We start from the raw sequence: 101,551 nt of genomic DNA, 5'->3' as shown, positions 1-101,551 counted from the left end.
GGGGCAGGTGGAGAAATAGACTCCACTTTTAGATGCAGAGAGAATCCTGCTGCAAATGTGCACATATATGGGGTGAGGGGGAAGGAGTAGCTGCAGCTACTCTTACAAACTACCACAAATCACATGTCAACCTTTTAACAGAAGGAACCAACAAAAGCAAAAAGAAGTTGACACAGTGCTTTTCAAGAAGGAGATGCTGATACAAAAAAAGGGGGAGGATTATATTGCAAGATTAGGTTCTAGAAAGAAATACCTGGTTAAAGATTGTTGAGTCTAGTCACAAACTGGTTAAAGATTGTTAGGTAATAAAACTCATGACTAAGTTGTTTGGGGTAAATGTTAATTCCATAGACTGGGGCATTAATCAGATATAACCACCAATAAACAAAGACATCAAACAACAAAATTCCTCTTCTATCGACAAGTTGCTCAAGTTTGTTACAGTTATCTGCACAGTGGAACTTGGCCTTGTCTCAATTTTTGGACAACTTTTATCTTCTCAACACATAATCCTCTTTACATCCCCATCCACTTCCCACACCCTAGCTTCTTGGATAAAGATACCATTCTGAAAATTAAAGCCTGTTGAACATGTAACACATAAAATTTTTCTTACCAACAAACTCAATTTGCAGTATTTCTTGACCCTTAATATCACACAGATATAAATATTACAACACACATCAAAATTTGAATCATAATATCCTTACCTTTCTGGCTTCTTTCTTGGTCTGGTTTTTTTTTTTTTTTTTGCGGTACGCGGGCCTCTCACTGCTGTGGCCTCTCCCGTTGCGGAGCACAGGCTCTGGATGCACAGGCTCAGCGTCCATGGCTCACAGGCCCAGCCGCTCCGTGCGCATGTGGGATCCTCCCGGACCGGGGCACAAACCCGTGTCCCCTGCATCAGCAGGAAGACTCTCAACCACTGTGCCACCAGGGAGGCCCTCTTGGTCTGTTTTGAATGGTTTTCTTGTCATCACATCAGTCTTAATGGCAATATCTGTTACAATCCTCTGAGTAGCAAGCAATGGAGATCCATGTTCACTGTCTTGAACAGTAATTAGAATGTATCACCCCACAAAATTAATAAGCCCAGCAACAGAGCAGACTTCAGCAGCTCAGCCATGTCACCAATGACCTAGTTTCTCTTGGTTTTTCTTCAATTTCTCCAACTTGGCTCCAAACTAAGGCTGTGAAGAGGCGCAGAACATGCCAACCCCAAATACGCCGCTTTGACGTATCGATTATCTTGAGTTGCTGGCACTTGAGAAACAGCAGATGCAGGAAGGGCTCTCTGACCTCCCCTTTCTACCTAAAAGCAGGTCATAAAATTTCCCATGAGAATGGTGCCCTCCCTGCACCAGGGAGAGAAGAACATTCTTATCACCAGAGACAGGGAGTCAACACCAAAATGGACCTGTGCAAACCAACCTGCTGTCATAACCCTTATGTTCCATTAGTTTCCCCATATATTTCCTAGTCACTGCCCCACAATTTACTGACCCTAGATCAGGCTCCTTTGTCTCTTTTCTCAACCCCACAATTTATCGTCATTTGTAAGCTTTTGGGTCTATCAGATTTTTCGGGTCTTCATTTTCCTTCTAAAGATTCCCATGTACACATAAAAATATTACATAAAATCTGTATGCTTTTCTCCTGTTAACCTGTCTTACATGCGTTTAGTTCTTAGGCTTAGCTACAGGACCTAAGAGGGTAGAAGGAAGTTTTTCTACCCTACATCTGCCTCCCAATGTGGTTCAAGGATGCCTGCCAGGAGCCCCAGGGCTACATACTTCTTTTCCTATTAGATGAAACAACATCTTTCCCAGAATTTTTCTCAGAAAAGGAAGGAAACTTCTTTCCCAGAATTTACCAGCATCTCATTGTCACTTCTCTGCCCAAATATGGTCACGTGGACAAACATTCTTAAGACAGTTGTGGGTCCTGAGAAATGAAACTGTGTTTGCTGATTGCCTTAAGTTGATCAGGTGCCACCCCCAAGTCTATAGGTGGGGTCAATCCTACCTAAATTGTTTGGCTAATTTTGTTCAAGGAAATCCAGTGGACTGATGCCAATGGAAAGGAATGGGTGCTAGGCGGCAAGCAATAAGGTTCAATTATGATGGCTTAAATTTTACTTGTGAAAATTCTATAGACTATCTCTACCATCTAAAACATATTGGGATAAAAGATTTAAGCACTGGTGGAAAGGTTTGTAAAAGTGCTTCTGTTCAAAAACAGTCTGGAGGTTCTTCAAAAAACTAAAAATAGAACTACCCTATGATCCAGCAATTCCAATCCTGGGTATATAGCCAAAGAAAATGAAAACACTAACTCAAAAAGATACATGCACCCCGATGTTCATAGCAGCATTATTGACAACAGCCAAGATATGGAAGCAACCTAAGCATCCATCAAGAGATGAATGGATACAGAAAATGTGGTAATAGATACAATGGAACCCTAAAAAAGAATGAAATTCTACCATTTACAACAACGTGGATGGACCTAGAGAGTATTACACTTAGTGAAATAAGTCAAGAGAAAGACAAATACTCTATGTTATCACTTACACGTGGAATCTAAAAAGTAAAACAAACTAATATATATAACAAAACAGAAACACACTCATGGATACAGAGAACAAACCAGTGGTTACCAATGGAGAGCGGGAAGGGGGGAGGGGCAATACAGGGGTATGGGATTAAGAGATACAAACTATTATGTTTAAAATAGATGAGCAACAGCACAGGGAAATATAACCATTATTTTGTAATAATTTTAAATGGAGTTTAATCTATAAAAATATTGAATCACTATGTTGTACACCTGAAACTAATATAATATTGTAAATCAACTATACTTCAATAAAGCATATGGGATGACAGTACACACACCAAGCCTGGAACAGTGTTTATTGGAGGAAATAATAGAGATAGAACAGTAGCAGGTGTGTGACTCCACTCCCCTCCAATGTCCTTTTTCATAAGGGGCAGAAAACAGACTTTGCAGAGTCAGATAAGAGTCCAGGAGATGAACCTAACCTCTGGGCTCACCAGGTCCACAGCTCCCTTCCATGTGACCTTGGTCTGTGGTCCAAGTCATTCAGATACAGTCATTTGATATGACATACCACCTCAGCCCTTTTCCACCACATCAGCATGCTTCCAGAAAGGTTATTCTTTTTTTTTTTTTTTTTTTTTTTTTTGTGGTACGCGGGCCTCTCACTGTTGTGGCCTCTCCCATTGCGGAGCACAGGCTCCGGACGCGCAGGCTCAGCGGCCATGGCTCACGGGCCCAGCCACTCCGCGGCATGTGGGATCTTCCCGGACCGGGGCACGAACCCGTGTCCCCTGCATCGGCAGGCGGACTCTCAACCACTGCGCCACCAGGGGAGCCCCAGAAAGGTTATTCTTTTCACTCTGAGCTTTAACTAGTTTCTGTAATTGAAACAGACTCTTTCCAGAGGAAGCCAACTTCCTCCTTAGGAGGCCAGTCTGCAGGGAAGCAACATCTGGACAAGTTAATCCTTGCCTCTTTGTCCACCCGTTGATTTCGAAGGATAACTTCTATGTGTCATAGTCTGTTCCACTAGCAGACTTGTACCTGTACCCGTTGAACCCATACGATTGTAAAGCTAGTCTCTGGCTTTGCTGTAGTAGACACTGAAGGATGGTTAGAACAGTGAGCAGGAAAAGGAAGGTCAAGAATAACACCTGAAGTCCTCCCCAAAACCAGGGACCAAGGGATGCCAGAGCAGACAAGAGAAGAGGTTCTAAGCTGCTGGTCAGGGCACATTACTCAGCCATGCTACCTGTCTCTATATACAGGAGTCTGATTGTTCTACCTTGCCACCAGTGTGAATCTAAACAACACAGTTTGGTCAGGGTACAATCCATCCCTTATCTGGTTTGTTAGGACACTGGGACTTGAGCCACTTCACTTGCTATTTGGTCTAGCAGTTGAGAGATCCCATATGGATCTCACCAGTTCATTAATCCCCCAACCCAGAAATGAAGCCCCATGTGAAGCCGTAGTTCCATGTACTATTTACAACAACCACTTCCAGGCCCAAGGCTGGTGTGGATCCTGGGAGTCCTGGAAAACGTGGAGGGCTACCCCAGAATGAAGATCATATTCACTAAAGGCAAACAAAAGATGGCTATCTGTTTAGACAGTTAGAATAGCCCAAGGACACATAGTCTATTCCGGGGAGTTATAGTCATTCATGGTCATTGTCATGGTCATTGTCATGGTCATTGTTTCTACTGGTAGGCATAAGCCTTGAGTAATTAAATAGGACTGAATCTGTAGCTGTGACTGGGGAGTGTGCGTGGCCTGGAGAGAAGACAAGGTGCTTTATAGGCCCTGGGACCTGGGTCTTTTCTTGGTGGTTTCACTGGCAGGCATTGGATAGGGTAACACAATAGAGTATGCCAAGGGGCCAGGAGTGCTGGGAGCAGACGTGGCATTGTGACCACTCTCCCCTCCACATCTGATTCTAGACTAATGTCCCACCTTGGAGACTATCAGGGATGAAGAAATTTTCCTCTACCCTTCTAGGTTCTTCTGGCTGGTCTAAGAATTAAAATGACATGAGACAGATTAACAGGAGAAAATCAAAGAAAAGTTTAATAACATGTATACCTGGGAGAGACCCAGGAAAACTGAGCAACTCACCAAAAGGGTTAAAAACCTCACCTTAAATGCAAAAGAAGAGATTAGAGACGGAAGAGAATTTTAAGGGTAGTGGTTTAGGACTTCCAAAGTGAGGAAGGCAATTGACATTGAGATGGAAAAGCAAATGTTTGCTTAAACAAATGTTTGCTGGGCCAGGCAGTCAATGGGACACAGAGTGGATTCTGGTCTCAAAGAGTTCCCCCACCCCCCACCCCGTAACACCTACTCCATATTCTTTTCAGGTATCTCTGGTGAGAGCTCTACTCTGGGACTATGTCTTCTATCTAAATTCTTTTAGGCAGTTAGGGAAAAGGTCAAAGTTTCTTCCTGAGTCTTTTGGGCCTTGGATGTTTTCAGTTCTAAATAATCCACATGCCAAAGAGACATTTTGGGTTGGCAAGTTTTGCTCCCTTACAAGTGTTGCTCTCTTCTCAAAACGATCAATGTGAGCTTCCCTGGTGGCACAGTGGTTGAGAGTCCGCCTGCCGATGCAGGGGACACGGGTTCGTGCCCCGGTCCGGGAAGATCTCACATGCCACGGAGCGGCTGGGCCCGTGAGCCATGGCTGCTGAGCCTGCGCATCCGGAGCCTGTGCTCCGCAACGGGAGAGGCCACAACAGTGAGAAGCCCGTGTACCGCAAAAAAAAAAAAAAAAAAAAAGATCAATGTAGTGAGCCTTTTCTCCAACTTTAGATTAGGTTTTACTTTCACGAACACCAGACGAAGCACTCGGCTTGTGTTTGGAAGCATGCCAAACAGAAACGGCTGCTTTTCACATACTAGAATCACATTCATGTTGATGGGATAGATATTCATTCTATGACAAGCACCACTCCCAAAGTGAGGCCTGGGAATTTCAGTAGATTCCTGTCTCCCACTCAAGCTCAGAATGGACAGGGACACAGGCCATTGAGTGCAAAGTGGGGCAGAATCATGGGCAACAGTTATAGCATTTTTGCTGGTATCAGTTGCTCTCTCTCCTGAGCTTTATTCATTTAAATTGAGTATCTATCATATGATTTTACCTGACAGTTTTGTGTGTGCGTGTGTGTGTAATTAGCTTATTTTGCAGTTTGTCTATAAATTCAGGGAGAAATAAAACAATCTTGCCAACCAAAGAAACTTCCATACCAGTTTAATGTGAAGTAAGCGTTACAGTATTTACGCGCATGCAAGGTAGCACAAAAGTGTCTACAAAGTCTGAACAGAATTTCACACCACTGTATATAGAAAACTAGAGGCAAAAATAATTAAAACTACTCTCATCTCTGGGATTATCTCCATAAACCTTCAAAGTTAGCCCCGGAGGCATGTGTGTTTACAGCTCAAAGGATCAGAAAGCACAGATTTGCACTGCAAAATCAAAAGGTTGGCCCTCCTGTGGGGCCTATTCTGTTTCCAGGAGACATCCCAAGGAGAAGGGGGGGGGTGTCAAGGAGGCAAAGGTCTCCTGGACCTTCTTAGTGACTCTAGGTCTAAAAATGTAACCAACACAGACAGATTAACAGGAGAAGAGCATACAAATTGATTTAGTACAAGTTTTCCGTGACACAGGAGCCTTCATAAGGAAATGAAGACCCAAAGAGACAGTTAGACTAGTGTACTTCTATGCTGGGTTTAAGGAAGAGAGGACAGTCCTGGGGGATAACTTAAGGAGTGTGAGGTCTAAGAAGTAAATTGGGGGAAAGTTAGCAAGGCTGGTTGGTTAGGATTCTTCTTGGTGTCTCTTTATCTTCAGAGATAAGAGTGCTCCTTTCCCAGGTATAGGGAGGGTACCTCTCACCTGAGGGTTTTATGGCCTGTTTCTGGAAAGGAAGGCCAGAGGGGGAAGGAGGTCAGAGCGATTTCCCTTCTGCTGTTTTCTCAAACTTCTTCAGCTTAAAATATTCATCATGTCAAGGTGCCATGTTTTAAGGTAGCATGTCCTGAACCCATCAGAGGCAATCACCTCCCTCCTTTTTTTTAAACAAAGGAAGCTTGACCACGTCACCCTGACTTGGCCTGCTCCTGCCTTTCCTGCAACTGCTATTAATCATCTTTTAGAACAAATCACATGAAAACTGCCGGGACCTATCTTACATGGTATACGTCTTTATACACTTACAGAAGTAATACGCAAACACATTCCTGTAAAGTTTTTCGAAAAAGACAGAAGTATATAGAATTAAAAGGTAAAATTTTCTTCCTCCTCCACCCTCCACCCACAGCCCACCCTGCCCCCACTCCTCCCTTCAGAAGTGACTCTGACCTTTTTTTATGCATATCAAGAAACAAGGACAGAAGTGATCTGACTGGTTGGGTGGGTCCTCTGGCTTCTTGGGTCTTTCGCACCTCAAAGATGTCATGGCCCTCAGAGCAAAGTCTGGGGCACTGAAGGCCATTTATTGTATGAGGTTTTTCATTTATTTATAAGGAATGTTATCTGAAAGTTAAACCTTGCCAGACATTACCCTTGACAGCTTGATCAATGAATCTAGAAGATCTGTGATGGAGGCCGGGTCTGATTAAGACTTCTGGGCTTGTATCGATGACTTTTGACGAATTAAAAGATACTGGGAATTCCTGGTGGTCCAGTGGTTAGGATTCGGCGCTTTCACTGCCGTGGCCTGGGTTCAATCCCTGGTTGAGTAACTAGGATTCCGCAAGCCACGCAGCGTGGCCAATAAAAAGAAAATAAAAAGGAAAGATATTAAGAGTGCCTCTTCTCCCTCTTCTTTCCTCTCTCCCTCCCCTTCCCTTCCTTCTCACTGGAAACATTCTTCCTGGCCTATCACACACCTGCCAAAGTCTTCAATTACCACCTTCATTAGAATAACTCTGAAGCTCTCCGCAGGGATCCAACCTACAGCCAAGAGCATCCAGATGTGTCTTAGCAAGACTGGCAGCCAAGAGTGGCTCCACCATCCACCCCAATGTCCAAACAGAAACCTGAGTATCACCCCCCGATTTCACCCTCTTTCCTGTCCCCCACATCAAATTGAACGCCAAGCGCAGTGGCTTCTACCTTCTTGTTTAGTTCTTAAATCCAGAGCTTCTCAACCAGCGGGCCCTGCACACTGCCGTGCCCCAGACCTGGTTAGGGTGGGTTGAATTACCTGTGGGGCAGCTGGAGGAGGTGAGGGGCGGACCCCCAGGGCCAGTGCCTCAATCTGTGAGCAGTGTCCTCCCAGTACCCCAGTGCACAGGATGAATAGTATCACTTTTCTGTGTGTTCTGCCACTTGGGTCCTCTCCTCTCCATCTCCACGGCCACCATGACTGTGGTCCCCACCATGTGTCATCTCTCTGCTTCAAGCCTGCCCATCCACTCCATGCACCACACCAGAACCAACCATCTTCCCCTGACGATACACTTCCCTGCTTCCCTGCCATCTGCAGGATAAACTTCAGGCTCATAGCCCGGTAAATCAGGCTATAAGACTCTTCTATACCCAGTTGTTGGGGGAAACACTGACTGAAACTGCCCACCCTGGCCAGGCACCACAGTAACCATTTGCAGGAGTTATTTTACAACAGGAGGTCCTGGTAAGGAACACAGAACTAACAAGCCACCACCAACCAGAGGAATTTGGGAAAGGTCAAAAGGAGACGCCAGTCCATATGTCCTACAAACCTCTCAGAATCCTTCTCACTGGAATCTGTCTTGTCTGAGCAATGTGCGCACCACCAGGAAGGACCCTGAGTCAGAATGATTGGCCAGAGACAACCCGGAAACGAATCCCATCACCATAAAACCCGAGACTACGAGCCACGTGGCAGAGCAGTTCTTCCGGGTTCCCTTACCTGCTGCTCGCTGCCCAGATGTCCCTTCCCAATAAAGTCTCTTGCTTTATCAGCACATGTGTCTCCTCGGACAATTCATTTCCGAGTGTTAGACAAGAGCCCACTCTGGGGCTCTGGAAGGGGTCTCCCTTCCTGCAACACACTAATCTTTCCTGCCTTCTCTCCGCCCCACCCCCACCCCGTTCCCTTCTTCCTCTACTTTCTAGGCACACCAAACTACAGGTCCATCCATCATCCTTTCAGTGCAATTCCAAAAATTAAAATCCAAAATAGTTTTGACAACTAAACATTTTATTTTCTTTCACAGCAAATTCATTTGGTAGCAAATGACTGGTGGCTTTTTATGGTCTTAACTGGTCATGCTTAGTGCACGTATTTATACATTTTCCCTACAGATGAATTAATATTTTGCATTACCCACTGAGAAGTTATGAAAATATGTATAGGTACTGTATTATCATTCTAAAATTAAAAACTCTGAATTCTAGGGCTTCCCTGGTGGCGCAGTGGTTGAGAGTTCACCTGCCGATGCAGGGGACACGGGTTCGTGCCCTGGTCCGGGAGGATCCCACATGCCACGGAGCGGCTGGGCCCGTGAGCCATGGCCACTGAGCCTGCGCGTCCGGAGCCTGTGCTCCGCAACGGGAGAGGCCACAACAGTGAGAGGCCCGCGTACCACAAAAAAAAAACCCACACACAAAAAACCTCTGAATTCTAAAATATAGCTCACCTTCAGGATGTTGAATAAGTGAGTGTGGACCTGTGGCAGATACTGGAATTGTCTTGGGCCTGGAATACTCACCCTGTCACCACCCCTTTTATCCAGCTAATTGATCGGTTGTTATTGCTGCTTCACAAACCATGCCAAAACTTGGTGGATGAAACAACAATCGTTGATTTAGCTCACACACCTGCAGTTTGGTCAGGGTTCAGCAGGGAGAGCTGGCCTCTGCTCCACCAGGTCAGCTGGGGTGGCTTGACTGGGGACTGGAGGGCCCATTTCCAGGATGGCCCACTTACATGGCCAGCAAGGTGGGCTGGCTGTCGGCTGGGAACTCAGTCGAGGCTGAGGACGGGGCGAGGGAGGGGATGACTCAGTTCCTTTCCACATGAGCTTCTCCACCAGACCCTCTCCACGGGCTGAACAGGCTTCCTCACAACATGGCGGCTGGGCTCCAAGAAGGGGACTGAGGGACAGGAAGTGGAAGCTGTCCATTTCTAAAGCACAGCATCACTTCCACCTATTCCATGATCACGTTGTTACAGGGTACTAGTCACAGACCTTGATGGGAGGAGTGTCACAGAATTTTGAAACGTTTTAAATAGCCACAATACTCCTCCTCATTCTTCAAGTAGCAGTTCCAATACCATCCCCTTTGAGAAGTTTCCTGCACTTCTTGGAAGAGTGCAAAATGCTCCTCCTTTGTATTTACCTACAGTGTGTAGAGAATTTCCTTTTTAAAATCAACTTTACTGAGGCATAATTTAAATACATTAATATTCCTCTTTTGTAAGGCTATGGTTTGATCGGGTTTTGACAAATGTATACACCTGTGTAATCACCACCACAATCAAGACGTAGAATATTTCCATTACGCTAAAAAGTTCCCTCCGCCCGAAAGATTTCTTAAAAAGCTCTGTTGAGACTTTCGTTGTTCTTGTTCTTGCTGCTGCTGTTTTTTTGTTTGTTTATTTGGTTGGTTGGTTGGTTGGTGTGAGCTGTGCAAAGGGGAAGTAAGAGTTAAGAAAATCTATGATTAGAGTCTACTCTTCTGAATTAAGGGAAGCAGATGGAACGACTCATTTGTCAGCTACTGCTAACCACAAAAGTTTGGTAGTTCCAAGCATTGCTATGCTTCGCCTCACTAAGGAAGTTGGGTAAAATGAGTAATGACAACTAAGTCCCCACCTCTACAGGCACAAGGCACATCAGATCTCATTTCTGCCTAAGGTGCTCCAATGGCTTCATGCTGCCTTTAGAATGAAATTTAATTCCCTTGCCCCAGATGACACCACTGTGATCTGGCCTCTGGGACTCTCTATGCTATGGTCACATGGCCTTCCTTCAGTTCCTCTAACTCAGTGTGTTCCTACCTCAGGGCCTTTGCACTAGCTGTTCCCCCTTTTGTGGCAATCAGATAGATCTTTTCAATGTCACCTCCTCAGAGAAGCTGTCCCTAAATTCCTGACCCAAATACTTTCCCTTGCATATCACAACATCAATATGAAACCACTCCATATCTGAACAGGGAATGTAGAAAGATCTGGATCTTATGCCCCTTGTCTACAGTGTTCCTCTCCTGTGTGTTTTGGCAGTAAGCTCTATCTTAGGGCTAATGATCCTTGGTGGCACTCTGTAGTGAAATCAAATTTGTGACAAAACATGTGACTGTAGCATTGATCATACAGTTTTTAAATTACTGATTTACTTGTCCACCTTAATTTCAGATGACAAATCCCTTGGAGGACATGAACTGTTTCTTGTTTACCATGACCCTGGCACACCACAGATGTGCTCATTAAATATATATTGAATGACTGAAGAAATAAATGAATAAAACTGTTGATACAAATAATCAATAATCGATCTAAAATAAGGAACAGAAGAGAGTTTTATTTGAGCCAAACTGAGGACTATAGCTCTGGAGGCGGTCTCTCAGTATTTCTGAGAAACTGTTCTGCTGAAGCATGGTTTTCAGCACAGTTTTATATCAGAACAAAGAACATACATCAAATGTGACAAGGGTACATTCCTTCAAGATTTCAAAAGAGATAGATTTGTACGTACACAGAGAGTCAGTATGACCCTGGGGTCCGAGAAGGGAAACTTATTTTCAAGGGAGCGCTAATATTGGATGCATAGGAAGGGAGTCATTTATTCTTATCTTCAAAGAGGAAATTCTTTACCTTAATGGTTAAGGCAGATGTGCAATGTATGTTTGACAGGACATAAGTCAGGCTGTTGAAGTTCACACAAAGTTCAAGCCAAATCATGTATAAGCCAGAATGACTTCCCCATACCTCAATATCTGAAAATTTCTTCCATCAAAACCTATAATTCTAAAACTGAGCAGTATAATGTAAGAAGCCACTGTCACTGATTGAGATTTTGAGTTACCTCCTAACAAGAATCTTTACAGCTTCCCTGCTGGTCTCTTACTCTAGTTGCTACACGTGATGGTTAATTGTATGTGTCAGTTTGACTGGGCTAAGGGATACTCAGATAGCTGGTAAGGTATTTTTTCATCTCTTAATAATCAACTTTTGGCCCCTTGGCCAGATATCTAAATATCTGGAAGTGGAATTATTGAGTGGTATGATAAACACGTTTAATTTTATGTATATATATAATACTGCCATGCTGTTTTCCAAAGTGGTTGTACCATTTTATACTCCCACCAGCAATATATAAGAATCCAATTGCTGCACATCCTCACCAACCCTTGGTATTGTGCATCTTTTTTTTAATTTGAAGTATAGTTGATTTACAATATTTCACATGTACAGCAAAGTGCTTCAGTTATACATATATGTGTATATTCTTTTTCAGATTCTTTCCCACTATACGGTATTACAAGATATGGAATATAGTTCCCTGTGCTATACAGTAGGTACTTGTTGCTTTCTGTATCTTTTAAGTTTTCGACATTCTAGAGGGTACATGATGACATCTTATCATGGTTCTATGTGGCATTTCCCTGATGACCAACTATGTTGAGAACCTTTTCATGTGTTTAAAGATCATTCTGAAACAGGCTGTACCTGGGACCTGAGACCCTTTGCTGCAGTGCTTGCAGCTGGACAAATGTTTCCTTGAGCAACAAAATACAAAGAAACCATAGGGACTGAAAATAACTGCATACATGCTCAGTTGGGGCAAATTATGTTCAAAAAGATACAGAAAGACCAAAAAAGCCCAACAGCCAATTCTGAAGAGCCAGGAGGAAAACAGGGTACTGGGAGCAAAAGCAGGGTACTGCATATGCACCCTGCACACACCACCACCAAGGGGGTGGGCAAGCCACCTAAGCCGCCCCTCTGGCCTGACCTCTGGCCCCACCCCTACCCTCATCCCGTATAAGGAACCAGCTCATCCCTCCTTGGGGAGTGAGCAAGGGAACATTTTACTTGTTTTCACTCCCTTCTGCTGCCGCAGGAGTCCCAATAAAGCCTTGCCTGAATTTCTTGTCTGGCCTCTTATCAATTTCTATTAATTAAGGAGGCCAAGAACCCAGATGGGTAACAATTCCTAGGTGAAATGGGATATGTGAACTTCAACCTGAAGGCAAAAAAGGAACAAACAAGAAAACACAAGCTTCCAACTCGCGTCCCCCAAACCTCTAACCAATGGGTTTAAAGGTCACTTGCCTCTAATAGCTTCGCCCACTTCCTGAAGTTCAGAGGTGTGGCGAACCCCTTCCTGCTTCCGCCATTCGTAGACATGACTGTGCATCTCCCACCTTTCAGATACCACTATGGCACTGCTACGGTCCTGCACCCAAGTTGCTTAGCAAAATGAAACCAGACGTAGAGCAAACAGCTCCCTTGTTCTTGTCCTGCTGCCTCACTGCCATGGAGACCAAGACTTGAAAGCAACCTCTGGGGTTTGTCCCATTGATGTGGACGTTATGAAAATACTTCACTAATTGCATTTCAGAAACTGGTATCTTTTTTTAAATTTGTTTGCGGTCCGCGGGCCTCTCACTGTTGTGGCCTCTCCCGTTGCGGAGCACAGGCTCCGGACGCACAGGCTCAGCGGCCATGGCTCACGGGCCCAGCCGCTCCGCAGCATGTGGGATCTTCGCGGCCCGGGGCACGAACCCATGTCCCCTGCATCGGCAGGCGGACTCTCAACCACTGCGCCACCAGGGAAGCCCTGATATCTTTTCTTGAGAGAAACTTAAGTGCTGAGATTTTTTTTCATGTGCTTCTTGCATTTAATTGGCTGAAGATACATCCGAATTATTATTTTTTTTAAGAGAAAAGAGAAAAGGTTTTCTTAAATCTGGAAAAACAAAGCACAGAAGAACCAACAATGTTTCAAACAGAAAGTCACAAAAATTATAATCATCCTCATCAGTTCACTCAGTCTCATGTAATTAATTTTTTTATCTTGATCTGTTGTTAGCACTTTTATGAATTCATCAGTTTTCCATTAGAGTTCTGAAAATGCTTATTTATTCAGTTCAGCAGTATAGTCAGTTACCAGAAACCTGTACTTGTCAGAGTCTTTTCCATGAATTCCTTGAAGATGAAACCCTTTTTTTTTTTTTTGTGATACGCGGGCCTCTCACTGTTGTTGCCTCTCCCGTTGCGGAGCACAGGCTCCAGACGCACAGGCTCAGTGGCTATGGCTCACGGGCCCAGCTGCTCTGCGGCATGTGGGATCTTCCCAGACCAGGGCACGAACCCGTGTCCCCTGCATCGGCAGGCGGACTCTCAACCACTGCGCGCGCCACCAGGGAAGCCCTGAAACGCTTTTATAGGAACATTTTTGCAAAAGCATCAGAGTACACCCAGAACTGTCTGTAAATGACAAAAGACTTAAGAATGACCACGGTTAAAGATTTGAAGATACATCTGAATTCTTAAGAAAAATTTCAAATGTCTTCAAAGAAGTGGGCTTTGATTGGATTGATAGAAGAGAGGATACTTTTGTTACAGAAAGAGGAATGGTTATAAATCAACTAAAACCAAAAGAAAACAGGAATTGCAACAGATTGATTCTTAACAGGAACTTCATGACTGCCAAATGTTGCAGGTTTTGGACAAACACAAGCCTGAGGCAGGAAGCTGTGATGCAGAGCAAGTTATGGCATGATCAAACTTGCCATGTAATTGAACTTGATACATGCCTCACCTGAATGGATGCTTTGAGAGCTACCGTTTATCCCTGCCACAGGAATGACACATGCTAAGTAGGAGCCGCTCCTTCAGTCTGGGTCCAAGAATGGAAAGACACATCTGGCGGCAGTAGAGCCACCACTGACCTGCGACTGTTGTGGGTTGAATTGTGTCCCCTGAAAAGATAAGTCCTAGCCCCCTGTAACTGCAAATGGGACCTTATTTGTAGATAGGGTCTTTGCAGATGTAATTAGTTAAAATGAGGTCATACTAGATTAGGGTGTGCTGTCACCCAATATTACTGCTGTCCTTATAAGAAGAAGAGAGAACACGCAGAGACACACAGGGAAGAAGGCCATGTGACAACAGAGGCAGAGGTTAGTGATGTAGCTACAAGATAAGAACTCCAAGGACTGCTGGCATCCATCGGAAGCCAGGAGAGGGGAACAGAATGGATTCTTCCTCAGTACCTCCAGAAGAAACCAACCCTATCAACATCTTGGTTTTAGACTTCTGGCCTCCACAACCGTGAGAGAATACATTTATTGTTTAGCCACCCAGTTCGTGGTACTTTGTTTTGGTAGCTCTGTATAGCAGCCAATGTAAACATGAGCAAGTGAGTAACAAACTTTTGTTACTGGAAATCACTGAAATGTTGGCGTCATTTCTTAAATGGTTAAAAGTTAATATGTGCATTATGGAAAACTGAAAAACACAGGAAGCAAAGTATACAAACATCATCCACAATTATACACACTTTATAGCTTGATGTGTCCTTCTAGGTCCTATGTTTGTATACATAGAACTAACCAAATATTTTTATGTAGTTGAGATTATACAGTATGTATCATGCATTTCCACACATCATGATCATGCATATTTACCAATTGAAAGTCCAAAAACCATGAGTATTTTGATAACCAAGAATACCCTACACCAACTCAATCAGGAAAAAATAAAATAAAATCCTTATTCTCTTGGTGTGATGGTTAATTTTTTGTGTTAACTCGACTGGTCATGGGGTACCCAGACTAAATATTATTTCTGGAGCCAGTTCTAATCAATCAATCCTACTGGTTCTGTTCCTCTGGAGAATCTTGACTAATACACTTGGGGACAAAAATGTCATAAAAGACAAAAATGGCAACAGGCCTCCTACATAAAGATATTGAAAGAATTGTAATTAAAATACTACATTCCCTTATGCTCAATATTAAATGAGACAAAAAGTGATGAGTACAATGCTTTTAAGAGAATTCATTATCAGATATATTCTCTTAAAACATTATCAGGTAGGTATGTTTCCACTGAATTATTTAACAATACATTCCTACAGTACAGCCAAAAGAATTGTATACATACATAAATTGCTATCATCAAAATGTAAATATGAACACATTTGTCTACATCCCACCCCACCAACAACCTAATGTACAAGTCCTGACATCCACTGCTCAGAGGTGGTTTAACAATGCCATGCCCAAGATGCTTCTTTTGTATTAATTACTTCTTTTAAGATATTTACAATTTGGTTAATTCACTAACTCTACTCTTTATCATACAGTGTTAGCTCAAGATATCCATAAAGCTTAGATTAAACACAGGTGCTTTATAAAAAATGCACATCTAGAACTATGGATATAAGCCAAGACTATTTTCCAGATATGGAGATACTAGCAGAGAGACCCCTCCCTTCATGTTCTCCCTCTTCCACCGTTTCAACGACCAAGTACAGAATGGTGGTAGCCAGATTGCTAGAGTGGGAGCTACAGACAAGCAAGGGGAGAAGGCTAGAATGTTCCATGTGATAATGATTACAGCAGGGGACATCAGTGTGAAATAATACTTAGCTTAATGCAAACACAGATGGTTACATACTGAAATATTTATAGATATTTGTATATATGTGTTAGTATACATATATATTTTCTTGTTCAGTCAGCTGAGAGGGTCTCTAAGGAATTAGAAACCAGTGGCAATCCAGCCCCCCAATCTTGGTTTCTAATATCATGCTCCAGTAAAAGGAACCAGAGCTCTGCAGGGAAAAATGGCTAATTCTAGGGCAGGAAATATAAGATGAGCCTGGAATATCTTCTACTACCAGAAAGTATAGAAGAAGTACTCAAACAAAAACACAATAATGGGGTACATCAGAAGGACACAGGAACCAGTTGCAAGTGCTCTATTTAATAACCAAGCTGAAACAATTTGAGCAACAAAATAAACAAGGTAGGGGCTTCCCTGGTGGCGCAGTGGTTGAGAGCCCGCCTGCTGATGCAGGGGACACGGGTTCGTGCCCCGGTCCGGGAAGGTCCCACATGCTGCGGAGTGGCTGGGCCCGTGAGCCTGCGCGTCTGGAGCCTGTGCTCTGCAATGGGAGAGGGCACAACGGTGAGAGGCCCGCGTACTGCAAAAAAAACCCCACAAAAAAAACAGAAAAATAAACAAGGTAGTATTGGACTATAAACAAAGTAAAAAATAACTAGCCATTAGTTCATATTGATATTAAACATTGACTGAGTTAATAAATAGACAAATCTCCTGTGCAGAATTCCTAATAATATATGTGGATACTCCACCATGAAGGAGGTGTAACATAACTCCCCACTTTCTTCCAAAGGGTACAGTATGAAAACAGAGGAAAAAAGAATAATTTTGCAGTGGAGAAAGTTGACCACATGACCTCAGGCACATGATCAACAGTGATTCATCATCTGTTGAGAAATGAAAAGTCACGTGGAGAGCATTTACCCTGATAAGGTGTTACCAAATGGCACTTTACCTCTGTGGTCTTTCTCCAAGAAAACAATTACCCCAATATAATCACGAGAAGAACAGCAGACAATTCCCAAGTGAGGGACATTCTACAAAACACCTGTCTTGTACTCCTCAAAACCGACAAGGTCATCAAAAACAAGGAAAGTCTGAGAAACTTTCACAGCCAAGGGGAGCCTAAGGAAGCATGATGACTAAATGAAATGTGGTATCCTGAAGCAGAATACCTGCATGGGGGAAAAAAAACCATAAACAATCATCAGAAGACAAATGATATACCAGAAAATAATATTTCATAACTCATATAAAAGACAAGCATTAGTGTCCCTAATATACAAAGAGCTAACCAGACATTGAAAAAAAGAAAAAAGTCAGAAACCTAAGAGCAAAATGGGCAAAAGATATGAACAGATAGTTCACAGAAATATAAAAACAAGACACCTTTTAGATGCATGAAAAAAATCTTCAACCTCTCTCATAGTTAAGATAATTACAGATGTAAACTACATAAAATACTAATTTTTACCTATCAGTTGCCAAAATCCAAAAGTGAACCACATATTTCTATGGGAGAAGCAGTGGAGAAAAAGCACTCTCATGCAGTACCAATGGAAATACAAAATGATACTATCTATAATCCCACCAAAAGGATCAAGTTTATGAATTGTATTCAACCCTTTGACCTGGCAATCTCACTTCTGGGAATTTATCTGATAGAATAAACCTACATGTACAAGGCTATTCATTAAAACATGGTTTGTAGTAGCAAAAGGTTGGAAATAGTTAATAACTAGTTTAATAAACTATGGAACATTCGCAATTGAAAAAAAAGAAAGTAAATGAACAAAAAACTTATTTACTAACTACTCTTTTTGTTTTTCCTGTCTTCTTCCCACTTCCAGTAAACCGTCTAGGGATTTTTTTATTCAACCTTCCAAAAATCAAACAAACAAAAAACCAAAATATGATCAGCCTGCAACATCTCTTGACAGGAGCATAATCTGGTTCTGAATGACACCTCTCTTGTAGGATTTTAATACTAATTCCAAAAACTGTCAAGGAATGTCATTGGCTTGCGTTTACATAACTGATAATGTATTGATTCGTGTTAGTAAACCAGAAGGCTTGAACCTAAGATGTGAGTTAATTGGGGTTATACTAACTCTACTCTTGTCATACACTAGCAACTTCTTTAACATCTAGAAAAACTAGATGTTATACAATTTTAACTTGTTTGTCCTTTATACACACCATAGACGCCACGAAATAAAGCCAGATGCACAGAACGTAAGAGGATGATGGTTAATCTTGCTTAACTATAAACAGACTGGCTTCGAGCCCTTTGCCCTTTGTTCTCCTCCCTCCTCCCTGAATCAGCACAAACACCATGTGTTCTGCTCAGAGAGGTAGTTTGACCACTCCATTTCCAAAATACATGATTTCAAATGAATTTTAACAAAATGATATGTGCAAAATGTGTTATTTCACTACCTCCACTTTTAATAGATTTTATGTACTTCTAAACATCTAGAAAAGCCAGATGTTTCCAATAAGAACTTAAGTTTGTCCCTCATATACACAGTAGTGTTGAATAAATTATACTCGTGTAACAACAGTTGTATCTGAATGTGACTTCTGGTTAGGAATATTATAGTCTAGGATCCTTCATTTCTCTTGATTTCTTCTCTCCAAAAATGACCAGCTGAATGAGATGTGGTTTTATGATTTCATTCCCAAAGCCGTTTTCAGAAGACAATCTTTCTCCGAATTTTAACACAAAGTGAACAATATGTGTTCGTTTGCTAACTCTACTTTTGTCACTGATGGGGAAATATACTTAAGAACAAAATCTTCTCCCAACCCAGAAATCCTCTCCACAAATATAATAGAGAAAAAAAACAGTTTTATTATTGGATAAGGATTCAACCAGAATGTGATGCTCATCACAGGGAAGCCATCAAGAGACTGGAAAGTCAGGAAGAAACCTTAGCTTTTCTTCAGGGCATCCTTCCTCATGCCAAGCAGATACAACCTATTACCCATGTTCTCAAGATAAGTTTTAACTAGTGTTCAAGTGCAAGGACTTGACAGCACCATTCATCACACATCATCCATCTTAAGTTCACCTGGTAATTGATGTAGCCATCAGGGTTTGCTAATTGGCTTTATCCAAAGGAAAAATAAACTTATTTTGAGTATTCATGATGAAAGGTAGTTTTGCAACTTACTAGGATCACACTGAACCTAGGCTCCTAGCCTAGGCTCCTAGGCTCCTAGCTTCTCTCACAGAAGCTGGGGGACAGGGGCTATATCCCTTGATAATTATACTTCAAAGAGATGGCTCCCAGACCCTTGAAAAAGATATTCCTGGATTTATATACAGTATAGCTAAAGTTAAATGAAATGCACATAATATACTGGGCAATGTGTAATATGAAATCTTCCAGTACATGCCAGCAAAACACCTTTTGTAATTTTTTCCTCCTATCTCCTTCAACCCAATGAAGGAGTACAAAAAGTATACTGTAGAGATAATTTAACAATTCCATTTGCAAAGCTGATATTTCCCATAAATTTCTAAAAACCATTTATTGTGGTAAAATATACGTCATAAAATTTACCACTTAAACTTTTCTTTTTTTGGGTTTTTTTTTTTTTTTTTTTTTTTTGTGGTACGCAGGCCTCTCACTGTTGTGGCCTCTCCCGTTGCGGAGCACAGGTTCCGGACGCGCAGGCTCAGCGGCCATGGCTCACGGGCCCAGCCGCTCCGCGGCATGTGGGATCTTCCCGGACCGGGGCACGAACCCGTGTCCCCTGCATCGGCAGGCGGACTCTCAACCACTGTGCCACCAGGGAAGCCCCACTTAACCATTTTTAAGTCTACAGTTCAGTGGCATTAATTACATTCACATTCTTGTGCAACCATCACCAGCATCCATCTCCAGAACTTTTTATCACCCCAAAGTGAAACTCTGTACCCATTAAACATTAACTCCCCATTAGAACACCCCCCCGCCAAGCTCCTGATAACCAGTATTCTACCTTCTGTCTCTAAGAATTTGACTATTCTAAGTACCTCATATAAGTGGAGTCATACAATATTCCCATCAATTTTTAAAAGCTCTTTACAAAATGTCATTCTATCTCTAATTTTAGATATACCAAGCACTTCTAAACATCCTGAAAGATTAGAAATTTCAAATAAGAACTTAATTGTCTACTATATATACAATACTGTTAAATAAAACTGCACACACACACACACACAGCACTGGTTATAATTGAGGTATCTTCTAAATATGACCATTTTGGCCTTGAACCATTCCCTCCTTACTTCCTTCTCTCTACCACAATACAGTGGGCAAGTACGGGCACGTATAATGCTTAGAGGTGGTTGAACAAGTCAATATTCAAAAGTCTTATGTAGAAGGCAAGCTTTCCTATGAATTTCAACACGAACTGTGTAAAATATGATAATTTTTACTAACTCTATTTGTCATACATTGACAACCTCTTAATCATCTAGAGACTTGATGTTATCAAATTACGATTCATTTGTCTATTATATACACTATATACACAGCAAAACAAAATGCATAAAGCTCACCAAAAGTGGTTTTGTCTGGAATTATGCAAATATGAACATATTACCATATTACCTTTTGCATTTCCTTCCCTCCCAGCTCCTCCAAACTATTGAACAATATAGACAGTAGTATACTCCTGACAAAGGAAAAATCAAAATGGAGTTGGTATTGCTAAGAGACCTCCCTAAAATGGAGCTGGGAGGCCATTGAAGAAGTGTGACTTATATACATCCAGCCTGATGGAATCTGACCTTTGAACCACTTATTGTCTTAACGAAGGCATCCAGAACATCTACCCAATGTTCCAGAAACTCAAGATACTTATCAGACCCTCACCCCGAATAACTCATGACAGCCTGTCTCTTAAGGACAATTATTTCCTTTCTTGTGTCAGAGTACAGCCTTTTGCCTTTATAAGCCCCTGATCCTTTCTCTTCCCGGGAACACTCTTTCAGTTTTACCCAAATCTGTGTCTTTCAAATTGCAAATTTTAAGACTCCAAATAAACTCTTTTCTTACATGCAGATTTCTGTGTTTTTTGGTTGACACTGCTCACAGAGGTGGTTTAGCAATTCCATTTCCAAAAGACAGTACTTCCTATGAACTTTAGCACAAAGATATTTACAAAGTGATATTTCACTCCCTCTACTTTAAACATATGTCAGGGCACTTCAAAACATCTAGATAGACTAGATGTTTCAAATAAGGACTTTGCCCACTATATACACAGCAGTCCTGAATAAACTGCACACATATGACAACAGTTATGATTTAAAAGTATCTTCTAAATATGAACATTCTGGCCTAGAACCCTTCTTTCTTCTCTCCATTCTCCACTGACCCAGTGAACTATAACACTCAAATTTTCAGGAGACAATCTTTCCTAGGAATTTTAACACAAAACATACAAAATGTATTAATTTAACATCTATGTTTTTGTCATAAATTTGAGACAGGCTGGAACCTGGGACCTAGGACCCTTTGCTGCAGTGCTTGCACCTGGACAAACGTCTCCTTGACAACAAAATACAAAGAAACTATAAGGGATTAAAAATAACTGTGTCACAATGGAATATTACTCAGAAATAAAAAGAAACAAAATCGAGTTATTTGTAGTGAGGTGGATGGACCTGGAGTCTGTCATACAGAGAGAAGTAAGTCAGAAAGAGAAAAACAAATGTGCATATACGTGGAATCTAACACATATATATGGAATCTAAAAAAAAAAATGGTACTGATCAACCTAGTTACAGGGCAGGAATAAAGATGTAGACATAGAGAATGGACTTGAGGACATGGGGTAGGAGGGGAAAGCTGTGGCGAAGTGAAAGTAGCATCGACATATATACACTACCGAATGTAAAATAGATAGCTAGTGGGAAGCAGCAGCATAGCACAGGGAGATCAGCTCAGTGCTTTGCCATGACCTAGAGGGGTGGGATAGGGAGGATGGGAGGGAGGCTCAAGAGGGAGGGGATATGGGGACATGTGTATGCATATGGCTGATTCACTTTGGCATACAACAGAAACTAACACAGTACTGTGAAGCAATTATACTCCAATAAAGATCTATTAAAAAATAAATAACTGTGTCGGATATGCATTTGGGGCAAATTATGAACAAGATACAAAAAGACCAAAAACCCAACTGTCACTTCCGAGGAGCCAGGAGCAGAAGCAGGGTACTGTGCATGCACCCTGCACACAGCACCACCAAGGGGGTGGGCAGACCATCCAAGCCAGCCTGACCCTGGACCAACCCCACCCTCACCCCATATAAAGAACCAGTTCGCTCCCCTTCAGGGGGCAAGCAGAGGAAACTGTTACTTGTTTTTGCTCCCCTCTGCTGCAGCAGGAGCCCCAATAAAGCCTTGCCTGAATTCCTTGTCTGGCCTCTTACCAATTTCTATTGACTAAGGAGGCCAAGAACTCTGGTCGGTAACAGACTGGCAACCACTTTAACATCTAGAAAGACTAGATGCTGTAAACCAGGAATCATTTGTTCATTACATGCACTGTTACATACACAGCAACGTAAAACTAAATATATGACCCTAAAGGACAATGGTTAATCTTGCCCAAGAATAAACATACTTGCTTAGACCCCTTTGCATTTGCATCTCTTCTCTCCTCCCCCAAACCAATGCACAAACACACACAATGTGTGCTCAAAGAAGTGGTTTAGCCATTCCAAACAAACAAGCAATATTTCTTGTTAATTTGAACACAAAGATATTTATGAAATGTGTTATTTCACTATCTCTACTTTTAATATATATCAGGCACTTCAGAACATCTAGAAAGACTATATATTTCAAAAAAGCACTTAGCATTGTCAACTATATATAGTGAGGAATAAAATGCACATATGGAACAGTGGTTTTACTATGAAAATATCTTCTCAACATGGCCGGTCTGGCATAGAAGCTTCTTCTCTTCCTCCTCACACCTGCTCCATGTCCTCCAAACTACAGAACAAACATGGATGCGTGTGGCTCATGATGTGGCTTCTAGAGGTCATCTAACAATTCCATTGCAACAGGTCATTCCGGAAGACATTCTTATGATTGTTTTAAACAAATGGCTGTACAAGTCATGTGATTTTGGGCAACTGCTTTACAGCCAGAAGGCCTAGATGTAGCAGAAGTTTTCCTTTGAAAGGTTGGGAGGGAAGTGTAGAGCAGCTTTTCCATGATCTATGTACAGGCCTTCCATAAATGGCCAGCAAATTTTCCTCAAGCATGGTGGGCACTTCCTCTTGGCCCAATGTAGTACGTTATTCTACCATTTCTGGCTTCCAGTGTAAAGTCCTGAGGGCCACCGCCCCAACCTTAGTTGTCATGCGCTCTGTTCGCTTCCTGGCCTTGACAGCCTTCATCCACGTTGCTTGGGACCAATCGGTCGCGCCAGGTGCTGGATCTGTGCGACAACTTGGCCTGACGCTGAGGTGGCCAAGCTCATGCCAGCCTAGACCAGCCTTCCCTGCCCTGCTTACCCTTTCATTGTTCACCGTTGCCCTTGCCCCGCCATGCAAGCCACCCCAAGGCCACGTGTCCTCTGCAGCCTGGTGGGGATTCACCGCGGCCCAACCCAGACAGGGTGGCCTGTATGGCTAGGGCCAGGCTCAGATAGGCCTACGGCCATCAGGTCATGGTGATGGAGGGAGGAGGTATCACGGGGCGGGGGGGGGGAGCTGTGGCTCTAGGTGTTGCCAGGCTTCTTACCTGCCAGAAACTGGGGCAATAGTTTTCCCCCTTTTAAACAGCAACAGAGCTAACACAATCAGCTGAAGTTGTTAGTACTAAATAACCTTGTGTTTCCACCTCAAAATTTCAGGTTACTCTGAATCCACAGGATCTTAGTCACGGCACTGGGGAGGTGAAAGGAAACACTAGTTTGCAACTACTGCGTTTTCCTAAATGTTTGGGCTACTTTGGGTTTTCTGTTATTTGCAAAACATCCGAACGGATAAAAGTCTGTCCTTTCTTCCTGGAACAACTTCCCTTTTAGACCAACTTCCCTGTGAAGCCACCATTTGGCAATTCATGTCAAAATTTGATATATAGATACCATTTAACAAAGTACTTTTTTCACTTCTGGTTCCTTAATTTATAGAATGAGGGAACAAGTCAGAAAGACATTCACTGCACAATGTTTATAAAAGAAAATAGGAAGGAGCGTCATGCTATGTCTTCCAGTTGGGAATTGGCTAAATAAGTTACTGTACATGTACACAACAGAATGTGGTGCAGTTTTTAAGAAGAATGGGCTGGGTCTATGCTCACATGGAAAGAGCTTCAAGATATTATGTCTTGATTGATAAAGAGAATGGTAGGGGCCTCCCTGGTGGCGCAGTGGTTGGGAGTCCGCCTGCCGATGCAGGGGATGCGGGTTCGTGCCCCGGTCCGGGAGGATCCCATATGCCACGGAGCGGCTGGGCCTGTGAGCCAGGGCCGCTGAGCCTGCGCGTCCGGAGCCTGTGCTCCACAACGGGAGAGGCCACAACAGTGAGAGGCCCGCATACTGCAAAAAAAAAAAAAAAAAAAAAAAAAAGAGAATGGTAGGATGGGCCCATTTGTGTAATAATAAAAACTCTAAAATTGTACGTGCATATGTATAGATGTGTGTATATGTGTGAGTATATAGGAAAAAGGCTGTAAAGTCATGGTAGGAAGGTTAGAGTGGGAGTATGGGTACGTTTAGTTGTGAAGAGGGGATTTCAATTTTTACTGAGTAGAATATGCTTGTATATGGTTTGTGTTTCATAAGGCTGCATACAGATAATTAATGGGTACATTTAAAAAAATCAAAATCATTTAATGGATTGGTGGTGGTGGTTTTAAAATCAGTCCATAAATTCTAGAATATTCCTCCATTTAAGAGGTAAAATTTACGGACTTCCCAGCTGTACAGTGGTTAAGACTTCACCTTCCGATGCGGGGGGTGAGGGTTCGATCCCTGGTAGGGGAGCTAAGATCCCACATGCCTCCCAGCCAAAAAAACAAAACGTAAAACAGAAGTAATATTGCAACAAATTCAATAAAGACTTTAAAAATGGTCCAAATCAAAAAAAAAAAAAAAAAAACCTTAAAAATAAAAAGGTAAAATTTAATTCCCCACCTCTTGAATATGGGATGATGCAGGTTAAGGTGTACTTTCCTGCTCAGAACTGGAATCAACTATTTTTCTAAGAAGCTCTAGTTTCTTAGAGTGGGAAATAACATGTAGACTGAACCCTGGGGGAGTCCATTACCATTAGATTGGTCATTATTTCTCGGCTTTTTCAGTGGGTAAAGTTAGAAATACACAGTTCTTTTGTTTTCAAAAGAGAAAATAGACTATGAATTCACAGTGTAAGGAAAAAGAGTTATTTGGATGAAGGTGCTTTCATGGTGTAGATGAATATGCAGTTTCCCATTCTCCTTTTTTTCAATTGCCTTTTTAAAATTTAGTTGCTAAGGACACACTATCAAATAATTTTTTCTTTTGGTAATGCATCTTCTATTTTAGTTGGAAAGACAGAAACAATTACCCTCTCTTTTTCTAATATAGTTACTTGTCTCTGAATCATTCAAATTAAATTGAGCTGTTGCATAACCAAAATTAGTATCTTTTTTGGTCTAGCTAAATTTTTTTTTTTTTTTTTTTTTTTGCGGTACGCAGGCCTCTCACTGTTGTGGCCTCTCCCGTTGTGGCGCACAGGCTCCGGACGCACAGGCTCAGCGGCCATGGCTCACGGGCCCAGCCGCTCCACGGCATGTGGGATCCTCCCAGACCGGGGCACGAACCCGTGTCCCCTGCATCGGCAGGCGGACTCTCAACCACTGCGCCACCAGGGAAGCCCTAGCTAAATATTTTTTAAATAATATTTTTGAGACAGGAAAGTAAAAAGAACAAAAATATTTTATAATCTCAGCCTTCAGAGGATTACTATTAATGTTTTTAATAAAAATTATACATATACATGTCAGAGTGTTAACTGCTCATGGATTGGAAGACTCAATATTGTTATGGTGCCAATTGTCTAGGTATGCAATACAGTCAAAATCAACATCACTGCAGTTTTTTTACGTAAAGTGACAAGTGGATTCTATAATTTATATGGAAATGAGAAGGACCTAGAATAGGCAAAACAATTAGAAAAAGAAGAACAAAGTTGGAGGATTTATATGCTCTGAATTAGAGGCCTACTATAAAGCCACAGTAATCAAAGCCATGGAATATCGGCATGAGGATAAATATATAAATCAATAGAAACAAATAGTAAGTCCAGAAATAGAGATGCATATGGTTAAATTGCTTTTTGATAAATATGCCAAGTAATTCAAAGAGGAAAAGAACTGTCTTTTCAACAAATGTTACTGAAACAACAAAAAAAACCAGTATGAACAAAAAAATGAAACTTGATCCTAACTTCACACCACCTACCAAAATTAACTCAACATTGACCTAGACCTAAATATAAAAGCTATAGCTATAAAATGCCTAAAAGAAAACATAGGTGTGAATCATTGCAAAGTTGGTTGCCAGGGTTCAGCAAACTATGGGCTGCTGACCAAATCTGAGCCACTACCTGTTTTTGTGAATAAAGTTTACAGGAATGCTTGTTGAATTATGTATCACCTATGGTTGCTTTCATACTACAGTAGCTGACCTGAGTAACTGTAACAGAGTCCCTATGGCCCACAAAGCCTAAATTATTTACTTTCTGGTGAGAGAAAACCTATGCCAAGCCTTGAAGTTAAGCATGTGCTTATTACGTGCCTTCCCAGGTGGAAGAAAAACATACGATCTCTGAAAGACTTTTCCACAAATGTGCAGAGCAACTTTATAGACATAATAGACAAAACTGGAAATAACTAAAATGCCCATCATCAGGTGAATGGATAAACAAAGTGTGGTCCATCTATACAATAAAACCCTGTTCCCCATTCAAAAGGAAAAAACTACTGAACACAAAGCAACATGAATAGATCTCAAAAACACTGTGCTGAATGAAAGATATAAAAGAGCATATGCTGTATAATTCCATTTATATGAAATTCTAGAATAGGCACAACTAATATATCTTGATTAAAATCAGATCAGGAGTTTCTTGGGGCTGAGAATCAGAGGTTGGGGGTGATTACAAAGGGAACAGGGAATTTTGGGGGGGGTAATCTTGACCATGGTCGTAGTTACATTAAACAGAACTCATTGTTTGCTTAAAACGTGTGCATTTTATTTTACGCAATTTTTTTTTTTTTTTTTGCGGTGCGCGGGCCTCTCACTGTTGTGGCCTCTCCCGTTGCGGAGCACAGGCTCCGGACGTGCAGGCTCAGCATCCATGGCTCATGGGCCCAGCCGCTCCGCGGCATGTGGGATCTTCCCAGACTGGGGCACGAACCTGTGTCCCCTGCATCGGCAGGCAGACTCTCAACCACTGCGCCACCAGAGAAGCCCTATTTTACGCAATTTTTATACCCATGAAGTCGATTTTAAAGTAAAAAAGAAAATTAATTTTTTTAGATGTTTATTTATTTATTTTATTATTTATTTGGCCGCACTAGGTCTTAGGTGTGGCACGATGGATCTTTGTTGCCACGTGCTGGATCTTCATTGCGGCATACAGGATCTTTTTTCTTTTTTTTTTTTAGTTGTTACATGCGAACTCTTAGTTGCAGCATGTGGGATCTAGTTCCCTGGCCAGGGATCAAACCTGGGGCCCCTGTATTGGGAGCATGGAGTCTTAGCCACTGGACCACCAGGGAAGTCTTGAAAAAGATTTTTAATGAATCAAACTTGAACTCATAAAATAGAAACAAATAGTAAAGCAAAGTCTCACTTTAGGACAATATTGAAATAATCTATGCAGAAATGGACCACAGGTCTGAAGCCTACTATTGACATAAGCACCTTGGAGACTAACCCTTGATCCCATTAAGTAAATGGTCAGGAATGTGCTGAGTTGGTTTGTGCTTGTTACCAACTGACAAGCATAAAATAATGTAAATGTGTTGGGTTGTGTTGTATAGATTTCCCATCAACACGCTGGAGACCAGAGACTTATGATAAGCATATGGTAAACGAGCAGACATATAATTTAAGTCTTCCCTCTAGGGAGGGGCCATAAATGTATACAGACCCTCAAATCAGGAGGGGGAAAACATCTGTAGCCTGCAGAGTCCTCACTCTAGTTGGGCCTTATCATCCACAGCCATACAACCACTGGGGACATCCAGGGAACCAGAACCTAGTACCTTTACCTATTTACATATTACCACCCTGTGGATGTTTCCATAAATTTTGTAACCAGAGTGTAGATTCTTGTTTCATTACAGAAGGTATTCAGAGATAAGACATGGAGACCAAGTAGGCAAAGCAAGCATTTATTAACAGATGGAATGCTCTCAGGAGGGAGAGTGGGCAGGCTGAGTTCCTTCTGGCAAGCTGGTTATATGGGGTGTGAAAATGACTGGGCAGAATATTCCCTGAGGAGGGTTTGGGGGGTAATTTCCTGGGTTTTGTCCCAGCTCCACCATCCGGAGGGGAGGAGGAGTTTTCGTCCTTAGTTGGTCTTGCTCGGATCTGTCATGGTGTCAGTGCATGATGGGTGCTGCTCTGGTTGCAATGCTAGTTCTATTGGAATAAGGGCATAAGAGCAAAAGGTTACTTTCTGATGCTAGAGATTCCCGCCGTTCTTTGTTTGCCTCTAGGACCCTTGTCATCACAAGATGTATGGTTTCCTGTCACATGACTTGTGCCTCCCTTCTCTGCTCATATCTGGCTACCTGCCTGCTCTACAATTTTGCCATCAATGACACCTTATATTCCGTAACACTATCTGTGGACATCTTTTAAACACATCACAGTCCCCAAATCTGATACCCATGTGGTGTGAATCCCCCAAAACTAAGCCTTTGACAAAAGTGGAATAATTTCAGAGTTGGCGGACTGAGTGCATTCTAATGTATATCATCTCTTAATATTTCAGTTGCTAAGCAGACACATCATCCTTTATCAAGATTAGACTTGAAACATGTATGCTTCCTTGTCTGCAAATTCGTCAGGAGAGCCTAAAGTAGGGCAATGTCGTGGTCATGATAGCCCTCACCAGCCTCTGTTTTCTCACAGTTCTGCAGGCTGGGAAGTCCAAGGTCAAAGCACCAGAAGATTTGGTGTCTGGCAAAGTCCTGCTTCCTGGTTCATTGTTGGCTATCTTCTCACTGTATCCTTACAAAGCAGAAAGAGTGGGAGAGAGCCCTCTGGGGATTGTTATATAAATGCTCTTTATCATGTTGAGGAGGTACTCTACTATTCCTAGTTTGTAAGAGTTTTTATGATGAGAGGGTGATGGATTTTTTTTCAAATGGCTTTTCTGCATCATTTAAGTGATCAAGTGGTTGTTTGTTTTTTCTTCATTCTGTAAATGTGATGCTTTACATTCATTGATGTTCTTATGTTGAACCATCTTTGCATTCCTGGGATAAATGCCAATTGGTTATGGTGTCTCATCTTTCCAATATGCTGCTAGATTTGGTTTGCTTCTATTTTGTTGAGGATTTTGCATTCACATTAATAAGGTATATTGGCCTGTAGTTTTATTTTCCTGTGCTGTCTTTATCTGGCTTTGGTATCACAGTAATTCTAGCTTAACATGAGTTAGAACATGTTCCACATCTATCTGGGGGGAAGGGTTTAAGAAAGATTGGTGTTAATTCTTCTTTAAATAACTGGTAGAATTCATCGCTGAATCTACCTAGTCCTGGTCTTTTCTCTTTTGGGAGGTTTTTGATTATCAATTCAATTTATTTACTTCTTATAGGCCTGTTCAGATTTTCTATTTCTTCTTGAGTCAGTTTTGGTACTTAGTGAATTTCTGTGACGTTTTCCATTTCATCTAGGTTATCTAATTTGTTGGTATACAGTTTTTCATAGTGTTCTCTTATAATCCTTTTTATTTCTATGTGGACAAAGAATGTTGCCAGTCTTATCAGTAAACAAAGGATGTTGTGACCATCAAGCCATCAGCCCCTACAGGCGCCCCAGAAGGTGTACCCTGAGGGGATTTAGGATGGAGAAAAACAGGATACTGGCCCTAGATAGTTAAGGTGGATATCAAAGGAATAATTTCATTAAGCCGAGACTCTTGCATCTTCCCATACTTGGAAAGTGCTAAATTCATTAACTTGAGCTGTCTGTTTTTTCTTTAATTAACAGTAATCTTTTTATGTTTTACTACTTGGTTTCTTGTAAAAACTCCTATGTATCCTGGCTCTTCCCTTACCTCTTTGGAAAAGTCCCCCAGAGCTACCTGAGAGGCTGTATCCAGGCTTAAGTCCTCAGTAAAGCTCCAAATAAAACATACTTCTCAACTTTCAGGTTGTACATTTTTTTCAGTTGACTTCTATAAGGGTAGTAGTGATGTTCCCACAATCATCCCTGACTTTAGTAATGTGAGTCTTCTCTATTTTTTCCTTGGTCAGTTTAGCTAAAGATTTGTCAATGTTGTTGATCTTTTCAAGTAACCAATTTTTCTTTACTCTGTTGATTTTCTCTATTTTCTGTTGGTTTTCTATTCTCTATTTCCTCTATCTCTGCTCCAATTTTTATTATTCCCTTCCTTCTGCTGGCTTTTGATTAGTTTTAGGAACTTTCTCTAGTTCCTTAAGGTATAAAGTTTGGTTATTTATTTAAAACATTTTATCTCTTTTAAAATAGACATTTACAGCTATAGATTTCTCTTGGAGCACTGTTTTTGCTGCCTCCCATAAGTTTTGGTATATTGTGTTTTCATTTTCATTTGTCTCAAAGTATTTTCTGATTTCCCTTGTGATTTCTTCTTTGGCCCACTGGTTGTTTAAGAACATGTTGTTTAAGTTCAACATATATCTGAATTTTCCAATTTTCCTTCTGTTACTGATTTCTAATTTTATTCCATGTGTCCAGAGCATATACTTTCTGTGATTTCAATCTTTTTAAATGTTTTGAGACTTGTATTGTGGCCTAACATATGGTCTATCCTGGAGAATTGTTCCAGATGCACTTGAGAAAAATGTCTAGTCTGCTGTTTTGGTGGGAAATGTCCTGTATGTGTCTGTTAGATCTAGTTGGTTTATACTATTGTTCAAGTCCTCTATTTCCTCATTGCTTTTCAGATTAGTTGTTCTATCCATGTTGAAAGTGGGGTAGTAAAGCCTTCAACAATTATTGTAGAATTATCTGTTTCTTCCTTCAATACTGTCAATTTCTGCTTCATATATTTTTAGCTCTGTTGTTAGTGTGAATATGTTTATAATTGTTATATATTCTTGAAGGTTTGACCCTTTTGTCAATATACAATGGCTTTGTTCTCTTGCAACAGTTTTTGACTTAAAAACTATTTGTCTGACATTAGTATAGTCACCCCAACACTCTTTTGGTTACTATTGGCCTGAAATATTTATTTTTATCTTTTTCATTTTCAACTTACTTGTGTCCTTGGATCCAAATTGAGTCTTTTTTTTTAAATTAATTAATTTATTTATTTTTGGCTGTGTTGGGTCTCTGTTGCAGTGTGCGGGCTTCTCTTCTTGCGGAGCATGGGCTCTAGGCACGCGGGCTTCAGTAGTTGTGTCATTCAGGCTCAGTAGTTGTGGTGCACAGGTTTAGTTGCTCCACAGCATGTGGGATCTTCCTGGACCAGGGCTCGAACCCAGGTCTCCTGCATTGGCAGGCGGATTCTTAACCACTGCACCACCAGGGAAGTCCTAAAGTGAGTCTCTTATAGAGAGGATATAGTGAGATCATGGTTGTTGTTGTTATTTTTAATCTATTTTGTTACCCTCTGTTTTTAATTAGAGAGTTTAATCCATTTACACTGAAAGTAGTTATTGATAAGTAACTCCTTACTCTACTATTTTGGTATTTGTTTTCTCTGTCTTTTTTTTTTTTTTTCTGGTTGTGCCTCAATTTTTCCATTACTCCCTTCTTCTGTCTTTATTTTTTTTTAAATGGTGTACCATTTTTATTCCCTTCTTATTTCCTTTTCTGTGAAAAATTTAAAAGTTATTTTCTTAGTGGTTACCTTGGGGGATTACAATTAGACTCTTACACTTATAACAATCTATTTTGTATTAATACCACTTTAACTTCAATGGTATACAGACACCCTGCTCTTTTACAGCTCTTTCCCTCCCCCGTCTGTTGTTATCACAAATTTCATCTTTACACATTGACTTTACTTAAAGTCAACTTATGTGTAGCTGTTAATCATATCTACAAAATACCTTCACAGGAACATCTTTTATAGTGTTTGACCAAACAACTGGGTACCATAGCCTTGCCAAATTGACACATAAAATTTAACCATCACAACAATCCCACCAACAAAAAATTATTCAAGATAATAATAGTTTTATCCTATAACTTAATGTTGTATTTATAATCAGCAATAATGTTTTAATCTGCCATTTTCCCTTAAATAAAATTTAGTTGTTCTATTTTGATTTATGCTAACAGAAATGATACCATAAATGATATGTTGAAAAATTCCTTCTGAATGAATTCATTCATTTGCTTTCATTTTATGGACTTTTAATGAGCACTTATTATGTACCAGATAATGGAAATAGGAATATATAATGATAATGAGAGGGTGGCAATGATGATTTTATTAGTAATAGTAGTTTTAAATTTTTATTAAGTACATACTATGGGTCAGGCACATCTTATTTAATATAATAGATAAAAGGTTGGTCACTGATCTCAAGGTGCTCATAAGCAGTGGGAAAAGACAAATGAAAAAAGAGACAAAACACAGTATAATAAGCATTATGCTGTAGATAAAGATGGAACCCCCTGACTTAACATGTGAATAGACATTAGCCAGGTGAAGGAGAGGAAAAAGACTTTTCCAAATAGTTGGAGCAACTATGCAACAAATGCAAATTCCCAAGTCTTGATTTAATATGGTATTATTATCTCATTAATAATATATCCTCTGGAAAGGCTGGAGATCAAGGGGATAGAAATAAGAATGGTTAGCTAGGCAGGGGTTACTCCCCTGGAAAGTTACCACAAAAGTTTTTTTTCTCTCTGCCATTGCAGGCTTCCAGACTTCTCCTATGGCTTTTGAAAAAGATCCAGTAAAGATTGGTATAAAATAAACTGTCTAACCCCAGAGTTGTTTTTCACAGTTGACAGTGCTGAGAACTGTATATAATCCTGAATTCTTATGTTATAAGGTACTTTGTGGCTGCTAAAACTCCTCAATAGGTAAAGTAGTGACAATGTGTATGTGTTTTCAAGATAGGAATGTCAATGATAGGTTTGGAAAAAGGTACAATAAATTGGCATTTGGTAGTGTCAATTTTGTTAATTATATGAATAACCCTTTAGATAAAATAGTGAAAACCATTTATTGAGCACGTACTGTGTGTTCAATATTCAGCACTTAAAATGAATTTATCCATGTAATTTAATCCACACAACAATTCTAAGAGGCTACTTTTTACTCTGTGTCATGCATTATTGGTAATTTCACTTTATAGATGAGGGAACTGAGGCATGGAGAAGTCTGTAAGTAGGGTTCAATCATGAAAATAGAAACTGTTCCAGGTATTTCAAGCATAACGGTATTTAGGACAGAGACTTAGGTGCTTAAAAGCCTTTGGAAGGGCTGAAGGAGCTAATATCACATTAATTTTCATTTGTGCCACTGCTTCTATGGTTGGTCCAGAGAATAGAGAAGTTGCTGCTACTGACACCCAAAAGCCAGAAAAGTTCAGAAAAGCACTGTTGACTGTCTACTGAGGCAGAAACTGGCAGGGAAGCAAGCCAAAGCCCAAGCAAAAAATCACCGAGCAATAATTTATGTCTTTCTGCCACTTTCCAGATCTCAGGAAGTACATCCCACTTGACAAAATGTAAATGAATCCAGAACACTGGTGGTAAGGGCATCTGGGAAATGTAGTTCCCAGGATTCCAGTATGCCTTGGGGAGAGCTGAGAAGGGTATGAGAATGAATGCTATTATTAGTTTTCTATTGTTGCCATAAAGTTACCACAAACTTAGTGGCTTAAAATAATACCCACTTATTATCTCACAGATCTTTAAGTCAGAAGCCTAGTGGACTCAGCTGGGAGCACTGTTTAGGGTCTCATAAGACTGGAATCAAGGTGTCAGCCAGCCAACACTCTGGGGAAGAATCTGCTTCCAGGCTTGCTCCAGGTTGTGGGTGGAATTCATTTCTGTAGTGTGGTTTTCATGTGGTTCCTTCCATCTTCAATCCAGCACCCGTGGTTTGGGTCCTTCTATGTATGAAATCTTTATGAATTTCCTTTCTGCTGCATCTCTCTGATCTGCTATTTTGCCTTTGGGGTTTCATGTGATTATATTGGGTTCACCTGAAAAACCCAGGCTAATCCCTCCATCTTAAGGTGAGTTGATTAGTAAGCTTAATTATATTTGCAAAATCCCTTTTGCCAAAGATGTAACATAACCATGAGAGGAATACCAAGGGACAAAGATCATGGGAGTCAAAATCCTGCCTACCACAATTCTCACTGGAAGAAACTATCAAACAAAAAATTCCAACACAAGAGGCTAAGAGATTTGCTCGAGATCATCCATGTTATTCAGCTTTATCAATTTTAATAATAATACCTACAATGTACCAAGTGTCTACTATAAGTCTGGAAATATTCAAGGAGGTGTCTCCCTACTATCCCACGTATTTTTTTAAATCAAATATAGACAATTTTTTTTCTTTTTTTTGCGGTACACGGGCCTCTTACTGTTGTGGCCTCTCCCGTTGCGGAGCACAGGCTCCGGATGCACAGGCTCAGCGGCCATGGCTCACAGGCCTAGCCGCTCCGCGGCATGTGGGATCTTCCCAGACCGGGGCACGAACCCGTGTCCCCTGCATCGGCAGGCAGACTCTCAACCACTGCGCCAACATGGAAGCCCCCTAGACAATATTTTATAAGAACTTTAAATGGAGTATAACCTTTAAAGATTGTAAATCACTATGTTGTACACCTGTAACATTTAATACTGTAAATCAACTACACGTCAATAATAATAAATAATATAAAAATCAAATAGCAAATTGAGAGATTTCATAGTACTTCATATACTGAGTTATGAGAATTAATTTAAATAACATGGATAAGTGCTTAGTGCAGTGTCCGGGACAATTAAGAACTCAATAAATCCTTTGTTGTTATTATTCCCATTTTAGAGACAAGATCATTGTGGCTCTGAGAGGTGACCTAACTTGTCCAAGACTACATGGCTAATAAGTGACCCAGCACAATTTTGAATACAGATTGTCCAATTTCAAATGCAGAAATAAATGGGAAAAATGCATGTAATGAACTTAATTGACATAATGACTGGTAAATATTGATTGTTATTAAAATGACACACAAGATACCCAATCACCCTAAATAGGCATGATATTTCTAAAGGCTACTTACTCACTATTGACTGAATTAAGTCTAAATTCCTTATCTGGCTCCAATTTACTTGCCTCACACTCTCTCCCACACCATCCTTCTCTCTCAGCAACCCTATACATACCCTTCAATTATATTCAAAATTGTTATTTTCTCAAGAGATCAGATTTGTGGTTACGAGAGGTGGGGGGGTGGTGCTGGGCACGGAGGGAAGCAGTGGAAATCAGATGAAGCCGGTCAAAAGGTACAAACTTCCAGTTATAAGATTAATAAGTACTAGGAATGTAACATAACAACATGTTAAACACAGTTAACACTGCTGTATGTTATATGTGAACGTTAAGAGACTAAATCCTAAGATTTCTCATTACACACAAAATTTTTGTTCTGCTTCTTTAACTTCATATTTATATATGATGAATGTTCACTAAACTTATTGTGATAATCATTTCATGATGTATGTAAGTTGAATCATTATGCTGTATACCTTAAACGTATACAGTGCTGTATGCCAATGATATCTCAGTAAAACTGGGAGAAAAAATTTTTACGAAACAAAAAAATTGTGCAAAGATTGGCAACGTTTTACATTTTCCCTAGTGTTTGATGTAAAACAGCTGGATTCTCACATCTGTTTCTGTATTCAATCTGTTGCAAAAGACATGTCAATTTTCTAGAAGCTTCTGGAAAATTCCATTGAACACTTGAGACTATGAGAATGAAAAAGGCCAATAACATCTTCCTATTGTTATGAAAATAGAATGACCTTGTAGACCTCCAGGGATCCCTGGACCATATTTTGGGAACAGACTGGGTTAGAGTATGTTTTTCTGTTAATGACCTATTTCTAGATTGTCCGACCTTGGCTCATTTTTCTAGTAGCCAGTAGTTACAAGCAGGCAGCTCCACCTTCCATGATGAGGAGGCCTTAATCGAACTAGCTGATGGTGATATTTCCTGCACCGGGTACAGTGAGGGTACTTAACTATTCAATGAACGCAGGATAATCACCAAAAGTGTGGTTATTCGGCTGCAGAGTAGGTCTCATGAAGTCTGATGCAGCCTAGCTTGGCAGATCCCTGGGTCAATTTAGGAAACTCGAGAGAACACAATGGGTCCATGACCACTCGCCTGGGTCGCAAAATTTAAGGAGTTGTCACAAACCTCTGAAACCAAGATCAATTATATTTTATTGTAGTGTTTTAAAAATTCAAATGGGTTAGCCAGTGCTTGCGGACGGGCCGTCTGTTTTTGTAAATACAGTTTTTTTAATAGTGATTTTCGGAAAAATTTCAGTCGCTCAGAGGAGAGGCCCAGCTCAGGCGCTTGGTCCAGTGACCCGTTGGTATGTATAACGGCCTGTCAAGGAAGCGCAGGAAGGCGAACTTTCCGCACCCCTCAGCCGACTTCCACTTCCCCGCCGCGTTCTCCCCGCCCCCTCCACCTGGTCGTCTCTGACTGGCTGGGCTGCCGCAAGTGCGCGCTGCCATTGGCCGGAAGTCCATCGGGGCTGGGCGCAAGGGAGACTTACTTAAGCTGGTCAGCGCGGAAACGTTATTGTGCTCGGCGGCAGCGGTTTTCGGAGGTTGTGGGGAGAGAAGCGGCCGGCGCAGCGCCGCTCTAGGTACGTTGGGGCCGGGCGAGAAGCCCGGGCGAGCGACGGTTGGCCGGGACGGAGTTTTCTCGCGCGCCGCGCGCCTCTCTGAGGGCCGGCCCCGGAGGCCTCGGAGAGCCGCGCGAGCCGGGCGGTTGCGGCGGGGTTGATTCAGAGGTGTCCGCGGAGTCGTTGGGGCTCCGACCCGGCCGGCAAGACAACGGCGAAGGGCGAAAGGACGTGTCTCCCCACCCGCTGTCCGAGCGGGCGGCGGGCGAAGCGGGAATGGTGGGCGGCGGCGCGGGCGAGTCGGGGCCGCGGAGGGACGTTGCCTCAGGGTTTGGTACTCGCCGAGTAAGTGAGTGGAAGCGTGGGGCCCTACCGGACTACTTTTACAAGCTAACGGAGAAAATGTCGTCCTCTCCGCAACTTTGGGATTCCGTCGCCAAATTTCCAGGAGTTCCAGTTATAATTTATCTGAGGAAACCAGGTGCCAGAACAGTTAAGTGATCTTCATCAGGCGGTGGGGAGGCTTTCCTTGATGTACGTTTTATGCAGACGATACTAGAACATCAGGGAAAATAGAAAATTCCGAGCCTTTATGCCCACATGCCTCTTTAAAGGAAAGCGCCTGGAGCACAAACGTGTAATGTACACCTGTGGAGCTCACCAGTGTAGGGATGCTGTGATTGAAGGATGAAAGCCGTGTACCGGCAGGCGTGGTTCTTTAACACAGTTTATTTTTGAGGAAGTTAAAAAGAAAAAAACCATTTCCTGCTTCCCTTCCCCCACCTACTTTCATTTTTGGCAAGTTCAAGAATGTGTCCTGTACAGAGGAAGCAATTATTTTGCTTTGTCTCTCTGATTACAACCTTGCTGTGCTTGGAAAACTGACTTACACCTTTCCGTGATACTGTGTTGAAGATGAAGTTTCCAACATTGTAAGCCAGCACGTGTGGCTTGCTTTGTGACGAGCCGGTATTTACTGCTCTGAAGACTCATAGATGGTCAAGACCGAGAAAAAGATGATCGTACTGAGTAATTCATTAGGAATAAAATGTTAAAAAGAAGAATTATGTGAAACCCACTTAAACGGGCTGTTATGCTAGATTGGGATTTAATACTCTTTTCATTATGATTTTGTCATATATTGTAGCCAGTAAATGGCGACATAACTATTTGCAAAACAAATGGGGAAGAACATTCAAGATAAAAATAATTTATATCACAGGAAAGCTATTGAAAATACAAAAATGAAGCATCTGGCTGAAGGACTGATTACACTGAGTTCAGCTCTTGTGAAGTATGTCTTCTTAGTTTGTTCATCCTTCAATACATTTTTGGAAATGTTGAGTCTGACCGTAATCAAATTAATCTACTTAACTCTCAGTCTTATCTGCAGATTTGTACAGACTACATCCTAAGATTGACTTCTGCCTCAACAGAAATGCATGAACAGTGTCTTAATGGAAATGATTTGCGTCTTTTCAGAATTGGTGTATCTAGGTACATCTTGAATTTTCAGCTGTTTATCTTATTGACGCTTGTACTTCACCTCAACCTTCAATTCTGCTGTATTTCCTAGCTACTTAATATCTTGAATTCTGGTATGAAAATATTGCATGATCCCTGCATCTTTGCCTGTGCAAATCATATAGTTCTCTTATAGTGGGTGTGTACAGATGTATTTCATTTGATATCACATTTTAAATAATATATTGGATACTTGTTAAAAATAAAAATAAACTCTGATTTTAAATGCACAAGAGTACTAGTTCTCATTAAGTTGAGTGAGATTATATTAAAATACAAAGAAACATATTCTTCTATCTTATTTTGTCTCATATCCTTACATCGTTTAAATACTTATTCTGTTCTCTAAAGCTAATGCATTACTATAGACTCAGGTAACTTTGTATCCCTTTTTTATCTTTACCAATCTAAGTAGGACAGAAAGATTGTAGTCAGGTAATATCTAGAGGGAAGTAAACATAACTGTTTGGGTAGGGGAGATAATTGGATATAATGTGAATTTTTGAACTTCTGATTAAATTTCTAGGGATATAAGGGGCGTTTGTATACAGATCTTATTAAATTTAACCATTAATTATATACAGGCACTATATGTATCTAAGAAATGTGGTATCATTAGTATACCTTTGAGGTTCTGCTGTGTATAGTGCTGCTGATATGAAATAGCTTATGGTAAAGCTATGGCAAAAGTTGCTGAGGCCTGTTCTGGTACTCTTTATTAAGGAAAAAATAACCCTGGGTGGCTTTCCAGAGGTTCATTTTTATAAGTTGAGTATTCATTTAAGCAGCATTTAATAAAACTTCTACATGAAAAGCATCTCACTGAGGATATAAAAGTAAGACAAGTCTCTGCCCACAAATATCATGACTAAAATATAAATTCCTAATGGGAAATTCAGATAAGGAAGTAGTTTTCTTGGGGGAAGGCTTTCTCTGAAGAGATGATCTTTAAATGTGACCTTGAGGGAGTGGAGAATAGGGAAAATGTTGGTATATGACCATTCTGATGAATTTGAAAAAAAAGTGAAGGATAGGTTTATAGGAAATTCGGAGATAAAATTTGATAGCTTCAGGAAAAAGGAAATATAAAAAAGATAATGCAGTTGTGATTCTCTGGTTATGTATTTGCTTGTAACAACTCAAGTATTGATTTAATTACAAATGTGATGAAAAGGTGTATAGGGTATAGAAAAGAGCTAAATCCTCATCTGTATGTATAGGACCTTGATAGTGGCTAAAATTTGTAATTCAAGAAATACTACTGTGAGTGTATTTTAAAATACTGAGATTAAAAAAAAACAAGTTAGTTAAAAATGATTGTTACTAGGCATTGAGTGTTGGCAAGCAACTACTTTATTTCACTGTGAGCATTTTATGCTTCTTAATTTTATACCACTACATCGATAAAAATTTTTTAACTAAAAGCAAAATTCTACTAGCACTTAGAAGATGCTAATGCTGCTGGTCCATGGACCACACTTAGAGTAGTAAGGATTAGTTCATGCTCATTATAAGATTGTCACCTGGCACAAGTTGGTCATGTTTTGTTCTTTTGTTGACCACTATATATCCCTTAAAGGTAACCTTGTTACTTCCTAATATCTGATTTGTAAAAAAAAAAAAAAAAAAAGATCCTGGGTTTAAATACTGGCTCTGAACTGTGTTTTCTTTGAACAAGTTATACAGCCTAGCTTAGATTTGTTTTGGTGTAAATGTAAAATATAACAGGAATTGTGCTTTATTTAGTATTGATATTTATAATGTATTAAGGTAATATCTCAGCAACAAGCATCACTAGAGATAGAGACATTTTGTAATGAGAAAAACCAGTCCACCAGGAATAGAGAAAATAAACTCAATCAGTATGTACCCATGGCTTCAAACTATATACTGTAAGGGGGGAGAGACAGTGATTCAGTTAAAAGAAATAGACAAATCATAGTGGAATAGACAAGTTGTGGAATCATAGTGGATCACTCTGAACACACTCCTGTTTTAATAGCTGGAAGATTATAAAGAACACAGCTAAGAAATTTGAACTAGTTGGCGTCGACATAGAGTAACACTGTACCCAACAGTGTTGGAATATAGGTTTTGCTCAAATACACGTGGAGCTTTTGAAAAAATTGGCTGTGAAACTAGCCTCAACAGATAATACAGGATGGAAATTATTCAGAGGATATTCTCTGATTACAGTGGAATTAAATTAAGCTAACCTTCAACAACAAAACTGCAACTTGGAAATCTGCAATTGCCTGGAAATAAATGTATTTCTAAATAATGCACAGATCATAGAAGGAATTACAATGGAAATTAGAAAGTATTTTGGACCAAGTAATAATCAAGAGGGCTTATCAGAATTTGTGAGACTTGACAAAGACAGGACTTAGAGGAAATCTTGTAGCTTTAACTGCAAAAAAAAAAACAAAAAAGGGACTGAAAGTTAAAGATTTGAGTTTTATCTCAAGCTGGAACAAAAATCAAGCCTGAAGAAAATTGAATCATAAAACTAACAGGAAATGGTGAAATAGAACACTGCATACAATAGAGAGTCAGGAAAGTCAGAGTGTCAGTGCTTTGACAGTATTGATTAAATGGATAAATTTCTAGTAAGAGTGACCAAGAGAAAGCAAAACAAAACATGTCAGTAATATCAAGAATAAAAAGAGACATCACTACAGATCCTGCATATATTACAAATGTAATTAGAGAATATTATGAAGAACTTTATAAACTTGAAATTCTGTTAAATTTTGAAATTTTGTGTGAAAAAAACAAAATTAACAGAAAAGTAAAATATAATGATTCCTGTATCTATTTTTAAAAATTCAATCATAATTGAAAACCTTTATCACTAAGTTAACTCCAAGCCCAGATGGCATTATGATGAATTATTTCTAACATTTAAGGAAGGAGTAATACTGTTTGCAAACAAAAACTCTTCAGAGAATGGAAAAAGACTTTCCAGTTTTTTATATGAAGCCAGAATAACCCTGATTTCAAAACCTGATAAAGGAAAAGAATGACTCATCTTTCTCATAACATTGATACAAAGTCCTAAACAAAATGTTAGCAAGTTGAATACAGAAACATGAAGCAAAAAAAATGGGCATATTATGACTGACTGAGGTTTCTTTCAGAAATAAGCTAGGTTTAATATTTTAAGAGATCAACCAATATGATAGAAGTTAATTGAAAAAATGAGATTATATTATCATCTAAATATATGAAAAGGATAAAATTGAAAATGCATTAATGATAAAAATCTGGGAATAGAAGGGTATTTTATTAATCTAATATAGAGCATTGGTAAAATGTATAGCAAGAATCATACTTAGTGGTGTTAGTGAAACCCCACACCCCTTTCAAGATTGGTAATGAGTGAAGGATACCTGCTAACAGCATACCCATTCATAGCATACTGGAGCTTCTAACTAGTGCAATAAGAAAAATAAATAAGGCTTAGCAAGAAAATTATGACACTACATAGAAAGTTCAAAAGAACTTACTTGGTTTAATAAGTGAATTTAATGAATTAGTTGGAGATACAATCAATAAAAAAGCACTGATTGTATTTCTATATGATACCAGGCAGAAAAATGAAATTTTAAAGTGATGCCACATAGAAAGTATTAAAAAATGAATACCTATGTCAGTAATGGAATAGAGGAACAAAAGACATGAAACATATAAAACAAAGTAAAATGGTAGCCAGAAATCCAGCTATATCAATATTAATGTCAAGTGTGAATGGATTAAACAATCCAGTCAAATACCAGATTGTCAGACCAGAGGAAAAATAGCATCCAACTATATGCTGTCTGTAGGAGACACACGAAGATTGAAAGACACAATTATGTTGAAAGTAAAAGCATAGAAAAAATCATGTGAATAGCAACTATAAGAAAACTGGAGTGGCTATACTAATTTCAGACAAAATAGACTTTTAAAATAAATATTAGAGGTAAAGAGGGACATTTTGTAATAAAAGGTGCAGTCCCTTAGGAAGTTATAACAATTACAAGCATGCCACTAACTAGCACCAAAATATATGAAGCAAATATTGATGAGAATTGAACAGAGAAATAGAAAATTTCAACATTAAGAGTTGGAGACTTCAATACAACACTTTCATAATGGAAAACTAGGTGAAAGATCAATTAGAAAAGACTTGAATAACACTGTAAATCAACTAGACCTAAGAAGCATCTTTTGAACACTCAACCAAACAAAAGCAGATTATATTCTTCTTAAATGTACATAGAAAGATTTCCAAAATAGACATTATGCTAGGCCATAAAACAAACCTCAACACATTTTAAAGGACTGAAACCACAACAGAATACATTCTCTGACCACAGTGGAATGAAATTAGAACATAAGAAGAAGAAATTTGAGAAATTCACAGCTATGTGGAAATTAAACAACACACTCCTAAATAATGAGTGAGTCAAAGAAGAAATGAGGGAAGTTAGAAAATACTTTAACATTAATGGAAATGAAGACATAACATACAAAACATTTTGGGTGCAATTAAAGCTTTTCTTAGGAAATTTGTTGTGATAAATGCCTATATTTAAAAAGAGGACTTCAAATCAATAAACTGACTTTTAATCTTAATGCAGAAAGAGGAAACTAAACCTAAGCAGAATGAAGGAAATGATTAATAAAATCAAGAAAGAAAAAAATAAAATTAATAAAATCAAAAGTTGTTTTTCAAAAAGATCAACAAAATTGACAAACCTTTACCTAGAGTGACCATGAAAAAGACTCAAATTACTGAAATTTGGAATGAAAGGGTGCATTACTACTGATCTTGCAGAAGTTAAAAAGATAATAAGAGACTCCTATAGAACAATTCACTTATATACTGATCAGTTTTATAGATGAACTAGACAAATTTTTTTTTTTTGCGGTACACGGGCCTCTCACTGTTGTGGCCTCTCCCTGTTGTGGCCTCTCCCGTTGCAGAGCACAGGCTCCAGACGTGCAGGCTCAGTGGCCATGGCTCACGGGCCTAGCCGCTCCGTGTTACGTGGGATCTTCCCAGACCAGGGCACGAACCCATGTCCCCTGCATCGGCAGGCGGACTCTCAACCACTGCGCCACCAGGGAAGCCCTAGACAAATTCTTAACAAGACCAAAATGAACAAAACCGACTCAGGAAGAAATAGAAAATCTGAAAAGCAAGTAAAGAGATTGAATTAGAACACAAAGAAAAACTCAGATGTTTTTTATTGTTGAATTCTACCAAACGTGTAAAAATACCAATTTCTCACAAATTCTTCTGAGAAATAGAAGAGGAAGGCACACTGCCCTGATCATTCTGTGAGGCCAGTATTATCCTGGTAACAAAATCAAAGACACTGTAAGAAAATGACAGAACAAGAATATAGGTGCAAAAATTGTCAACAAAATACTAGCAGGTTGAATCCAGCAACGTCATGACCATGTAGGATTATCCCAGGAATGCAAGGTTGGTTTCACATCCAAAAATATATTAATGAATGTACCATATCAATAGAATAGAGAACAAAGCCATATGGTCACGTTAATGCTGAAAAGGCATATTCTGACAAAAATCCAAGGTTCCTTCATGGTAAAAAAAAACCAAAAAAATCAAAGAAGTAGGGTTAGTTGGGAAATTTTTTTTAACCTGATAAAAGGCACCTGTGAAAAATCTGCAGTTAACATCATGCATAATGATGAAAGGTTTTCCTCCTAAATAGGGAGCAAGACAAGTATGTCCACTCTTGCCACTTCTAGTCTACATTGTACAGGAGGTTGTAGTCAGGACAATTAGGCAAGAAAATAGAATAGATTGGAAAGGAAGAAATAAAACTATTGACAAATGACATGATCTTGTATGGAGGAAATCCTAAGGAATCTGCAAAAAACTATTCTGATATGAGAATAAGATCAGTAGAGTTGCAGGATACAAGATAAATATACAAAATTCTATTGTATTTCCATGTACTTGCAGTGAAAATTTTTGAAGTTTCATTAACAATAGTATCAAAAAGAAGTGTAAAACTTTAACTCTGAAAAGTAAACATTATTGAAAGAAATTAAATGTCTAAATAAATGGAAAGACATCCCACGTTCATGGATCAGAACACTTGATAGAATGAAGGTAATTGCTCCCTAAGTTGATCTAAAGATTCAACACAATCCCTATTGAAGTCCCAGCTTGCTTCTTTGCAGAAATTGTTAATCTGGTCCTAAAATTCATATAGATATTCCGAGAACTCAGAATAGCCAAAACAGTCTTGAACATTGAGGACTCACACATCCTGAATTCAAAACTTACTAGAAAGCTATAGTAATCAAGACAGTGTAGTACAGGCATAAGGACATACCTATATATCAGTGGGATAAAATTGAGAATCCAGAAATAAACCTTCACGTTTATGTAGGCAATTGGTATTTGATGAGAGAAACAAAACAATGGGGGAGAAGGAATGCCTTTTCAAAAGGTGCTGGAACAGCTCTATGTCCACATGCAAAAGAATAAATGTGGACCTTCTCCCTCACTTTATTATTAACACACATAAAAATTAACTCCAAATGTATCCAAGAGGTAAAACAATAAAATTTTTAAACAGAGATAAATCTTCATGACCTTGGATTAGGCAGTGATTTTTTTTTTTTTTTTTTTTTTTAGATATGACACCAAAAGCACAAGCAACAAAAGAAAAAGTAAACTGGGCTTTATCAAAATTTAAAACTTTAGTTTCTCAAAGTATACCATCAAGAAATTGAAAAGACACCCACAAAATGTGAGGAAAAGTTTGGAAATCATGTCTATAGGGACTTAGATCTGGAATATATAAAGATCTCTTACAAGTCAACCATGTAAAGTCAGATAACCTAATTTTGAAGTGGACAGATTATCTGAATAGTCATGTCTCCAAAAACAATATACCAGTGGCCAATAAGCTCATGAAGTGATGCTCATCATCATTAGCCATAAGGGCAGTGCAAATTAAAATGACAGTGAAGTCATCACTCACACCAAGTTGCAATACGAAAACAGACAGATGATAGTGAATATCGATGGATGAAGAGGTGCTAAAATTGGATCCTTCATACTTTCCTGGTGTGAATGTAAATTGGTCCAGACCCTTTGGAAAACAGTCTGTTTCTTAGAAGGTTAAATGTAGAGTTACTGTATGATCAGCAATTTCATCCTTGGGCATATACCCAAGAGAAATGAAAACCTGTTCACACGAAAATTTATACGTGAATGTTCATAGCATTATTCATAATAGCCAAATCTGGTTCTTTAGCAAGATGTGAATATCCAAAGTTATTCTTGAAAGTACAGTTTACCTTTGAACAACATGAGTTTGAACTATGCAGATCCACTTATGTGGGTATTTTTCAATAGTAAATATTATAGTACTACATGATCTGCAGTTGTTGAATCTGCTGATGGAGAATTGTGGATATGAAAGCATCATAACCACATATGTGAAAGGCCAACTGTAAGTTATATGTGGATTTTCAAGTGCACAAAGAGTTGAACCCCAACCCCTGTGTTGTTCAAGGATCAACTGTGTGTGTGTGTATGTGTGTGTGAATATAATGTAAGAGTAAAGTAAAACCTGGGATATAAAGTTCTAAATTCAGTGAAAAATCTCTTGACCTCAGTGGTTAATGAAATGTTAGCTGAAAAATGCTTTTAGGGAATGTTTAAATATACTAGGCTCCACAGAATTGTAAAGCATTTTTAGACCTTAAAAAATAGGACATTTTCATACTAAAATGACATGGAGATAAACATAAATAACAAAATGTAAAACATAACAAGTTATAAAAATCAGAGGGCATAAAACCAAATGTAAACTAAAGCTTTAATGTGTTATTTACAATAAATGTAATTGGATTAAATTCTATTAAAAGACATTCATTAGTTTAAAATATTTTCAATAGGTTTTATAAGAGACATCTAAAAAAAGTTGGTGGGATGGACAACAGTATATTCAGCATGAGTTACATCACCAGATAAAATAGAATAAAAGGGACAGATTAGATTATGTTTTTACAGTTTAAAATTAATAGGATGCTTTCAAACAATTACAGGCATACCTTGTTTCATTGCGCTTCTCTTTATCGTGCTTCGCAGATAGTGTGTTTTTTACAGATTGAAGGGTTGTGGCAACCCTGTGTTGAGCAAGTCTGTGGGCAGCATTTATCTAACAGCCTATGCTCATTTGTGTCTCTGTCACATTTTGGTAATTCTTACAATATTTCAAAACTTTTCATTATTATATTGCTTTGGTGATCTGTGATCAGTGGTCTTTGACGTTCCTATTGGAATTGTTTTGGCATTTTTTGGACAATAAATTATTTTCAAATTAAGGTATGTACATTGTTTTTTTAGTCTATTGTACACTACACTACAGCATAAATAGCTTGTATATGCCCTGGGAAACCAAAAAATTCATGTGACTCACTTTATTGCAATATTTGCAGTGTCTGGAACCTAACCTTCAGTATCTCCTAGGTATTCCAGTATACATCTGAGGGAAAGCAAAATTAGATCCCTTCCTATAACTATATCCTAAAATCTAGATGGATTGAGGATGTAAATTATAAATGGCAAATCTTTAAGACTTGAGAAAATGTAGATGACCTGTCTTTCTGACCTTGTGCTGCAGGACAGTACCATGATTCCAAAGACCTCTGTGAAATGTGGCTTATTTGCAGCAAAGGATTCAAGCCTAAATGTCAGGATGGTGATGCCAGTGATCCCCCAATTAGACTGAGTTGTTGCTTTTTATGCTCCCAGTAATAAATTTCACTCACTCTCACTACAACATGTAAACTATTTCTTCACCTTTTAGGCAGTTACCAGTACAGTTGACCCTTGGAATTATTCTCTTTTTTTAAAATTTCTTTTATTTCTATAGCTCTTTTTTTTCAGACTTCATTTTTTTTGAGAGTAGTTTTAGACTCAGCAAAATTAAGAAGAAGATACAGAGATTTATCATATATCCCCTGACCCCCACATGCATAACCTCTCCCATTATGAATATCCCCCACCAGAGCGGTATATTTGTTATAATTGATGAATCTATGGATCATTCTCTTCTTGATCTTGATTCTGGTTAAATGGGTGTATTCAGTTTGTGAAAATTCTTTTAACTGAACACATGATATGTGCACTTTTCTGTAGGTACTTCAGTAAAACGTTTGAAAAAAAATCCAAAAAATTAAAAAATTAAAAATTGATCAACCTTGCTAGAGAAAAGATTTGGTTTGTCTTTGGGGAATATTACAAATATCATATTCATGAAAAGGCTATCAAATATGTAGTCATATAGGGAAAATAGAGTTCTATCTTGTATCAGGCCCTTAATGAAAATGTGCTATTTTTCTGGATTTCCTGATTTTTATGTATACATGACAGGTTTTGGCAATTTGAGTTTGTGATATTTTTTCTTCTTCTAAATAAATATTCACTTAGCCTTCAGGTCTAACAAATTCTGGAACTGTTGCTGGTCAAATGAAACAGTGAATGAAAAAAATACAGTAAATGAAAACTTCGAGTAAGAAAATACATAAGGATAAATCAAATTATTCAGGTAGCTTTGACTGGGTTATTTGCACCTTACAATGTCTTAGATTCTGTCTTCGAGTTTAATAAGTGCTCTATAGTTTGTTAGGTAACTGGTCTATCATGTATTATATAATTTTTTTTTTTTTTTTTTTTTTACTTATGCCTTTAACTGCCTTGTAATTTGGCAGTTTTCCTTTCTTTTAAACCATTTACTTACCTATGGTTCAGATCAGGCTTGATGTGGATACTGAGAGATAAACACTGAAATATTTTTCCCTGCTATGTAGTAGATTTTTCTTAAATTAACAGAAATAATTCAGAATTAAGGATGTATTGAAACCTAACTTGGCTTTCTTATTTGAACTAGCATCACATTGTGTATTTTAGTGCTCATTTCATACTGATGATTGTTGAGAATTACTCGTGCAGTACCATTAATTTGGAAATTTGAACATTAGGAAAGCTTTAGAAAGGTGCCACGGTATGTAGAAAATGGAACATTCCACACAAAACATTGTTTTTTGTTTTTATGAAGAAATTCAACTTAATCTTTAGATTATCTAAAGTATGGCCTACTTGGATTATTTAAATCAGAACTTAATGGTTATAGTAGTGAGGCGATATAACAAAAAGTGGCCAGATAAATTATCAGACTTAGTTTCAAATAGAGGCCTACTGACAATATAAATTCTGACTTTATATAGAGTTATAGAACAAAATTAAAATTATCAATGACAGATGAAAATGGGTATATTTTTCAATAAAAATAATTATCTAAATCTGGAAAGATTAGTCTCAGCATTATTTTAATATTGTAAGTAAATGTTAACTTTTGTCTGCTAGAGATATTCATTTAAATATGGTATCTTAAATTCTAGGATATGAAAGATGGGAAGTCCAGATAGAAGTAAACGGAAGATTTTAAAAGCGAGAAAAACAATGCCTACAAGTTGCCGGAAGCAAGCAGAGATCCTGAATAAGTCAAAGAAGGTTGAAGCACTAAAAACAGCAGCAATTGGGAATAACGTGTCAAGTAGTAATCAGAATTCAAGTACTGATGTCATAAGTAGCAAATGTAGATATTCTGAAAATGATGCTTCCTCTTTGGACTCTATAAAAAATTCAGTATGTGCACCAAAAAGTAAAGTATTTTCTCAGAATTTAATAAAACCACTAGAAATTGTTGATTCCAAAACAAGATTAGAATACACTGAAGAACAAGTTGTGTACCCTTATGAAAAGCCAAGTAAAACACTAGAATCTCCCAGGAAACTGTTTACTAAACAAGACGCAAAAGATTCACGAAACACTTCTGAAAACCATTTTGAATGTCAGGCAAGTGTAACACGATCCGTTTTTGAACATGAAGAGGATTGTAATCTGAAATCCATTTGCTGTCCATCCAGTGTATTGAGTGGTGTAGTTCAGATGTCAAAGTCTACAATAACCAATACCTTGGATGATAAGAGAATTGACAAGGTAGTTTCCTATTTAGAAACAAACTCCAATTCTGAGTTACGTGATAAAAGACAAAATAACACTTTAATTTTAAATTCAGATATCCCTTTTGTGCCTGTTGATAAAATACCTAAGTTGGTAAATTCAGTCATTTCTAGTAACTGTGCTGCTGACATTTTGAAAAGTGAAGAATCCTGTAGAACCTGTCATTCCAGCATTTTAAGTTGTGAAAGTACAGATGCAAAGTGGCTGTCCTCATTTGACACTGATAGGAATAACAGTAAGTGCATACTTATGTATCTCTTGGAGAAGTTAAAATAGTTACTTTGCTTTGGGCAGTTTCATAATCTCAAACAGTAGAGTACACATAGACAGGAAAACAGTAAATGATAATTATTTCAGAGTATCTTATTTCTGAACCATTCTTGGTGGGGAGAGGGAATGGTATCCTCTATGTCCAAAGGGAAGTAAATTCTGGCAAAGAAGGAATCAATCACTTTCCTTTGAAAGTACAACAAAATCAAAAGATGGTTTATAGAAATTGCTTGGTTTATTTCATTTACACCTTTTCTTTTTTTTTTTTTTTTTTTTGCGGTATCGGGCCTCTCACTGCTGTGGCCTCTCCCGTTGCGGAACACAGGCTCTGGATGCGCAGGCCCAGCGGCCATGGCTCACGGGCCCAGCCGCTCCACGGCATGTGGGATCCTCCCGGACCAGGGCACGAACCCGTGTCCCCTGCATCAGCAGGCGGACTCTCAACCACTGTGCCACCAGGGAAGCCCACACCTTTTCTTTTTTTTTTTGAAGTTTTATTAAATTAATAAGGAGGCTAGTTGAAAGAGAGAGTGGGTTTTTTAAATAGTTGAACCCATTTCTTTCCATAGAATTGGCCTGTATATCACATGCCAAGTGTAAGTGGATAGATAATAAGAATACATACAGGTTTGTGTGTAGAGTGAGAAACACATCAAATAATTAACCAATGAAGTTCTAGGGTTATAAAGTTATTAAAATAGCATAAGTAAATTTCATTAAAAGGGTGTTTTTGTAGGTTAATGAAATATAAGAAAAACTTGATTTACTAGGATAAGTTGTATTTGTTGTGTATGCTACAGAGTGATCATTTAACAAGGTGAGTTTTAAATTGCTTAAAAATAATAGTAGGATCACCTATTAAAAATATGTAGGACTGCCTAAGTAACTCTAAAAATAATGTAAGACCAGCAAGTAAATAACTGTAAACTGAAGATCAAATGCTGTAATTTATTGTTTTTGTTAGTATTAAATAAGTATTAAATGTGTATTAAATACGGTGGAAGGAAAGTATATCTGAGACCAGGACTAAGATATTCTTTTTTTTTAAGGATTAGTTTGTCAGAATTTTTTATACAATTACATTTTCTAAAAAATGCTGCTGTGGTCACATTTTAGTTTTTTAATTTGCTTAGGGGTCCCTAAATTAGAGAATTCCCCTGTTTCCTTCATTAGAAGGAATATTTTTCTCTCTCATCTTTCCGTCTCCCCAAGGCCATAATCAAAAGAAGAGGACGTTTTCAGAAAACAAAGAAAATGTTAAGCGTGTGAAAACTTCAGAGCAAATTAATGAAAATATTCCTCTAGCTCTGGGAAAGCAAACAACATTTCTGGAACAGGTAAAATATTGGGCTTAAATATTTGCTTCAGAAACTTTTACTTTTGATTAGTAAAAAATGGTAAAAGTTAATTGATCTAAACAATGAGTACAGATAACTTTCATGATGCAGGGCAGGTATATGAAAACTGAATTATTAGCAGGTGGAGGTATTAGGGAAAAATAATTGTTTACATCACCAAAACATCTCTAGATCCTTCAAAATGATCCTATGCAGAGTAACCTACAGAATCATTTGAAGGTAGAGTGCTGTGGTAGAAAGAGAATGGGCTTTTTAGTCAATATTATGCTCAAATTCAAGTCAGACACTACATGACCTTGAGCTTTGTGAACAATTCTGTCTCTTTTGTACTGGTCATGGGGTTCTTGATCTGCAGCTATAGCTGTTTATTATCACAATTGACCACTACTTCATAGACCCAGGCAACCCGGAAGTTCATTACAAAGTCCTGCTACATTCAGGTTTACTTGCCCTAATTTCCAAGAAATTAGGGAAAGGTTTACTTACCCTAATTTACACAGATATGGTGCATTATCTGATGTTTTGCTTTTATAGCATCATTAAGTGTCCTTTTCTTTTTGCCCCATTTCATCTCATCATTGTACTACAGTTTCCATTAATGTCTGATCAACTCTGAGTTGAAGTGTATAATGAGCTTCAATTTTAGTAGGTCCTGTATCAGGACTTGTTTTGATGATCATGTTTTGCTATTTTATTACCACTGAAATGCCACAACTAAAAGTCATTATGTGATTGATTGTCTGTCGTCAGCTATAATGGACCAAAAAATGTCCCAATCCAAACTATCCTGCTGTTTCAGAAACAAAAACACTGTTTCTAAAACAGGCCATTACAATTACATAGTTACATGTTATATCAACATATAGTCACATAATAAATGGAAACCATTGAAAGACTCATGCAGAATCAGCTTAAAAGGTGAGTCAGTACTTCCCCTTTCTACCTCTTATTTTCTTCTGCAAGACCAAAGGAGACATTAATAAAAAATATGTAAATATTGTTTGCAGGGATGGGGTAGCGGAATTATGTTAAGCATGGATCTAGCTTAAGAGGTTGGGGATTGCAGCTGTGTTACTCCCAGTGATTAGTAGCTGAATTCAGAAATAAGTTCTGATATGGACATATAAATACAAAATTTAATCTTTGAACATTTTAATTTCACTGGCACAGAAAAATCAGGGTTTTCATTCACTACTATTATCTACCTCACAAAATACTTGGTCCAAGTTGACACAGAATATGGTCCTTCCCAGTGAGGTTTAAGGAATGCAGTTTATTTGTTATCCTCCCTCACCACTACCACCAGAAGCTTCTTAACATTGTCAGGTGACAGTGTGGGTTTTAGCTAATTCCTATCTTTTATCTGTCTCTCAGTAACTACCTCTCCCTCACTTGATATTTTAATTCCTGTCTGAACATTAACTCTCTAAACCACATCTTGTTTCTTTTTCTTGTTTGAATCCCAGTGGAATAGGGCCTCCCATTCCGACATTGTTCTTCTCTACTGAGAGAGTCCCAGAGCAGTTGACTCTTACCTTTTGACGTTTCAGAAGGATCTTGGCCTGGTTGATTCCAATTAAAAAACTGAAGTAGAGGGGTTTTTCTTCTGAAGTCCAAGTTGTTCACCCTACCCACCATTGCAGAAAGTTGAGGCAGATAGGGGAGATATATATATAGGCATACCTATATATATATACACACACACATACACATAATTTCCAGTTTTTCTCCAATCTTTAGGCCACTTTGCCTACCATCTGCAAATTGTAGCTAGGACTTTATCTGATTCCATAATTTTTGACACATTACCATCTGCAGAAGATATTTATGAGGTATTTGGTGGAGGTTATTTTATTTATTTATTTATTTTTGCGGTACGCGGGCCTCTCACTGTTGTGGCCTCTCCCGTTGTGGAGCACAGGCTCCGGATGCGCAGGCTCAGCAGCCATGGCTCACGGGCCCAGCCGCTCCACGGCATGTGGGATCTTCCCAGACCAGAGCACGAACCCGTGTCCCCTGCATCGGCAGGCGAACTCTCAACCACTGCGCCACCAGGGAAGCCCTGGTGGAGGTTATTGTGTCTTCCTTTTGTATGAAGAACATAACCACTAAATGAGAACAAATGTGTACTCTACACTAGAGGACTCATGCCTTAGTGGGCAGTTAGTCCAAAGTAACCAAGTTTTAAGAGTCTGCCTCCATCTGAATCACCAGGAGTACTTGTTTAAATTGTGGTGTCTTCAGCTCACTACTAACTGTTTTAAGCTTCTCTTTTCTCAGACTTACCTGATAAGAATCATTAGTGGTGCCAGGCCTCTTTTCAGGAAATTGTTTGGTGAATCAGGGTAGGTCCTAGGAATTTGTGAATTTAACAAGTATTCCATATGATTCTTCCTTACCAGGGAAGTTTGACGAACACTGTATGGCTTTTGCTTCTTAGCAAAACGGTATTTCCATATTCAAAACAGTTAAATATGTATTCCAAGATTCATCAGGGTATGAACTTCACGTATTGACCTCAGCCAGTGAACTGGCAAGCATGCAATAATCCATAAAAACCACATATGGGGACGGGTAATGGCTGTCAGTAAAATAGTATGATTTTCTGAGCACTTATTTACATAATACATACGTTTTGAGCAGTTATTAATCAGATATTTAAAAGTTGTGAGAGTACAAATGACAATCATGTCTAATAATGTTGAGAAACCACTGAAGAAATGTTAATGAAGAATTACAGAAGAAATCGAGTAGATGATAATGTTGAAGATCAAGAACAATTGGGAATGAAAAGGAAAAACCTTGGGAATAATCAAATAAAATGACTGAATATGACTAATCATCTAGGTGACATCAGTATAAAAGAGTTTAACATAGGGCGAAGAAGGTGAGGATGAGAGGAGCTGTGACGCTAGTTTCAGTTTCACCTCCCTCACTGATTCAGCATGGGGGAGAAGTCTGTAGGGTTCCAGAGGATGTGTTCAATGGTTTGAAAGTAACAGAGCTTCATGAAGCATAGTGTGTTGACCCTCCAGTGTCTAATGCCAAAGATCACCATTCCCAGAGCAAGCTGCTCAGTGATGTTGAGGCCCATCCCCAGGAGGACCAAGGAGAAGAGGAGTGCTTTCATGATGCAAGTGCCTCATTTGAGAAGGAGAAGCCAGGAGTGGACAAGGTTGAGAACAAACCTGATCGTGATGCGAATTCCTCTGAACTAGATGAAGAATACCTAATGGAACTGGAAAAAAACATGCCAGATGAAGAGAAAAAGAGAAGGAGAGAAGAGAGCTCTAGACTAAAGGAGGAGGGAAATGAGCAGTTTAAGAAAGGAGATTATATAGAAGCTGAAAGTACTTACAGTTGAGCCCTTCAGATGTGTCCATCCTCCTTCCAGAAAGACAGGTCCATTCTGCTTTCAAATAGAGCTGCTGCAAGGATGAAACAGGACAAGAAAGAGATGGCCATCAGTGACTGCAGCAAAGCAACTCAGTTAAACCCCAGCTATGTCAGGGCAATATTGAGGAGAGCAGAGTTGTATGAGAAGACTTGACAAGCTGGATGAAGCCCTGGAAGACTATAAATCCATACTAGAAAAAGATCTGTCAGTACATCAAGAGAAGCTTGTATGAGGTTACCTAAGCAAATTGAGGAACGTAATGAAAGACTAAAGGAAGATATGTTAGGTAAACTAAAAGATCTTGGGAACTTGGTTCTTTGGCCTTTTGGACTCTCCACAGAGAATTTCCAGATCAAACCGGATTCCTCTACTGGCTGCTACTCCATCAATTTTGTTCAAAATCCAAATAATAGCAAAGATAACAATGGCTTTTAAAGCTGGCTTGAAAATTGTATGCTGCCTGTGTTAGCAAGGGGAAAGGCTCTGCCAGTGTTTAACGTTTAACAGCATCTTATCTCAAAGACAGGCTATCTAGTAGAGGCCAGTGCTCCCTTCTCCCCCTTGTTTTATGATCAGGGTGAAACGCAGTTCCTGATGTAATGGGCCTAATTTGACTTCCATTTTAAGGTGGTGTCTGTGCAGCTGTTGCCTTGGTTCTGGCTGTTCTTTGTTTTGTCCGGGAGAAAGCCTGCTTGTCAAGGCTCACCTCCCCCAGCTCCACAAAAACAAGCCCAGCTGGAGTCTCCTGGGCCGAGCAAACCTGCTGGTCGGATACTGCCCAACCACGATCGATGGGGTCCCCACCTGCTGTTCCCTCAGCCCGATCACACGCACTGCCCAGGCTGCCTTGCGTGGGCTCAGACATCTCCTAATTTCCTCTGTGGTAATAAATGCTTTCTGTGACAGTCTGAAAAAAAAAAAAAGTTTAACATAGAAACTATGTGTTTCAGTTTTGAGCACCAAGAAAGATATTATGGGAAGATATAAATATTACTAATAAATACCTTAAATATATCATGACAGATTTTGTTATTAAGAGAGACTACCTACTCTGTTGTGAAAGTTGCTAAAAGGGGCATGTATATTGAGCAAACACCTGCAGTGGATATTTCTGAATGTATGGCTCAGCAGAGCCATTCATATCAGTAGGCATTGAGATTAATTATGCTACCTGAAAATAGGCCAACCTATTTTCTGAAAGCTAGCCAGATAATGAAATTCATTAATGTTTCATGTGCTAACTACTATAATCTGATAGAATAGCATGCATTATGCCAGATAGCATTAGTCACATAATTGCTTTTTTCAATTTTAACGATAAGTCATCCCCTCCCCCTGCAAAAAAAAAAACTAAAGGAGATTATCTTGCATATTTCTTTCTTTCATTTCAATTCAATGTTTTCCATTTTATGGAGCTCTTATGCATATTATCTTTTTATGTTCTTATGAAAATCCTATGAGCATCACTTGTTCAACATTGTATGACATCTACCCATTTGTGGACCAGGCAAATGAAGCTCAGAGATGTTGTGACTTCCCGAAGGTCATATACCTTGTTAATGGTGGGGTCAAGGCTCAAATTTTCATAATTTCCTTTCTGTCTACTACAGATCAACCAGCCATTTTCACTGGGCTCTGGTTTTCAGATAAGTGGAGTCCCTTTTTATAGAATACTAGGTTTCAGCTACGGTCATTAAAAAGTATAAATGGGATATATATAGACTTTTACTATTCTTTTAATTTGTGTTATGGAATTCAACCAAAACTGTAGGAAACTAAAATTAGCACTAGGAGAATAAATTTAATTTCTAACTTACCCATATATTTAAATATTAGATGTGTTCTGCTGAATTTGCTATTTAACTTTTATAAACCTTATTGACATAGTAATATAAATATATAAATAAAGTACCTTTTATTAGTTACAGTAAATCCAGAAAAGAGCAAAGCTGTTTTTAAGAAGTAGAAAATAAAATTGCTTTTAAATTTGAAACGTGGAGTGTTTTGGTTTTTTAAAATTCTAGGTCAGACATTTGATTCGACAGGAGATCTGTAGTATAAATTACAAACCGTTTGATAACAAACTGAAAGAATTGACTGAACGCATTGGGAAGACACAGTGCAGGAGTAAACATGAAGCAATAGCTGATGAACTCTTTGTAAGTTTCTAATTTCATTTATTTCATTTGAGTCCTTTTAAAAAGTAGAATTTAATGATATTTTACATGTTAGGAAAGGAAAACAGTAAAGGTGGACCCAAATCTGATCCCTGGCTGCAACCCTGATGTGCTATACCATTGATAATATAAGTTATTATATCTCAGCTGTATTGGCCCTTGAGAAATACTTGTAGAACTATCAGCCATTCTGTGTCAGTTCAAAATATATTCTATATTAGAGCTTGTATAACCTGTTTCAAACTTTCTTTAGGTTTTTTGTTTTGTTTTACTCTTCTAGGGTTACTTGCTAATTGGTGTTTCTACCAACATTAATTTTATTGTGAACCAATTAGAAGTTTGATTTTTTTAATCTTCTATTCTTGAACATCTTATACTAGATCAAACCTGATTTAAATGTTTGGCTTACATAAGAATTTCTCATTTGGTGGATGCCTAAGTCTCACAAAATTACACTGGCAAATAGTTTTCTCTCCATCTCTATATGATACATTATTTGGTACTCTGGTTTTGTACTTATTTGTTTTTCTCTTCTAGACAAAAGTAACAAAACTTGAAAGACGTGTTAAAACAGTAATGTTATCTCAAAGGAATTGTGTGGAACCAAACGTGGTATCCAGCAATACAGCTTGTAAGGTTGGTAAAAACGTATAGAGTTTTAATAACTTACTTGCCCCACATTATAAGTAGTTGGATTGTAAGAGCAGAATATACTTCCAACAAAGACATAGGTTTAAAAGACAATAAATTTATACTTAGAATGTTCCTCTCACTCTATCTCTGGAGAAGATACCCTCAGATAGCCAAAAGTAAATGCCACCTGTATTTATTTCATAAAGTGAGTAGCGAGGTGATTTGTGATTGCCTGTACTGCCTCCCTCCCCACCATTTTATCATGATGAAAAATTTCAAACATAGAAAAGCTGAATTTTACAGTGAACGCTTGTATAATCAACGTCTAACTTCTACCTTTACTATTTTAATATATTTATTTTTGTCATGTATCTGCCAGTCTACTCATCCCCTAAGCCATCTTTATATTTGGTACATTCATAAGTACTAACGTATTTTGTATCAAAATACACTTTGCAGTGTACACCTCCAAAATATTTCAGCATGGGTATCATTAAGTAGAGTTTAGTATCTGTTTATATTTTTTATATAAAATTTGAAATAATCATAAGTATACATTCACTGAATGTTTTCTTGTGTCTTTATTTCCTTTAGTATCATATTTGTGCTAGCCTCAATAAATCAATTGGGAAGCATTTCCTTCCCTGTTTTCTGAAAGTTTGTGTAGGATTTTTATTACTTCCTTAAATGTTTGATAGAATCCACCTCTGAAAACTATCTGGGCAAGGACCTTTCTTTGTAGGAAGACTTTTTCCTGAAAATATAATTCTTTTATAGGTATAAAGCAATTCAGATTTTCCTATTTCATTTTGTGTATCAGTTTTGTAAGTTATCTTAGCAAGGAATTTGTCCATTTTATCTAAGTTGATGATTTTGTTGGCATAAAGTTATTGATAAAATTCCCTTGTCCTTTTAACCTTTGTAGATCTGTAGTGATATACTCTATTTTGTTTCTGATACTAGTATAATCTATGTTTTCTTTTTTTCTTGATCAGTCTTACTTTGGATATAATTTGTTCTTTTTCCAGCTTCTTAAGAGACAAAGCATTAATTTTTAACCTTTTCTACTAGAAAACATTTAAAGCTATAAATTTCTTCTAAGCACTGCTCTTTCTACGCACCTTCTAAGCATCTTCTTAATGCTTATATTATGTACTTCTCAGTGTAGAGAGTATAATATAATCTGTATTATATTGTATTTTTGTTTTCCATCAGTTCAAAATAATTTCCAGTTTCCCTTATGGTATTGTTCTTTGACTCATGGGTTATTTAGAAGGATATGTTTAATTTCCACACATTTCTAGGTATCTTATTTTTATTGATATCTAATTTCATTTTGGTCAGAGAACATACTGTGTAAAATTGCAACATTGAGAGTTATTGACACTTATTTTATAGCCCAAGATATGCTTTCCCTTGGTGAATGTTTCATGTACACTTGAAAAGAATATTGGGTATAATATTCTATAAATGTCGCTTCTGTGCTAATTGTGTCAAGATGGTTGATAGTGGTGAATCATGGCCCCCAAAAGATGTCCACGACCTAATCCCCGGAACCTGTGAGTATGTTACTTAATGTGCTAAAAGAAGCTTATAGATGGGAAGATTATCCTGGTGGGCTCAATATATAATCACAAGGGTCCTTATAAAAAGGAGTCAAGAAGGTTAAAGACAAGATGGAAATGGGACAATGAAAGCAGAGGTTGGATGATTGCACTGAAGATGGAGGCAAGGGCTACAAGCCAAGGAATGCTGGCAGCTTCTAGAAGCTGGAAAAAAGGAAACAGATTTTTCCCCTGAAGCCTCCAGAAGGTATGCAGCCCTGCTAACAACTTGATCTTAATGAAACTGATTTCAAACTTCTGGCCTTCAGAAGTGTGACGGAATAAATTTCTGTTGTTTTAAACCACCCAGTTTGTGGTAATTTGTTATCGCAGCCTCAGGAAACTAATATAGAATGTGGTAACAGGAAGTATGGCATGCTGTTGTAACAGATACCTAAAAATGTGGAAGTGGATTTGGAATGGTAGAGGCTGGAAGAATATTAAGGAGCATGATTTTTCAAAAGCCTGGATTGCCTTGAACAGACTCTTAGTATTATAGAAATATAGATGATAAAGTCTGCAAGTGAGGGCTCAGGAGGAAATGAGGAACATCGTAGAGAAACCCTGTATAGTCTAAGAGAATACCTAAATCTTCATAAACTGTTGGTAGAAATACGGATATTTAAAAGCACTGTTGGTGAGGACTCAAAAGAGGAACATGTTATTGGAAATTGGGGAGGGGATGGGGTTCTTGTTACATAGTAGCAGGAAGCTTAGCTGAAATGTGACCTACAGTGATATGGAAAGCAGAATTTGTAAGTGATAAACTTGCATGTTTATTAGGCTGATGAGATTTTTGACCAAAGTGTTGAAGGCTTGGCTTGGTTTCTTGCTTCTTACAGTAAAATGTGAGAGAGAAGAGATAAATTGAAGGAGAAACTATTTAGCAAAAAGGAACCAGGATTTGATTTGGGAAATTCTTAGCCTATCCAAAATTCATCAACTAGAAGAGCAAGTTGGAAAATTGATTTATTTCTGGTCTTCACTCTTACTAGAAGTATAACAAAAGTAAAAGTTTCCTTGTTGAAGTCTAATGTTTATTCCTAAAATTTAGTATAATAGGAATAAAATGTTGTCTAAGTACTTAGGTATTTGTTTCTCCTTCTTACCGTTCAAGCTAGGAAGTTGATTTGTGCTGTCATTATTTTTATTTCTTTTGAAGTATTTTTTAAAATTCATTTTGGCAGAGTAACTGCAATCATGGTCATCAGCCACTGATATACATATAATTTAATATATGTTTTACCGTGTGTATGCAAGAATATTTTGAGAACACTTTCCAAGTGGAATTTTAACCTATCATCAATTTTGTTGGAAGAGCACAATTGGTAACCCTCCCCTCAACTGCTTTTTCCTTACCCAACTAACAGGTTGCAAATTCAGAGACTATGAATTTGGATAAGAATCCAGAGTCAGTTAATAGTCCACAGGAAAGAAAAACTTCTGTGAACTCTGAACCTTCTAACCCTTCAGAAAAAGCAAGTGAAAAGATTAATTTGTCACGGGAACATAATGAGGCTGTTTCTGAAAGGTAGGCATTTCTATAAAAATGCATAAACTTACTTATCTAAATATGTTTGTAAACACATATACTCAATTAAGCATAAAATAGCTTAAAGCGTCATATTTATATGAATGCTATTTTTGTCCATTATGAAGAAATTGGTTCTCAGAAGCTTTTATTGTTGTTTTAACTGTACTAAATAAAATTTTGAATTGGTTAGGTGATCAGGTTTTTCATTGTGATGCTTTCCATCTTTGGTATGGCAACTGGAGTGATCAACTGGATCACTCCAGTAGTTTCCACTTCTACACATGGAAGAATCAAGGCCCTATGAAACCGTGGTTTTAAAGAATTACACAGAGGAGTAAGATTAGGAGAAAAGTGTCTAAAATTAGTTCCCTGCATGTTGAAAGTAGTATCATGATAACTTCAAACTATAGTGAATAGGTTAACTTATTTGTCTGATTGATCACAAAGCAGCTGAGACACCTAATCTCCAGTCTAGTCTAATAGAAGGTTTGGGGCTGATAGGGAAGAAGTAGTTTAGTTTAACAAAGACGCTTGATTGGTGATCCTGGCCTGGAATTGATGTTCAAGGATAGGGGGATGGGGACATTTTAATGAATTCTCTTGACTGGTGATTCTCAACAGTTTTGGAGCTTTATAATATTATTTATTTATTCTTAACATTTCACTCCTTAAAATGTCCTATGGTTTTGCTTTTATATGTTAAATTATACATCAGCTTTTAAAAAGAGGAAAATTTATAACCAAAAATAAGTGAATTAAATGATGGCCATTGTTTGAAGGACACCACTCTTTTCCCCAAATAACTATGCATACTCAAGGATGCTATAAAACGAAAGAGAAGCATTACAGATCTACACCATTTACAGGAGATTCTTGGTATTTGGGAATTCACATGCAGTTCTGGCTCTTCAGAAGAAACCCTAATATTCCATGATATTGAGGCCAGCATTTTAGTTTTGAGCCAGGAAGCTGCTGTGAAGAAGGCATTTATTTAGTTGACAAAGGAAAGAGTCACATTTCAGTGAGTGTTTGCTGTTACCACTTATTGATGCCTGTGCTGAAACTCATAAAGTGACAAAAAAGAAAAATGCTGTTGATGGAAGTGAAAAAGTGAAGACGCCATTAAAGTAACATTTTATAGACTAATATGTTAACTTTATCAGTGGCTTATACCCATGATATGAACAATTCACCTCGTGCTCTATAATGAAGGAAGAATGTGCAATTTATGAAACTGTTTCAGGCAGCACTGTCAGCCCATGGTGAGTGTGAGAATAGGTGTAACAGTTGTGTAACTTGACCCTGATGAGTAGGTTCAGTGGTGAATTTTATAAAACATTTAAGAAAGAAACAATACCAGTTTTAAACTATCCCAAAGAATAAAAAAGAGGGAATATTCTTCATTTTATGAGACTAGATGCTAAAATTTGGTATAACTCTAATACTTTGATAATAAAATCCATTTAAAAATTTTACAGAAATGGAAATTACAGTTTACTTTTACCCACAAAATAGATGCAGATATCCTAAACAGAAACTAGTAAACCAAATTCAACAGTCTATAATTATAAAGTTGAGTTTGTTCCAGGAATGCTGCAACATTGGTTTAACAATAGCAAGTCAACTTACATAATGTGCCAGGAGAAGAGTCATCATCAGCTCAAAATAGATGTAGGATTTTATAAAATACATGTTTATGATTAAAAAGAAATTCTTGGCAAACTTGGGATAGGAGGTACCTTCCTTAATTTGATAAAGAGTATAAAAACCCTAAAACAAATCTGATAGTGAAATATTGGAAATATTCCCTTTGAGATAAAAATAGAAGGATGCCTGCTGTTACCACTTTAAGGTTATACTGGATATCTTAGCTAATGCAAAAATGCAGAAAAACAAAAGAAAAATATAAAAGATTCAAAAGAAGAAACAATAAATATTACTATTCCTAGATGATTGGGGGTATATATGTAGGAAATCCAAAGGAATTTACAGATAAATTATTAGGATTAATAAGAGTTTAGCAAGATTGCTAAACTCAAACATATAAGAAATCAATTGTATTCCTATAAGATATAAAAAATTAGGAAATGAAAAAATTTTAAACATATAATAGTATTAAATGTATCAAGTACCTAGAAATATAATTAACGAGGCATGTAATAACTCTGAAGAAAATTATAAAACTTAGAGATATTGAAGAAGAATTCATTGGAGAAACATACTATGTTTATGGTTTGGACAATACAGTATTAAAAATGTTTTTACTTTTGTTCAAATTAATTTATAGAGGACAGTTTCAGTCAGTTTCCCAGTGTGTAATTTTATGGAACTTGACAAGCTGATTTCATTCGAAAATGTATACATAAATGCAATGGGTTAAGAGGCCAAAATACCCTTTAAGTAGAGAAACAGAATGGAAGGAATTTGCCATCAGATGTCAGGACATTATGAAACTGCAGTAATTAGGATAATGTGATATTGGCAAGTGCTAGACAATAGAGCTGTGTAACAGAGAATCCAGAAACCTATACCTATATGTATATGTGATTTGTGTTGGAGATTGTATGGCAGATCATTTGGGAAATGATTGACTTTAGTAAATTCATATTGCTATTCATATTGTGAGGAATATAAAAGAAATTGGATCCCTGAGTCCAATCCCTGTACATCAGTCTCAAGTGAATTAAGGAACTAAATATCTAAAGGAAAATTTTGAAGCTTTTAGAAGGTAACATAAAATGTCTTCATGAACTTCGGATAAGGAAAGATATCTTCAGACACAAATACCCTTGCCATAAAAGAAAAAAAATGATCAATTTTACCACATTAAAATTAGAAACTTCTTTTCTCAAAAGGCACTATATAGTGAGAAGACAGGCCATCGAGTGGGAGAAGATACTTGCAGCACATATAACCTATAGAGGACTAGTACCTAGAATATATATAAAGAGCTTCAACAAATCAATGAGTAAAAGCCAAATAATGCAAAAGAAAAATGGGCAAAAGACTTGTACATCTACTTCACAAAAGAGGAATTCCAAATGGCCAATAAACATATGAAAAGGTGCTCATCTTCACTAGTAATCAGGGAAATGCAAATTAAAACCACAATGAGATACCATTTCATATCAGGTAAGGAAAAGTAAAACATTTTAAAATCTGACAATACCAGGTATTGGTGAGGTTTTGAAATAAAGGGAATTGGTTTTAATATTTTGTTGGGTGAGTAAATTGGTATAGTACTTTAGAAAAAATTTGGCATTATCTAGAAATATTGAAGATCTGAATATCCTTTGACCTAGCAGTCAATATCATTACTTTGTACAGTCATTCATTTAGAGTTGCCCAAATACAGTTGACTCTTGAACAACAAGGTTTTGAACTACTCGAGTCTACTTGTATACATGGATTTTTTTCAATAAATATAGTACCTATAAACAAATAATTTCTTTTTCACATTTTCTTTTCATTTTTGATGTCTAATGTTTGTAATACATATAACATCTATGGTATTTGTATCATTAGGACAATATTGATGTAGGTACTGATGATTCATCTTGTAAACAGACAACATAAACTTACAGTATCAATAAATAGAGGACACTACTGTAACTGTATTTTCCTTATGATTTTCTTAATATTTTTTTCTACCTTTATTGTAAGAACACAGTATATAATATATATAACATACAAAGTATGTGTTAATCAACTATTTATATTACCAGTAAGCCTTCTGGTCAACAGTAGGCTATTACTAGTTTTGGGGTGAGTCAAAAGTTACACTTGGATTTTCTAATGCCTTCATTGTGCAAGGGTCAAGTGTATTTACCCTTTCTGTTGCTCTTTATTTCTTTCTGTATTTCCATCTGGGATAATTTTTCATCTGCCTGAAGAATTCCATTTATTATTTATTTTTAAAATTCTGCGCAGGATAAACTTTGTTCTTATTTGTCTGGAAATAACTTCATTTTGTCTTTATTTTTAAAGGATATTTCAACATAAGTATTGAATTATAGGTTGGCAGTTATTTTTAGCACTTTCAAGATGTCATTACATTGTTTTCTGGCTTTTATAATTTCTGTGGAAAAGTTAGATATCCATCTTCTTGTTCCTTCTTTGAGGATGGTGTCTATTTGTCTAGCTGCTTTCAAGATAGTCTATATATTTTTGGTTTTCATCAGTATATTCTATGATGCTGGTGGTGGGGGGGATTAATTTATCCTAATTGGGGCTCATAGTTTTTCTTGAATCTGTGACTTCATGTCTTTCATTATCTTTGGAAAATTCTTGGCTATTATCTTTTTAGATATTCTGCACTATTCTATCTCTTCTCCCCTTCTGGTATTCCAATTATTCTCTTCTGTGTACACTCCATCTATTTTGTTCTCCATGCTTTTGTCTGGATATTTTCTACAATTTTCTAGTTTATTCTCTCTTTAGCTGTATCCAAGTAGCTGTTAAACTCATGTATTTAGTTCTTAGTTTCAGCTTTTTAAATTTTCCACTCTCCTCTTTTCATTGGATCCATTTTCTCTCCATTATTATAACTCTAGAGAAAGCCAGGAGGCTTTATAATTGTTTCTTCTGATACCCCAAGTGTTGAAGGAATTAGTGCCACTACTAACTTTCTGTGTCTATAGTCATGGTTCGATTTAGAAGTTTAAGCATTTTGTTTTTAGACTGTGAAGAAAATGGGAAAGGCAGTAACAGCTGAGCTGAAGAAGCTCATAGAAGAGAAGGCCTGTGGACCAGAACACATATTTGATGAAGAAGGAACTTGCTTAAATAGAAAGAAAATGCTTTCATATGCAATCTTTTCCAAAGAGGAAAAGTAAGCATCAAGGTCTAAGGCACCCAAGAACAGACCACTTCACCAGTGTTGATAGAATGAAACATTAATATTGTCTGAAAAATAAGTCTTGCATTGAATTTCATGTGAAGAAATGTTTACAGAGATACAAAGGAGAAAAAAGTAGTTACCAGCCACAGTATTATAAGAAATTTTCTACTGTTTTTCATGTGCTCCTTCCTACTCATTATTAACACTTATTTAATCTTACGTTTATGACATATCCCTCTTTAACAGATCAGGAAACCAAGTTTCATGCCCCCCAAACACTGAGCTAGTAAATGGCAGAGCCAGGATTTAGACCTAGACAGTTTTGTCTCCAGATCCCATGTATTGAACTATGTACTACATTATAATGTTACCTGGAGAATTTTAATTACTGATTTTAGACACAGAAGCTTTTCTCCAAGGTAGAATACAAGTAGAAGAATAGATGCATCTAGAAGACCACGAAAATCATCAGTGTGTTCAGTTTTCCTCCCAGATATGGTTCATTAAAAAAAGAGCCATCATTGGAAGCAGTCAGTGGAACAGTTTCATGAAAGTTATGTATCATTAAATGCTCATGGAATTCCAATCTTTAGTGTGTAGATGTATAAATGAATTTCTCAGGATAAGCATTAGCTTTACATACATACATAGACAAATAATTTTTAAAATAAAGTTAATTGACCTATAATACCTACTGAAAACTGCACAAACAGTAAATGTATAGTTTGGTGAATTTTGACAAAGTAAACACATTTTGTAATTATCACCCAGATCAAAAACAACACCAATGGCATCTGTTCTGCCTCATGCCAGTCACAAGTCCCACCCCTACCACACTGACTTCAGTAAACATAATCCTAACCTCTAACACCACAAGTTGTTTTTGTTTACTTTTCACCTTTATATAAATGGAATCATACTCAATGAACTCTTTGGTGTCTTGCCTCTTTTGCCCAACTTTATGTGTTGAGAGATTCATGCATGCTGTTACTTAGTAACAATAATTTGATCATTCTCATTGCTATATAATGTCCATCATATGAATATACCACAACTTATTCCATTCACAACTGTTGATGGACATCTGATTTATTTGAAGATTGGGGAAATTATGATTAGTGCTGCTATGAACATTCCTTTGCATGTTTGTTGGTGAATGTACATAGATAAATTTCTGTTGGACTTTTGACTGGAAGTGGAATTGGTAGGTCATAGGGTATGTGTATTTTCAGGTTTAATAGATACTACTAAATACTTTACCAAAGAAGTTGTATCAACTTACACTCCCAATGAGAGTATATGAGGTTTTCGTTATTCTATATCCTTGCCAACACTTGGTATTATCTGCCTTTTTCACTTTAGCCACACTGGCATGTTTATACCATAACATACAGGCATGCCTTGTTTCTTTGTGCTTTGCTTTATTTTGCTTCACAGATATTGTGGTTTTTTACAAATTGAAGGTTTATGGCAACCCTGCGTCAATTCTGTTGGCACCATTTTTCCAATAGCATTTGCTCACTTTGTGTCACAGTTTGGCAATTCTCACAATATTTTTTTTTCCTCACAATATTTCAAACTTTTCCATTATGATTTGTCATGGTGATCTGTGATCAGTGATCTTTGATGTCACTATTGTACTTTTTTGGGGTTGCCACAAACCACACCCATATAAGACAGCAACTTAATAAATGTGTGCATTCTGACTGCTCCACTGACCTCATCTGTCTCCCTTTCCTCAGGCCTCCCTACTCCCTGAGACATAACAGTATTGAAATTAGGCCAGTTAATAACCTTACAATGGTCTCTAAATGTTTAAGTGAAAGAAGACCTACATGTCTCTCACTTCAAGTCAAAAGCTAGAAATTAAGCTTAGTGAGGAGGGCATGTTGAAAGCTGAGATAAGCCAAAAGCTAGGCCTGTTGCGCCAAATAGTTAGCCAAGTTGTGAATGCAAAGGAAAAGTTCTTGAAGGAAATTAAAAGTGCTACTCCAGAACACGTGAATGATAAGAAAGTGAAATAGCCTTATTATTGATATAGAGAGAGTTTAAGGTCAAACCAGCCACAGCATTCCCTTAAGCCAAAGCTTAGTCCAGAGCAAGGCTCAAACTCTTCAATTCTGTGAAGGCTTAGAGTGATGAGGAGGAAGCTGCAGAAAAAAAAAGTTTGCAGAGGTTGGTTCATGAAGTTTAAGGTAAGAAGCCATCTCCATAACATAAAAGTGCAATGTAACACAGCAAATGCTGATGTAGAAGCTGCAGCAGGCTATTCAGAAGATCTACCAAAGATAATTAATGAAAGTGGTTACATTAAACAAGATTTTCAGTGTAGAAGAAACAACCTTACATAGCAAGAAGATACCATCTAGGACTTTCATAGCTGCATAGAAGTCAATGCCTGGCTTCAAACTTCAAAGAACAGGCTGACTCTCTTTTTGAGGGCTAGTGCAGCTGGTGACTTTTAGGTTGAAGCCAGTACTCATTTACCATTCCAAAAATCTTAGGGCCCTTAAGAATTATGCTAAATCTGCTTTGCCTGTGCTATATAAGTAGAACAACAATGCCTGGCTGACAGCACATCCAGGCTTGAATTACTGAATATTTTACTCAACTGAATGTTTGAGACCTACTGCTCAGAAAAAAGATTAGTCTCAAAATTTACTGCTCAAAGGGGACTTCCCTGGTGGCGCAGTGGTTAAGAATCTGCCTGCCAGTGCAGGGGACACGGGTTCAATCCCTGGTCTGGGAAGATCCCACATGCCACGGAGCAACTAAGCTCATGTCCCACAACTACTAAAACCCGCATGCCTAGAGCCCAGAGCCTGAGCTCCGCAACAGAAGACGCCACCGAAATGAGAAGACCACACGCCACGATGAAGAGTAGCCCCCGCTCACCACAACTAGAGAAAGCCCATGCCCAGCAACAAAGACCCAGTGCAGCCAAAAATAAATAAATTTATTTTAAAAAAATTTACTGCTCATTGACAATGCACCTGGCCACCCAAGAGCTCTGATGGAGATATACAATGAGATTATTGTTGTTTTCATGCCTGCTAACACAACATCCTTTCTGTAGCCCATGGGTCGAGTAATTTCAACTTTCAAGCTTATTATTTTAAGTACTTTGTAAAGCTGTTGCTGCCATAGATAGTGATTCCTTCAATGGATCTGAGCAAAGTAATTTGAAAACCTTCTGGAAAGGATTCACCATTCTAGATATATTAAGAACATTCATGATTCATAGCAAGAGGTCAAAAGATTAACAGAAGTGTGGAAGAGGTTTACTCTAACCTTCATGGATGACTTTGAGAGGTTCAAGACTTCAGTGGAGGAAGTAACTGCAGATGTGGTAGAAATAGCAAGAGAACTAGAACTAGAAGTGGAGCCTGAAGGTGACTGAATTGCTGTAATCTCATGATAAACTTTAACGGATGAGCAAAGAAAGTGGTTTCTTCAGATGGAATCTATTCTTGATGAAGATCCTGTGAAGACTGTTGAAGTGACAACAGAGGATTTAGAACATTACATAAACTTAGTTGATAAAGCAGTGGTTGGGTTTAAGAAGATTGACTCAAACTTTGAAAGAAGTTTTACTGTGGGTAAAATGCTATCAAACAGCATTGCATGCTGCAGAAAACCAAGCACTTGTGAAAGGATGAGTTATTTCATGCAGCAAATTTCATTGTCTTATTCTAAGAAATTGCCAGAGCCACCCCAGCCGTCAGCAACCACCACCCTGATCAGTCAGCAGCCATCAGCATCAACACAAGACCATCCATCAACAAAAAGATTACAACTTACTGAAGGCTCAGATGATGGTTAGCATTTTTTAGCAATGAAATATTTTAAAATTAAGGTATGTATTTTTTTTTTTAGACAATGCTATTGCACACTTAATAGACTGTAGTATACAGCACAGTATAGTATAGTAAACATAACTTTTGTATGCACTGGGAAATCAAATTCAAGTGATTCATTTTATTGAGATATTTGCTTAATATTGTTGTGGTTTGGAATCAAACCCACAATATCTCTGAGGTATGCCTATATTCGTTTTAATTTGTTTCCTTCTAATAATGAAATTAAGCACTTTTTTATATTTGTTAGTCATTTGGATATCTTCTTTCATAAAGTTTCTCTAAGACTTTTGCATGTTTTTCTTTTGAGTTGCCTGTCTTAAGTTTTTTTATCAGATATATTGACAAGTATCTTTTCCCATTCCAAGTCTTTCCACTTTCATAATAGTGCCTTTATATGTATTGACTCTTCTTAATTTCAGTGTAGTCTTCTTTTTCATAGATTATGCTTTTCTGATGAATGTTCCATCTGGTTTTGACTATTTTCTCCATCTTTCCTCAGTATTCTTAAAACTATTCATCATAGTTTTTTTTAATGTCCTTGTTTTATAACTCCAGTACCTCAATCATCTGTACATATGTTTTTATTGTTTTTCTCTGTTTCTAGTCATTTGATTCTGTTAGTGTGCTTGATAGTTTCTGAAGAATTGGTGAGGCTCTGAATAATATCTTTCTGTAGACGAGATTTATTCTGTTCTCTGGCAGGTAGAGTAGGGCCTGGTCACCTAATCTGCTCAGGTAATGGTATAAATTCAGGCCTGTTTTTGTTTTGGTAAGTCTCCTTCTATATCTACTTTACTCTGGCTTTTAAGATGTAGCCCTTAATGGATTCCAGCTGAAAGCTTGGAGTGTTCACCAGGGCCTCTCCGCCTTGTTGGCTTCTAAACCTTTACCTTTACCTCCTCAGCCCAAAATTCCAATGAGATTGCCAAAATTTCACTCTGATTTTTAAAGTCTTTCTGTTTAATGTCTTAGACTCCTTAATAACATTATATTTGATATACTGTAGCAGCAAATAAAGATATTAAAAACATTAGAAATATAGCAATATTAAATGAAGAATTTTGAGATTGATAAGAGATTTTGACTATAGTGTAATGAAAAGAATTGCTTATAGTTGTAGTTAAGCAACAAAATAAATACAGCTATTAGTCTTGCATGCTGGTATGGCAGCTGACACAATACAATCTAACAAAATTGTTTTGAATGAAGTTAAAGACAACTAAGCACTACTAGATCCATCTTATGGAAAAAAACGAAGAAACGTTTTGGCCAACCCAGTACATTCAGGCAATGGAATACTGTTTAGTGCTAAAAAAAGAAATGAGCTATCAAGCTATGAAAAGACATGGAGGAAACTTAAATGCATATTATTAAGGGAAAGAAGCCAATCTGAGAAGGCTGTATACTGTATGATTTCAACTATATGACATTCTAGAAAAGGCAAAACTGTGGAAATAGTAAAAAGATCAAATGTTGCCAGAGGTTGGTGGGGAGGGATGAATAGGCAGAGCACTGGGGATGTTTAGGGCAGTGAAACTCTCTTACATTATACTGTAATGGTGGACACATGTCATTATATATTTGTCAGAATCCACAGAATGTCCTAACACTAAGAGTGAATGTTACTGTAAACTATGAACTTTGGGGGTAATGATGTTGTTAACGTAGTTTCATCAGTTGTAACAACAGTACCCACTGGTAAAGGATTTTGTGGGAGGTTGTGTGTGGGAGGGATAGGGGGTATATGGTAAAACACTGTAGTCAATTTTGCTGTAAACCTAAAGCTGCTGTAAAAAAAAAAAAACCCAGTTATTTAATAATTTTTAAAAGTACAAAATATTGCTGTGAAAACTTAATGGAAATATAAATATATGGTGAGATATGCCATGTTTACAAATCAGAAAATTCATTGTTAATGTCACTTCACCCAAATTGTTTTGTATATTTAATGCACCCTTAAACAAAATCATGGCATCCTTTTCTGTAGAAAGTAACAAACTGATCATAAACTTGTATGAAATGCAAAAGACCTAGAAGGTGAAAACAGTGTTATACGAGAACAACGTTGGAAGACATACACTACCTGAGTTCAAGACTTACTATAAAGCTATAGTAATTAAGAGAATGGTGTTGGCATAAGGATAGAAATATAAATCAATGGACAAATTAGAGAGTATATATAGAGTCCATTGGTTTTCAGCAAAGATGCCAAGGTAATTTAATGGGGAAGAGAGAGTTGTTTCAACAGCTGTTGCTGGAATAACCAGAGGGGAAAAGTGAACCTCAACTCTTACACCATACACAAAAATAACTTGAAATGGATCACAGACAAAATACAAAGACTAAAAATTAAAAACATCTATAAGAAAATGGTACAACCCTGTGTATAGAAAATTCATGCAGCTAATTAAATGGGCTTACTGAAATTTGTGTCAAGGTTTTCTTAACAAAAATTCTGATTTTAAATGTCACATTCAAAAAAGTGGAGTCGGGGTCAAATGGGAGCAAAAGACAGTCTCATGACTCAGAATATTCTGTAACCATAATCAGCATCATTTATCATCATTGCCTCAGTTTAGTAAATGCATAGTAAATATTGCTACTATAGTGATATAATGTAGAGTAGTGGCAGAATTAATTTTTTAATATCTTTATTTTTTATAGTTCTATATCAGTAACAAAGTTTTAATCAGTTTCTTTTATACATTGTTTCATTTTCAAGAAGGCAAGTATATGTGCTAGAGTGGCTTTTGTATATTTTGTACATTTATATATGTTGAATACTTATAGTTCATACATTTGGATTTATTGTAAATGGATTTCTATTAAGTTTTTAAAAATTTATTTATTTTTGGCTGCATTGGGTCTTTTGTTGCTGTGCGCGGGCTTTCTCTAGTTGTGGCGAGTGGGGGCTACTCTTCGTTGCAGTGCACGGGCTTCTCATTGCAGTAGCTTCTCTTGTTGTGGAGCACGGGCTCTAGGTGCACAGGCTTCAGTAGTTGTGGCACATGGGCTTAGTTGCTCCATGGCATGTGGAATCTTCCCAGACCAGGGCTCGAACCTGTGTCCCCTGCATTGGCAGGTGGATTCTTAACCACTGTGCCACCAGGGAAGCCCTCTAATAAGTGTTAAGGGTCTATGTTTATTGTATATCATGAACTTTCGGTCATATAAATAATTGACTATACACAGGGTTTCTTGGGTACTTGGTTTTATCATTTTCATTCCACATCCTCCCCATTGTTAGATTAAAACATATCAGTTATGAAATGTTAAATTAGAAGAATTAAAACCATTGATTGCACGTCTCAGCATAATCACGTTTATTTTATTTATTTATTTCAGTAATGATGATATCATGTTGATTTCTGTGGAAAGTCCTAATTTGACAACTTCAATTACATCAGATCCAACAGGTATCTTAAAATATGACCTATCAAATCAGAAAGCCTCAAATCAGTATTTGTTTAAAATAGAGAATTGAATATTATCTTTTAATAAAATAAAAGTTTTAATTCTACTTTCAAAAATGTTTATATCTGTGATTAATATTACCTGAATAAATCAGTGATTGCTTAATAAAATTGAGGTTTCTTATTAACCTTGTGTTTATCAATTTATGGCCTTTTGTTTCTTTACTGTGTTTAATGGCTTTGTAAATTATAAAATTACTTACCTTTCATATCCGTTATTTGTACTTGTTTACTCTGGTCTTGTTGCTGATAGTGATGGTTTATTTTTTGTTTGTCTTTTGTTTTATCGAGTTATAGTCTACTAGTTTGGCTAATCTTTAGTATCTTTGATTTTTTTAAACTTATTAAATAATACTTCTGTTACTCTTTAGAGTTTCTCATTACACTTAATGTAAAAATCTTTAACCTTAGATTTCCAATAAATTTCCTTTCCCTTAAAATAGCTATCTTTTTTGGCTCATAATTTCTCCTTCAAAATTCCCCATTTCCTTTTCATTTTTACTATATATTAGAGAGTTTAATTTGCATCTTAATTTCAGAAAGCTTTGTCTGCACTTATATAGCTACTTAATTGCCACCATGATTTGGGCTGTTAACATTGTAAATCAAATAGTTAAGGGATATTAAGCATTTATCTCAGGCTTTTACTGGTTCTGTGAAGAATCCTCCTCAGCCATCTCAGGTGGTCTAGTCTAAAGATACTATGAATAAAAAATGTGTAAATTTCCAAGTTATTTCCTCAAATGCTATAGTAGTTTACAGATAGCTACTCAAAAAAGAGTTACTAATATAGCTGTAAAGTTGCAGAATGAAAAAATCTTTTGAACCAAGGTTAGAGTTTGCTTTTTTTAGACTGGTTCATTGGTCTTTGGAATAAGTAAAGTCGATTGAGTTACATTTTTTATGATTATATAATGGTTAATTAGCATCCCCATTATTATTGTTTCAGCATTCACATATTATAAAGTCCATAAATATTTAATAGTTAATAAACTTGTCAAATGCTCATATTTTAATAATTTTCTTTCAGATACTGGAAAAATTACATCAGGAAATTCTAACAATTCACCTGATGCTGAAACTGAAGCTATGGTAGGTACTAAATATTGTCTCTGAATATTGTTTATTTGAATATGTTAGTTCTAGGAACTTTAGTGTTGCTACATGTTGGATGACTCATCTTTGTCATTCATTCTTTGGGAGATTCATTCTCTGAGAAATTAATGTCTCCTAGTTAGTGTGACCAGGTTCCAGTCCAGCTTAAACATTAAAAGCAAACAGCTAATGATAAACATATTTCACAACCATATTTATTACCAAATTAACTCATTTAGACTCTGCTTAGTTATATTCACTGAAACCATATAGTATTTCACGAGCTTCTCTTTCATAGTAGAGTTAAATTAAGCTGTAAGACTTATAGAATGTTCAATCTCTAGCTTCTAAATGGTAATTTTAAATGATATGTGTTTTATATTTAAAAAACATTTTCTGTTGAAGCAAAATCTTTTTTAACAACTTTTCAGGCTAAAGAGAAGAAGAAACTTGATTCTGTGATTGATCTAACGAAAGAAGGCCTGTCAAACTGCAACACAGGTAAAGGATTTGTCTTTTTCAAGGAAGAGGGAAGGGTAACAACTCAAAATACATTTGACCCATTTATGAAGTTTTTTTGTGTGTGTTACTGTGTGTATTTAGTAGCTCTATGCAGTTTTATCACGTGTGTAGATTTATGTAACTGCCACCACACTCAAATTATACAGCTGTTCTATCACTACAAGGTTCCCTCATGCTACCCCTCTATAGGATTTTTTTAGAGTTTGCTCCCAGCCCCTAAACCCTGGCAACCACTAATCTGTCCCTCACTATTATAATTATATGTTGTTTCATGGATGTTATATAAATGTGATATAATATGTATCCTTCTGATACTGGCTTCATTCCCTTAGCTTAATTTCCCCCAAGGGTCATCCAAGTTGTTTAGTAACTATTCCTTTTTATTGCTGAGTAGCATTCCATGGTGTGGATGTGTAATAGTTTATCCATTCACTCACTGAAAGACATCTGGGTTGCTTGGGACTATTAGAAATCTCTTTTCTACCTGTGAGACACACCTTTTTTCCTTAACCATAGCAATACTGGCTGTGAGAGGATGCTAGGGCATAACATGAAAATGCAGAGGGAGAGTGACAGCAGTGACCTCTTTCTCAGATTTAAACAAAAAGAAGTAAAATAGAGTCTTCTGGGGCTGGTAATCAGTCATAAGGTTTCATCTCTTAATTGCACTTGAATGTTTATAGTACTCTTTTGATGAAATATTTGATTCCACTTATTAGCATTAGTAAATTAATATTAAAAAATGGAGATTACTACAGGAACTATATAGTCCAGTTCATTCTCCGATCTCAACTGTGGATCCAAACAAAGGTTGGAACCATTGGAATCTTTAGGCACCCCATGATAGAATCAAAAAACCCTTCAGTTTCCAATTTCATGAAGATTAGAATGAATTAAAAAATGAAATTGGAGTCCATAAGGAAGTATCATTAATGATTAACAATTTTAACATTAATTTTAATGATTAAGATTACTAAATATTTTTTAAACTACACGATACAGGATTCGAGTTGCAGTAAAATAAAAACACAGATTCATTCAGTGCTTGATAAAATAAGTTATACCTGTAATGGGGTTGAGGGGGGCATCACTTTGAAATCGAGCAGTTGGAAAGATAGATCATGCCAATTCATGATCCTAACTCATGATAATGTGAATGTGAATCTGTCTTGTAAAATGTTCAGTTCTGAATAAGGGTATAGTTAGTTAGTCAGATGAAACTTGGACCGTTTCTCATATTCCCAGGCTTGATGAATGGTATCACCAACTCATCCAGTTTCTCAAGCCAGAAGTAAGAGTCACTTTTGACTCATAGATATGCCTCATTCCACTATGTAGTCAGCTTTCAAACTCATCAGTTGTCTCCCGAAAAGCTAACAGATGTAGTCCATATATTTCCTTATTTCAGAATTCTATCATCTTTACTCTATTGCCATAACTTAGTAACTAATATTGCTGCCCTACCTTACTGCTTTTAATGAATCTTCTAAGTTGCCACTAAAATATTATTTCCTGTATACAAATCTGGTTATGTTTTTGTCTTTAGGATAAAATCCAAATTCTTTAACAAGATATACAAAATTCTTAATGACTTAGACCCTGAAAATGTTTCTAGGTTTATCTTCGACAGATTCCTTACCTCTTCCTTGATGGCTTCTCAGTAGGTAGTGCTTCTTCTCTCCTTGCCATCACCACATATCCTGTTCTCTTTGCCAGGAATGCTCTCCCCTCTGTACCTCCCCAGGCTTGTCTGATGACCCCACTTCTCATCCTTCAATGTTCAGTTTAGACACTTGTGACAAACTGTTCTGGCAGAAATTGTCATCTTTGCTCTCCTTACCCTTGGTATTTTGTGCATGCCTATATTATACCTTTATTTCATTGTTTCTTTACATATCTGTTTTCCTAAAAGGACTTGAAATTCGTTTCAGCAGCATTAATGTTTTTATTAATCTGTACGTTTTCATCTTTTTAGCACAGTGCTTGGCACACGGCATACATTCCAAAAAAAAAGGTTGAATTAATGCAGATTTTCCACTAAATAGTTTTAAAAGAAATGTAAGTTTATATACTGTGAATGGGAGTGTAAATTAATCTTTCTGGAAGACATTCTGTCAATATCAAAACTTTACAAATATGCAAGCCTTGTGACTCAATTCTTTGAATAGTTACCTGAAGAAAATAAAGTATAGGGGAAATATGAAAATGTTCATTGCAGTGCTATTCATGAAATATAAAACTTTGGAAACCCTTAAATTTCTAGGAATAAGGAATTAATTACAAAAATTAGATTTATATGGTACAACCATATTCAACCATTAAAAATAATGTTGAGGAAGTATATGTATTGATGTAAACATGTTAATAATATAACGAGAAAAAAGTTATAAAAGTATATATGTAGAGTCATGGTGGAGTAAATGGGCTCAGACTTAACTTTTCTTCAGTAAACAAGTAGAAAACTAAACAAGATATAAGAAACAAGATACAAGAAAATAATTTTTAGATATTGCAGTACAGGACTGCAGTCCTTTAGAGAAGGGAAATGCATGAGATGAGCCCTATGGGTTGCACCAGCTTTCTTCCTAGATTGTGGTGCACTGATGGAGATCCCAAGCAGAGAATGGCTGTCTTGCTGAGGTAAAGAGAGATTGGCATTCAGAGAGGCTGAGGCAACTGGAATGAGGGGAAGAGTACTATCAGATGAAGAAGCCACTTGGAGAAAGAGCTCCAAGAGGTTAGCATAGGAGTCCTTTTGAGTCTTTGCTGAAATATTAAGTCACACATGCAGAGTGAAATTGCATGAGTCTGGGCAGAGAATGACCAAGGACCTTTACACTAAACAATTTTCAGAGCTCAAACAGCAGTGGGAAATGTTTCAGGTCTGACCAGCCATCGTGGTAGATTCTTACTGAATATACAGGTGTAAACTCATCTTGGAGCAAAGGCAACTCTAGCATTGCCCTAATAAAACTGAACTCAGAATTCAACTCACAACCATGTAAGATTCATAATATCCATCATCCAATTTTAAAAAGTCACTCAAGATGTGAGGAAGAAAAATGGAATCCATAACCAGGAGAAAAATCAGTCAAAAGAAGCAAACCTGGAAATGACAGATGACAGAATTAACAGACAAGGACCATAAAAGAACTGATAGAAGTACAGTCAGATATTTAAAGGAAAACATGAACATAATAAGAGAAATAAAAGAGAACCAAATGAAATAAAAATACTTGAAGTTCAGTGGATGGAATAAATAGCTTATTAAACACCAGAGAAAGAAAAACAAATTGGTATACTGGAAGAAATAGTATCTGACCGTATAATTTGGAAAGAAACTACACAAATTAAAGAAAGAATATGAAAAGAAAAGAAAAAAGACTGGGAAAAAGGAATCAGACCTTTAGTAAACTGTGGGACAATATCAAGTGGTCTAACATACATGTATGGTCAAAAGTTTTACAGATTTAATGAAAAGTACAAGCCCATCATAACCAAGAACTTCAATACTCTGCAGGCAGGATAAATACAAAGGAAACCATGTCAAGGAACATGATAATCAGTTCCTGAAAACCAGTGATTAACAGCAACAACTTTAGAGCAATCAGAAAGACACCATATATATAGGATATATAGGGAAGAAAAAAGAATGCACAGTTTTCTCAATTGGAACTATGCAAAACAAATCAAATGGCATTATTAAAAGGCTGGGGGAAAATAATTGTCAAACTAGAATTCTATATCCAGCTAATATAACTTATAAACATGAAAGCAAAATTAAGACTTCTGTTTATTAAGATAAACAAAAGTTGTTGCCAGCAGACGTTCACTGTCAAAAATAAAGGAAGTTCTTCAAGCAAAGGGAAAATATAAGATGGAAAGTGGATCTACATAGAGGAATGTAACAGTATGTTTTGGAGTTTATAATTTATGTAGAAGCTAATGTATGCCAACAGTAGCGTGAAAGATGGTCAGAGGAATGGAAGTATGCTGGCTGTAAGGGTGTTACATTATGAGTAGTATAATGTTATTTGAGGATAGACTATACATTATTAAAGATACTTGGGGCTTCCCTGGTGGCGCAGTGGTTGAGTCCACCTGCCAATGCAGGGGACACAGGTTTGTGCCCCGGTCTGGGGGGATCCCACATGCCACAGAGCGGCTAGGCCTGTGAGCCATGGCCGCTGGGCCTGCGCGTCCAGAGCCTGTGCTCCGCAATGGGAGAGGCCACAACAGTGAGAGGCCCACGTACCGCAAAAAAAAAAAAAAAAAGATACTAGATACAAACATATGGCAGTGCCTAGAGCAATATTTTTTTAAGTGCAAGTATGGCTGATAGACCAATAGTGGAGGTAAAATGGAATTTTTAAAATACTCTATCCAAGAGAAGGTGCAAAGAACAAATGACACTAAATAGAGAACAAATTACAGGATGGTAGATTTAAACCCAACCATATTGATACTTAGAATAAGTATAGAGGGTCTAAACACTCCATTAAAAAGCACACATTGTTGGACTGGATAATAAAACAAGACCCAACTATGTGACAACTACATGATGTACGTTAAATATAAATATATGGATAGGTTAAAATTAAAAGGATGTAAGAAGATAAGCCATGCAAAAACATACAAACAGGGCTTCCCTGGTGGCGCAGTGGTTGGGAGTCCGCCTGCCAATGCAGGGGACACGGGTTTGTGCCCCGGTCTGGGAAGATCCCACACGCCGCAGAGTGGCTGGGCCTGTGAGCCATGGCTGCTGAGCCTGCGCGTCGGAGCCTGTGCTCCGCGGTGGGAGGGGCCATAACAGTGAGGGGCCTGCATACCGCAAAAAACCCCCAAAAAACAAAAAAAACATACAAACACTAATCATAAGAAAGCTAGAGTAACTATATTATTATCAGATAGACTTCAGAACAAGGAATATTACCAGGGATAAAGAAGGCTGTTTCGTAACAGTAAAGCAATAATTTCATCAGAAAGACACACTAAACCTACGTTTATGCATATAATAGTAGAACTTCAAAATTCCTGATATAAAAACTGATCAGACTGAAATTATAAGTAGACAATTATAATTGGAGGTTCCAACACTCCCTTCTTAGTAATCGATATAATATGTAGTCAGTAAAGTTTTGGAAGCCTGGGCAATACTATCAACCAACTTAACCTGCTTGACATTTATAGAACACTCAAACCCAGCCACAGAAGAATACACATTCATTTTAAGTGCATATGAAACATATCAGGTTCTGGACCATAAAACTAGTCTCAGTATATGTAAAAGTTTAGAGAACATACTCTGTATGGTTACAGATACAATTAAATTAGTAATAACAGAAAGCTAGTTGGGAAATCCCTAGATATTAAAGATTACATTTCTAGATAACCCATGAGTCAAAGAAGAAATCAAAAGGAAAGTTTAAAAATATTTTGAACTGAATGAAAATGAAAACACAGCATATCAAAATCTGAGGAATGCAGCTAAAGCAGTGCTTAGAAGGAAATTGCTAGCATTAAATGTTTATAGTAGGAAAAATGGAAAGTCTAAAATGAATAATCTAAGATTCTGCATTAAGATGCTAGTATAAAAAGAGCAAATTAAACCCAAAGAAAGTAGATGACACTTCACTAGAGAAGATATGGGGATGGCAAATAAACACAAGACATCCTCAACATTGTTATTCATTAGGGAAGTTAAGACCACAATGAGATACCACAACACATCCACTAAAATGGCTAAAATGAAAACAACTGAAAATATACAAGTGTTGGTGAGGATGTGTAGTGACCTGGAATTTTTCATGTTTTGCTGGTAGAAGTGTAAAATGGTGAAACCACTTTGGAAGTGGTCTGGCAGTTTCTCAAAACATTAGCTATACTCTTATCAAATGACACTATTATTCCACCTTTAGGTATTTATCCAAGACAAATGAAAACCTACATCTACACAAAGACTTTTACACAAATGTTCATAGCAACTTTATTCATAATAGCACTGAACTATAAACAGTCCAAATGTCCATCAATAGATAAATAGGTTGTGGCATATCTATCTCTACAGCTAAGTACTAGTCAACAATAAAAATGAACAAAATATTATTATATGCAACAACATTGATGAATCTCAGAAACAAAATGTTGGGCAAAAGAATTGTACGTACTGTGTGATTTGCTTTATGTCAAATTCTAGAAAAGGCCAATCTAATCTTTAGTGACAACAGACCTGTGGTTTCATGGGGCCAGCGGTGAGAGAGGGATTGAGAATGTTACCAAGACCAAGTTCATACTGCTCGCTGCACAACAGGCCAATAAATCAAGAGATGAGTTGTTGGATCAAGGAACGGTGACAGCAGACCGAGAAGATGGTGGACTAGTGTCCCAAAGAACCATATTCTCCGAATTAGAACTCAGGCTTCTTTTATACTAAAAGAGGAAGGGTGTGTGGTTGGTTGCTGCAAACTTCTTGGGGCTGGAATCCTTTGTTCTTGGCAGCTAGCTGTCCAGTAGGTCATTTCACAATGTTGCTATAAACCTCCAACAAGACAAATGTTATTCTCTGTTCTACACCTTTTTACCTCTATTTAAATGGATAAGTGTTATATCTTTTAAGGTCAGGACCTTGAGAAAGAGCTATCCTGTATATTTCAGGCTACCGGCAACATTTTTAACTTGTAGCAAAATCAACAGAATACAAAGGTTAAAGTAAAAGAAACAGATCCAACGTGGAGTCAGATTTGTTCTTCCATATTACCAGAAGGGACACTATTTGGGGTAATAAAAACATTCTGTCTTGATTTTGGTGGTGGTTTCACAACTGTACATTTGTCAAAACCCAATGAATGGCACATTTAAAATGGGTACATTTGGGGGACTTCCCTGGTGGTCTAGTGGTTAAGACTTCACCTTCCAATGCAGGGGTTGTGGGTTCGATCTCTGGTTGGGGAGCTAAGATCCCACATGCCTTGTGGCCAAAAATCCAAAACATAAAACAGAAGCAATATTGTAACAAATTCAATAAAGACTTTAAAAATGGTCCACATCATGGAAGCAACCTAAGTGTCCATCGACAGATGAATGGATAAAGAAGATGTGGCACATATATACAATGGAATATTACTCAGCCATAAAAAGAAACGAAATTGAGTTATTTGTAGTGAGGTGGATGGACCTAGAGTCTCATACAGAGTGAAGTAAGTCAGAAAGAGAAATACAAATACTGTATGCTACCACATATATATGGAATCTAAAAAAAACAAAAAATCGTTCTGAAGAAATTAGGGGCAAGATAGGAATAAAGACACAGACGTAGAGAATGAACTTGAGGACATGCGGAGGGGGAAGGGTAAACTGGGACAAAGTGAGAGAGTGGCATGGACATATATACACTACCAAATGTAAAATAGCTAGCTAGTGGGAAGCAGCCACATAGCACAGGGAGATCAGCTCGGTGTTTTGTGTCCACCTAGAGGGCTGGGATAGGGAGGGTGGGAGGGAGACACAAGAGGGAGGAGATATGGGGATATATGTATATGTATAGCTGACTCACTTTGTTATACAGCAGAAACAAACACACCATTGTAAAGCAATTATACTCCAATAAAGATGTTAAAAAAAAAAAGGTCCACCCAAAAAAAATCTAAAAAACTAAAATGGGTACATTTTATTGTATGTAGGTTATATCTGAATAGTTAATTTTTAAATACAAACTTTAAAAATCATGTCTATCATATAAATATTTACATAAGTGAACGTGCATCTACATGTGCATATACATGCAGCAAAGGATCTGAAAGGTCAAACACCAAAGGGGTAAGTTGAGACCAGAGGCCACAATTCTCACCTAGCAGTTTAATGAGGAGGAACCTTAAAATTAATCGGGTACTGGCTCCTGTTGCTTTGAGAATACAAAGTGCTAAAGTAACCATTACTGGGACTTCCCTGGTGGCGCAGTGGTTAAGAATCCACCTGCCAATGCTGGGGACACGGGTTCTATCCCTGGTCCGGGAAGATCCCACATTGCCATGGAGCAACTAAGCCTGTGCACCACAACTACTGAGCCTGCGTTCTAGAGCCCGTGTGTCGCAACTACTGAACCCACGTGCTGCAGCTACTGAAGCTTGCGCACCTAGAGCATGTGCCTCACAACAAGAGAAGCCACCGTAATGAGAAGCCCACGCACCACAACAAAGAGTAGCCCCCACTTGCCGCAACTAGAGAAAGCCTGCGCGCAGCAGCCAAGACCCAACACAGCCAAAAAACATAAAATAAATTTTAAAAAAGTAACCGTTACTCATTTTTATATAGATAAGGATAAAAGCTGCAGAGTATTTACAAGACATTGACATTGGTGACACAAAGGATCTAAACATAAACTGGTTTGGGATAAAAGTCCTGTTTTGTCTCTTATCATAAAGTTGAGTTTCTGTCTTAGCCTGTTTTAATTTGCCAAGGGCTTGTTGACTTACTACCTTGAAAGAAGGAATGTTAGCTATGGGAAGTTTATATCTATTAGAATTTTTTTTGTATGAAACTGTTCACTTGAAAATTTAAAGGAGGTTATTTGTGTCAGCTCTTGTGCATTGATTAACCTGCAGATTATGATTTCACAAATCTAGTTCTAATTAACAAACCAGTTAAAAAGGGTGTATAGATTCTCTTACAATTTGTAATTTTTAAAATTTATTTCTTATACAACAGGTTCTTATTAGTTATGTTTTATACATATTAGTGTATATATGTCAATCCCAATCTCCCAGTTCATCCCACCCACCCCCCCACTTTCCCCCCTTGGTGTCCATAGGTTTGTTCTCTACATCTATGTCTCTATTTCTGTCTTGCAAACAGGTTCATTTGCACCATTTTTCTAGATTCCACATATATGCATTAATATATGATATTGGTTTTTCTCTTTCTGACTTACTTCACTCTCTATGACAGTCTCTAGGTCCATCCATGTCTCTACAAATGACCCAATTTCATTCCTTTTTATAGCTGAGTAATATTCCATTGTATATATGTGCCACATCTTTATCCATTCATCTGTTGATGGACACTTAGGTTGCTTCCATATCCTGGCTATAGTAAATAGAGCTGCAGTGGACATTGTGGTACATGACTCTTTTTGAATTATGGTTTTCTCAGGGTATATGTCCAGTAGTGGGATTGATGGGTCATATGGTAGTTCTATTTTTAGTTTTTTTTTTTTTTTTTTCTTTTTGCGGTATGCGGGCCTCTCACTGCTGTGGCCTCTCCCGTTGCGGAGCACAGGCTCCGGATGCGCAGGCCCAGCGGCCATGGCTCATGGGCCCAGCCGCTCCGCGGCATATGGGATCCTCCCAGACCGGGGCACGAACCCGTATCCCCTGCATCGGCAGGCGGACTCTCAACCACTGCGCCACCAGGGAGGCCCCTATTTTTAGTTTTTTAAGGAACCTCCATACTGTTCTCCATAGTGGCTCTATCAATTTACATTCCCACCAACAGTGCAAGAGGGTTCCCTTTTCTCCACACCCTCCCCAGCATTTGTTGTTTGTGGATTTTCTGATGATGCCCATTCTAACTGGTGGAGGTGATACCTCACTGTAGTTTTAATTTGCATTTCTCTAATGATTAGTGATGTTGAGCAGCTTTTCATGTGCCTCTTGGCCATCTGTATGTCTTCTTTGGAGAGATGTCTATTTAGGTCTTCTGCCCTTATTTATTTATTTATTTTTTGAGGTACGCAGGCCTTTCACTGTTGTGGCCTTTCCCATTGTGGAGCACAGGCTCCGGATGTGCAGACTCAGCGGCCATGGCTCATGGGCCCAGCCGCTCCACGGCATGTGGGATCTTCCCCGACCAGGGCACGAACCCTTGTCCCCTGCATCGGCAGGCAGACTCTCAACCACTGCGCCACTAGGGAAGCCCCTGCCCATTTTTTTTATTGGGTTGTTTGTTTTTTTAACATTGAGCTGCATGAGCTGTTTATATATTTTGGAGATTAATCCTTCATCCACTGGTTCATTTTCAAATATTTTCTCCTATTCTGAGGGTTGTCTTTTCGTTTTGTTATAGTCCCCTTTGCTGTGCAAAAGCTTTTAAGTTTCATTAGGTCCCATTTATTTATGTTTGTTTTTATTTCCATTACTCTAGGAAGTGGGTCAGAAAAGATCTTGCTGTGATTTATGTCAAAGAGTGTTCTTCCTATGTTTTCCTCTAAGATTTTTATAGTGTCCAGTCCTAAATTTAGGTCTTTAATCCATTTTGAGTTTATTTTTGTGTATGGTGTTAGGGAATGTTCTAATTTCATTCTTTAACATGTAGCTGTCCAGTTTTCCCAGCACCACTTATTGAAGAGGCTGTCTTTTCTCAATTGTATATCCTTGCCTCCTTTGTCATAGATTAGTTGACCATAGGTGCATGGGTTTATCTCTGAGCTTTCTATCCTATTCCATTGAACTATATTTCTGTGTTTGTGCCAGTACCATATTGTCTTGATTACTGTAGCTTTGTAGTATAATCTGAAGTCCGGGAGTCTGATTCCTCCTGCTCCATTTTATTCCCTCAAGACTGCTTTGGCTATTCAGGGTCCTCTGTGTCTCCATACACATTTTAAGATTTTTTGTTCTAGTTCTGTAAAAAATGTCACTGGTAATTTGATAGGGATTGCATTGATTCTGTAGATTGCTTTGAGTAGTATAGTCATTTTCACACTGATTGATTCTTCCAATCCAAGCACATGGTATAGCTCTCCATCTGTTTGTGTTATCCTAGATTTCTTTCATCAGTGTCTTATAGTTTTCTGAGTACAGGTCTTTTACCTCCTTAGGTAGGTTTATTCCTAGGTATTTTATTCTTTTTGTTGCAATGGTAAATGGGATTGTTTCCTTAATTTCTCTTTCTGATCTCTTGTTGTTAGTATATAGGAATGCAAGAGATTTCTTTGCATTAGTTTTGTATCCTGCAACTTTACCGAATTCATTGGTTAGCTCTAGTAGTTTTCTGGTGGCATTGTTAGGATTCTCTATGTTAGTATCATGTTATCTGCAAGCAGTGACAGTTTTACTTTTTTCTTCCAATTTGTATTCCTTTTATTTCTTTTTCTTCTCTGATTGCTGTGTCTAGGACTTCCAAAACTATGTTGAATAATAGTGGCAAGAGTGGACATACATTTCTTGTTCCTCATCTTAGAGGAAATGCTTCCAGTTTTTCACCCTTGAGAATGATGTTTGCTGTGGGTTTGTTGTATATGGCCTTTATTATGTTGAGTTTCCCTCTATGTCCACTTTCTGGAGAGTTTTTATCATAAATGGGTGTTGAATTTTGTCAAAAGCTTTTTCTGCATCTATTGAGATCATACGGCTTTTATTCAATTTGTTAATATGGTATATCACACTGATTGATATGCCTATATTGAAAAATCCTTGCATCCCTGCGATAAATCCCACTTGATTATGGTGTATGATCCTTTTAACTTGTTGTTGGATTCTGTTTGCTAGTATTTTGTTGTGGATTTTTGCATCTATATTCATCAGTGATACTGGTCTGTAATTTTCTTTTTTTGTAGTATCTCTGGTTTTGGTATCAGGGTGATGGTGGCCTTGTAGAATGAGTTTGGGAGTGTTCACTCGCCTGCAGTTTTTTGGAAGAGTTTGAGAAGGATGGGTCTTAGCTCTTCTCTAAATGTTTGATAGAATTCACCTGTGAAGCCTTCTGGTCCTGGACAGTCCTGGACTTTGGTTTGTTGGAAGAATTTTTGTGTGTGTGTGTGTGTGTGTGTTACACGGGCCTCTCACTCTTGTGGCCTCTCCCATTGCGGAGCTCCGGATGTGCAGGCTCAGCAGCCATGGCTCACGGGCCTAGCTGCTCCGCAGCATGTGGGATCTTCCCAGACCGGGGCACGAACCCGTGTCCCCTGCATCGGCAGGCGGACTCAACCACTGCACCACCAGGGAAGCCCTGTTGGAAGAGTTTTAATCACAGTTTCAATTTCATTACTTGTGATTGGTCTGTTCATATTTTCTATTTCTTCCTGGTTTGGTCCTGGAAGGTTATATCTTTCTAAGAATTTGTCCATTTCTTCCATGTTGTCCATTTTATTGGCGTAGAGTTGCTTGTAGTAGTCACTTATGATGCTTTATATTTCTGCGATGTTTGTTGTAACTTCTCCTTTTTCATTTCTAATTTTATTGATTTGAGTCCTCTCCCTCTTTTTCTTGTTGAGTCTGGCTAAAGGTTTATCAATTTTATTTATCTTCTCAAAGAACCAGCTTTTAGTTTTATTGATCTTTGCTATTGTTTTCTTTGTTTCTATTTCATTTATTTCTGCTCTGATCTTTATGTTTTCTTTCCTTCTACTAATTTTGTGTTTTGTTTGTTCTTCTTTCTGTAGTTCCTTTAGGTGTAAGGTTAGATTGTTTGAGATTTTTCTTGTTTCTTGAGGAAGGATTGCACTGCTATAAACTTCCCTCTTAGAACTGCTTTTGCTGCATCCCATAGGTTTTGGATCATCATGTTTTCATTGTTATTTGTCTCTAGGTATTTTTTGATTTCCTCTTTGATTTCTTCAGTGATCTCTTGGTTATTTAGTAACGTATTGTTTTTCCTCCATGTGTTTGTGTTTTTTTACATTTTTCCCTGTAATTTATTTCTAATCTCAAAGCATTGTGGTTGGAAAAGATGTTTGATATGATTTCAATTTCCTTAAATTTACCAAGCCTCAATTTGTGACCCAAGATGTGATCTATCCTGGAGAATGTTCCATGTGCACTTGAGAAGAACGTGTAATCTGCTGTTTTTGGATGGAATGTCCTATAAATATCAACTAAATCTATCTGGTCTAATGTGTCATTTAAAGCTTGTGTTTCCTTATTAATTTTCTGCCTCGATTATTTGTCCATTGGTGTAAGGGAGGTGTTAAAGTCCCCCACTATTATTGTGTTACTGTCGATTTCCTCTTTTATAGGTGTTAGCAGTTGCCTTATGTATTGAGGTGCTTCTATGTTGGGTGCATATATATTTATAATTGTTATATCTTCTTCCTGGATTGATCCCTTGATCGTTATGTAGTGTCCTTCCTTGTCTCTTATAACATTGTTTATTTTAAAGTCTGTTTTATCTGATATGAGTATTGCTACTCCAGCTTTCTTTTGATTTCCATTTGCATGGAATATCTTCTTCTACCCCCTCACTTTCAGTCTGTATGCGTCCCTAGGTCTGAAGTGAGTCTCTTGTACACAGCATATATATGGGTCTTGTTTCTGTGTCCGTTCAGCGAGCCTGTGTCTTTTGGTTGGAGCATTCAATCCATTCACATTTAAGGTAATTATTGATATGTATGTTCCTATTATCATTTTCTTAATTGTTATGGGTTTGTTTTTGTAGGTCCTTTTCTTCTTTTGTGTTTCCCACTTAGAGAAGTTCCTTTAGCATTTGTTGTAGAGCTGGTTTGGTGATGCTGAATTCTCTTAGCTTTTGCTTGTCTGTAAAGCTTTTGATTTCTCCATCAAATCTGAAAGAGATCCTTGCCGGGTAGAGTAATCTTGGTTGTAGCTTCTTCCCTTTCATCGCTTTAAATATATCATGCCACTCCCTTCTGGCTTGTAGAGTTTCTGCTGAGAAATCAGCTGTTAACCTTATGGGAGTTCCCTTGTATGTTACTTGTCATTTTTCCCTTGTTGCTTTCAATAAGTTTTCTTTGTCTTTCATTTTTGTCAATTTGATTACTGTGTGTCTCAGCTTGTTTCTCCTTGGATCTATCCTGCCTGGGACTCTGTGCTTCCTGGACTTGGCTGGCTATTTCCTTTCCCATGTTAGGGAAGTTTTCAACTGTAATCTCTTCTGTAAAGACAGTAAACAGTTTCTCGGGTCCTTTCTATCTTCTCCTTCTGGGACCCCTATAATGCAAATGTTGGTGCATTTAATGTTGTCCCAGAGGTCTTTTTTTTTTTTTTTTTTTTTTGCGGTACGTGGGCCTCTCACTGTTGTGGCCTCTCCCGGTGCGGAGCACAGGCTCCGGATGCGCAGGCTCAGCAGCCATCGCTCATGGGCCCAGCCACTCCGTGGCATGTGGGATCTTCCCAGACTGGGGCATGAACCCGTGTCCCCTGCATTGGCAGGCGGACTCTCAACCACTGTGCCACCAGGGAAGCCCCCAGAGGTCTCTTAAGCTGTCTTCATTTCTTTTCATTCTTTTTTCTTTATTTTGTTCCATGGTGGTGAATTCCACCATTCATCTCCCAGGTCGCTTATCTGTTCTGCCTCAGTTATTCTGCTATTGATTCTTTCTAGTTTATTTTTCATTTCAGTTATTGTATTGTTCATCTCTGTTTGTTTGTTCTTTAATTCTTCTAGGTGTTTGTTCTTTAATTCTTCTAGGTCTTTATTAAACATTTCTTGCATCTTCTCGATCTTTGCCTCCATTCTTTTTCTGAGGTCCTGGATCATCTTCAATATCATTATTCTGAATTCTTTTTCTGGAAGGTTGCCTATCTCCACTTCATTTAGTTGTTTTTCTGGGGTTTTATCTTGTTTCTTCATCTGGTACATAGTCCTCTGCCTTTTCGTTTTGTCTGTCTTTCTGTGAATATGGTTTTCGTTCCACAGGCTGCAGAATTGTAATTCTTCTTGCTTCTGCTGTCTGCCCTCTGGTGGATGAGGCTATCTAAGAGGCTTGTGCAAGCTTCCTGATGGAAGGGACTGGTGGTGGGTAGAGCTGGGTGTTGCTCTGGTGTGTAGAGCTCAGTAAAACTTTAATCTGCTTGTCTGCTGATGGGTGGGGCTGGGTTCCCTCACTGTTGGTTGTTTGGCCTGAGGCGACCCAGCACTGGAGCCTACCCGGCTCTTTGGTGGGGCTAATGACAGACCCTGGGAGGGCTCACGCCAAGGAGTACTTCCCAGAACTTCTGCTGCCAGTGTCCTTGTTCCCACAGTGAGCCACAGCCACCCCCCACCTCTGCAGGAGACCCTCCAACACTAGCAGGTAGGTCTGGTTCAGTCTCCTATGGGGTCACTGCTCCTTCCCCTGGGTCCTGATGTGCACATTACTTTGTGTGTGCCCTCCAAGAGGGGAGTCTCTGTTTCCCCCAGTCCTGTCGAAGTTCTGCAATCATATCCCACTAGCCTTCAAAGTGTGATTCTCTAGGAATTCCTCCCCCCATTGCTGGACCCCCAGGTTGGGAAGCCTGACGTGGGGCTCAGAACCTTCACTCCAGTGGCTGGACTTCTGGGGTATAAGTGTTCTCCAGTTTGTGAGTTACCCACCCAGCAGTTATGGGATTTGATTTTACTGTGATTGTGCCCCTCCTACTGCCTCATTGCGGCTTCTCCTTTGTCTTTGGATGTGGGGTATCTTTTTTGGTGACTTCCAGTGTCTTCCTGTCGATGAGTGTTCAGCAGTTAGTTGTGATTCCGCTGCTCTCGCAAGAGGGAGTGAGCGCATATCCTTCTACTCTGCCATCTTGAACCAATCTCTCATGCATCGATTCTCTTACAATTAAAAGTGTAAAATCATTACCTTTACAAAAACATTTTTTAACACCAGTAAATAAAGTGATTAATACGTTATCTTTGAAACAGTGCAGAATCTTAATTATCCTTGTCAGTTAAAAGAAAAATACAAATAAAACATTTTATTGGGGGAGATTCATAAAGTACGTTAAACAGTTATATCACTGCACACACAGTGGATTAAAAATGATTTTTGCTGCTTATTAGATATGTTCAAACTTCTGACATTTTTAGCTGTCTGGCCCTATTACTGTCCAACATGGAGCCCCTTTTCTTACCATTCCCATGATACTTTCCCCAGTTGTCCTCAAACCATTCTTGCGCCTACTAAACTTTCTTTCTCTCCATCACACCCACATTTTCTCTATTTTCCTCCTTTTCTTTCTTCTAACCATCTCTCTTTCTTCCATTCTCTCTTCTGTCTCTCCTCCCTCCCCCTCCCTTTCAGTAGTCCACAATTGATGTCTAATTCCCTCTAGGCTTACCATGGGATACCTCCAACCCCAGCCTGTATGAGTTTTAGTTTGAATTCCCAGGCCTTGTTTGTATCACACATTCTTATAGGTTGTAAACAGTTCTGTGTTTGCAAACATCCTCGTTGACCTAACAGAGCAAAATCTGCCTCTAAGACTGCTAAGCAGGAATCCCTCTCCCATGGGTAATTTTTCCTAGTTCTCAGTTGCATCATGACATTAGTGTTTACCTTAAGTGAGGAATTTTTGTCACATTAAAGAAAAATTCTCTATATTTGATACCTTTGCATATCAAAAGTTATCTTCTTATTTCACAGTTTTATAATTTTAGTTCACATTTAATTACTACCCAAGATGTAAACTACTGTTTGCTTTAAAGGCTATGGGATTGATTATTGCAGATACATTTTACTTTTAAACCTTCTGTTGTTCACAGAAAGTCCAGTATCCACGCTTGAGTCACCTACGAAAGCTATTTCAATCTCAAAAGAGACAACCCCAGTGGCACAAAATGCAGCCCAGGTACTGATATGAAATGTTCTGTAAGGGATATTCATTCCAAATTGAGTGGAAGTACCCATTTTACTCATAAAGAAACATTTGGGTTACATTTCATCTTAGAAAGCACTTTAATATGCTTTTTTAAATGTGCTATTGTGAGTCTACTTATTTACTCAATTAAAATAATTTAATTGGGGCTTCCTTGGTGGCGCAATGGTTGAGAGTCTGCCTGCCGATGCAGGGGACACAGGTTCGTGCCCCGGTCTGGGAAGATCCCGGAAGATCCCACATGCCGCAGAGCGGCTGGGCCCGTGAGCCATGGCTGCTGAGCCTGCGCGTCCGGAGCCTGTGCTTGCAACGGGAGAGGCCACAGCAGTGAGAGGCCCGCGTACCGCAACAAAACAAAACAAACAAACAAAAAATAATAATAATTTAATTGAATTTTCCAGAAGCTACAGAATTAAAACAACTATATTTTTTAGTCCAACAAGTTGGAAAAGATTTTTAAGAGTAATAGCCATTGTTGATGAAGGTGGATGGAAATGGGTGATCTCCTACACTCACACTTTTCATGTTTGGGAACACAGGTTTGGAAATGAGATGGAATATTTCTCCAGAATGTCTGGGACCTAACCCATTCTGGATTAGTGATATTCCAGAGTGTAGAGATCTTAACTCTAAAAGAAGCTTATGCTTGAAAGAAACTGGATCCAGCCTCATGTATCCTTGAAGCATCCTTTTGTTCTTATGATTTTGATAAATGGATTGAGGAATGGGAAATATATATTGTAGAACTGCAGTTGACCACTTAAAAAAAATCAGAACCCACCAATTCAGCTTGCTAAACTTTTTATAAATGTGTTTTAGGTTCTTGAGTCCTTTGAGCACCTGCCACCTCTCCCAGAACCACCACCACTACTACCTGAACTGGTAGACAAAATCCGAGACACACTTCCTCCACAGAAGCCTGAGCTCAGAGTAAAACGGGTGCTGAGACCCAGGGGCATTGCCCTGACTTGGAACATAACCAAAATCAATCCCAAGTGTGCCCCCGTGGAAAGCTACCACCTCTTCCTGTGCCATGAGAACCCTAATAATAAGCTGATCTGGAAGAAAATTGGAGAAATTAAAGCTTTACCACTCCCAATGGCCTGTACTTTATCTCAGTTTTTAGCTTCCAACAAATATTATTTTACTGTCCAGTCAAAAGACATTTTTGGGCAGTATGGACCATTTTCTGATATAAAATCTATTCCTGGGTTTTCTGAAAATCTTACCTAAAAGTAAAAAAAGTATTTGATAATTATATATTGTACTACATTTTGTTTTTTCATACTTCAGTTGTTTGCTTACAATGTTTCTCTAACCCTATTCAATGTCACAATGTTTCTCTAACCCTATTCAATGTCTTAAAGGGCCAGTTCAGATTGTGAACCCTTTATACAGGGACAGTCCTCTTCCCTGTGTTGTAAGTGGCCTCTAGTTTCATGAATTTCTGATTTGCATTCAATAAATACTTCCAATGGATATGTTCTAAGACATACACCATCATGGACCCATGTCGCTAAGCTGTGTTAAGTACAATACATTCGGTGACTATGGAGCTGCTGCTTCTATCAGAAGCCCTAGGATGCAAGCAACCACCATTTCCTCTCTTGAAAATCAGCTTTTGGTGACCTGCTTGTGGTCAGTATAGGTACAGGAAAATTCAGCTCTTTACTGAGGCCAGATCATCCTTGGGGTGCATCTACACCAAGATTTTATGAAAATAGATGTCTTCCCATTCTGTTCAAATTCTAAGGGCTATTAATATGTGCCCCTCCCTATTCCCCCCTTTTGTTTTAGGCCATATCAATCATTTAGGGAAATAGTCTAGGTTTTCCCGAAATCGGTTTGTATACTTACATACGTAATAAAACTAGTTAAACATTGTATGCTGTGTACACAAAAAATACAGTATCTCTTGTAAAATAAAAAATTACCCAAACTGCTATTTCAGTTGAGGAAAATGGAGTTGTCTGCCTTAGATTTAAGGCTTTAATTTGCTGATTCCCTAATGAGACCCTTTGCTTATTTCCTGGCTACCATCATTACTTACAACGTAACACTAAGGGGCTCCCATAGATGTCCTGCTTACCTCTGTCTGAGGGAACACTGATGTGAGCTGTGGCTCCTACAAGTAGCCCAAGAAACTTGACGGGTGAGCAGACTGGGTAAGTGTAAGTCAGGCCCTGATGGGACAAACCGTGGATGAGTAATACTAGAAAATACTAGAAAACAGAAAAATAACGGTTAGTGTGAAAGTCTGTTCAAGAGAGGCATTCTTTTCTGGTATATAGTGAAAGTTCAGGCCTCAGAGGCTCTGAGATTTAAAAAATTGAGCAGGAATGGCTTTCCTTGGCATTTTGTGAATGCTGTCACATCTTCAGTCACAAATAAAGATGTTATTTTTCAGTCTCCTGTGTCTACCTTTTAAAACATGACTGAAAGAGCCAAATTCTGAACTGAATTTGAAGAGATGAGCTGCCCTCTGTGAGGTCCTATTTCAGGCTCGGAGCAGTGGAGGGTGTCCTGCAGCACAGGACAAGGGCTTCACTTGAGGACAACTGCACCCTTGGGTTGGCATCAACTAGCCATTCACTCACTAAGCAAAGCCCAAAGCTTTGATGCCACAACAAGACTTTGGTGTGCATCAGCAGAGCGAAACTGCATCCCAACCAGCAGATCTTCTGGAATGTTGATAGGTATACAAGTCTTAAGCAAAAGAGCTCTTCACAATAGTAGAATGAGGAGGAATGCTGATAGCAAGCAAGCATCTTACAGCTCGTGGCCCAGAAAGCATTAATGTTTCTTGCCTTTTGGAGGGGCAGGAGCAAGATCCTCAACTGTTACCTATCAGGGACACCAGAAGAGAACCGGCCTGAGAATAAGACCCAGGACTGTACAGTTACATAGTACAAGGTAAACACCCTACCTCCACCCAGGAAACGTTTCATGCGCTTTTGGTGGGAAACCTTTATGCCTCCTTTAAGCAACAGAACCAAACTCCTGATTGATGAGCTAAAATTGAATATATTGAGAAAAGGCTGTGGGGCGGTTCCTGGAATCAGCAGGGAGCTGAGAGACTCTGGCTTGGAAAACAGGAAAGGGGAAAAAAAGATACTTTGCAACAAATTCCCATGAGGTTTCAAACCTGAGACAGTTTATGCAATTTATACCCCATAATGATATGATATTTTCTGCCCATTTTAAAGATGTGGAAACATGTCCAGGGAGCTTAGTTGGCTTGCTCGAGTCACAGAGACCCAGCCCATTCACATGCGGCGCCCTGGTCCTGGGTTCCAGCTGTATACACAGGCTGTGTGGCCTCGTGGGGACAATGGGTGGAACAGAAAGCCTTCCCCACTGTCCTTGCTGCCTTGTGGTTCCAGAATCAAAACCCAGACACATATCAGATTGGCTTATCCTAGGGCATGTGTCAAAGCTGCAAGGTGAACAAGAAAGCAAACCTCTGGCATTTTTGGTCAGTGAGAGGTATACTCCACTACTCTTGACACTCAGGGTAGGTGTAGTGGCTTTGGATGATGTCCATGTCGCTAAGCTGGAACTACCTTTCCAAGGATGTCTTTCCCTGGCTGGTTCAAGTTTAGCGTTGGTCACGAGACACTGCATGCAATTTGGAGCAGAAGCAAAACATCAGTTCTTGTTTTATGTTCTGAAGATAGATACAGGGCATCAGAGCGTGGAGGCTTCCATGCACTCCTGGCTCACAGACCCACAGCTCCTGCCAAGTGCCTGGCCAAGTGAAGGGCACCTCTGTGTGCTGCTCTGTGCCTTTCCTATAGGCCACGTTTCCTGTGGCTTCGAGGCTGGAGGTGGTCATACACAGACGTGCTTCCAGTTCGTACTTGCCCTTGTCCGCTTCCTTCCTTCCTTCCTGATGGCCACCTGGCTGACCTCTGGCGACTCCAGACTCAACACTAGACCCAGAGGGAACAGTTTGCATAGGCTTCTCCACCAGCTCTCTCACACTGGGCCAAGTCTAGCCCCTCTAATCAGTTCCAAGTTCTATAGTTTTGATGGCTTCCTCACCAAGACCACAGGGCCCCCAGACAGAGGAGGCGCATCCTCACCCCAGGAATTGAGTATCAGGGCAGTAGCTTGTCCAACTGTCCTGGACACTGAATGTCTCATATGTTGTTCTCGTGGGATAAGGCATTCACAGACAGACCCTGAGTCTGAAAGCCAGTTCCAACACTTACCATGAAGTCGGCATCTCTCTGAGCCTCCTTTTTCTCAATGTGTAGAATGAAGGCAGTGCTGACTCCTTCCTTCTGCCTTTTTCTCCCTCTCTTTCCTTGTTTAACTGGTTCTGCTGCCTGAGCTCAAGAGCCCTGTTTCAGGGTCATTGTAAGGAGTTAACGATGTAACACAGAATACCTAGGACAAAGCAAGTCCTTTATTAGTAAATGGTAGAAAGCAAAAACATAAAACCTTTGCTGGGGATGGGTAAATTAGAAATACTTTGTTTCCGAGGTAACTGCTAATTTACTGGGCCAAAGGGTCAGCAGGAGATGGCATGTCACTCAGAGGTGGCCATGGAGATAGAAGAAAATTCTTCTAAAAATCATAATGTGAACACGTTTCCATTATGGAGACAGAGGCAGAGATTGGAGTGATGCAGCCACAAGCCAAGGAACACCGGAGCCACCAGAAGCTGGAAGAGCCTCTGGAGGGAGCACAGCCCGGCCAACACCTGGATTTCAGACATCTCTAGAGCTATGAGAAAATACATGTCTGTTGTTCTGAGCCACCAAGTTTGTGGTAATTTGTTACAACAGCCCTAGGGAAACTAACACAAGCACCCTTCCCTGGGACCATGATTTGTTCAAAACGTGGACACCTGGCCCTTACCCCATATGTTGCGGAGGTGGGGCCTCCTGTGTGTTCCTAGACACTCAGGTTGGCCGGGGGGTGTTTTTATGCCCCCAACATGGAAGATGCAAAGCCTCTGTCAATCATTTCACAATGTCTTCTGTCAGTGAGATGTGCCCGACATCGTGAAATCAGATGGTGGCTTTATCTTTAACTGGTAGATGGCACCTGTTGAAGAATAATCAGTATCAAGGCTTCAGAGAACAAAGGGCCTTATTTGGGGTCCTAAGAATTGCAATTCAGGAGTCACAGATTCAGGTAAAACCAAAAGAGTGTTCTGGGGAAGAGGGAGTCAGGGGCTTATAAAGGCAAAAGCCACAAGGTTATTGTCTGGCGAGTATTATGACTGACGCAAAAAGGAAATATTTGTCTTTAAGGGATAGGCTGAAACGAGTTATTTAGGGTAAGGGTCTAATAGGTATCTTGAGCTTCTGGAACATTGTGCAGATGTTCTGGATGCCCGTGTTAAGATACTAAGTGGTCAAAGGTCAGATTCCACCTGGAATGAGACGTGCGTGAATCCCACTTCCTTGACAGCCTCCTGGCTCCTTTTCGGAGAGCTCTCTTAGCAACTCACTCCATCTTATTTGCTGAAGTGGCAAATGCTCAGTGATAGACTTACATTACCTATTACCACAAATCCAGAGGATAGAGTTAAATCACTGAATTTTAAAAATCAGGAGACCTATAATGCAGACAAATCTAATTCAGTCAGTTCCTACCTTTCAGCCTCCTGAGATTTTCTCAGGGGGAGGATGTGGCTACTTGATTTTTTTAATCCGTGTTGAAAGGGATCAAAACATGCCACCACAAAATATACCACTTTGGCGTAAGGATTATGTTAAGCTGAAAACCGAAGACACAGGAAGAGCTCACTTCGCTCCCCCTTTCTGCCTAAAATCAAGGCATAAATTTCCACTTGTAAAGGTGACATAAATTTCCCTCTGTAAAGCGGTTTCCCTCTCCAGTACCTGGAAGACCTGAGATGAATCTGCATAACAAACCCTATTAAGTAAACCTTTATCTGCTATATATTTCCTAGTCACCTTCCCACAATTTACCACCTCTAGGAGCCCCAAATCCCTTTCCTTTGTCACTTCCCCAGAATCTAATCGCCCTTTGTTAAAGCCCTCCGGGTCTAACCACTTCTTTGGGGTTTCACATGTTTTCTCTGAAACCTCTGTGCATGTAAAAATATTAAAATTTGTATTCGTTTTCTCCTGTTATCTTTTGTCAGTTTAATTCACAGGCTCCATTCATAGCCCCTAGAAGGGAAGAGGAAGTTTTCTTCCTCTACAATGTGAACTATGGGTGGTAGAACTGTGTTGGGGTAAAGAGTCCCACCCACTGGGATCTAATCCTCCAAATGCACAAGCAAAATCTGAGACGACAGAGACCACAGGAATTACGGTGGGTGGTGGGAGAGCTTAATAGATTAGCTATTTAGATGGTGGAAGAGAACAAACATTAGTTAAAACTCAGACCGTCACTGGTCAACAAGCAACAACTCTTATACATAGACAATGAATTAATCATCCATATACCAGGATGTTTTTCTCAAATTTCTTTGAAAGGAAAATTTCTTATAATTTTAAAACTAGGGCCAGGGTTTTGTGAGATTGAAAGCGAACAGGACCCTGCAGGGCCTTCCTGGTGGCAGATCCCTCTGTGTCCCCTGTTCTTGTTTGTAGGAGAAAGGCTTCAGTCTCCTAGGCCTTCCCCAGGATCCAAAGAGTAGACTCAAGCAGTCACTAATTAGAGAAGTGAGGGAATGCAGAAACAAAGGAAAAGCAGTCCAGCAAGAAAAGTAATGATAGCTTAAACAATAGGTCAGCCATAAAGCAGAGTCACAGGACCCCAGTTCCTCCTCAAGGGATATAGATAACAATCGGACACATATCCTTGAGTTGTTTTACAGAAACCAGGGCCTCACTGGATAGAAATTGCTGACCAGAAGCACGTAGACCCCAGATTGGTTGGAGTCAGAAGACTGATGGTTAAGATTGCCCAAACACCTCCCTGTTACCTCACCACCGAACAGAAGAACATCCATGAGCTGATCATGTACCCTGCAACCCTCACCCCTAACGTTGCCTTTAAAAATCCTCCACTAAAAGCCATCGAAGAGCTCGGGTCTTTTGAGCATAAGCTGCCTGTTCTTCTTGCTTGGCACTGTGCAATGCACCGCAACCTGGTGTCCGTAGATTGGCTTTTCTGTGCGTCTGGCAAGTGAACCCGAGTTCAGTTCAGTAACAAGATGGACAACTGTTTGTCAATGCCAGTGAAATAAAACACCTTAAAGATTGCAGTAAGTTGGATCAATAAAGATGATATCAGAAAACATCTCTGTAGATGCTATGACTGACCACAGGGGCAAAGACACCTGAAGTTTCTTTTCCTTACTTTGATAGAGGGAAGTGACGTCTGATATATGAAGAAAATATTTCTACACTCAAGGTTTATTTAAAACGATTTCTAACCCAATTATGTTTCCCTGGATTTTGGCTGTAGGGGAATATAGTAAATGCAGTTGGAGAGGCTTGGATGGAATTTGGGCCAAGATAATACAAAAGGCAGATCATATTTGATTTTTGCCATACAGAGTTTTAACTATTCACATTAAAGAGAGTATTGAGTTTTGGGGGCTTCCTAAAGATCTGAATATCTGTGGGATGGATGTCCAGAGTGCCTGTGAAGGAAGGATACAGATGCAGCACAGCTGGTTCTGTAATGATAGCAAAAAGCCAATTCTGGCCGTGGCAAACTCTGCCACCATGGAAACCACACATGGTGGTAAGGATCATGGGGAGTGTGAACTACCCACAAATTGCCCACATCACCTCCACAGCTTGAGGTCAGTTCCTTTTGAGCTAATTGTGCTTATCTACCACTTCTCTCTCCATGAAAAAAAATTATCTCTTAGCTTGGGGATACTCACCCATGTCTTGCTCACAGACTGGGACCCATGTGCAGCAAGCAGAGATATTTGGGGTAGTTTAAGTAGTAGGATTGAGGGCCCTGTTTCAGGCCACGTAGGCTCTGTATAAATGCAATTTGGTTAATTTGTGGGCAGGGGTTATTCGTCTGAGCGAAACAGAGGCCAAGCTTAGGTAGGCTGGATTGTAGCCCAAGACACAGGAGAAATTCTTAGCAGCTGTGTTAAGAGGTTTACGACATGGTAAAAGTTTGGTAAAGACATCAGCCCCGGCAACCCAAAACTCTATTTTCACCCATTGGTTAAAATTTCACAGTGAAATATTCATGTGTTCATTCATCAAGGGATCTACCAGATTCCAGACACCGTGCCAGGTGCTAACATGGAGAACAAGACTTATCACTGTCCCTGCCCTCTTGGAGCTGACCTAGTGGGGGACACAGGAGACAAATGGAAAGTACAGACATGAGATTTTCAGAGAGCCATGTGATGTGGTCCATATGAAAATAAGGAGGGAGATATGGTGGGGCATGATGGGGGCAGTGAGGTTATGTGAGACAGGGTGGTCAAGAAGAGCTTCCTGGAAGAGGAAGCACTTAAGCTGAGGGATGATTAAGAGAAAGGCATGAGAGTGCCTGGGGGAAGGGCTTGTGCACATGGAGCTTAATGCACATGGGGAAATTCCTCCGAAGGAAAAGGATTTGGGTGTAAGAGGGGATCCCACAGGACAATGAAATGCAATGCATGACCCACAGTGGATCCTGGATTTAGAGGATATTATTTGGACCTTGGTGAACTCTGACTATGGATAATAGTGTTAAATCACCTGAAAGTGATCATCGTATTCATCGTATTGGGCTTACCTGGGAGGACAGTCTTGTTCTTAGGAGATACTGCCGGCATCCTTGGAGGCAAAGTGCCTTGATGTCTGCAGCTGACACACAAATGGCTCATAAAATATTTATACACACACACACATACAAAGAGAAAGGTAAAAGCAAATGTGACAAAAATGTTAATAGTCGGTGAATCTAAGTAATGTTATTCATGCAACATTTCTGCAGGTTGAAATTTCTCAAAATAAGCAGTGGGGGGACAAAACAATGGATCACAGACTCTTAGAGTCCACGTAGGGTCAGGTGAGACTACCCTCTAGAAATCCTGATTTAGCTGAAATTTGCAGAATGGGTAGAACTCACCAGGTTAAGTGCACAGGGAAGGATATTTGCAAGAGGCAGGTGGTTCTGGACAGTCTGGTTTGGGGCCTGTGGGAGGAGGCTAGACCTCCTAGTACCTCCCAGGCCACTTGCCTCTCTCCCCTGCCTGGAGGTGGAGTCTCTCTCCCCACCTCCTTGACTCTGGGGAGATCTATGATTGCTTTGACCAATAGAATACAATGAAAGCAATGCTGGGCCAGCTCTGGGAGGCAGCCAGGCGGCTCCTACTTCCTGCCTCTTGGACACCAGCCACCACGTAAGAGGTGCAACCACCGTGAGATTACCAGGCTGTGGGAAGCCCAGGCCATGAGACCCTGGAGGACAAGATGCCACATGGAGAGAGGGAGAAAGAAAGAGACAGGCCAGGGAGCACTGAGATGGCAGACCCGTGAGTGAAGAAACCATCTTTGGAGCAGATCCTGGATTGCAAATGCCCCAGCTGAAGCCACGTGGAACAGACAAATAGCCCAACTGAGTCCTATCCGGATCTGGACCCACAAAACTGTGGACAAAATAAGTTATTTTGGGCTTCCCTGGTGGTGCAGTGGTTGAGAGTCCGCCTGCCGATGCAGGGGACATGGGTTCGTGCCCCTGTCCGGGAAGATCCCACGTGCCGCGGAGCGGCTGGGCCCGTGAGCCATGGCCGCTGAGCCCGTGCATCCGGAGCCTGTGCTCCGCAGCGGGAGAGGCCACAACAGTGAGAGGCCCGCGTACTGCAAAAAAAAAAAAAAGTTATTTTAAGCCATTAAGTTTGGGGGTTGTTGACGAGGCAACAACAGCACCTGGGACAGTCCTAGAGACTGTTGTCCATGTTAAGAAGTTTGGTCATCACCTTGGGAGTGACAGAGCCACTGAAGCCTTCAGGCCCAACGGGTGACAGGACCAGAGTGGAGGCTGTGGTCACTCTGGCTGCCACACAGAAAATGGGCTGGGGGCTGGGGTGGGGGCGATGGGTAGGGGGGAACCAGGATGACAAATGACAAGCCCATCGCAATGGTCAGGGTGACACGACAGCAGCTGGGACTGGGTTTGTGGAAGTGATGTCCAGAGGCAGGGGAACTGAAGAACAAATCCTTTCCAGGGAAACATCAATGCACATACCAGCCCCAGACCCCAAGGTCCAGTTATTCTGAACCGATGCCACTAAGGAAGCCAGAATAAATGTGCACACCCTTCTTCCTCCGGAAAAAAAATAACATGGCAAAAGGAAATGTAGAATGACCACAAAAGGAATCACTGTAATGATTTTTCTTCTTTGGGGAAATATCCGATTTGAAAAAAAAAAAGAAAAAAAGATGGAAATTTTATCTGACCAGACCAAACCAGATTGTTTTGGTTTATGATTGGGATGGTAATTGAATATAGAAATGTATAATATCCAGGTCAGTAGCCAAATGTTGAGGCTTTGGAATGTTTGCGGTTTACTGCCGGCCTTCAACGTCACAAATTTCATC

The 101,551-nt window shown here is 38.8% G+C and overlaps 1 protein-coding gene, 1 long non-coding RNA gene and 1 pseudogene across 4 annotated transcripts; 2 read left to right on the top strand and 1 right to left on the bottom strand.

Annotated features, from left to right (window-relative positions):
- The first annotated feature begins 37,124 nt into the window (after positions 1 to 37,124).
- ATF7IP2 (activating transcription factor 7 interacting protein 2) lies at positions 37,125 to 92,558 on the top strand. 2 transcript variants are annotated; one of them, XM_082645647.1, is made up of 11 exons: positions 37,125 to 37,210; positions 49,157 to 50,016; positions 51,264 to 51,388; positions 56,831 to 56,965; positions 57,521 to 57,619; positions 60,591 to 60,751; positions 72,800 to 72,870; positions 73,958 to 74,019; positions 74,454 to 74,523; positions 90,946 to 91,031; positions 91,878 to 92,558. In XM_082645647.1, exons 2-11 carry the CDS (start codon positions 49,167 to 49,169, stop codon positions 92,289 to 92,291), a joined length of 2,073 nt encoding a protein of 690 aa, XP_082501773.1. In that variant the 5' UTR covers positions 37,125 to 37,210; positions 49,157 to 49,166; the 3' UTR covers positions 92,292 to 92,558. The 2 variants fall into 2 exon arrangements, with proteins under 2 accessions (XP_082501773.1, XP_082501774.1); XM_082645648.1 differs by having other exon boundaries at positions 73,958 to 74,023; positions 74,461 to 74,523.
- Positions 53,987 to 55,483, top strand: LOC309817450 (tetratricopeptide repeat protein 1-like; annotated as a pseudogene). Its single transcript has 2 exons — positions 53,987 to 53,992; positions 54,429 to 55,483. The product of its transcript is annotated as a tetratricopeptide repeat protein 1-like (transcript).
- LOC309817382 lies at positions 55,613 to 95,516 on the bottom strand. The gene is made up of 3 exons (XR_014296126.1): positions 95,273 to 95,516; positions 93,148 to 93,241; positions 55,613 to 55,713 (listed from the first exon to the last, which is right to left on the bottom strand). It is a non-coding gene; the product is annotated as an uncharacterized lncRNA (long non-coding RNA).
- Between the last annotated feature and the right edge of the window lie 6,035 nt (positions 95,517 to 101,551).

The sequence above is a fragment of the Mesoplodon mirus genome, assembly GCF_964341445.2.
Source record: "Mesoplodon mirus genome assembly, chromosome: 15".
Classification (NCBI taxonomy): domain Eukaryota; kingdom Metazoa; phylum Chordata; class Mammalia; order Artiodactyla; family Ziphiidae; genus Mesoplodon; species Mesoplodon mirus.
Note: the sequence above shows the minus strand (reverse complement) of the source record. Positions and strands in the feature narration are given on the sequence as shown.

Coding starts and splice junctions, on each gene's coding strand:
- ATF7IP2 (XM_082645647.1), top strand. CDS start 49,167: ATGGGAAGTCCAGATAGAAGTAAACGGAAGATTTTAAAAGCGAGAAAA. Junction 74,020..74,453: donor ATGCTGAAACTGAAGCTATG/GTAGGTACTAAA, acceptor ACAACTTTTCAG/GCTAAAGAGAAGAAGAAACT. Junction 91,032..91,877: donor TGGCACAAAATGCAGCCCAG/GTACTGATATGA, acceptor AATGTGTTTTAG/GTTCTTGAGTCCTTTGAGCA.